The 113,250-nt window shown below is 40.6% G+C and overlaps 2 protein-coding genes across 3 annotated transcripts; one reads left to right on the plus strand and one right to left on the minus strand.

Annotated features, from left to right (window-relative positions):
• Positions 1-893: 893 nt before the first annotated feature.
• On the plus strand, positions 894-4,176 carry GPHB5 (glycoprotein hormone subunit beta 5). Its single transcript, XM_070931608.1, has 2 exons — positions 894-1,097; positions 3,988-4,176. The coding sequence occupies exons 1-2, from the start codon at positions 894-896 to the stop codon at positions 4,174-4,176; spliced, it is 393 nt and encodes a 130-aa protein (XP_070787709.1).
• A 7,294-nt stretch (positions 4,177-11,470) lies between these two features.
• On the minus strand, positions 11,471-80,138 carry RHOJ (ras homolog family member J). 2 transcript variants are annotated; one of them, XM_070931609.1, is made up of 5 exons: positions 79,796-80,138; positions 18,220-18,278; positions 13,981-14,145; positions 13,527-13,622; positions 11,471-12,011 (listed from the first exon to the last, which is right to left on the minus strand). In XM_070931609.1, the coding sequence occupies exons 1-5, from the start codon at positions 80,136-80,138 to the stop codon at positions 11,865-11,867; spliced, it is 810 nt and encodes a 269-aa protein (XP_070787710.1). In that variant the 3' UTR covers positions 11,471-11,864. The 2 variants fall into 2 exon arrangements, with proteins under 2 accessions (XP_070787710.1, XP_070787711.1); XM_070931610.1 differs by lacking the exon at positions 13,981-14,145 and having other exon boundaries at positions 79,796-79,988.
• Positions 80,139-113,250: the final 33,112 nt, after the last annotated feature.

The following is a 113,250-nucleotide window of genomic DNA, read 5'->3' on the forward strand; positions in this document are numbered from 1 at the left end:
AGTCATTTTTGACTCCATAGATAGAAAATAAATAGATCTCCAGGACCATTTATCCCTAACCTATTCTTCCAAGATTCCCAAGGATGCACACATTGCTATAACTAACATCCATCTTAATAATAGCAATAGCACTTAGACTTATATACTGCTTCATAATGCTTTACAGCACTCTCTAAGAGATTTACAGAGTCATCATATTGCTTCCAGTAATCTGGGTCCCCATTTTATGGTACTGACCTTGGAAAGATGGAAGACTGAGTCAATCTTGAGCCAGTCACAATCAAACTCCTGACAGCTGGGAGAGTCAGCCTGCAATACTGCATTCAACCACTGCGCCACCGTGGCTCTGGCTGTGCTAGTACTTGCAGTACTTGTAATAAACAAAATAACGAATCAATTATATTGACTGATCAATGAGATTGGCCCATGTAGCTGATTCATTATTTGTTTATTTTGAGTACTTTATACTCTTTAATTAATCCCTAAGGAAACTGGAGATGGTTCTGTGTTTGATATCACTAACCATAAATGAGGGCAATAAAAGGTGATCAATTAAGTGATATATATTTAAATAATGCCTGACTCCAAATGATTCTAGGAGTTTTATGTCTAAAAAAAGCTAGGACAATAAAAAGAAAAATATAGGTGTACAGGAAAAAAAAAGTTTCTAAGAAATAAAAATCTTATAGAAGCTCATCAAACTCTTCCCTCCATCCCTCCCTCAGCTGTCTGCGAACAGAGCTGCAAAATCCATGCAATTGTATGCACCTCTGGTCATCTCACCAACAAACTCCCTACAATGTCAGCAACAGGATGCAATTTTTATCCAAAGACTATGATGTAATACCTGTGAAAAAATCCTGATCTTTTTCTTTTGCTGCTTCTCTTAGAGCATGAAATGCCAAAGGATGATCCAAGCCATCTTATCTCTCTTGATTTTGGCCAGCTGCATCACTACGCTCAAGCCTTCCAACACAAACTTGCAGACATTCATTGGCTGTGCTGTGAGAGAGTTCACTTTCCTAGCCAAGAAGTCTGGGTGCAAGGGGTTGCGCATCACCACAGATGCTTGCTGGGGCCGCTGTGAGACGTGGGAGGTGAGACCAGTGGCCCATGGCTCATTGTATGGATTTTGCTCTCTTGTCCAGGTTACTAGCGGTCATGTTTTAAAGAGGCATGGGTACATTTTAGTGGCAAAGGAGATGATTTCGGTGAAGGAGATCCCAGGTCCAGCACATCTATAGTAAAGGGAATAAGAAGATGCCTGTTTGAAATGCACAGTAACTCATTCTATGCTGCCAGTACTGATGTGTATCCAGCGTTTCAGGTAGAGGTATTTACCTGTTCCCTGATCTATTCTGATAATTAAATAAATGCATAGTTTCCTGATCTGATATTAAGAAATGTCCAAAGAGTTGGGGATCCCTGACCTAGATGATGACTACATTATGCAAATTAAGGAATGCTTCCTAATTTTCCATTTTGCATAATTTGTTCTCTCTGCTAATTATGTGAGAACGCCAGGATATTGAAAACTTGCTTCCAACTTTCCCTTTCTGGTTTCTAAAAACTTCAGACAGTTTCTCACTTAGATTTCAGTAGACATTAACAGTAAACATTGGAAACATATTTGCTTTCAAAATGAAAGCCAACATTCTTGGGAACCTAAGCTGTGTGTTCAACTTTACATTTTCTCTTTGGTTCTTTCTGCACTTCCATGGAATTTTATCATGTCCATGTTGGTATAAATACAGGATTAAAGTCAAAAGATGAGGCAGATATTTTCACCCCAATGTTCTATAAATACACGGGTGCTGCTGTATGTGGTTTAGAGAGACATATACATTGTAAATATGGAAACAACTAAATGTTAGAAGGCAGAAATACGGCACAAACCTGATTTAAAATCCTGATAACACTTGTAAATTGCTTGGAAGTCTATAGTTATTCAGCCCTACACACAAATAGCCCTTTCCTTCTGAGGAAATCTCAAGGAATGTTTGTATCATACATATGAGACAGAGATGGGGAATGGGAGTAGTCGGCTCCCAACTGTCAGCATTCTAGAAAGCCCCAACTCCAATTAAAAACTCTTGAGGCAAGCATTTTCTCAAAATTCCATTTATTAGTGTAGGTATACTGGCACATTTGGGAAAACCTGAATCTGAGAGTTCCGGGTTTTCCCTCAGTAAATCAAAATCCCCAAAGCCAACCCCTCATTCATCAGTCCATCACATGATCCAATCCCCATCCGTCCCATCTCGAGACATCACTCCAACCACTCCTTCTCCAGATGCAGGATTGTCCTGACCTTGACCGAAAGGAAGAATGCTATTTTGTCTAACTACATTCCCTCTACTAAATCCCTCCTCCTACTTTCCCACACACAAGAAGGTGGCAGCATGGAAGCTTCTGGTCTAATATGGCTTCCAAAGCTGACACCAACTCACATGCTGTAGTAATCTGTTTCCATAATTCCTGAATAGGCCTTCTCCTCCAGTTATGAGGTATTGGCAATCCTACAGTATGTATCTGCCCAATACTAAATCCATTTACTAAGGCGAATGTATATAAGATTGTAACTGTCATGAATTAAAAGGGAAAAGTCAAATCAACAACAAATATTTCTGCTGAGTTTTCAGGGATTGAGAAATGTGGTCATGGAAGGTTCAACCAACATGTCTCATTGATAGATGATTCAACTGGTACTGCAAAGCTATGGGTGAAATGAAATGGGCCTGATCCACCATATAAATGAGACAGTACTGCTGCAGGGGCCCTTTGTGGCTTTTTTTGGAGCACAATTCAATGACCTTACAGATATCCAAAGCAGTGAAGTGAGGTTCTGTCCTTAATGACAATCAATTGCTTAAAAATTTCATATGACAGGCTCCCTGACACCCCACCCCCCTCATTTTTTAAGCTTTAGTGTTGTATGACAAAGCATTTCTGCAGAGTTTATGTAATGCTTTAATTACATAATTCGGAAAGCTTCTTATGACTTAAACACTTAACGGGAAACTGTCCTTTATTGTTCCATTGACAGAAAATTCCCTGGAGATTAAACTAGAGCCCCTGATTTACAAATGATATATTTCATTCCATACCCTAATAATATGTCTATTTCTAATTTTAAATTGCCTCAGAACTGTGGCAATTCTACTGTTAGGGAGCTATGGGAAGTGAAGGATTTAAATTAAAATATTGATAACTTTAGAAAAGAATATTAGTAGCTCAGAATTCAACTGGGAATCCTTGGTACTCTCTGAGTGATTGTTTTCTTGCAGATATTAACAATCTAGTCAACATCACCAGTGTTAGTAGGGAGTGGGGTTTGCTCTCATTTTATATATTAGTGGTTTGCTGTGTCAGTGTTGGTGGGAGTGATGGTTTTAGAGATTCCTTGATTACACTGTTGTTTGCTGTTAGCTTGTTTGTCTGAGATAGTGGTTTGAGGATATTTATTTTTATTTATTTATTTTATTTGTATTTCGTCAAGCATGTATTTACTAGATTGGTAGTAATTTTGGATTGTGTTAAAACATAATATTTAGCTTTTCAGCCTTTAAAACTTGGATCATGTAATCATTCAACAGGTATAGATTAATACTAGACCAACAATCAAGAAGCAAACAAAAACAAATTGCTTCCAGCAAAGGCTATCTAAATATAGTTAGCCAGATATGTTACGAACTCAAAGCCTGGTATTTGAAAGCATAACATTTCAGCCAATAGATTAATTCATTTAAAATTTTAAAAAGGTATTGAAAGCAGCCCAGCATCTTATCTTGTAATGACACTGAGTACCATGAATGAATATCTGCTTTTCAAGGAGAAGCTCCTAAATTCAGTCCTTGTCATCTCCAGTTAAATGATTGAGTAGCAAGTAACAAGAGAGATTCCTGCTTGATACATTGGAGAGTCACTAATTTAGATTAGATAATCCAGAAGAATGCTAATTTTTGTTTTTTCCTCCTTTATAAATAGAAACCCGTCCTGGATCCCCCTTATATTGAAGCCCACCACCGAGTCTGTACATACAATGAGACTAAACTGATGACAGTGAACCTGCCAAACTGTGCTGCCAATGTTGATCCTCTCTTCACGTACCCCAAAGCCATCCGCTGTGACTGCAGTGTGTGCCTTACCACAACCACAGAATGTGAGACTATCTGAATACTTCAAATGATCAAGAACACTTTCTCGGTCAAATTCTCTCCAGGTGAAAACTACAAGAGGACAACGAAAATAGATCATAGTGATGCCCATCAGGAAGGTGTAGCTGCCTAGTTCTGCAGCTTTTCTTCTGTTTGCCAGCTTTGAATAGATCTCAGTAACTTGCAATTTTCATTCCATTCCATTTCTTTTCAGCATAGTTGTACCATTAATGTCTTTTCAATTGTTGTCAGTTTTATACAGATTAGGATTTCTTTGGGATTGTTTCATCAGAAATCTACATAAACCCCAAACTATTGGGGGGGTATTTTCTATTTGCTTCCTGATATTATCCCCAGGATGTTCTAAAAGCAGTATAAATATGATTGAAATTTGCATTTGTACTTTAACATTTTCAGAGGACCAGTTAAAACTCTTTAAACATATACCAAAGGGGTATTCACACACTATATTTGATGCACGGGTGGTACATGTTTAGCCTATCAATAGCTAGATTTGCCCAACGTTCTTAATTTGACAACTGAACTAATTCATTTTGGGGATTTGTGCAATATACTGAATTATAAGCTAAACAAAAAGCAAAAATTTGTATATCAGTAGCCACAAAACTCTAACCATAATTTAAACTAACTAGGTTTAGCATGTTGTGCAGATGCAAGACATTTGAACATTGGCTGACTTGAAATACAATACATGTATGAATACAGCCATGTACTTATTTATGTGGTCTGTTCGTTAGAGTTATAATCAAGCTATGCTGATATGAAAGATAAAAGAACATGTAAATAAGACACAAGATAATCATGATTGCTCTATCATCCCCCTTCCCCATTCTTATATATTTGCAGAACTGAAACTTAATAAATTCAAGAATTCTACTTGTTGATTTTCCTATTCAAGTAAAGGGAGGTTGTGGACATAGAAGACAGGCTGGCACATGCAAGAATGAGGGAGGGAGATGATATAGTAAACACAATTATCTTGTGTCTTGTTGCATACATACATACATACATACATACATACATACATACATACATACATTAGGCTTCAGATATACATTTAGATTTACATTTAGATGAACTATTCACTGACTATGGATCTGCATACCAGAACAATTTTCAGATATACAGTAAAGGATGATTTTTTTTTTCCTACCAAAAATGTTTCTTCACTGAAAGGATCGGCACAGGGCATTGAATCTTCTACAATGCTAAAACATTAGTCATCATTCTTAATTAACAAGTGGAGGATCGGGGAGGGATTCAGGCTCATAAAAATACTGCAGCTCTTTTTGCAGAGAAAGAGCTCCTACTTTGTTCATTTAGGCTTGGATGAATAAGATTGTGACTCTGGAAAAGTATTCATTAAACCGGAAGGTAGTTGGTTATATATAATTTATCAACTAAAAACCTTACTTCTGAAAACTAAATAAAAAGTCAAGGGGTTTAATTGCCAAGAATTTATTCAATAATGGAAGAGAGAATATAATACAATCAGAACAATTAAGAAAATATATGATTTGAAATAGGTTAAAAAGAAAGGACGGGGAGAACAGAATTTTAAAAAATAACTATCTGTGAGCGAGCATCTATTCTTGGGCACTTGTTCCCTCATACAATTGTGCAACATGGTAATACTTCCTTGCCTTTTTAACTGTAGGGCCTCAACACAGATAAAGATAAAACATCTCTTGCAGACAGCTGGTCAAGGAATATAAATCCTTCCATTCCCCATATCCAGTCAGAGCTGAAGAAGCTTCTTGGATGAGAAGCGAAACGTCTTGAAAGAACAAACAAGGAAGTCCAGTTGCCTCCTGAAAAAGCACCTTTGGGACAACCATGACCTGGATGACTGAGAATCTCTATAGACACATAAAGATAAAACATAACAAAATGTGAATCTATGTTAATATAATTGATTTAATTAAAAAAAAAACTTTTAAGTTTTCAGAAAGTGGACAATTTGGGAATGAAGCCTTGTAATGGAGGCAATGAATTCTACAGCTTGAGAGTAATGCTGGAGGTAACCATTCCTGTATTCTCAGCAATCAGATCTCTGTTAGTACAGATGTCCTTAAGCAGCCTTCTTCTGCTGATCTTTGATCCTAGACAGGTTTACATCGAGATGTACAGTCCCTTAGTCTAAGCCAGGGGTGTCAAACTCGTGGCCTGTGGGCCAGATGTGTGATGTGCTGGCTCCATCCCAGCTCAGATTAGCCAAGGGGGAAAAAGTCCTGATACATCACATGATGCCACCATGACGCCATGGGTTTGACACCCCTGGTCTAAGCTGTTCATAGACTTAAAGATTAAAATCAAATTATCAATTGCAGATGGATAGTAGTTGTCAACTAGTACAGGTGTTTTAACATGAACTTATTGTATTTCTGCGTACCAGTTACCAGTTTCCATCTGCTGAGCCTTTTTGATATTCTTCTTGTCTTTCCTCATAGCAATCTAGCTGCAAAGTAACCATGCAATGAAGATACTCCTTGTCTTAGGATCACAATTGTGTCCAGAATTTCAGAAGCTAAGCAAGGTGGTTGTTAAGAGAGTCATGCCCAATCCTATGACTTTTTTCTTTTTTTTGCATAGTTGTTAAGCAAACCACTGAAGCTATTTTTGTCCCCAGGCCCTTAATCATCATAGTTGCTCTTCTTTGCACGTTCTCCAAAGTCTCAACTTCTTTTTTGCAATGTGGTGACCAAAACTGGATGCAGTATTCCAGATGTGGTTTTACTAAGGCTTTATAGAGTGGAACTAATACTTCACGTGATTTTGATTCTATGCCTCTGTTTCTACAACCAAAGATTGTATTAGTTTTTTGGCTGCTACTGCAAAATTGTAACAGTTTTGGCTTGGCAAAATTTAAGCTCTTAACCCAGGACATGTTGGGGCTACGTGACCATATCCTTAACTTCCAAGTGGCTTAAATATTCCATTATACCAATGGCTAGAATATCTTTATTGTTAACTCTAGTAACTGGTTTGCTTGAAATGAGAATAAGCTGATTTCCACTAAAAAAAATTTTTTTTGGCTGTGGTTTGAGAAGTCTTTGTAGGAGAAAAACAGTGTTAGGTCCAGAAGGACTCAGGTAGTACTTTTCTAGATAGACACAATTAATAAATGCAATTTATTAAAGGCATACAGCTCATGAAAACTTTGGTCTTTTCATAAAATGTGCTACCAGACTGTTCCTCATTTTTGAACAGCTTGTAAAGCATCTTCTTTCTCTTCCTTCACCACATTAATTAATTAGGATTCTCATCCTCCATAAGTTGTTTGTCTGAAGGGTGATTTCCCTATATTAGGTACATTTGTGGGGAGGATTGCTCAAAGCCAACATTTAAAATCAGTGCAGTATTTACAAGAACTATCCTGGGATCTAGGCCTCTAGCTCACACTGGCTTCAATTCGCTCAATTGAGCAGACCCTGCATCTGATTAACTTGAGCATCTCTTTGGTAAAGACATCATCATAATTTAGTTCCATCATCATTTTGTCAATACAGTGTGAGATGTTGTGTCAGCAGAGAAACGGGGGATCTTTTGAGTTATATCTCTTAAAAGCCATCTTGTCTGATGTCTGTTGAAACAAGTTTGCTGTTCCTTTTACACCTGTTGTTTTTAGGAGAAGATCCTCTCCCAGGAAAGGGAACTGTCAGAATGCAATCACAAGTTGGCAAGCAGAGTCCTTGTGCATCCTATCCAGCTGTTCAGCCTTTGCTTTAGTATGACAATGAACTTGGTGATCTCTTTAAGGGGGGCAGGGACTGACTTCATCTGTACAACACACTGTCTGCAGGATTTAAGAGGCTACCTTAAATCTAATCACAGTGTACATTACTATATGTTGTTTTATTTTATTTTATTTTATTTTATTTTATTTTATTTTATTTTATTTTATTTTATTTTATTTTATTTTATTTTATTTTATTTTATTATTTCATGAAATTTCCGTGCTACTTCAGCTCCTCCAAGCTTCTTCCATAAACATTTTAAAGCAAATGGTTAAATTACAGTTACAATTTAAAATAGCATGGCAGATTTAAATCAATATATTGATAGTGGAGCTTTGAAGTTTAAAGGGGAGAGAAATTCACAACACCATTAAAGGAATGTTCTACTCTAAATCCTTAAAAAGACTGATGAGGTTTCTGGAAGGAGTTAGGCTTACTGAAGCTGTTTATATTATCTCACTTGGAGTAGAAGGCTGGATTTCATGTTGTTTATGAATTTATAGATTAAGAGGAGCAAAGCTAAGCCGAGAAACAGAATGAAAACACAGTCTTGTTAGTACAATAGTTCTGCAGAATATTAAGCAGATAATTTTCTCGCCACATGATAGCTGAGATGCCAGGAACTGAATGTGCTATACAACTCAGCTCTGGTCCTTCCTCCTTTAGAGTGTGATGTAATTGATAGTAGTTTCAGGGTTGAGGAAACCTCAATTTGGGACCTCTTAGGATCCCTTAGATCAGGGGTGTCAAACACAAGACCTGAGGGCTGGATGTGTCCACAATGTGAAAATGTAAGGAGCCAGCCTGCATCGCATCGGCCTGGTGTACCCAAGGCGAAAAGGAAACATCGGACCTGCGTGGCTTCAGACCAGTCTACCCAATACAAAAAGGAAACATGCTAGCAGTTTGGGGAGTCGCGTCAAGCTGGTCACATCCATCCAGTTGGCCACGCCCATCCAGTCAGCCACGTCCACCCAGCCCCCTGAGCAATGATGAAATCCAAATTTTTTTTACTACCGGTTCTGTGGGTGTGGCTTGGTGGGCATGGTGTGGCTTGGTGGGCGTGGCTTGGTGGACATGACAAGGGAAGGATACTGTAAAATCTCCATTCCCACCTCACTCCAGGGGAAGGATACTGCAAAATCCCCATTCCTTCCCAACTCCTGGGGGAAGGATACAGTGGTGGGTTGTCCCTGGTTCGCACGGGTTCTATAGAACCGGTAGTAAAACCGGCGGGAGGCCCCACCCACCAACCCCAACATCACCAAAAGGCTTCTGTGCATGTGCAGAAGAGCGTGCACGTGTGCGAGCAAAGTGTGCGTGCACATCCCTGTTGCAAACCGGTAGTAAAGGTAAGTAGAACCCACCCCTGGAAGGATATTGCAAAATCTCCATTCCCACCCCACTCCTGGAAGGATACTGCAAAATCTCCATTCCTTCCCCACTCTGGGGCCAGCCAGAGGTAGTATTTACCGGTTCTCTGAACTGCTCAAAATTTCCTCTGCTGGTTCTCCAGAACCTGTCAGAACCTGCTGGATTTCACCCCTGGACTCATACCTAGCATGAGAGTTTCAGTCAAACAAACTTTACTAAATTAGCTAAAAAGTCCCTATTATTTATAAACACACACACAGACTCATTAAGAAACACACATACACAAATATATTTTAAAAATGTTTCTTTTAAGAATCATGTATCAATGATATAAATTGTAGAAAACATTTGCAAAGAAGGCCTTTACAACAATAAAAGCCTTTTGGTTATAATAGGTACTTCCTTGTGATTTCCTAGCTGGGTGACAATTGGAATGACAACCATTTTTCCGTACTCACAAGTAGCTTCTAAGTTATATGTTTATAGCTATTAAGCCTGATAGAAAGAACAGAAGTTGTGATTGCTTTCAATCACATAGCATCTAAACTAATGAAGCTAGCCAAACCTGGCCTCTCTCTGCAAGGGGGATCTATTCCAAATACCACCAGAGGAGGCCACAGATTGAAATCATTTTGCATCTGCATAGATTATTGCCAACTGGATTGAATCAAGAGAGGCAGAATTGGCAAAAGCAATAGGAGAAAGAGGTGAAGCTACTGAAAAAGAGAGCAGTTGAAGCCATTTTGTATATGCTTCATCCCAAAACTGAAGCAAACATTGCTTCTAATGGACTGCTGCTCCTTCTAAAAATCCTTCATTCAGAAAGCATTTTGGTACTTTCAACTAGTTTTTCCAGGTCAGGGAAAGAGGTAAGAATGGTGGTTTGTATTTGTGTGTTTGTTGATCATACATCCATGTGTGTCAGATGCATGTATCCGATTTTCTCAGGATCTTCTTATATTCTATCTCAAGCTGCCTTTTGATCTTGATTGTGCAAATTAGCATCTTTAGTAAGTGACCCCACTTGTCCTAACCTGTCTGGGCTCAGAAGTTAAACAGTTACAGGCTTAGTTAGTACTTGGATGGAAGACACCAAGAAATAATACCAGACCTATGGATCAGGGGTGAAATGCTCCCAGTTCGGACTGGTTCGGCCGAACTGGTAACAATGGCGGCCAGTGGTTCAGAGAACTGGTAGCGATGGCGGTGCGAGGCTCCGCCCACCCACCTGGTCATCATTACTTCCTGGTTTTAACAGGAAGTAACTTGTTTTTTACCCTCTGCGCATGCAGAGGGTCCGCACACACACTTCTGAACCAATTGGGAAGGTAAGTAGATTTCACCCCTGCTATGGATTATCCTAAGAGATAAAAAAAAAAAAAAATTAAAGGCATCCTAGAAGAAAACAATGGCCAATTGCTTTCTTGTCATTGTCAAGAAAATTAGTAATTAGGAACTGGATTTGAACTGAGACCATCTACACTGGTGTTTCTCAACCTTTTAGATGGCTGAACTTCACCCATTCTGGGAGCTGAAGGTTGAGGAACCTCATTTATACTGTTTAAAGGGCAGTTTGTAGTTCTTATTGTAGTTATGTATTATGCTTGAATAATAATAATAATAATAAATTCTAAGAAAAAAAGTCTAGATTTGCAGACAGGACATATGTACATTTCCCCTGGTGTTTTCTGACTTCTCAAATCCAGACAATTACTATTTTGAAATGATTTTGAAAAATGCACAATGTGAGAGCTTCAGATTTCATTTAAGAGGAGGAGAATTCTCACACGTCCAATGGCAACATGACAATGCAACCTGAGACTATTTCTTTGGGTCATGCTTCATTTATAAAAGGAAGACAAGAATAGCACATTAATGACTTTGTATTCTATGCCATCTCTCTCAAAAGCATTGCTGTGCATTCAGTTTGGAAAGATTGATCTACATGAGTCAACATGGTCGACTCTTAAAAAATGTCTAAATGCCATTTTGTGTGTTTCAAGTTTAATCATTATTGCATATTCATACCTGGATTTACTATCTGCTGTGAAAAAAATCTGTGCCGCAAACTCCACGTAGGTGTCAGGAAGGGCATCCAGATAGTAAATGCTCAGCTGCATCCACCCACCCTAACTCTATCCTGAATTAAGGGACTAGAGGGTCATAAAAAGGAAAAAAAAAAAAAAGCTGGGATTTACTAATTTCTTCCTGTGGGTTGCTAATGACAAAGCTTGTTCTTCTTGGCTCAGTGTAGGATTAGGATCCTTAGATTTTTTTTTCTTTCCAGGTGCATCAGGGATTCTGATTATATCAAGAATTTCTAAAGTTTTTTTTTTCTTGTATCTGCTGGCTACGTAGAGAGAAGTTATCAAAACATGAACTTATGTTTACAGATGCATAGTCATTAGGGAAAAAAAAAGCAAGGCATGAAAAGTCTACAAAGTTGCATTTGAGAGGAATCACAGATTAGGAGGAATCACTTTATAAAGTAGTTTTTTTTTTCTTCTGGTCACGTCCCTCTGTGTAGGATTGGATTATTAACTGGCAACAACTGGTCCACTTTGAACTCCAGGCATCATAGAACTGAACAGCAGCTGCCACACTTGGCACAAAGTTTCTTCTTCCTCTTGGGATTGAAGATTGTGAGGATTGCTTCATCAAAGACAGCTTTCAGGCCTTTCTGGGTCAAAGCCGAACACTCTAAGTAGCACTGGGCTCCAATCTTGAAGGAAAGAGAAAGAGAAAGAACGTTGACAATGAGAAGTAAAGCAGAAGAAGAGACCTTGCGGGATCAGACCGATGGCCCACTTAGTTTAGCGTCTTGTACCAAATGCCTCTGGGAACCCAGGAGCAAGCCAGGAGGGTATTAGCCCCTTTTGCTCCTAATTCCCATCAAAATGTAACTTAAGATGAATACTGGTGTTCAGTGCTGGCTCCAAATTGTATTTATGATTCTGTTTAGTTATAGCAATTTTTTTGGTTGATCTAAGAAGAGTTTTAAAGGATGTGGTAGCTCAGTGACTAAGACGCTGAGCTTGTCGATTAGAAAGGTCGGCAGTTTGGCAGTTCTAATCCCTAGCGCCGTATAATGGGGTGAGCTCCCGTTACGTGTCCCAACTTCTGCCAGCAATTCGAAAGCATGTAAAAATGCAAGTAGAAAAATAGGAACCACCTTTGGTGGGAAGGTAACAGTGTTCCATGTGCCTTTGGCATTTAGTCATGCCGGCCACATGATCACGGAGACGTCTTCGGACAGTGCTGGCTCTTTGGCTTTGAAACAGAGATGACCACTGCCCCCTAGAGTCGGGAACGACTAGCACATATGTGCGAGGGGAACCTTTACCTTTACCTTAAGAAGAGTTTACCTTAAAAAGAAAAAGATTGGAACCAAACCATTTTGTGGTCACAATAAAGGACTGACCAGACTATGAATTTTATTTAACCATGGACAATAGGGCAATACCCCTGTAGCACCCGAGAATGCAGGCAGGTACTCTAGCAACAGGAATCTCTTCTTCTCATTTGTCCTTTAGACAACCCCTCAAACATTATCCAAGGATTTTCCTGCCTCCTCCCTACCTTCTGAGGATGTCTTCTATAGAGGCCATGGCAAAACAGGAGAGTAATTCTTAAATTGCCATATACTATACAGTTAAAAATATAGGCATTGCATTTTAAGGGTCTCATAGTTTGTGGCACTGCTCCAACTGACTCATTGTTTCTGAACTGTCTCCATCAGTTCTTTCAATGGAAGAAATGTAACAAAAGTAAAATAATTAAAATGTGTGTATCTATTAAGCTGGGAATCAAGTCTAAAATAATGGCAACACGACGGGGGCTATTCACATAATTGAAATGGGTGAGAAGCCAATGCTAAAAGTAGGCAGGTTTTTTGAAATTTCCCTCCAGATGTATTGAGATAACAACCACCCAAATTCCATTGACCAAAGTCTAGGAATGCTGGAACTTATTTCTAAAAGCTACCAGTTTGGGAAAGGTTTTCTTAAGGGCCAGCATACTAAAGACTTTCAATGGTGAAAATAAATTATACTATACAATGAAAATCAAGATCCACAAAGACTCTTAGATATATCTATTGTTTTGTATTTCTTAGGGGGCAATGGTGATTGATTGAAATCTCTGGTGTGCTTAGCCCTGAGAAAAAGAGAAAGGCCTTTGGCTTAACTCTGATAATATCAATTTAGCTACTGTTACTGTTATTGAAGGAAGACAGTACCTCTTTAGCCAATTTGATGCCATGCTCATAAGTCAGGGGCTTCTCTTTCATGTATAATAACCGAGCCAAAGTTTTGGGGTCATCTCGAAGGTCGATCTAGAAATATATAAACAAACAAAAACTTAAATAGCCTTAGATCCTTGTCTCTCTAATTCTCAAACAATAAACTTCATCAGCAAAATGCTCAGAGCTATTTGGCCAACTCATAGGTGAGATGTTACTTCTTCCATACTAATTTCCATACTCATTTTCAGTACTTCTGAAATTACAGTGGACCGAAATAAGAAAAACCATCCAACCCCCTTCATTTTTGGAAGTCTTTGGATCCTTTTGTGATGAAACACAATTCATCGTAGGAAAGTTTTCCCTGCTATTCCACAACTAGTTTGTATTTCACAGAGTATCCTGATCTACAACTGATGGACATGTCCACTGTTTCCTTTTGGTCATTTACCTGTGTTCCTATCAGAACATAAGGCACTTGTGGCATGCAGACTTTCAATTCTGGAACCCATTCCTCTTGGACATTGTGATAGGAAGCAGGGTTTACCACAGAGAAACAGATCAAAAACACATCTGTGTTGGGGTAGGAGAGGGGTCTCAGTTGATTGTAGTCCTCCTGTCAGAGCAAACAAGTATACGGGATGAGACTCAGAATTGCTATTTGGTCTTGGTTGCGGGGAATTCACTTCTTATTCAAAAATGTGAAAGGAAAAGGTAGGAAGACTTCGGAATCTTTGAAGATGCTCCAAAGCTCCACAAGTTGTTCAAGAATACTACTATTATGTGGAACATAGTGTTAGAAACATTCTCTTAAATTAACCAGTAGGTGGTGCTAGTTGCCAGTGAAAATCACAAGATTGGCTTTCACATTTTCAAGTTGCTACTACCTTATTCTCAGAGGCAAACATTGAAATCAATTTTAAAAGCTAGCAGGATAAAGGAAGTCAATCCACAACATTGAGGTGGTTGTTCATAATGATATAAGAAATATAAGCCTCGTCAAAGTTTTATGCCAAGAGAAACCTGCAACATCTCTGAGATGCAGAAAACTGGATTTGCTCAAATTATTCATCATATCTGTATTGTACGTTTAGGGTGGCAATTATTTGCTTGCGCTGCGAGATGCCCCCCTCTCGCGGCGATGGCCTTCCACTCTATCAAAGGCCTACCTTAAGGACGGGCTTTGGAGCCCCGAGAGGTGGCATGTTTTAAAGCGGGGATTGAGGGGTTTTTTAATTAGGGTTTTTAATAATCTTTTAAGGGGAACTGGGAGGGCGACCAAAGGGGATGGGGGGGGTAATCCACCTAGGTCAGGGCCCAGCCTGGCACAGGGTAACGGTCTGGAGGGCGCAGGACGAGGGATTGGGGATGTCATCAGCACGGTGGATGGGAGGGGCAGATATGGCGGGAGCAGAGGACCTCATCTTGTGCCGGGGGTGCGCACTCGCTACTTGAGAGCGATTGCACGCCCCGGTCCTCAAGGCTCCCCTTGGATACTAGGTGGCTCAGATACTCAGGACCTGGGCCTCCGGCTGATGCTGTGCAACGCCAGGTCCGTGGTAAATAAGGGCCCCCTCATTTACGATCTTATTCAAGAGGGGGGAGCGGACCTAGCGGGTATTACGGAGACCTGGTTGGGCCCGGAGGGAGGGGTCCCTCTGGTTGAGATGTGTCCACCAGGCTTCAGAGCATTCCATCAGCCGAGGGCCCAGGGGAGGGGCGGGGGGGGTGGCGGTTATTATTAACGAAGGTCTGGGTCCGAGGGAGACCACTGTGCCACAGATTGCCGGGTGTGAGTCCCTCTTTGTGAGATGGGGTCATGGGGTTCAGATGGGCTTGCTGCTTACGTACCTGGCTCCCTGCCGCGTGGCAACGGCCCTGCCCGAGCTACTCGACGTGATAGCCACGGTGGCAGTTGATACACCCAGGCTTATGGTCATGGGTGATTTCAATCTGCCGTCCGTTGGTGAAACGTCAGAGATGGCTCGGGAGTTCATGGCTTCCATGACGGCCATGGACCTGACCCAGTTAGTTCATGGCCCCACTCACAGGGGGGGACACACGCTGGACCTGATTTTTGTCTCTGGCCAGTGGTTGAGTGGTCTTATTATAGGGGATATAGACATGAAACCCTTGTCATGGTCAGATCACTCACTCCTTCGTCTGGACCTTCGAACCGCTACACCCCGCCGCAGGGAGGCGGACCCAATTAGATGGATCCGCCCCAGGCGCCTGATGGATCCCGATAGGTTCCAGATGGAGCTTGGGCCAATTCCTGAAGATCTGGCACACGACTCGGCCGAGGACCTGGTAGCTGCCTGGGATCGGGCGGCTGGTGGGGCCTTGGATCGAGTCGTGCCTTTGCGGCCTCTGACCCGGTGTCGATCCCTCGCGGCTCCTTGGTTCACCGAGGAGCTGAGGGAGATGAAACGCCGGAAAAGACGCCTAGAGAGTGGTTGGAGGGCCAGTCTCGCTGAATCTGACCGAACACTGGTAAGGTCGCATATTAAGACCTACCTAGTGGCGATAAAGACGGCAAAGTTTAACTACTTTTCCGCCTCTATTGCGTCATCAGGGAATCGTCCGGCCGCCCTGTTCAGGGTAACCCGCTCCCTGCTCCATCCGGGAGCGCGGGAGGATCCCTTGGAAGGCAGGGCGGAGGATTTCGGACAATACCTGTATGACAAAATCGCTCAGATCCGGGGGGATTTGGACTCTGACTGGGTAGATCAGGGCAGGGTGACGAGGAATAGTCTTGAGAATGTTACCTGGGAGGAGTTTGATGCTGTGACTCCGGATGATGTGGACAGGATTTTGGGGAGACTTAGTGCGGCCACATGTTTACTGGACCCGTGTCCCTCCTGGTTGGTACTGGCCTCCCGGGAGGTTACACGAGGCTGGCTCCAGGGTGTTATCAACGCTTCGTTGAGTGAGGGTCACTTCCCCGCCGCTTTGAAAGAAGCGGTGGTGAGGCCTCTCCTCAAGAAGCCGTCCCTGGATCCGGCAATATTGGCCAACTATCGTCCTGTCTCCAACCTTCGCTTCCTGGCGAAGGTTGTTGAGAGTGTGGTCGCGCGACAGTTTCCACAATTCTTGGAGGAAACATCCTATCTAGATCCGTTCCAGTCTGGTTTCAGGCCTGGGCACAGCACGGAAACGGCATTGGTCGCGTTGGTTGATGATCTCTGGAGGGCTCGGGACAGGGGTTGTTCCTCTGTTCTGGTCCTGTTAGACCTCTCAGCGGCTTTTGATACCATCGACCATGGTATCATGCTGCACCGGCTGGAAGAGTTGGGGATGGGGGGCACCGTATTACGGTGGTTCTCCTCCTTTCTCTCCGACCGGTCGCAGTTCGTGTTGGCAGGTGGGCAGAGGTCGACCTCAAGGCCTCTTATATGTGGAGTGCCTCAGGGGTCGGTCCTCTCGCCCCTCCTGTTCAACATTTATGTGAAGCCGCTGGGCGAGATCATCCGTGGCTTTGGGGTGAGATACCACCAGTACGCTGATGACACCCAGCTGTACATCTCCACCCCAGGCCACCCCAACGATGCCCTTGAAGTGATGTCCCAGTGCCTGGAGGCTGTGCGGATCTGGATGGGGAGGAACAGGCTCAGGCTCAACCCTTCCAAGACTGAGTGGCTGTGGCTCCCGGCATCCCGATATAGTCAGTTGACTCCATCACTGACTATTGGGGGCGAGTCGTTGGCCCCCACAGAGAGGGCTCGCAATCTGGGAGTCCTGCTGGATAGGCAGCTGTCCTTGGAGGAACATCTGACAGCTGTAACCAGGGGGACCTTTTGTCAGGTTCGCCTGATCCGCCAGTTGCGGCCCTTTCTTGATCGGGATTCCCTGTGCACAGTCACTCATGCCCTCGTCACCTCTCGCCTTGACTACTGCAACGCTCTCTACATGGGGCTCCCCTTGAGGAGCACCCGGAGGCTCCAACTGGTCCAGAATGCAGCAGCGCGGGTAGTGACGGGAGCAGCCTGGCGCTCCCATGTAACATCGCTCCTGCGCGAGCTGCACTGGCTCCCAGTGGTCTTCCGGGTGCGCTTCAAGGTGTTGGTTATCACCTTTAAAGCGCTCCATGGCATAGGGCCTAGCTATCTTCGAGACCGCCTGCTGCCACCGACAATCTCCCATCGACCCGTGCGCTCCCACAGAGAGGGCCTCCTCGGGGTGCCATCAGCCAAACAGTGCAGGCTGGTGACCCCCAGGGGGAGGGCCTTCTCTGTGGGGGCACCTACCCTCTGGAATCAATTGCCTCCAGAGATAAGGAGAATCCAAGACCTCGGTGCCTTCCGCCGTGCCCTTAAAACCTTCCTTTTCCAGCAAGCCGGGCTGGCCTAATTTTTTTAAGTGTTTTTAAGTGTTTTGTTTATTGTTTTTAATTAATGGGGCCAAATTTATATATGTATATTTTAACTGTATTTTAATATTTGTACTTGATGTTTTTACTTGGCTGTTCACCGCCCTGAGTCCTCAGGGAGAAGGGCGGTATACAAATTCAAAATAAAATAAAAATAAAATAAATAAAATATGATGGTTTTTGTAGAATTGCATATATTTCTATTTTTGCAGAAATGTAAAATGTCTATTTCAGAATGTCATAAGGAAAGGAAAACAGCTTTGTTATTCATGACTAAAAAGCTATGGCCTGAAAACAATAAATAAACTGGAGATGTATTACCTGTCCTGCTGTGTCATAAAGTCCAAGCAAATGTTGCCTGCCTCCAACTGTCACAGTAACTGTAAAAGAAGGAGATGTAGAAGAGAAAATATGTATTATTTATTAAATTTATAAGCTGCATGACTCCCAATGACTCTAGTTATGTCACTATAGTCCAGGGGTATCCAAACTTGGCAGCTTTAAGACTTGTGGACTTCAACTCCCAGAATTCCCTAGCCAGCATATTTGCCAAGTCTGGAGACCCCTGCTATAATCCTTCACATCAGCTCCCCTTCATGGCATCTCTTGAAACACCAGCTGGATGGAGCCATTCAGATCTTGAGAGGAACCTAATTTCTCAGTCAGGGACTGCTCCAGGAAAGGTACATTTCTACAGTCCCAATAGTTAGCATTGAACTGACAGGGAAATAAGCATCTAACTGATGGTTTCCCTACCTCCTTTTTAATTTTTGACCCATTTGCAAGCTATAGATTTTCCCAAACTGATTTCTTGCTCTTGAATTTGTCTAGATAAGCAAAACACTCAAAAATTGTATCTGATACTGCTTATGAACATAAGTATTCTATCCACAATATAGCTATAGAGATCACGAATCTTTATGAATCTACCAGGTTCTTATTACAGAGATCCTATAAAGATTTAACCGTTACTGATGGTTATTATTACTATGGTTATTGATGGTTATTATTATTATGCTATTTGTTGCCCAACATAATTGAAACATATAATGTTGGGGAAAGCCATACATAGAGATACATGGAGTACCATTGTTGTTGCGATTCCTTGGACATGTCCCCAAAGCTTTGAAGTTATGCATAAGTAAGGTAACTAGGAAACTGGGATTATCCAAGATAATATTGAATAACTCCATAGATTTAGACTGATTACAGTTAGGAATATTTTCCTACTATGTGTTTCATAGAATCCATAGTGTTCTTTGTGTAACAATTCTTTTTGCCATCCTCAGGACATTGTGGATTAAAAGTATTGCACAAAGCTGACCGTCAGCATATATAGCCTTGTTTGTTTATAATTTTTACAAATAACTCTTTAAGTTATTCTGTAAAGGGGTGTGCATAAGCGCACCAAGGTGCCTACCGTACCTGTCCTAATGTCCCCTTTTATACGTATCCATTTCATATATTCATAATCATGTTTATATTTATATCTGTTATTTAATACATGCTTGTAAATAAATATAAAATAAACTCAAGGCAAACACATCCAGCACACCTTCCTCTTCCTGTTTTTCCCCCCACAACAAAAACCCTGTGAAGTGAGATGGGCTGAGAGAATGACTGGCCCAAAGTCACCCAGCTGGCTTTCACCTGTGAGGCTGGATTTCAACTCACGGTCACCCTTTCTAGCCTGGTGCATTAACCACTAAACCAAACTGGCTCTCTAGTTAGCACCTTTTGGCTAGAAGGGGACGTCATTAGAATCAAGGAGAGGCCACTAGGTGGCAGATCCTTGAACCCTTGCAACATAGAGTTGCATTCCTCTGCCACAGGCTGCGGTGGTTAGTCTGGATCAGAACAGAATGGGACTTTCAGTCTCTGACGTTTCATTCTCCTCGGGCGTTTCTCCTCAGGCGATTCTTCCCTAACTTATCTCCTCAGCTGGTATGTCTCCAGTCATTTGCCGTGGTCTCTTCGTCCCAGACCCTTCGACACGGCCCATTCGCAGAAAGAGGGTTCGTCCTGGGTGTTCTGCCCTCTGTGACAGTTAGCCCCCAACTAATTGGCTAGAGGGGGGTGTAATAGAAATCCAGCGAAAGGAGAGAGGTGTAAAAGAATTTGCCAAAATGCCTTCCTTCCTTCCTCTCCCCCCCCCCCCAATACAGGGAGGAACAGTTGGTTTATTCGGAAGTAAGTCTCACTAAATTCAATGCTAGGATTTAAATCCAGTGAAAGGAGAGAGGTGTAAAAGAATTTGCCAAAATGCCTGACTTCCTCCTTGTATTGGTGATGGGGGAGGGAGGGAGGAAGGAAGGAAGGCATTTTGACAAATTCTTTTACATCTCTCTCCTTTTGCTGGATTTCTATTACACCCCCTCTAGCCAATTGATTGGGGGCTAACTGTCACAGAGGGCAGAACACCCAGGATGAACCCTTTTTCTGTGAATGGGCCGTGTCAAAGGGTGTGGGACGAAGAGGCCGGTGGCCCATTCCCCACGGCAAATGACTGGAGGCGTGCCAGCTGAGGAGATAAGTCGGGGGATAATCACCCGTGGAGAAACGCCCGAGGAGAATGAAAAGTCAGAGATTAAAAATCCTAGGCCTGATCAGAAGGTACTGCCCTAGAGGAGAAAGTTTGCACAACTCTTGTTAGAGGGAGATGTTTCAAGAAGTTTAATCAAAATGTAGTTAACAGTGATAAGCCATCATTAGGGATAGATAGATAGATAGATAGATAGATAGATAGATAGATAGATAGATATAAAGATAGAGATATGACAGGAACCAGAAAATGCTTCACAGGAGCAGCTAAAGGCAACTCCTAGAGAGGCAGGAAATGCATCTCAGAGTAGAGCTGCCTACACAGCAGACATAACCACTGTAACAGTGGAGGTCGGGGCTTTCCCGAGACAAGATTCACACGATTATTACCATCTTTTAAACTACTGTATATGATGCATACACTTTATGTGAGGCTGTCTTTATTTATACAATTGATAGGCTGCCTGACTCCCAACATGTTACATGGGAACATGTAACACCTGTATTGCAGGCTCTCCATTGACTGTACGCTCTTTAAGGTCCTGAGTCAAGTAATTACTCTTTCCCACTGGCTATGCTTTAATATTATCTGTACCCTTGCTACAGTATATTCTTTTTCTTGTCTTTTTTTACACTTGAATGGATGACTTTTTTAAAAAATTAAGTATATACAGAAAGCAAGGCTAAAAAGAAGAAGAAAGAAAGATTCTTTCTAATGTCTTACTGTTTTGATGAGATATGATTAATAGTCACAACGCAAAGCTCTTATATTATAGATTTACATCTTCCCATGTGTACTGGTTGAAATGTTCTAACGCAGGGCTGTATGATTTTTACTGCATCAAGAACCATGTTGATTGTTGAGTGGCGTGCCAGGTGGAATTGTGCTTTGCTTGCACTACATTTAATTAAAATTAACAGTTTTATAATTATAGCTGATACGATTACTTTGCAGTAATATATTAAACCATTTCCCATTTATGTCACCTTACAAAGTACTTGGTTATAACTTTTAGAGGTCTTTGAGAGGCTCACCCAAATTTCTTGGAAGGGGGGCAGTTGCGTGCTGTTGTTCTCAGATGGTATATCTCTACTATCAGGGCATTAGACCACAGAAGCATAAATGAAGACTTAGACAGCCTCCCATCCAAAAAGTCAGCTCATGTCTGCTTAGCTTTACAGATTAATGATTATATTTGTCTGCCATTACATGACTCATTGTTTGGTTGGATCACCTTCTTTTGCAGAAGGACTAGAAGGAATCTGTTGCACAAAAAGAAAACGGGAGCTCAGCTGGGAGAACAGCCGGGAGGATTAGGACATTCTTGCAACAGATCCTGTAATGTAATGTATATTCTGCGATATGGAAAACAGAAATCAAAACCTAAACTTTAGTTGGTGCAAAATGAAACCCTGAAAATGGCCTTATCATATTTTATTTGTCTATTATTTATTTGCTTACCGACTAAAGTGTGTATGCTACTTACTTGACTAACTCCAAAGGAAACTAGCACTTAATAAGCACTTAATAAGGAGCTAAGCACTAGGTTTACCTGAAATCTGGATTCCATGATAGTTTGAAGTGACTGAAATAAATTTACCTGATGGTAGATCTGCACCTATATCTGTTCTGTTCCAATTCTGGTTCTTTATGAGGCTTCAAGCCTACTCTGCTTTAGAGGGGTGAGGTCTTCTAAAAAGGCTGCACAGCTATATCTGTATTGCCACACATAGAAATAACCTACAATAGTGATGGCTAGCCTTTTTGTCATCGCGTGCCAAAAGCAGGGGGAGTGCGGGGGGGGGGGTCACACACGTAATTCTATGCGTCCCTGTGCATGTGCACGCAACCCCCTGTGCTCCCTCCTGCTTTTGGCATGCGATGGCATGGTGGGCCTGGTAGGCCTGTTTTTCGTTCTCCCCAGGTTCCAGAGCCTTTCTAGGAGCCTGGGGAGGGTGAAAAGGGCCTTCCCCATCTCCCCGGAGGCCCTCCAGAATTTCCTGACTTCTGGTGGGCCCAGAAGGCCCGAAAATCAGCTGGCGTGCCCACCGATATGGTTCTGCATGCCACCTGTGGCATGTGTGCCATAGGTTCGCCATCATGGACCTATAAGAATGTATAGAGTACAGGTAATCCTCAATTTACAACCGCAACTGAGTCCAAAATTTCTATTGCTAAGCAAGAGAGTTATAAAGTGAGGTTTGCCCCATTTTATGACCTTTTTTGCCACAGTTGTTAAGTGAATCATTGTTAAGTTAGTAACCTGGTTGTTATGTGCATCTATTTTCCCCATTGATTTTGCTTGTTAGAAGATTGCAAAAGGTGGCCACATGATCTCAGGACATTGCAACTGTCATAAATACATTCCAGTTGCTAAGCATTTAAATTTTGATCATGTGACCATAGGGATGCTGGAAGGTCATAAGTGACTCTAATGCATACTTCTAGTTTATGCTCAGTTTCTCTAAATTATCAAGTACATTGATATTAAGGAATCTGTAAATATCTTAGATATATATTAATATATATCTACATTCCACATGGGATAACTCAACATGATAAACATTATTTGCCACTGATTCTTCAACATTATTTCCATTGACAAAAATGGAATTGTAGAAGAAACATTGGGGCATAACATTTATCATGTTGAGTTATCCCACATGGATTGCCCAAAATGAGTTGTCCCACAGTGAATTGGCTACAGCAAGGTGGCCACGCTGGGTTGGCTGAGGCAAGGTGGCCATGGCGAGTTGTCCTAGACCTGCTACAATATATCAAACTGGCCAGGGTGATTTCAATGGGAGAATGATGATCCCGTTGTTCAACTATTGGATCTAATCTCTATGTACCATCCCGATGCATTCTGTTTTGTTTTCTGCTATGTCTGTAGAGGAATGGGACTACACTAAGGCAAAGAGAAGGAGATAATAGAAAGTTAAATGAGGGAGAGGATAAAAAAGAAATAGAAACCCAGATGACACCAGAGAAAATGAAAAAGTGGGATGGGGGGGGGAAAGAAAGAAGTTAAGAATAAATATACAATTATCATGATAATACTGATAGATTGAATAAATCTGAAAAGAAATTGAAAGAAAGTATATACTATTAGAATATAGGAGTTGCTCGGATGCCAAACAAGAGAATATTCCACAGCAAAGAAGATAGAAAGAAGAGAGGAATAGAGGATAGGAAGAGGAGAGAGAGGGAGAGGAATGGAAGAAAGGGAAAAGGAGAGGAAGGAAGGGTAGGGGACAGGAGTAGGAGAGAAGGTGAGAAGGGGGAAAAGAAGAGAGGAGTGGGGGAAAGAAAGGGGAAGTAGGATGAAGTAGGAGAGGAGGGAGGAGAAAGTAGGAGAGGAGAGAAAGGAGGAAAGGGAAAGAGGGGGAGAAGAAGAAGGTTTGTTGCAAAATGAGGAAAGAAAGGGTAGAAGAGCAACTCCGAATGTAATTAAAATGCCTTATTTTAATGTTTTCTTTAAGGAAAACATGTATATGTATAATTAATTATGTATAAGAAGATGTACATTTTATATTATGTGTATAAGAAATAAAACTGAGAAACTTTTCAAAAAAAAAAGGCAAAGAGAAGGAGAGGATAATGTTTTGATCAATGTATTGATTCTAATACTCTCACAGTTTAATTTCAGAAGTTGGTGGAGATGCTTCTCATAGAAAAGACCCTGTGTAAGAACACACAAGGGTGTGTGCTCATTATGTAAAAACAAAGAAAATGTACAAAATATAAATATTTAAAGGAAGAAGTGCAAGTCGTCAGTGTAAGATTAAGGCAATATTTGGATATTAACACATTCCAAAGGTTGCACATGATCTTTGTTAGAGCTTGGTTTAAATAAATGTATCAAATTAGTTTTGTTTCTTCCTGGTTTCAATAGCTGATTTAAATGGCCTTGACTGCTATTTATTCTAACTGTGACACATACTTTAAAGCAGTGAGCTATTGTTTTGTTTTGTTTAACCAGAGTGTACTACACAGAGATGTCATTATGAATCAAGGGGAACAGGGCACAGATAAGCCCTTAGATACAAAGCTTGTGAACAAGAGGCTCAAGGTTCAGGTCCTTATCACTCAACCACTCACATGTCATTTCTTGTTTTCCTTATTTCAGTCAAAAATAGGTGAGAAATAGTCCCTTTTATGGATATTGGTAGGAACTGTTCTGTCCCTGTCCCACACACGCACCCCCACAGATGGCCCGGAGTTAATAAGCCACACAACAAAGTCTTTGACGATAAAGCTGGCAGCAACCCAGTGGCTAGCTGCCAATTCAGACTTTACTCACACAAAACAAAGATTAGACTGCAAGCATTCCGATAAAGCAGGCAAAGTTTCAGCAATACAAGGATTAGTCCAAATGCAGTCCGACAAGGCAGGCAGAAGTCCAGTAACACAGAGATCATGGATTATTTCTAGTTTTTGCTCGTCACAAACTGAACCGGCCACCACACCCACATTTATACTCTGTGGGGTGTGGTCCAGTGACTCAGCTAATCTCTGGCATGCCTTCCCCTCTGCTGCACACGCTTCTCCCTGCGCTGCTGTCGAGGATCCAGCCAGCACTTATCTCCTTCGTCGCTGTCCACCTGTGGCTGTGGGGATGTGCTTGGCTCTGGGCCTATCTCTTGGCCTTCGGTGTCCTCCGGAGGCATTGCCAGAGAGGAGGGTCCTGGAGAGGGAGGCCTTGCCAACTCCTCTCCCTCACTTTCAGAGTCTGCATCTGTCGATAGCCCAGGCTCAGGCAATGGAGCCACAACAGGAACTGAGGACGTTACTTTAGACCAGATTGGACTACTTGTTCATTAACGTCTGCAATTTTCATTCTGATTTGGAATAGTAACGACTCTTTCCTAGAGCTGAGCTGCAATGCTGTTTTCTACTCCAATCCTTGAGTTGGCAGAAGAAAACGGTATATTAGGACCTTATTTATTTATTCATCACATCACATTGGGTGGTCTACAATAAATCCTGCCTCTATTTCTGTTTCTAGTCACTGCACTCCTTGGGCCTCCTTCCTAAGCCTATGATTTTACATGATTTGAGGATACCCTAGGATAGAATTAGAATAAGGAGAAAAATACAATTTTAACAGTGGTACAGCTTAAGAATGATTTAAGAGTGACTTATCTCTACTTTAGTCATGGGCTGAGAATGAAATAGAGGCAGCATCATGGGGATACAGGAGAGATGGGTGTTGCCAAAGCTTGTTTGTGCCATGCTTAGGTGCAAAAGAGCCTTTTCACATCTGTGACTGATTAGCAGCAACCCAGCTGTTGCTATGGTGATATAAAACCTAGTGTTATATTATCACAACATTGGCTGAATGGTACCATAAATGGCTAATGTAAATGTTTGGGTTCTTTAGTTTCATCATCTATTTTTAATTAAGTAGTAAGGACTGAACTTGGGCAGGTACTTTACCACTGTCCCATAGGAATTAACTGGGAATCAGGAACTTTTGCTCAACTGCTGCAAATCAGTCAAACATTTAACAGTCAGATCCAACTTTCTGCTAAGAAGTGGGCTTTCTGTCAATTATAAGTTTGGGATGATGAGTTACAGTGGCAAACAGATTTACTGCTCAGCAGGATTTCCATAGGAAAGTTTCCTGAAGCTGGTAGACAACCCCAGGGCTTTGATATTTATTTGTCCATCTTGGGAACCAATATTAGGCCTGCATAAATATCCCATCTATACTAAATTATGCCCTTCTGCTGGCAAACAAACAAATCTACAAACATGCAACCATTTCCATCAGAAGCAACCCCAAATTTGCTGCTTCATCCATCTTACTTTAAAATTCACCAACAACTGAAGGAAGAGAGAGATCGAGAGCGAGTGCTCCACAGTTTTTTTTTTCTCATCTAACATAGATCTCTGGAAGTCTGGCTGAAATTGGTAGAGAAGGAAATAACTTCCTCTCTGTAAAAAAATAAAGAGGTTTAAGGTGTCAAACTCTGTTCACCTATCTCTGGCATGACCAACCAATAGTTTTTTAAAAATCTCTTTTGCCATTTTACACTGCCCTTATCTTTACAAAATGATGTCTTGTGTGAATGATCTTTTCTCTGCCCACTCCTTTCAGTGTACACCTTTCTTAGCTATGTACAATCATTATCATCCTCTTTTAATGACCCCATAATCCCTTGCGGGGTGGAGTCTGGGCAACTGAATGGAGCTGAGTGTTTACTGGCCGGATGCCCTTCCTGTCGCCGATGTGAGTTTTGTTCAGCAGATATATTCTCATTGTGTCCAGAGAGAGAAATATCTGCCTCTACCGAGGATCAAACTCACAGTCTCCTGATTGTGAGGCAACAGCTCCAACTCTAGGCCACCTCACGACTCTTCTTAGCTAGGTACAATGGTACTAAAAAAACAATTGATCTCTACTTCTGAGCTTTGTTATTACAGAAATATCCTTATCCTTCATCCTCTTGTCTAAATTTGTCACTCCTTCTTCTCTAGAATAAATCTTCCCTTTACTTCTTCTGTACATGGTCCTTACTTATCCATTCTTGACTTCCCAAAGCAAAACTATCTGCCATTTCACAATCAACTATAAGTGCGCTAAGCACGCTTAGTTGGTGTTAACTTAATCTTCTTAATATTTACCACTAATCCAGATTTTTGACTTCCCATTTTTACTTTCATAATAAGCTCTCCTAGGTTTATTTTACTTTCATGCAACAATGAAGTGTCATATGCATATCACAGATTGTTAGTGTTTCTGTCAGGCTCCCCAGCTTGAACTGAGCAGAAGCTATCCAGACATGGCTAAGTTTTTATTGCCTGCTATAATGCTATAGTAAAGTCATTTCAAGAAAGACAGGGGTGTCACATGTATGTTTGTGTGTATTCCTTTGAGTTTGAAGAAGACATGCTGTTGTGCAGTTTATCTATGGACACAAAGGTGGTTTTGCAGTCCCAGTCTGGAAATGTAGAGTCTAGCACAATGGGGGTTATGGAAGTTCATTGTTATAATAAGTGGATGTTATTCTTGATACTGCTCTGGTTTTGGTAGTGCCTGTTTTACAAGCCTTTGTAGCATAGGGCTCTCCCGTGAGTTCTGTCAGCAGCTGCAGCTTCTAGTTCCTTTGGCCGGATGTCACAGCAGCATATGGTTTCCTTCACAGCATCTTTGTATAACTTGTGTGGATGACCTCATGGTCATAGTCTCCAGTACATGCTAGAGGAATTGTGAGGCATAGGGTGGTTGGCCATTCTGATGATGTGTCCCACCTATGGTTCTGATAATCAGAGTCTTAATGCTGGTGGACTTTGGGTAATCCAAGGCCTCCTGGTGGGAGACACAGTCTTGCCAACAAATGGTGAGAATGGAGTGAGAAAAGCAAATGTGAAATTTCTCCAGTTGTTTAATGTGGCATTGGTACAGATGCCACATTACAGATGGTACAGAATGCAGGACATACATCTGTATAGATGAGAAGGGATAACCACAGCTCTCTGACTTTCAACTTTGTGGAGATATGGATATTGTGTTGATTGAGCACTCTAGTATAGAGCTGACACACAGTCTTGCTGTACCAGGATTTCCTGAGAGGAAAGCAGAAATATGTAATACATTCATTTATTCCAGTAGGTAGAGATGTTTTTCAGCAGAACATTATGATTCCTACTCTGTGAATCTTGTCACTCTGTGATTTCCCTTTCCAAAAGAACATATATCTATTTGCTGCTTCCTGTAATGAAGTGTCAACTGAAAACTTGGTCTGAATGCAGTAATGTCACTGCTATAATGATGAAGTTTGGCTACTATGGGTGCTGTTTGTCTTTCAGGCCTTGATGCCTTGTCTCTATCCAGCAATCTGTTGATGTTCCAGGTTTTGATAACAGGAATTTTTGTGATTTGTTTTTTTCTTGATATTCAATTGCTAAGGAGATTATCTACCAGTCACAGTTAGCTAGCCAGATGTTGTAGGGTAAGCAATGTTTAGCGTACCTTTTCTAACTCCCTCCATCATGTGAAGGTGGGCAGTATTATCTCAAAAATGGTTGCCCAGGCATTCTGGATACTGCTAGATGCTTTTGTTGCCATGGGTACAGAGACAAACAAACACTGATCCAAAGACCACCCATGTGCACGATTGTGATTACAGCTACCTGTAGCCATCTTCACTGTTGCTTCATCATTCCCCCATTACTGCAGAACTCAATGAATTAGGATTGGAACTGAAGTGAATTGAAGATGGTTTGTAGATGAAGATGAATTTCACAATAGAAAAAAGTACATGGTGGAGCAGCCATTGCTCTATGGACTGTCCTACACTTAGCAGAAGAGACCCAAATCCAGGTATAAAGACAACCATTACATCTGGAGATCTCTCCTGCTATGGTGGATTACCAGGATATTACACTCAGCATTTCACAATGCCTTCTTGACCGTTGGAATGTTGATTGGTCTGTTCTGCTCAATCTGCTGGGGCCAGACTTCACATGCTGCAAGAGAGAGATCTTCTATTTCACTGAAGGTTGGAGACCTGTTGGCAACCCTTACCTGGTTTGGCTCTTCTACCAAGATGGTTTTCTAGGGAACGGCTGCTGCATGTGTTATAGCTACTTGGAGCCACAGGTAAAAATTGAGTGCCAAATGGGGACCAAAGTTGAATGAGCAGACCTTCAAACCTACTATTTGTGGCCATCTTGACTTTTTTGACCATACTGCATGAACACCTCTGAAGCAATTGATTGCCCACCTATCAATGGGATATTACAGTTGTGTGTAATACTCACAGCAGACTCTATAGGTTCTTCTTTGTTCCTTTCCCTTTCTCAGGTTTGATCTTGGGTGGCATTGGATTGTTAACATAATTCTCACATTTCTTCCAATCCCTCATGTAATTCCTACTAATGTGTTTGCTGTCAATAAGTCAATCAAATGTAAGATAATATGCATCCTTACATCACTTTTTTTCTTCTATCTTACCCCCTTTCTCCAATTTCTTTCCTTACAGTAGCTTCTTACCATGATAAAAATTCCCCAGAAGACTAATCTGATGTTCTGGCACACCCATTAGCCTTATTATGTTCCATGTTCTGGCATGAGTTCCATAACCAAAGACTATGCTGTAGTTAGTAAAGTTAATCTGCTTATGTTATCATATACTTTTCCTTTAACTAATTTTATATTCTTCTTTCTGATCCTTCTCTGCCTTTTTAAAAAAAAAATTATTTCTTCATTATCATTTCATTGCCTTGTATCATTCTATTCATCCTTGTAAGATTGTGAGTAAAACTTCGGTTCGGTTTGGAATATGTGCAATTGTTCCATACTCTGCGTATTCTCTATTGTATTTTCATTTTCCTTTAGCCCCCTGTGCTTCTGTTAGACTTCTACTGTGATTATTCTTGATTATATTAAAATCTCAATTCTATGGAATGGGATGAGGGACTGTCTGTTAAAATTTAAATGTTAGTTTTGAACACAAGTTATGAATTCAAATTCATGCAGCTTCATGACAGCTATGTAAATTTGATATAATATATGCATGAATTTCATAAAATGTATGAACACTGATTCATCAAACAATGGATTTCATTGTTTATCAAAATATCTACCATATATTCAGATTTTATTAGTTGCATCCTAAGTCTGTTGACTGTGCCATGATTTTTCTGATCTCTCAGATTTTCTTGTTATTTGTCCACATTTCTTGGTATGAACCTGATTGTCTCATCATTTGAGATCCAAACATGCTTGAATATTTCAGTGTGTTCATGCAGTTGTTTTCAGGTTTAATTGTGGAGTTCCTTCTCTTAGGTAAGTTGGTATCAGTCCTCCAAACAGTCAGGATACCACATGAACTCTTGGAACTCAACTTTATTGTTAAAGGATGTAATCAGAAAATCTTGAAAGGCTGATAGAGTTTTTCCTCTCCCTCTCTTTAATATCAAAGAAAGTCAAGCAGAGTAATCTTAATTTTTTTTCTTCATCCTCTCCCACCTTTGGGGACTAAATTCATGTTTTCTTAACAATTGCCTCATATCTTCTCCAAGATTACTGTAGTCCTCTACATGTGATTTGCTCATGCACCCGCCCTTAAACTCATTGTGGATTACTCTTACCTCATTTATTCATGAAGATTTTCTCCTTCTGCCAGATTTACTTTCATTTTTTATTTATTTATTTATATCCCACCTTTATTATTTCACAAATAATTCAAGGCAGCAGACATATCCAACTCCCCCTTCCTCTTCCTATTTTCCCCACAACAACAACCTTGTGAAATGGGTTTGGCTGACCCAAAGTGACTGGCCCAAAGTCACCCAACTAACTTTCATGGCTAAGGCGGGACTTGAACTCATGGTCTCCTGCTTTCTAACCTGGTGCCTTAACCACTAAACTAAACTGGCTCCTAAGGTCATTGGACTTTACTGTACTTAACTCTCCCATCATTTCCAGATGTAATCACCTGGGAGGAACTTGGTTCATATCTATTTTGAAACTAATACCAATCATTATTTATTTACACATTTAGGTTGCTTAGAAGACTGCCAATGTATATCAATCAGCAGTTGCAAATTGTTTACACTTGTTACTTGAATCACTGGACTTTAAATGATTATACTTTGGTTTGTATTGATCAAATCCACAAAATGTGAACAAAGCATTGCAGGAAGAGAATAGCTTGCCTTACAATTTTAGATAATTTGCAAACTGGGGCTCTAGCAAGGTGGAGAAACTTGTAAGCAAGCCAATGCAAAGCAAGTCAATAGTGTGGGAGGGAGATCAATGAGTTTGATATCACTGCCTCTTATTAAAATGACCTGGCAGTAAATCTAGTTGCCAACAATGACCTATGCTCTGCCAAGCGCCAATATAAACAGGTTCTAATAAAGATGTCCATGACTTTGTGATAGGCAGTTATTGAGCAACCTGTCCCCAGATAAAGGATTCTTCCTAACTTTAATCAGCTGGAGGTTGACAAGCTGGTAATAGGAATACCAGGTACAATAAGTCTGTTCTTTACATGATGAAAAAAGGTGAAGGAGTAAGATAAATAGAACAACAGCCCTCTGACATCTTCTTGCGCAAGGTGGAAGAATAATCTTGATTTGTTAAATGCCTGGAACAATGCTAATCGACAGAGTTAGATGTATAGTCCTAGATCCCTGCAAAAAGCTGCCTTTGATTGTGTCTTAGCAGCTGCTCCACTCCATTCCAGCAGGCAGTTGCTTACACAGGCCGCACCCGACGGGGGAAGTGTTTATTATTTTAATCTGTCAACTTCAGAGATTTTTTTTCCTTTCTTTTCCCCAACAGTCCAGGGGAGAGAACAATCCCACTCTTCTGAAAGAGAAAGACTTATACATGAGCCAAGAAGATGGTCCAGGTGAGTTTTCATCTGCTGTTGGCAACGAATAAATAAATAAGCTGCCCCTTTTTGAAGAGAGTTATTTCTCTGTTCTGATGCAGAGTATAATTTTACCTCAGCAGAAACCAATGTGGAGGGCATGATTTTCCTTGTAGCAGGGCTACAGTTTTATTTCTTATCAACTCTGATTAAGAAATTCCCACTGGCATTCCTGGAAATAAGCCTAGAAGGACTTTAAGTAAGAGCAAGATCTAGCATTTCTAGCTTAGTTTTGCAGGAAGAGAGCATCACTTAAGGTTCCTCATTTAAGGAATGGGCTGGAAAGTCTAATGATTTTAAAAAAAAAACCATATCCCTGGCTCAAAGCTTGGATAATAAAGTTAAAGAAAATCATGGGAACTGCTTTCTGTACCACTTCGTATTGTGAACGTCTCATGCAAAAATGCCTGACTTTTGTCAGAACAATGAAAGCAATATTGTAACATCACAGCACAAGTTCTGTACCTTTTGCATATGCCCATGACATCATGACGCTCATAGGAAAGTGCTAAGACTTGCCACAATGCCTGCTTACATTACTCTGACTCCCAGTATTTTCCCGCTCCCATTCAAATGGAAGCTGCTGAATCTAGGGCTCCAAAGGGCATGGCTAAATGTTTATGGAGATTCTCAATCATCCATGGTTGTCCCAAAGATGTTTTCTCTAAAAGGCAACTGGACTTTCTTGGTATTTTCTTTGAACATGTTTTGCTTCTCATCCAAGAATCTTCTTCCATTCATGAAGAAGCTTCTTGGATGAGAAGCAAAACATTTTCAAAAATAACACCAAGAATGTCCAGTTGCCTTTTGGAAAAAACACCTTTGGGTATGGTCCCAAAGCCTCCTTGTTGTGTACTTAACAAGGATCAGAATCAGAGTAGAGCTGGAAGGGACCTTGGAGGTCTTCTAGTCCAGCCCCCTGCTCAAGTAGGAGATTCTATACCATCTCAGACATGTGACTGTCCAGTCTGTTCTTAAAAACCTCTAGTGATTAGGCACCCACAATGTCTGAAGGCAAGCTTTCCATTGGTTAATTGTCTTCAGTTAGGAAGTTTCTCCTCAATTCCAGCTTGATTAGTTTCCATCATTGTTTCTTTTTTTTTTTTAAATACATTTTTATTCCATCATTATTTCTTGTCCTGCCATTTGGTGCTTTGGAAAATAAATTGAGCCCCTCTTCTTTGTATCAGCCTCTTAAATACTGGAATATTGCTAAAATGTCCCCTCTAGTCCTTCTTTTGTCTAGACTAGTCAAACCCAAATCCCGCAGTCGTTCTTCATATGTTTTAGTCTCCAGGCCTTTAATCATCTTAGTTGCTCTTCTTTACACTTTTTGCAAAGTCTCAACATCTTTTTTGTAAGGTGGTGACCAAAACTGGATGCCGTATTCCAGGTGTGGTTTTACTAAGGCTTTATTAGCGGTACTAATATTTCACCTGATTTTGATTCTATGCCTCTGTTTCTACAACCATGGATTTTATTAGCTTTTTGGCTGCTGCTGCATACTCTGACTCATGTTTAAGTGATTGTCAACTAAGATTCCAAGGTCCCTCTCACAGTTATAGTTTTTGAGCCAGGTTTCACCTAATCTGTACTTGTACCTTTGGTTTTTTCCTGCCCAGATGTAAAACCTTGCTTTTCTCCACATTAAATCTCAATTTTGTTGGATAGGGTCCATTGTTCAAGTCTGTCAAGATCTTTTTGGATCCTGAGCTTGTTTTCTGGGGTGTTGGCTATTCCTGTCATCTGCAAATTTGATGAGTTCTCCTTCTGTTCCCTCATCTAATTTAATATCTTTATGAAGATATTAAAAAGTACTGGGCCTAAGATGACTTTATAATTATTTGGATCTTAACTTCAATGCCTCCCGCAAAGCATGACATACCATACTAAATTGATTTCACTAAGAACATGCTTAGGAAACAGATATGTCTGAGAAGGACACAAGCAAAATTTGCTATGTTGTTTTAATGTTCTGAAAATTGTTCCTCTTCTTGTGAATATCCTTTCTTTCCATTCTTATTTGGTTGCACACGAAACATATTTCTGACCTTCTAATCATTGGACTCTGCAGATCTTCATGTAAAACAAAAATATGAATATGTTGCATACAGTTTTTCTTGAGAGTTATGGGCACCCCATAAAAAAGAAATGTGGACAAAGCGGCATTATTAAGCTTAATTGAATTATTTTCTTAAAAATGACATAAACCTTGATGCCATAATTGATGCTCCTTACAAGAAGGGATAACATTGTGTGGCTTCGTGCTTCCAGGAGCAATGTGAGATCGCAGCTGTCTCTTCCTTTTAACTGCTAGTGGAGGTGTGAGCTGATTGGGTGGGAACTTGGCTGTGTTCTGATTGGGTGGAGGTGTGTTCTGATTGGTTAGGGGCTTGGCTGTGCTCTGATTGGCTGGGGTTGTGTTCTGTTTGGGTGGGGGCTTGGTTGTGCTCAGCTTAGTCTGAGTTGCAGGGGGATTTGAGCTGGTGAGCTGCGTTGTTGTTGTTTGGCTTCGTGTTTGTGGCCGTGTGAGCTCTTCATGGTGGGTGTCAGTCTGCTTCATGTATGGATTGGAGGGGTTTAAAGTGGCTAATGATGCAGCTGCGGTCTGGCTTCTGGTCCTTGGTCGTGGCTCATTATCAGTGTGGGTTTGAGTCTGCTTTCTGCGTGGATGTGTGGTGGTGACATCAGGTGTGGCACTCGTGAGTGTGGGTCTGGTGTCATTCGTCGTGTTAGGGACTCGTTTGTCAATAAGGGCGGGTTTCCAAATGGCTGGTAGGCGGGAGGTATCGTCTCGTTTGTTCATGCTGTGTGGGCGTTTTTCTATCTCAATGGCTTCTCTGATTATTCTGTTGTTAAAGTGTTCAGTTTTGGCGATAGTTCTGGTCTTTTTAAAGTCAATATCATGTCCTGTGGCTTTAAGGTGTTGGACCAGGGAAGAAGTTGGTTCCTCTTTTTTGACTGAGTTCTTGTGTTCTTCTATGCGTGCACTTATTCGTCTGTTGGTTTGTCCGATGTATGTGGTGGGGCAGGCGGTGCATGGGATTTCATATACTCCTTGATTTTCTAACTCAATTTTGTCTTTGGGGTTCCTTAGGATGGTGGATATTTTTCGGTTTGTGCAGAATGCTGTCTTGATGTTATGTTTGTGGAGGATTTTGCTTATTCTGTCTGTGGTGCCTTTTATGTATGGGAGGAGGGCCTTGCCGTTTTCTTGTTCTCTGTCTTGGATTTTAGTGGGGGTTTCTTTTTGGATTAGGTTGGTGATCTTATTTCTTTGGAATCCATTGGATGTGAGTACGTTAGTGAGGGTGTGTAGTTCGGTTTTTAGGTGTTGTTCGTCAGCTAAGCGTTTTGTTCTGGAAATGAGTGTCTTGGCTACAGAGTTGATCTGGGCAGGGTGGTGGTGTGAGAGTGCGTGCAGATAGCGGTTTGTGTGTGTTTTCTTCTGGTATATAGTGTGTCCTATATATACAAAAGCAAAACCCACTCACTCATCATGAAATCTCCAGAACGGTAAAGCCTACAAACTTGAAATTTGGCACGTACGTTCCTCTTGGCTTCTAGGTGCTTGCTAAGAAAGGATTTCTCAAAATGACCATCAGATCATTAGTATTTCATATACAGTATATTCATATACAGTATATTAACACACTCTGATGCTAAGGAGTTAGATGTTCTACTCCCCCTCCCCACCTGAAAAGTTCTAATTGCCAGTTGCCTCACATTCTGTTACCTCAGTTCAAACTGGCAGACATTCCACTCCTTCACTCAGGAACGGTCTGGGGCTCCTTACAGTACTAAACGTCCCTACCTCACCAAAATGTCTACGCCTTCCACCTATGGAACTGCTTCTGAACTCAAGGCGGCAGGAGAGATATTCCTTTATGAGTTTCAATCACCGGCCACCACTGAGCCAACAGATTGTGAACCGAATTTCTCCTGCATAGTGTCCCAGCCCCAAATCACTTCTTACACTGACCTCCTCAATTCAGATGAATCTGTTCCTTCTACTGTAACACCAGTTAAAGGGAAATGAGGGAAAAAATGCAGGAAAAGATTTACAGATGTGATTAGGAAAACACAAGTAAGGGAAGCTGCAAAAAAGTATCATCAAAGCTACCCTGAAGTCAATAGAGAGGCTGTTAAAAAGTATGCATCTAATAACCCCTATGTTAATCAGGCAGCTACAGCTAAATATGCCAACATTCAAAGTGCAGGGGCAGATTTACCACAGGATAGGGAGTATCATGGCAGGGCCTCAGCAGCAGCCTTCATTTCTCCAGATATACTTTGTTGGTGATGATGACAATGAGAGGGACATCCGTTGTGGAATCTACTCAGGCATTACTCCAGAACTGGTTAGTTCAATTTATCATGCCCGATCACATAGTTTCGTAGCAAAACACAGGTATCCATCTAGTCAGTGTTGGGTTGTCCCTGGTTTGGACCGGTTCACAAGAAATGGTAGAAAAACTGGCAGGAGGCTCCGCCCACCACCCCGGATGTCATCATAGGTGATCTGAACATGCGCAGAAGCTTGGTGTGCATGCAATCCCGTTGCAAACCGGTAGTAAAGGTAAGTAGAACCCACCCCTGCAGCTAATTATAGATAAGTGAGCCTACAATGATTTGCAAAGACCTGAGGAAAAACTGAACATATTTCAAGAAATTAATATGGACTCCAAACTAAGATTAAGTTGGAATTCTGGGGCATGTTAGAGGACTTAACCCTAGACCCAGTGGTGGGATTCAAATAATTTAATAACCGGTTCTCTGCCCTAATGATTTCTTCCAACAACCAGTTCACCAAACTGCTCAGAAAGTTAACAACCGGTTCTCCCGAAGTGGTGCAAACTGGCTGAATCTGACCACTGCCTAGACCTCAGTATCAGATTGCAGGACTACATATACCCCAATTAGTAAAGGATCCATCAAATTGTGTCCTACCAGAAGCGGAAGCCAGAATATGTTTTGCTTTTCTTCAGCATTCTTAGGGCAATTGATAAGTTTAACCAGACTAAGCAAAGAAGGTAAAAGCCCTGCAGATTAATCCATTAAATAAAATTAGGAAAATATAATCCAGACTAATAGTGATTAGCAACACAGAACCAATTAGGCACTATTCATGTCCCATGATTAAAACTTTGCTCCCACTCATTAATCTGCTATTGCTTGATCTGATTAAATCTGGAAGACAGAAAGAATATCTTGAACAAATATCAATTGTGCAGGATCTGAAACTGTAATGAAATGTACAACAGATTCCATAGATATGGGGGACAGAGCAAAGACAGAGGGAGCTGGTCTTGGGAAGGAAAAAAAATATGAGAAAGAGAAAGGTATATGTTGAACAGGAGAGTTGTTTTGACAGATTTTCAAGGTTCATTAGATCACCTTAATAGCAATAAAGATCTTTCCAGAAATCTAAATAGATCTTGTTTTCTAAGTTTGGCAGCCTTGCAATTAAAGGCGCCCATTGGACGAGGGTGAAACTTTTATTAGGTTTCCCCATTTCATGGCATATATTGTCTTCATCAGGCTATTGCATCAAGGATTTAAACCTGCCTTGATGCAATATACCCAAAAGATTGGGTCAAGAGCATTAAAATGAATTTTGACAATGGCAAATGTTAATGTGCAATGTGATAAAAAGAAACTGCAGAGTGTAATGGGGTCAAGGAGCCAACTGGCTCAAACTCTGTGTAACCTTGATGAGTCCGGTGGATTCACAGCATTTCTGAACTGAAGGAGCAGCCAGAGAGTCCAATTTAAGAGATAAAGTTGTATGGAGGGAATGATTTGTTTTCCCTAAGAAACAGAAGCTTATATGAGAAAGGTTCTTCTAAATGTGTCAACTGTTTGAAGCACTGGGAATGCAAATTCTGGGACTGATATTGCTTACCAAAGCTTGGGAAGGATGGCAAAAATGAGATGAAAATAGGTGCTTCAGAAATGGATAAATATGGAAGGATTGGTGTAGTTACAGCCTTCTAAAGAGCTAAATGAGAACTTCCAGAGTACAGGAGAAAAGGAGCCAGTTCTTCAGCTTAATTGTGCTGTTTGATTGTTTTAAAAGTTGGGAATAGTTATAAGTTGAAAACAAACTGCTCTCAATTCTAACCTTAATATTCCTTAAAATCATCACCTGCTGAGGTATATGTGGTTAGAATGCTGAGTCAGAAGACCATTGAGAGGTCAAATGCTTGACAGTTCAAAATCCAAGAGTGAGCCGTGTGATTGAATGAACTTCTGACAGTTTCTCTCAGCTCCTGCTCACCTAGCAATTCGAAAGCATGCAAATGCAAGTAGATAAATAAATAGGTATCACTTTGGTGGGAAAATACCGGGGACATGAAAGGAGCCGGCGGCCTGCAGAGTTGGCAGCAGAGTCGGACAGTGAGGAAACTGGGGAGGAACATGGGCCAGTCCTGGACTCTGAGGGAGGCTCAGACGAGGGCTCTGCATCAGAGGCAGAGATGGGGCCAGGGCCATCTGGGTGTTATGTGTGGACTCCAGAGTCTCCAGAGTCTGATATCAGTGAGGCAGAGGAACAGGGGGAGCCTATTCCCAGTGTGCACATGTGCAGAGCTGCCAGAAGGCAAGAAGGGTTAAGACAAAAGGGGTGACTTGGGAGTAAAGCTTGGAGATGATTGGCCCCTCCCATAAGACATAAAGGTGGAGCAAAGGGACATGAGCCTTTGCAGGAAGCAACTTTGTTCATTCTGATCTGTTTAAACTCTGAAGCTCTGTTTTGACTTCGTGCTCCATTTGGCCTTGCAAAACTAATTGGCAATTAGGTATTTGGCAGCGTTTCAAGGGAGATAAAGGTGGGTGCTTATCAGCCTTATCCCTAAAGACTGTGGCAGACTTCTCTCAGACTATTCACAAACTGCTTGGGACTGTTGTGGCCCGCCAGCGGCCTGCGTGGATTGTGGCTGATACCGATAAAGAGGAGACTGGTGTGGTGTCGCACCAGCAGCCTGCACAGCCAGCGCTCGCATTGGACAGCGAGGAGGCTGAAGAGGATGTGATGCCAGAGGCAGAGACTCAGCCAGGGCCTTCAGAACCTTCAGAGGCTCCTTCCAGTGGAGAGAGCGGAGTGGAGGAGCCTCTCCTCAATGCTCGGGCACGCAGGGCTGCCAAAAGGCAGGAGTGGCTACTCAGGAGGAGGTGGTCTACTCGAGAGTAGGGCTTGATGATAATTGGCCACTCCCTTAGCCTATTTAAGTCACACGCAGCTAGTGCGTTCTTGCTGGAAACAACTTGTATTATTATCAGAGTATTTTGTTTATCATATCTTGTTTTCTGGACTGGTTGCCAACCTTTGCCAGCCTTGTTTATTCTTGCTACTTAATAAATTTGATAAGGACCGTTGGTGTGTGTCAATATCCTTGGAAATCCGGTGCTGGGGCAGAACAGGGACTCATTACAGGTTGTGAATGAACATAATTCACAGCCGTCTCAATAAAAGAGGTTTTTTGGGACTAAAATTGTGATTTATGCTTTCTCAGGAAGCCTAGGTCAGAACAGGAGCTTCTTCAGGAATCCCCTTGGCAATGATGATGTCATCGGCTAATCCTTTCAGTCTGGAAGCCCTTAGGTGCTTCCAACACAAATGTAGTAGTGTCGCCTACCCACTTGCTCAACATTGCCTTCAAAATTAGTCTATTTTGCTACTAAATTTCACTATCACAATTTGGAGAAAGGAATTCAGCCCTTTTGCCCAGATTTCAGGAATTCAAATTCAGGATGCTAGAGAAGGATGCAAATAGAATGCTGATGCGGCTTTGGGCCTCAGAGTTGCCTTGAAACACATTATGGAAATGACTTTTATACAACAACAATACAAAACTAAATTCTTTGTTCATACTGAGGGCATTTCTCCACTTTCACATACCTATGGCATAAACATGTCTGGCAACATCTTTTATCTGCTGTGTCCCTAAAACACCGCCGTCATTTTGTCCCCAACCTTTGTATGGGGTTGATGTCATTTTCACTGAAGATGGATAGTTAGTAGTTTTTGTTTATTTTCCCCAATATAGAAGTGTGTTAGTGCTTCCATATTTGATTGTATATTCTCATGACTTTTTCACTCTATATATCATGTGGAGTCTTTTGATTTGGCAGTCTTTTCAATCTAAATCCTTCTCCTTAGCTGTATTGACTCTTTGAAAGAAATCTTACGCCGTCAATGATTTCTTCCAAAAATCTACTTAAATGCTAATGCTTTGTTCTGAACTCTTGTACATATACCATATCAATCATAGTAATCCTTTTGGGTATAAGCAATAGGTCAAATAAAAAGAAGGGTCAGAAACTGTAAACCAAAGAAATTAAAAGCATGAAATAAAAAAGAAAGAAAAAAATCATAGTTAAGACTGGTTTATACTACCGTCATTAACTATGTTTCTCATAGCTTTTCATGAATGCTTCTACTACTTCTTTACGCTGCTTTATATATTGTCTTTTATTCTTTAAAATTCACTTTTCTCTTTTTTGAGGATCTCATCTGCTCCATCCCTTACTTTCTTGGTACGTCTTCTGAATCCTTCATTTTTGTTTCAGAATTTTGTTTTGCAATTTAATCCCCATTTTATTAAGATAGAGAGGTGTAGATTATATTTTCAGTCTTAGCCATATCAATAGCCGCTGCATCATTTTTAGCTAACTGAAAGGACAGTATCAGTACTTGTGAGTTTGAGTCCATTTTAACTGCAATAAACAATTAAAGCCAGATTTTCTACAAGCATGTTCTATGCCAGCTAGGATTGTTTACTATAGACTATCTTGTAAGGGAATATATTGTTTCATTCCACAATTAAGAGATGCTTGTAGTATAATCACACATCCATTCAGATACTATATATGATGATTAGAGAATCCAAAATAATTATTAAGTGGATGTTGCTTTTCTACCACTATATCCTTAAATAAAGGCAGAAAGAATTTAGTGTTGCCCATTTCCCATGTGTCAATACTCACGATGTACTCAGTTTATGTATGTGTGTGTATCCATGTGCATGTATGTGCATGTATGAGTGTAAATGAGTATATTCTAAGTGTCAAATAGTTCTTTTAAAGAAATTAAGCCATAGATACAGTAAATGGTACCCCTGAATGCCTGTTGCTTCGAGGTGAGATGTTTGCACATAAAGAACTCTCTGACAGTAATTATTACAGCTTGTATTCATCTTCATGTAAATATTAGCCTACTTAAGTGGCCACCTTAGGTTCTTAAGATTGCAAGCCTAACAGCAGAAATTACTTCATTTTTTATTGATTCTTAAGTTAATTTTGAAGCCTTTTCAGTTGAAGAATGAATTACAAATGCTTTAAACGAGCCAATCAGCAAACAAACCAGGAACAGAACAGGACTTTGGAAAAGGATTCAGTTCCAAGAGTTACTCTTGATTTTTTGTTCTGAAATATGTCTAAATCAATCACTCACTCACTCACTCACTCACTCACTCACTCACTCACTCAATCAATTCTTAATTAAAATACATTAAGATATGCATTATCTTAGTTATTTTGATGCATACTTTAAGTAACACATATTAGAATTGCTGGCACAGAAAATGGAGAATCACGTGAAGTGTTAATACCACTTTATAATGCCTTGGTAAAGCCACACTTGGAATACTGTATCCAGTTTTGGTCACCACGATGTAAAAAAGATGTTGAGACTCTAGAAAGAGTGCAGAGAAGAGCAACAAAGATTATTAGTGGACTGGAGGCTAAAACATATAAAGAACAGTTGCAGGAACTGGGTATGTTTAGTTTAATGAAAAGAAGGACTAGGAGAGACATGAAAGCAGTGTTCCAATATCTCAGGGGCTGCCGCAAAGAAGAGGGAGTCAAACTATTCTCCAAAGCATCTGAAAGTAGAACAAGAAGCAATGGATGGAAACTAATTAAGGAGAGAAGCAACTTAGAACTAAGGAGAAATTTCTTGACAGTTAGAACAATTAATCAGTGGAACAACTTGCCTGCAGAAGTTGTGAATGCCCCAACACTGGAAATTTCTAAGAAGATGTTGGATAACCATTTGTCTGAAGTGGTGTAGGGTTTCTTGCCTAAGCAGGGGGTTGTTATTCTTCCAGTCTGTTATTCTATTCTATTCTATGCTAAGTAATAAATAATATTCTTTATGTTGAAAGAAAGCTCTGACCTTTGTTTTTATCTTCTATTGTTGCAAGAGTTTCAAGAATCAAATATTTCTGTAGGACTGTTGAGCTACCTTTTATGATGAAAGCTGCATTTATGTTTTTGGGAGATCCAGAAATCCAGATGTAGGATTGGTTAGCCCCCTTGGGGTAAATGTTGTAGAATAAAAGCCCATGGCAATCCTTGGAGATTCTGGCCCTGTTACTTTCCTCTATTCAGTCTCTCTCTCCATTCAGTCATTGTCTCCTTAAAACCATTGCTAGAGAAATAGATCATATTGCAGTACAAAACAAGAGAGAAGAAGCAGGAAGGGCAACACTTCCATAATTCTTTTCAACTCTTTCCCAACAGTGGCCATAGGACGCCTCTGTGTTGTTTTTTCCCCCGTGTAATAAAGTAGAATGTGGTATTTTTGTGTATTACCACTCTGTGTATATGTCTACACAAGGGAATCCAGGGCAGCCTGCATATTGTCTTCTTTGAAATTTTGGGCTTGGACAATCTGGAACTGAGATGCCTGTGGTATGATCTAAGCACAGTACACAAAATTATCTGCTACAACATCTTACCTGTCAATGACTTCTTCAGCTTCAACCTCAATAATATATGGGCAAATAATTGATACAAACTCAAGGTAAACCGCTCCAAACTCAATTGTAGAAAATACGACTTCAGCAACTGAGTGGTCAACGCCTGGAATGCTCTACCTGAGTCCGTTGTTACATCCTCTATCCTTCACAGCTTCTACCTTAAACTGTCTACCGTGGACTTCACCCCATTCCTAAGAAGTCCATAAAGGGGGCGTGCATAAGTGCATCTACGTGCCTACCGTCCCTGTCCTACTGTCCCCATTTATTTGTATTCATTTCTTTCATTCATATCCATGTTTATATTTATACCTGCTATCTTTTACATGTTTGACAAACTAATAAATACAAATACAAATACATGACCCTGAGGGAAGAGGAAGGAGACTTAGAATGGAGGATTTGGGTGAGAATTGTTTAGGATTTGTTTTTCTCTGCAACCCCAAGCAGGATCTGGCCCATTTTCAAACTCAACATTTCCTTTGCTGGCATCTATAAACAAGGATCTATTAACAAAATTAGCAAGGAGGAGGAGGAGGAGGATCTACTGAGGACATTCTGTGCAAAAGCCCCTCCAAATATAAAACGAATGCTGGCTGAAACTTAAGAGTTGGTCTTCCCGTTGCTCTTTCATGACTCTCCGATTTGTGGATTATCTCAGTCTGTCAAACATGCAGCCCCTTGCATGCAATTTTGCATGGCTGCCTTTGCCATCTTAATACAGCATTGGTTTTGCAATCAATATTTTTATTATAGCACATTGTATACACCTGTGGACACAGGTTCGATGGATAATAAATAATCAGGTTTATGTTTATTTTCGGAACTCTACGGAACAAATTGTCTGGCTCTCTTCCTACTCCTGGCACAGTTCCAGACAGCTTTGTTAGCAGGACAATATGTTGTTCTTTCAATCTATTTGCCTTGTCCTAGTCATGGTCAGAGAGCTTTATTGTAAAACGGGTCTGCACAAAATATAGTCTTCATTAGGTCATAGTAGTATCTGTAGCCATGGATATGCTTTCACATCTTCTTTGCCAAGAAAAACAGTTTCCACATGCTAAATAAACAAAATTAAATGCATTAGTTCTGATGGATTTACTAGCCACTGGATCTATAAGTAGAATGGTGGTCCTACAGAATTCTGAAGCTTTCCAGTCCATTGAAATCATTCCAAAGCTGGCTTTCATTTCAGAAATTTCCCTAAGTACTGTCAGCTTGCTTCCAGGCTCCTTTCTGAAACGAGGACTAGATACTTGTCTCTGCCTTTTAAAGCTGACTTCTGAATTCAGTATTGTGGATAAACGAGGTTGAACAGGCTGCAGAGCAGCTTCACAATGGAAAAAGTGCTTAAAAAAAAGAATATAGAAAGATTGGAAGAAGTTATGATGTTTCTTAAATGTTCAAACCGTTTTGTTTGCTCAAAAGTCTATTCCCTGTTCAGTGAATAAAGAATGTAAGATGTAGTCTTAATATTTTTCAATGTGATGCTTATTTCATTAGAGTGTGCAAGTCTGCATACACAGTTTTGCTGTATATACATTCATACTTTGGCTTTAGGCCAAAGATCCTGAGCAACCCAACCCAACTTTTCTTTAGTGGGAGGAAAACAAATAAATGTTAAAGACAAATATGCCCTTTTATCAGATTAGACCAGTGGTGGGTTGCCCCCGGTTCGGACTGGTTTGCAAGAACTGGTAGTAAAATTGGTGGGAGGCTCCGCCCACTGCCCTGGATGTCATCATAGGCGATCTGCACATGCTGTTGCGATCCAGTAGTAAAGGTAAATAGAACCCACCCCTGGATTAGACTATTGCCAACTGCTTCCTAACTTCAACAATTTAAAGTTACCGGTATATAGACTGTAACTCCCAGATTTCCTTAGCCAGCATAGCCAATTCTAGGAGCTGAAGTAAATCCACACCTTTTGAAGTTGCTCAAGGTTAGGAAACATTCTAGTCTAACCCGATAGGAAGTACATTTAAAAACCATTCCCAACTCCAAGGATTACAATCTTTTACATACACGTTTGCTATATTTACACCTGTCTTTCCAAGTATAACCTAGGAAGAGCTCAAGACAGCTTCCATGGAGAACGCTCTTCATTTGATCCCTTCAACCACAACAGGTTGAAGTTGGTTGGGCTGAGAGATACAACTGGTGAGCTCCCATAATTAAGAAAGGACTTCATCCAGATTGTCTCTCTGATAATTCAGCATCTAACCAGTTCACTACATAGGCTCTCTTCCTTACGAAAATCCATTATAAATCAATATTGTCATGTGCTCCAATGAGGTTTTATGGTTATGATAAAACAGCTGGCTCATGTTCTTTAGTGCACAAACAACTTTTTTAATATATTATAAGATACCACTGTCTTGCCAAGAATAACTTAGTAAATCAATGCATGAATTTATTTGACCTGAAGGATTAGTGAAAGATTTATCTCTCAAACTTTGGAGAGCTGAAGCAGCTGGGAACATACTCTATTCTTTCATCTTGCACGCTTTACCTTTATAACTTGATCCAGTTTTATTTTGGGATATGCGAAAGATTGACAAAAGGGAGCCCTCACTTATATAGGGATGAGATCTTTGATCTCAGGGACTGATAAAAAGAGGAATCTTGAGTCAGGGCAGGCAGCAAAATAAGAAAATAGCCCCTGTTACAAAGGAGCTGAATTAGACTATAGTTATATTTAAATGTTTTATCTCAATCTATGAATAGATAATGTTTCGGGACAGGCAGGAATAGAATCATGCTCAGAGTGTTGGCTGACCCATATCTTACATCAGGTGCTTGATGTAAAGCAACCTCTGGCAGTCCCAGTCATTGAGACTAATGTTGAGGGATGCTGGGACATGTGGTTAAATAAAATTGGAGGACTACAGGTTGCTACTTTGCACTCATCACCTGTAAGGACTAAACTTGGCAAGTTGGGAACTAGCAATGCCCAGGCCAAAGACAACCATTATGTAAACGTGCTGCAACTGCCTCTGAAAATCATCAAAAGACTAGCCAAATATTTGGCAAGTCATACTAAGCGCTGAATAAGAAATCACATATCAACAGAACTGTGTTTTACTCTTAGGTAAAACAGCCGAGTTCTGGTGTAAAATCTGTCGTCACCAGGGAGAGAAAGTAATAGTCAGAGATGACTCACATCCTGGTCATCACTTCTTTACTCTCCTACCATCTGGAAGGAGATATAGAAGCATAGCCAGCCGCACAAACAGGCTGAAGAACAGTTTTTATCCGTGGGCTGTCAGACTCTTGAATGCAAAATGACATCATAACTACGTAGTACGATGGACTTGCAGGGCCGGCGCAACGTGTAACATGTTCACACTGGTGTAATAGGACTGAGTGTTTTGTTAATATGATTTATTGGGTTAGGGACAGGGGTGGGTTCTATTTACCTTTACTACCGGTTCGCATCGCGCCCACGCACGCACCCTTCTGCGCATGCACAGATCACCTATGATGATGTCCGGGTCAGTGGGTGGAGCCTCCCACCAGTTTTACTACCGGTTCTTGTGAACCGGTCTGAACTGGAGGCAACCCACCACTGGTTTGGGATTTTCTGTTTCCACTGTGAGTTGTATTGTGTTGCTGTGTGTGTGCACTGAGGAAGCTCCATCAATTTCATTGTACATATGTTGTTCAGTGACAATAAAGGTTGTTGTTGTTGTTATTGTTGTTGTTGTTGTTGTTATAATTCAGCCATGATTAGGAGTCCCTTCTCCTCCCTGACTCCTTCCCCAATCAGAGGAAATTCAGCATTGTGTGGTGTTTTTAAAACTTCAAGTATAACTTCGGTTATTTTAGTCATTTCCTCAGTGGCTTATTTTCTTTGCCACATTCTCAGTTATTCTCTTCCTTTTATTATGTTTCCTTCCATTTAGTTAAGAATTCTCAGTGAAGCCAGGGCCCCCAGGCCTGAAGTAAAGGAACTATTTCTCATAGCCTTTAGCAGGCTAATAATGCCAATGTCCTGGGAGCAAGGACACTTCAGTTATCAAAGCAACCCACATTCCAGGAAAATAATTTCTTTCTCTCCCCCACACAAATCTGGTTTACCCACAACTACACTGTTTACCACATTGGTTAATTTTCTCTTTCCCTCTTTAATCTGGAATCCTGGGGGAATTCTGGGATCTGGAAAACTGATCTAACTCAAGTTGGCTTTGAATGAATAATTGAGTGCTTCCTTCATATTTAGGGTTCAGGTTCACCTCTCAGCATTTCAACTTGCATGCTATAATGATTAGTATAAAACATCTCTCCCCAACATACATGTATCTGTGCATATCTGTGTAAAGAGATGCTGCCATAATCTGGGTGGCTTCAGCCGTTACAAATATAAAATTCATCCTAAGAATCTTGAGAAGAGTTGAAAATACAATTATGTACCAACATCATAATGTTTTTCTACAAATTGATCCTGCAGCCACATAATGAATGATATTGCACTTTCTGAACAATAGGCATGATTTGTTATGTCTTTATCCTATTACTTGTCCATATTTTTATTACTGATTTTTTCAAACCGAAAAGGTTCAAATGGTTGAGAATCTGGAGAAAAGTTGAAAATATAATTACCAACATCACAATGTTTATCTACAAATGGATCCTGCAGCTACACAATGATATTGCATGGCTGGAAAAAGAGTAGAACAGGGCAACCAAATAGATCAGTGATCTGGAACAGTGTTTCTCAGTCTCAGCAAATTTAAGATACGTGGACTTGAATGCTCAGAATTCCCCAGCAGTTGGGAGTTCAAGTTCATAGATCTTAAAGCTGCTGAGGCTGGTGAAATTCCCCTATAAGGGAAGGGTTAACCATTTGAACCTTTTCGGTTTGAAAAAAGTCAGTACTAAAAATATTGGCGAGTAATAGGATAAAGACATAACAAATCATGCCTGGTGTGCAGAGAGCGAATAGAGGCTTCCCCACCCTACTGCATAATTTTTCCTGTGATTTTAACCAAGAAGTAGGAATGGAACCATTTTTTGTGTATTTATCAGTAATGAGTGTGGAGCGTGGGTTCAATGCCTATGAATGTTTTGCCAGGAAGCTAAAATATTATCTTTCCCAGAAAGAGACAGATACATTACTTGGTCCTTCTGAATATTTTGATGAACCCAAAGAATAAATGGCATCCAACAATAACAGTTTCTACCAAAAAGATGAAATCCAAAGCAAAATTCATAGAGCCTGACTAGATGGGAGTGTGGGCTTAATAATAAACTTTATGCTGCATTGGGATGGGGAACAGGGCCTCCATTTTATTGCCTAGGGAACAGGGGTGGGTTCTAAATTTTTTTATTACCGGTTCTGTGGGTATGCCTTATTTTGTGGGTGTGGTTTGATGGTCATGTGACAATTCTTTAGGATTTAGCAGAGGTACTGGTCTACCAGGCTTTTAGCTGCTTGCAGAGCTGTACCGGTCTACCTATTTGTTCTTGGAGCGTTCCGGTCTACCCATTTGTTTTTGGAGGCACCGGTCTACTGCCTTTTAACACTGATCAGCTGTAGGGCGGCCCTTTGAAGCCCCGCGGCAAGAGTTTAAACAGTTTTTTTCCTTCTAGCCGATCAGCTGGGACTTGGGAGGCAACCAATAGATTGGGGGCGGGGCCAAATAAAAGGTAAGAATAACGGGGTGGGGTGGGGTGGGGTGGGAGGGCCCAGTTCCCAAACAAAGGGAACCGATTCAGTGACGTCATATCATCACTGCTACTGGCTCGGCTGAACCTGGCCGAACCGGGAGGAACCCACCACTGCTAGGGAAGTGATGGCCTCTCCATCACTGGAGTTCTCAAAGTGGAGACAGCCTTCTGTGTGAGATGTCTTAGTACCCTGTTTCCCCGAAAATAAGACATCCCCTGATAATAAGCCCAATCGGGCTTTTGAGCGCATGGCAATAAAGCCAAGTGCTTATTTCAGGGTTCAAAAAAATGTAAGACAGGGTCTTATTTTCGGGGAAACACGGTATTGAAAGGGAATTGCACTGATGAGCCTCATAGCCACTTTGACTTCATCATTCTTTGAGATGTGATAGGAAACAAGGGAATAAAACTTTTCTCTTTTGGCATTTTGTGGAGCTATTTCCATAAAGGAGGCAAAACCCATCAGCTTTTTGCTGCTTAAAACAGCTGCATTTTATTTCCATTCATGCTTCAGAACAATTCTGGGTCATCACAAAGCATATTTAAATGCATGAATGTGTTTGTATGTGTGTGTGTGTGTAAATGGCATCCCTCTACTGCTAGCTTCCATCTGAGGCATCTGCCGATGGAGGACCTCTTCTCTCCTGCTGGTTTTCTTAAAAAATAGAATTACACTGTTATACCAACAGAGTCTTTATAGAACACCACAGAAGCAGCACACTCACACTGTGTGTGTGTGTGTGTGTGTGTGTGTGTGTGTGTGATGTCAAGCAGGCTTAGAGGCACTGACACACCAAAGGTCCCTTGTCTTATCGCTTGGCAAACTGATTGCATTATGCAAAACAAACTAATCTGACTTGGTACATCTTGACAGAAATGTCTGGTTTTTGTGGTACTGTAAGATAAATGGGGATGTCCATTTCTGACATGTTCTTCTTCTTTTGACTGCTGTTACCAAGTCCAGCTAAGAGAAAGGAGGGTTTTTTTGGTGCTTATTCTCATCTTGCCAATAGAGATAACAGAGGAAACAGACTGTGGAGACCGATAGGCAGGGAGTAGAAGAACGGGATGGGAGGGGAACATAAATGTTTTCCACAATTCTATCATAATGGAAGAGAATTATGACTAAGAAGCATGTGGAATATGGAAAAATAACTTCCAGTGAACACCACAGACACACAACATCACACTTCTATCTTTAATCATGGAGATAACAAAAGAGCCATTAATTATTCTAACCTCTTTGAATATATCTAGCCTCCCTTTAAGGGATGTGGTGGCTCAGTGGCTAAGATGCTGAGCTTGTCGATCGAAAGGTCAGCAATTCAGCGGTTCGAATCCCTAGTGCTGCGTAATGGGGTGAGCTCCCGTTACTTGTCCCAGCTTCTGCCAACCTAGCAGTTTGAAAGCACTTAAAAAATGCAAGTAGAAAAATAGGGACCACCTTTGGTGGGAAGGTAACAACGTTCCATGCGCCTTTGGTGTTGAGTCATGCTGGCCACATGACCACGGAGACATCTTCGGACAACGCTGGCTCTTCGGCTTTGAAACAGAGATGAGCACCACCCGCTAGAATCGGGAATGACTAGCACATATGTGTGAGGGGGACCTTTACCTTTACCTTTATCCTCCCTTTAAACTTGCTGGCCATCACTACATATTATGATGGTGAATTCCATTGTGTTAAAATATAAAATAAATATGAAGACTAACAATAACCAATGGAAAACATTTTAAAGTTTTTTTAAATTGTCAAAAGTTCCCTAGAGGAGGGAAGCTGAAAACATGCCTCCTTCCTTCATTTCCACTATCCAGGCTTGTTTGTTGGGTTTACTTATATGTGATCTTGGAGAATATGTGGGTTTGGAGAACAATTAATACTAAAGGTGATTTATAGAAATATAAAACTAAGCCTGGATAGTGGAAATGAAGGAAGGAGGTGTGTTTCCAGCTTCCCTCCTCTAGGATCCTAGGTAGAAAGAAAAAAAATTACTATGGATGATGGATGACAATTAGTTATATGCAATAAGGAACAATGCTGTGGAATACATTTTAGCTTCTTTTTGTTTCATTCAGATACGTATAACTAATTGCTTCCTTTAGGGTTTCTTTTGTTATGTAGCAACTTTTCCCTTGAACATGAAATCGTTCTTTATGATCACTTGATTTCAGCACTAGTAGGAGTGATTCTTATACTGTATATTATATTCGTAAATGCTAAGTAAAAAGAATTCTTTTCTCTAGAAGTTAATTCTGATTATTCTGTCAGAAGTTCAGTCACCCAAATAACTAGCATCATAAAACATCTGGTCCACTTGGATTGTTTTGTGCTCTGCAATTGAATATAATTACTTTCTCATCCAATCAATTCTCGAATACAGCTCGTCTGCCTGGAATCCACACTGTATATCCGTCATTAATACTCAATTGAACGAGTCCAGAGGTATTTCACGAGAAGAGTATTCCACTCCTCTGCTCACAATAGAATACCTTATGCCATCAGGCTCGAAATTTTGGGCTTGGACAACCTAGAATTATGCCGATTATGGTCTGACCTAAGCTTAGTACACAAAATTGTCCGCTACAATGTCCAATCTGTCAATGACTACTTCAGCTTCAACTGCAATAATACACGGGCAAACAGTAGATAGAACTCAAGGTAAGAAACCCTCACTCAGAGAAGCATTTATAATCCTCTGGAGCCAGCCTCGTGTAACCTCTTGGGAAGCCAGTACCAACCAGGAGGGACACGGGTCCAATAAACATGTGGTCCTGTTCAACTTCCCCAGTAACCTGTCCACGTCTTCAGGGGTCACAGGGTCAAACTCATCCCAAATAACATCCTCAAGACCCGCCTCCATCACTCCATCTGAATCTATCCAGTCAGAGTCCAAGCCTTCCCAAATTTGAGCGATTTTATCGTGCAGATATTGTGCAAAATCCTCAGCTCGACCTTGTAAGGGGTCTTCCCGTGCTCCCAGGTGGAGGAGGGAGCAAGTCACCCTAAACAAGGCGGCTGGGTGATTATCTGCCGATGCAATAATAGTGGAAAAATAGTTATATTTTGCCGCTGCTATTGCCACTAAGTAGGTCTTAATATAGGACCTCACCAGTGTTCGGTCAGATTCAGAACGACTGGCTCTTCAACTACTCTCCAGGTGTCTTTTCTGGCGCTTCATTTCCCTCAGCTCCTCGGAAAACCAAGAAGCCGGGCGACTTCGACGCCGGGTTAGAGGCCGCAAAGGCACAACCCGATCCAAAGCACCAGCGGCCATCCTATCCCAGGCTGCCGCCAGGTCTTCAATCGAGTTGTGAGCTAGAGTCTCAGGAAATGGCCCAAGCTCCATCTGGAATCTATCAGGATTCATCAGGTGCCTGGGGCGGAACCACTTAGTCGGTTCCGCCTCCCTGCAGTGGGGTGTAGCGGACAGAAAGTCAAGCCTAAGGAGAGAATGGTCTGACCATGACAAGGGTTCGATGACTATATCCCCTATATCTAGACCATTTAACCACTGGTCAGATACAAAAACCAAGTCCAGAGTGTGTCCCCCCGTGTGAGTAGGGCCATGAACTAACTGGGTCAGGTCCATGGCCGTCATGGAAGCCAAGAACTCCCTTTAAACTTAAACTCTAAGAATTTAGAGCATGCTGTCCTTAAAAAAAAGGATAACAACCAAGTAAAGTGATATTACCTATGGCCAGGCTACAACCTGTTTCTGAGTAAATAAAGGATGAAGCAAGCAGAGCAGCAGAAGTTGGATAAGTGGGAAGTATATGGTCAAAATCATCTATCCCAAAGCTGCTTTTTCCAAAAGGCAACTTGACTGTCTTGGGTTTTTTTCCTTTGAAAATATTTTGCTTCTCATCCAAGAAGTTTCTTCAGTTCTAACTGAAGAACTGAAGTGGGATTTGGGGGTTCTCTGAACTGCACAGAATCTTAGCTCCTGAACCCCTGTGAATCCCCAGCAGCCCACCCCTGGGTTTACAATGAACACAGTTGTTCTCAGCGACTGACATGTTTATGACTGCATTTAGACAAAGGAGCCTTGGTGGCGCAGCAGACTAAAGTGCTGTTAAGTAGCACTTAGCTGCCAGCTGCCTGCAATTACTGCAAGTTCAAATCTCACCAGGCTCAAGGCTGACTCAGCCTTCCATCCTTCCGAGGTAGGTAAAATGAGGACCTGGATTCTGGGGGCAATAAGCTGACTTTGTATAAAAAAGAACACCGCTTAGGGGAGGCCGAAAGCCCTACTAAGCAGGTATATACAAAAATATGAAGGCTATTACTTAACACATTGTAAGCCGCCCTGAGTCTCCGGAGAAGGGCGGCATATAAATCGAACTAATAAATAAATAATAAATAAATAAGCCTGATGCATTTCAGGAACTCCTGGAGGGAAGTGAACTTTGCCTCTTTATATAGCTAAAGTGTTCCATTGGCTGGGAGAGAGATCCACAATCCTGTGAACAGAACGTACCCCGATCTATAAACAGCTCCATCACTACTGTTCCCTCAGTTTTAATTTCCTGATCTTTCAGTTGCAGCAAAGAGACAAGGAAGCAGAGTTTAAGAATTGGGTTTGAAGCATCAATGATGCTTGACTGAAGAATCAGAGGCAGTTTGTTTTTTAGAAGACGAGCAAACCTGACAGCTTCCTTTCTTTCTAACACTCAGCTATATTCCTGTAGCCTGCATTTAGCAACCACATTATATGCTTGCAATGGCTTGTGGTTATCCAGTGTGGCAATAGAAAGGAAGTAGCCACAAACCGCAACTTTTTCTCTCCTGGGAATTCAAGTGCACATTTCACGAGAACTATTTAATCATTCCCCTTCAAAAAGAATAATCTTAATTTCCATTTTTTTAAAAATCACTCATGGTATTTGATCTGCATGCATAATTGAAATTAAAAAGTTAAGAAACTGCTGTCTCATCCCATTCAGATGATTTAACTGTCAAATGTAAGATTGTCTATACTGGAGCTCACAGCATTTGAAGAATTATGGTGGTGGAAAATTTCATCCAAGTTTTTGGTAAATGGGTTGAATGCGATCTCTCTCTCTTGCCAGCTTGGTAAGTATATTCAGGAAGTAATCTTTATGCATCAGCAGGGAATGACATCCCTAAGCCTGGTGCTGAGAAATCCTGCCTGAACTACATGCCATCATCTTTCTTTCTTGGTATATTGAGAATCTAGTGATCTGGTAAAAATGAATACATTTCATATTTTAATGTATAATTCCAAAATTTCAAGCCAATATGAAAACTGAACATATTTTAGAAGATGCATCTAACATCTATTAGATGAAGCATCTATTAGAAGATCATCTAGCATCATAGTAGAAGAAGCATCTAGCATCTATTAGAAGATACATCTAACATGTTTTTAAGAGGATGATGTAACTTAGGGTAGTGTTGGGATGGATCCAGAATCTATTCCAAACTGATACATGTTCTGCATGGATAATCCCAGGCCATTTTTAATATGCAAATCAGTACCTTACCTAAGAAGGATAGGAATAAGTAGATTTAACTTTGTTCAGTTTGAAGCCAAAAATAGAGGTGATTTTGGTCCCATTTGACTTCCAATGCCTTTTCGAAAATGGATGCTTCTCCTCTCCCATATTTGGATAATTGTTTTATGGTCAGATTTGCATTCTTAATTTGTTGTAATATTATTATTTTTGTCATTGTTATTTGTTTGGGTCAATGTATATGCTCTAAATATAATATATTAATAAATAAGGATAAGTAAATAAGTAAAAATAATGTGCTCCCTTCTCCCACGATTTTCCCCCTCTCCCAAGAATGATTGGCAACTCTCTTTATCTCATGAGGGCCATGTTGCTAAAAATATCTCCAAGACTGTGATGTACTCTGACATTGAAATGGACTATATTCCCAACTAATGTAAGCTAGATAATTTATCTGCTCAAGCAAAACTTTCCTGTAAAACTGCACAGGCTGCTGATGTTTCTGTTAATAGATTTCTCCTTGCCTGTTAAATTGTATGAAAATGTTTTTTCTTGGATGGTTCAAATCCTAGCATCCCCAGGACAAACACTGTGAATTGAAAGAAGAAAGCAAATAAAACCCTAGGTTGCCTTTATATAGCTTCTGTATTTTGAATCCATCAAAATATTTGTAATACTGTAGTGAACTTGTCTAGCGTAGTGTCTAAAAGAATTAAACTGTGAACCATAAAGTTCTTTGTTCAGATTTCACCTAGGTCATTACAGTATGTGATTCTTGCAGGTATGACTGCGCATCAGTTTCAACCTTGCAAAATAGGAATAGAATAGAATAGAATAACAGAGTTGGAAGGGACCTTGGAGGTCTTCTAGTCCAACCCCCTGCTTAGGCAGGAAACCCTTAGGCAGGAAATCATCATGATCATTCATCATCATCATCATCATAATCATCATCATCATCTTGCCAAAAGTTACTCTTTCAAACCAAACCAAACAGGAGTGGAATCACTGTAACCCAGTGCCTTAAACTCCCTTCAGAAATACCTGGGAAATCAATGAGGACTGCACATCCTTTGCCTCTCCCTTTCTGCAGAAGACAGATACACTTTTTTTGAGCGCTGGGCCCAAAGAGTCTTTTGAAAGCTAAACTATATTTGGGGGGAAAAATCTATTTCACAAGAGAAAAGAGACAGTCTACAAGAGGGAACCATCTTCAACCTAGGGTACTGCCACCATTTCTGGGGGACTTGTTGCTTTGCCCAAACTGAGGTGTCTGGTGAAACCATCACCAAAATGGTTACATGAGAAGATGATGAGCACTTCCTTTTTCTTTCAAGCCATGTGAATATATTTCCTCTTGGGATCATGGACCAGAGGATTTCAGGTGGTGAATCACCCCCAGCCTGCAGACCAGAGGTGGGTTTCAGCAGGTTCTGATCAGTTCTGGAGAACCGGTAGCGGAAATTTTGAGTAGTTTGGAGAACCGGTAGTAAAAATTCTGACTGGCCCTGCCTCCATCTATTCTCTGCCTCCCAAGTCTCAGCTGATCGGGAGGAAATGGGGATTTTGCAGTAACCTTCCCCTGGAGTGGGGTGGGAATGGAAATTTTACAGTATCCTTCCCTTGCCAAGCCCACCAAGCCAGGCCCACCAAGCTATGCCATGTCCACCAAGCCACACCCACAGAACCAGTAGTAAAAATTTTTGAAACCCACCACTGCTGCAGAGCATGGATTGCTGAAGCCTGGTCTACAACAATTTCTTAACTGTGTCAGTAGGATTTTCTCTGAATATAGCCAATGGGAAAAGTTTATATGATGATGATTATGATTATCTGACTTTTTATGATAATACAGAAATCCCTGCAGTAGCCTACAAACAATGTAAGTAATTGTAAATGATTGCTCCGTAAAAACAGAATGCCAAAAAATAATATCCCTTTGAATCTCTCACTGAGATATGGGGAGGTGGGGCATGTGTAGAACAGAAAGTAACTCTTGTTCATAATTTCCCCGCCTCAGGGGAATAACTTGCTGCCAAGTTTACATGGCTCTCTCCCTCTTAACTTTTAGGATAAATAGAGATTCTATTTTGTGTTTATTTGGAAAGTAATATTATCACATAGGCTATTTTAAGTTTAATTTTTGGCATAATTGTTTTTATTGCTGGTTTTAATTAGCTTTGTGGATTTTAGTTTTATTTTGAAGAATATCGTTTGTTCATTGTTAGACCTATATGAACCACTTGAAATTTATTGAATGGGATGTGATAAAAGCACTTGCAATAAATAAACAAGAAATGAACCAAGTTTTAAAAAGCAAACTTTTAGTATCAGAAGGCGGGAGGGAATGTCCAAAGAAGAAGATTTCTATGTTGCTTGGCTCTTTTTCTTGCGATATTTTTTCGTGGGCTTTAATGGAAGCACGAGTTGCTGGGAAAGTGAAGTCAGAATAATCACTGGGTTGACTCATCACTAAATCAAATCTTGAGCCTGCAAGAATTCTACAAAATTCTTCTTTCCTTGGAAATAAGCTCGAAACCAAATTCTTTCCCCTCTCAAAATATATGAGAATTGGTAGGACAACAACAACAGTGGTAGCAGCAGATTTTTCTCTGCCTAATTATACTTGATGGGTATCTGTTTTCTGATCTCTTTCAATCTGGGTGCAGGTTCAGATTGGGGGCAGAATCAGTTGAAGGGCCCATAATGATCTTCTGCAAGACAGACACAGGAATGCAGGTCTTCCTCACTGAAAACCCTGTGGGAAGTGCTAGCAAAAATAAGTAGAAACTCTATTCCTACCTTAATTTTTAATACTGCAAGATTTGGAACTATGTGAGTGGGATGCACATGTATAAGGGACACTGAATGGAGACATCATGAATGCTAGGATTACCATCTTCAGCCATTCTCTCTGATTCTGACCATAACCCTGATTTTCTTATTAGTAGGTGTGAAGTCCCCCCCCTCATTTGGGGACAACACACACTTGATTAATTTCATTATTAGCTGAAAATGATGTCAAAAACAATACATTAAAATAATCATTATTTTAATTCTTATCCCATCTTTTATCCCTTTTAGATTTTTAAATCAATATGGGATATTTTTTTGGGGGGGGGGTCATTTTTCTGGTTCTCCCAATGTAGTGCTATGCATAGAGAGGGACAGAGACAGATTTCACATAGGCAGCTTTATAAAACAAAATGTATAGTGATAGCAATATCCAGGGCTTGGGGTGTTAGTATGCCTGCCTCTGCGTGATGTGCTTTTTGCCACCTTCTCTTTATGCCTTTCTGAACATCACCCAGTTTACTTTCTGTGAAATTTTTTTATTTTTGTTTTTTGGAAAATAAAATTTAAAACTCAGTTCTGGTTGGTGCAAAGAAAGAGACTTAAGTTTTCTCTTTCCTTAATGATTAGAGTCAATATAAAAATAACTACCATTTCCATATTCTTTGGAAAGAATTCTTTCTTCCTGCAATCATTTCAGAGCAAATCAAAGTTGGAAAAAAAATATATATTTACATGTTGGTAAAAAGCTACTATAATATATGAAGTAGACGCCAGATGGAAATTATTTTTTGTCTGTTTAAAAGCAAAATAGATAGATAGATTTTTGTTTCATCAAGCATGTACTAGATAACAGATATAAGTATAAACGTAACTATGAATACATGAAATGGATACAAATAAAAGGGAACATTAGGATAGGGACGGTAGACATGCTGGTGCGCTTAAGCACGCCTCTTAAAGGCCTCTTAGGAATGGGGTGAGGTTGACAGTAGACAGTCTAAGGGTAAAATTTTGGGGGTTTGGGGAAGAAACCACAGAGTCAGGTAGTGCATTCCAGGCATTGACAACTCTGTTACTGAAGTCATATTTTCTGCAATCAAGCCTGGAGTGGTTTACCATAAGTTTGTATCTATTGTGTGCTCCTGTATTGTTGTGGTTGAAGCTGAAGTAGCCATTGACAGGTAGGACATTGTAGCAGTTAATTTTATGTACTACGCTTAGGTCAGACCGAAGACAGCGAAGTTCTAAATTGTCTAAGCCCAAAATTTCAAGTCTGGTGGCATAAGGTATTCTGTTGCGAACAGAGGAGTGAAGGACTCTTCTCGTGAAATAACTCTGGACTCGTTCGATTGTATTAATGTCTGATATGCAGTGGGGATTACAGATAGATGAGCTGTATTCAAGAATTGGTCTAGCAAAAATGTTGTATGCTCTAGTTTGCAGTTCAATATTACCGGAGAAGAACAGGGGTGAAATGTAAAATTTGTTACTACCAGTTATGTGGGCGTGGCTTGGTGGTGGTGGGGGTAATGTGACTGGGTGGGCGTGGCCAACTTTTTTTTTTTAACTTTTCAAAACATTTTTTCTAATGCTTTGGAAAGGCTCTGCCAATCAGGCAATTCAGCTGGGATTGTCAGAAAGGCTTTTTAAAAAATGCTTTGAAAAGCCTCTCTGATGATCAGGCAACTCAGCTGGGAAAAAAAATGCTTTGAAAAGCCTCTCTGATGATCAGGCAACTCAGCTGGGATGGTCAGAGACTTTTCAAAGCATTTTTTAACCACCTCTTCGGCCAAGAGGTTGCATGATCACCAGAGGCTTTTTTTTTTTACTTTTAAAAGCATTTTTTTGTCGGAAGAGGTTGTAGTAAAAATGGTTTTAAAAGTAAAAAAAAAAAAGCCTCTGATGATTGTGTGGCACAGCTGGGCATGGTGGCAGGGGGGCAGGGATTTTTGCTACCAGTTCTCCGAACCATTGCTACAGGATCGGACGATCCGGTCCGAACCGACAGCATTTCACTCCTGGAGAAGAAGCTACGCAAGATTAGATTAACAATTTTTAATGCTTTTTTGGCAATGCTGTTACAATGAGCTCTGGCACTTAGATCGTTTGAGATGAGTACTCCAAGGTCCTTGACAGAGTGAGGGTCGTCTCAACATCAAATTAATACAACATCATTATTAGCACAACATCAAATTAACACATGACCCTTCCTCCTTGATTTGGTAAATTAGGGGAAGATAACAGCAAACAATTAGAGTGGCTCAAACCACCAGAGCAGAGGAAAAATAAAGTTGAGTTGAGCCAGTTGAAGTTGACATAACTTAAATTTATTAAGTTTGAGAAAGACTGGGCTAGATCAAAGTAGCAGAAACCAGTTTGGAGATTAGATAGAATGGAGCTATTTTGTTCAACCTAGATACTCCATTACTGGGCAGGCTGAGATCTACTATATATCTGGAGGACATCAGGTTTGAGAATGCTACTCTAAGAAATAGTGTTTCAGTCTTTGCTTGCTAATATCCTCCTCCTCCTGCTTTATTCATATGGTATGCTGTGGTCATCATTAGAAATTAGCTCAGTATTTTGTTTTATATCATTCTTTTCTGAGCCAATCTTGGTTGACAAGAAATATTCTGCACATGAGTCAGACTTATTTCAGCTATCAGCCCACCAGACTAAAATGAAATCATTCCTGGCCATCCTCCCCATTGCTGTATTATGTATAGATAAAGAGGCAAATACTTGTGATATATTATCTAACTTACAAAACCTTTTTTGAACAGGGCTGAAGGTATGCAGTGATTCTATAGCTGTCTATTAACAGAAGGACCTTCTGTATTGGAGTCAGAACTGGAACATAAGTAAAATGTAATAACCACAGAACTCAAATTTTTCAGTTGCCAACTGTTAAGAACTAATGTAGGCCACTCAGAGTCACGGCGAATTGGGCAACCATATAAATTTGTTTAATAAAAATAATTAAATACACTGCAGTCACAATTCATTTCATCCTTTTCAATATAGTAATTTGTCTCCGAATCCACTTGCTATGGCCAGAAAGTCTCTAGTTATGCTGCACACTGTAGTTTAGAAGGAATGATCAGGTAACCACCGAATAAATGGAATAGCTATAGTGCTTTCCTTCATGTGTTTTAGTAGGTAAACATTGAGTTAATTGTGCCAACAATTTAAAGCGTTATTTAAGATGCCAAATTTTATTATTCCCTCCATTACTGCAAAATTACCCAGATTGACTGATTTCCAAGATGGCTTTCTGTCTAGTGTGGAAATCCTAAATAAAGCTGACAGGTTATTTCCATTTAGAGTGCATTGATTTTGGCCTAGGGCAGAGTTTCTCAACCTTGGTAACGTCTACGATGTGTGGATTTTAATTCCCAGAATTCTCCAGCCAGTTGAAGTCCACCTAGATTAAAGTCACCAAGGTTGAAAAACTCTGGTCTGGGCAATCTAAATAATTATTTAAATAAGGATATGATCTAAAAGTCACAATCTAAATTAAATAAATTTGTTAACTGAAATTAATTCTCCTAGTTAACATATTTATTGCCCATGGACCAGTGGTGAAATCTAAAATTTGTTACTACCGGTTCTGTGGGTGTGGCTTGGTGGTGGGGGGTAATGTGACTGGGTGGGCGTGGCCATTTTTTTTTCTTTTAAAACCATTTTTTCTACAACCTCTTTGGCGAAGAGGTTGTAAAAAATGCTTTCAAAAGGCTCTGACGATCCCAGCTGAGTTGCCTGATCGGCAGAGGCTTTTTTTCTTTTAAAAGCCTCTGTTGATCAGGCAACTCAGCTTGGATCGTCAGAGGCTTTTAAAAGAAAAAAAAGCCTCTGCCAATCAGGCAATTCAGCTTGGATTGTCAGAGGCTTTTAAAAGAAAAAAAGCCTCTGCCGATCAGGCAACTCAGCTGGGATCATTAGCTGACGATCCCTTTGACGATCCCAGCTGAGCCGCGTGATCATCAGAGGCTTTTTTTTTTTACTTTTAAAAGCATTTTTTCAGCCGAAGAGGTTGTAGAAAAAATGCTTTTAAAAATTAAAAGAAAAAGCCTCTGATGATTGTGTGGCTCAGCTGGGCATGGGGGTGGGGGTGGGGGGCAGGGATTTTTGCTACCGGTTCTCCGAACCACCCACCTCCATTGCTACCAGATTGGGCGATCCGATCTGAACCGGGAGCATTTCACCCCTGCCATGGACATATGATAATTGATTATTATTGAAAAATAAATACCCCAGATGTAATTAAGGACAGGGGGCCTGGCATGCTATAATCCATGGGGTCGCAAAGGGTCGGACACAATTTAATGACTGAACACCAACAACAATCCAACCCAAATATCATACAATTTACACATCTTTCAGTCCATGTTACTGATATTTGCATATAGGAACAATTGTGAAATTCAATCTTTGTTTGCCTCTATACATTAGTATAATAAGTAGGATCACCACTATTTATATTTATAGTGTATAAATATTGATAATATGCTCTATAAAATAAGCATGTAATGTTTTATATTCCTGTTACTTCACAGGCAGAGCAATAACTATTGATTTCTTCAGAAATTCCACCTGAACTCAATAACAGCTGAATCTTCCCATTAGCTATTGATGTTTACAGTGATTATTTTCCTCAAGAAATAAGTCATAAAGCTGAATAGGCGCAGAAATAGGTTATTTGTGGAACTGCTTGTATCTATTTGTTTCTTCTCATCCTATATGCTCTTGCAGTTTCTGCTAAGAAATAATGCTATCTGAGGGGACCTGGGTGACATCTTTTTTCAATTATGGTGTCGGCTCTATGGAATGATCTTTCCACTCATGGCAGTGTGACAGAACACAATGTTGTTAGTGTCTGGGCAAGATTTATTTAATTTGTACATGTTTTAATCTTGTATTTTATATTTTATTTCATATAGTAAGCCTTTTTTAAAATTTTGATGCTTCTGACATGAATAAACAACCACATTCTATAGGGCGTACCCCAGGTATCTTCACATTGAGCATGATATTTGAAAAGGGGCAGCGCTTGTGTACCATTAACAATTGAGAGCCTTATGTGGTCACAGAATACATGCATTATCACGAGTCTACTGGTAGGTTTATTATCCAAGTGTTAAAATCGTACACTTTTGCAAGAACTATGAAGAGCAAGACCCAACTCTGAGAATCAGTCCTCATTCTGTCTTCAGGAATGCTGATAAGTATGGGAATCAGAGGTGATACACCAGGAAATGCTTAAATATAAGGAAAGCCTCATCGAGAGTGAATTAATCATTTGATAAATAAAGTGATTATGTTCTATGAACATAAATTCATAGTTCTATGAAACTTAGAGGTTTTTGGTTCACAGTAGCACAGAGAAGAAACATTGTCAGTACATTGTCTCTTATTTGGTCCTATGGTTCAGATTCCTATAACTTGACTACAAACCTCTAATGCAGTGATGGCTAACCTTTTCTGGATCGAGTCCCCAAAGTGCTCATGTACGTGGGTGAAAGCGCATGCATGCACTCGAACCCCCAAAATGCAATGCATGTGCGGCCCCCAAAGCATGTGCGTGCATCCTTCTGCATGCGCCCTGTCCTCCATACATTCCTGCGGGGCCCCCTGCATGTTCCCACCACCCATCTCCTTCCACTTATGACTGTGTGACTGCAATGTTGTTACTTGTATCCTTACAATTTATATTGATATTGTTTCCTGATTGCTTATTTGTACCCTATGACGATCATTAAGTTTTGTGCCTTATGATTCTTGATGAACATATATTTTCTTTTATGTACACTGAGAGCATATGCACCAAGACAAATTCCTTGTGTGTCCAATCACACTTAGCCAATAAAGAATTCTCTTCTCTTCTCTTCTCTTCTCTTCTCTTCTCTTCTCTTCTCTTCTCTTCTCTTCTCTTCTCTTCTCTTCTCTTCTCTTCTCTTCTCTTCTCTGCCCTGCCCCCTGCACATATGCTCAGCCCCCGCATGTGCCCCCCCTTCACACAACCTACCCCTGGTGCATGCGTGGCAGAGACCTGAAGACCAGCTGGTTGATGGGAGGCACACGTGCGTGCTCAGCGGAGCTGAACTGGGGTGATGGCTCATGTGCCATCAGAGAGGGCGCTGCACGCCACCTCTGGCACACATCACAGTTCGCCATCACAGCTCTAATGCATCGTCCTTGCAGTCTGGTTATTTTACTTCTCTTATCATCTGGTGTTTTTTTACTTGAACCTTAACTGGCAGAGATTGGCAATCTCTTTAGGCAGATAATAGCATCATGTGCTGCCATACAATGTTATGGATGCCAAAATATAATTTAAAAAATTAAACCCTCCACTCCCTTAGAATCTAAATCCTGGTTGTTTCTTCTATAGTTTGGATTCTTGTGTTCAGCCTTTGATGTGGCAACTCACTTAAAACATTATGTTTGAGTTTTTGCAACCCCAACATCCTGACACAAAGTGTTTTAACACACCAATGGATTCATCTCAGGATACTACAGGGTAACACAACATGGCTCTGCAACTTCCCTGTAATCAGGAAACGTCTGAACAGTGCTATGATTTCTCTTTCCTTACAACCCAGCCAGCCACATGGCTTTTCAGCATTCACATAGAATTCTGGCATATTCCCTACCTTAGATTGAGTCTGTGTCTGGCCAATCAATATGATTGTAATTAGCAATAATCTTTGGGTTAGCTTTTTCTTATTATTACTGAAGTCTTTTAGAGAACCCTGGTGAAGGAACACAGTTGGCCAAGGACCAGTTTTATTGGCTCTGCAGAGTCACGTAAAATACAATGCGCTTACGTTGGTGCTGAACTTTACAGAATGTTCTTTTTGCTGGAGCCAAGTAAAAGGCCCTTTACAAAATGGCTCTGTTGTCTTCTGGTTTTTCACGCTTGGTACAAACACCAGTATTGTCCTTGCTACACAAAGCCTGCTTGGATATGAAGAACTGCAGTGTACATTAGAGGTTCATTGGATTGCCATCTGACTATTCTTTATGATCAGATTTCACATTAGGTGACAGTCAAGGACTTAGTTCAAGGACACTTATGTGCAGGGATATACACAGAAAAGTACATTTAATGCAAATTTATCACACTTTGAACCATTATGCAACTTTCTTCTGTAATCTACACAGAAAACACTTTCCTGGATTTTCTAATACAGATTTTAAATGATGGATCGAATTGTATGTAATGCAGAAAAGTATACAGAAACACCTATATGTGAGTGAAAAGTAAGACACCGAATGCATGATAAAATAGTTGGACAATTGTTTCAAGAGTCACTATAGAGGTGACCTTAGAATTCCAGTGCCTAAATGTCAGAGTTGAATGAATCTATCCATTTTGCTTTCTACAATTTGTCTATTTTCTGCTGCAGAACTTTTTCCTGTCCCCTTTTCCCCATAAATTTATGAGTAGGAGTGAGGAAACTCCATTAAAAATCCACACAATTTCTCTACTGTACGTATGGCTTTCCAGAGTTGTGTTTTAAGACAGTTGATCATACAATTTCAAGTAAATAAATACAGTATGCAAATAAACAAAATACTACACGGATTTCTATGTTTTACAGTTTTTTTTTTGTAATATTATTTGCACACATTTTTTTTTAATGTACACACATTTTGTGCACAGTTTCTCATACTGCAGCCCTAAACGAGCAGTCCATTTTATTGCAGAAGCCAATTTTTTCTCCTCTTTGGGATTATAGCTTTTAGAATGCCCAGCCAGCAGGATCATTGGCAGTGGTGATTTTACTTTGAGAATCAGTCTCAAAGCTTCTGGAAGGCTCCAGAAAAAGCACACAGTAAACACTTTATATATGAGAAAACCTCCAGGTTTAATCACTGGATTAAAACAGAGGAATCAAGACTGGACCACAGGATAAAAGGTCACTCCCTAAATAAATTTCATAACTCCCCAGGTTTCCTTATATCCACATTGATGAACACAATGGCTTTCAGATGAAGGCCTTGCAGGAGACTCATGAAATCCCTGAAGCATCTTTTTAAGATTGTTGGCATTTTATTCTTTGTACAGTGAGAAGGAAGACGCTCCCAGTGGAGTTCCCTTAAAAAGATGCAATAGCTTCTTTTGAAGAGTGGCAACAAATGCTACCTTCAGGCTTCACCTGTAGAGAAAATGGCTCTCTATTGCAGTAAAAACCCTGAAGCAGTGCAAAACAGCAGGCTTTCTTGTGCCTAAATAAGCACCTTCTGTCGGGCTCCAAAAATCAAGACAAGACATGTAAAATTACTTCTAAGCCATTTCCTGTATAAACAGAAATCTTGCCAACCTAAAGCAACTACTTGCATCATTAAAGATGAACTCTGGGAAGTTCTAGAGAGGAGTATCTTGGCCCTTTTTTGCCCAAACTATCTAAACTTTGCTGTCTCTTGATCTTCTGGAATGCACCCCCTCCCTCCTGGGAATCCAGACTATATTCTACCACACCTTCCCCAGTATAATAAATGATACAAAAAGTATGGTAATGAAATTGACAGATCTTGCTGAGATGGGTAAACTGACTCTTTTGATTAGAGAAAAGGCAATATCTACATTTATTGGCGACTTCTCTCTTTGGATTTCCTCAGGAATTCTTTCATAGGTACAGATATAGCGCATTTCTTTTGTAAATCCAAAGTAAGAAAATTGTCCAAATCACTTTTCTGAGTTAACATCCACAGATCCAACTTGTTTTTCTGTTTTTTTTATTTGTGTAAGCATTTAACTATTAACATCTCAGTATCACTTGTTGGTCTTGTATAACATCTTTTCAATATCATTCTTATCTCCTGTCAGTTTCAAATCCATATACAAAACACTTTGATTTTCAACTATATCCTCTTCTATCGTTTTAGGCCCATTTTTATTGTATCAGGCAGTTAAAAAAATAAGTTCTGAGTACATTGTTGCCAAGTATTCTTAAATTCTTCCAGAATTAAAATGTTTTTCTTCATTCTGTATTAGTGGGAATTCTCCTTTAATTAAAATCTTTAATTCTTTCTGGTTGCCTTTAGTAACAAACCTTCCAAGATCTCCTCTTATCATGTTTTTCTCTCATCCAGAACATTTCCCAGGAAGACATTTCTTACACTTAAGCTCAGATCTTCATATATTTTAATAAGATTTTAAACAAACAACAAGAAATCTTCTTATGATTTTTTCAAAGTCTTGTTTCCAGTCAGTCTGGCTCCTTAGTTTGATTAAAATCTTTCCAAAATCAATATTCTAATTGTACTTTTACTGCTTATTTACATTTTTTTAAAAAAAGTTTTCCTTAACTTTTAAACTTACATAAATCTTCTTTTGGTATGGATTGGAAGAAAATCAACCAGTGTAATAAAACTTGTCCTTCTGGAAGTTCTTAATACCAAAAAAGCTTTTTTTAAGCCATTTCCAAAAACAGCGCTTGAAAGAAGAAGTGAGCAAACCTAGTGTCTTTGTAAAAATTACGGCTTGGACAAATCTGTCTCTCCTGATATCCAGACATTAAAACTTTTAAAAAACTATATGAAAAAATGATACCAAGGCATAATATGGAAAGATGGGGAGGAGATGAGAAAGCTGCCATTAATATATATGATTGAAATTATATTTAATCCTCCCACCTACCTATTTAAATTGATTTGAAAAATTATACTGTATTTCTTTCCACAGCTACAAATTTGGAAATATGGGCATGGATAAATCTCCTATGTCAGTAACCCTTTTCTCTTTCCCTCCCCCAAGTCCATACAGTCTTGTATTGTTGTTTTGTACCTGCATTCTGCTCTGTTCTGACTAAACGCAGTACTGAAGCATGCTAGACAAAGTGCGGCCATAATATAGTCATACAGTTTCTCTAATGAAAGCACCTCTACTAGGCAAAAGCTAATGCATGGTTGGTGAAAAATGCTGTTGCTCCTGGCAATTACTTTCCCACCCTTTACTTATAAAAGGGGCAACTGTGTGTAGTTTCTATATTGACCCAATGAAGCAGAATCAAGGATCAAGTTTGCCCCATGTTATCTTGCTTCTTGAAGAAAAGGTCAAGATGGCACCTGTTAGACACCAAAAACCAAGAAAGACATGCTGAGTTATTTCAGAGCAGTTTCCATTATTGTTCCTCACCTATAGAGAGAAATGTTGCCAAGCTACTAGCATCATTAAAGATATATTCTGAGAACTCCCAGGGAGGAAGAGTCTTGATCTTCTTCCTCCCAGCCAAACTATCTAAACTTCACGGTCTCTTGCTCTTCTGGAAAGCTGCTGCTACCGCCTTGGAGTTTAGACTACATTCCACCACATTACCTCTCCCATTATCGACAGCAGCTGAATCTTCCTTACAGACTGGAAACAGGACTGCACCCTGACTAATAACAGCACTGACCTTCCATAGAACTACATTCATTGGAATCAGATTTGCCCTTAAAAAAAAAATTCTTTTGCGGATAAAAATTCATAAGCAAGAAATCTTACCACTGGTTTTGAAAATCTTGGTAATTGCACCAGGTATCTGTGCTTAAGCTTAAATGGACTCCAGAGGATGGTAGAGGACAGAAAGACCTGGAGAAATTGTCCATGGGGTTGTGATGGGTCGGACACGACTTCGCAACTGACAACAACAAAAATCTGTGCTTGAAATCAGCATTCTCTTGAATAAGTAATTAGGTTGAGCTATTGTGAGGAGTGGGATTTTGGACTAAATGGCTTTTGGATCTGATTCAGTTTTATGTTCTTTTGCTCAGTGCACAGTACAGCACTTAATAACTACAGAGTAGTAACTATTCTGGAAAAACAATGCTTAAATCCTTTTTCTACTCTTATGCAGGAACTTCAGTTCCCGGCATGACCACAAATCAGCACAATCACTGTTTCTGGGAATTGTCCTTACAGTTGGAGGGTAGAATTTAGAGAATTGTTCGCATGTATGAAAAGTCGACTCCATAAAACAACTGCATCTTATGTTCAGAGTTGTGCTGCAGCCTGAAAAAGGTTGGGCTGCTTTTAATGAACAGCAAAACAGTGCTATGCTTGCACTTGGGTGAAATCCAAAGCACTTCTTCAGAATTATTTTAAAGCATGCACAACTAAAAATAGCATTCAAGCTCAGCTCCTACTTGCTGTTGATAATGCATCAAAGTCCTCCTATTCTTTAATTCTATAAGGTGGGGTTTTATAGATGTATTGACATGGCAACATTCAGAATTTCCAGCCACAATAAGTCTTAATTGGCCGAGAATTCTGGAACCCAATAGTCCTAGTCTCTAGAGTTTTATGGTAATGCTGTGTACCCACGAAAGAGACCTAAAACAAGATGAATCAATGACATCAGCAAGTATTGCGGGCTCAATTGGCAAAAGAAAGCTCAGGCCTGTATTGGTTGGAAACATGCAGAAAAGGTCTTCACTTTGCAGTGGATAGACAGTGAATCAAATGATAATGATGCTGATGCTGTATACCCAAGAAAAAACATCTGCTTGAAATGAATCTTGCTTGTTCTCTATCCTGCCACTGGGCAAGATAAAATATGCCACTCATCAATCATGCATGCCATCCCATAAACTATAGGATTTCAACCTTAATCTTTCTCCATTTTAATATAACAATTTGTACAAAAATTAATAACTAGTGTTGTCCTTAGAGTCTCTTGAAAGTATATGCTGTAAGCAAAAAGATATTTCTTTTTCTTCTTGATGAATTAATTCTTGGGTATCATAAATCTTATCACTCCAGTGTTCTTAGAGGTTAACACCATTTTCCAGAGAAATGCCTTATGGAAATTATCCACATTCTTTATTTCTGCATCTGTCTTGCCTGACTTAATTATGATAAAACATTTACCAGGGCTTTAAGAATCTGATTTAGATTCTTTATTGTACAAGTTTATTTTGTTCAATGATTTGACTTCATGAAATAACTGGTGCTTCAATTGCTTAGCCTATTGGGAGTAGTGGTGGTAGTATACTACTTTTATTCATGTATATTTTAGTCTACCACAAATGGATTGATAATTTGCAGCAAAACATCTATACTTAAATAAGTAATTGAAACTTAAAATCAAGGTAATATTAAAAGCATTTAACTAAAACAAAAGCAACAGTACTTGAAGTATATGATTGCTCTTACATTTTGGACTAATGGAAGCTTCTGCATGATCTTCGGAGGCAGACATGTGTAGATATTGTGGTACTTCAGACAACTGGTGTTGAGGGCCTGATTTATTATTATCAAATACTCCTCTTCCAGCTAAGGTTGCAACTGTCATACCAGCTTAAATTGGATAAAACCTCCTTGGCCCTAGCCTCTCTTTGCCCATCAAAAGCTGTGAATCCAGAAGGACTGACTACCAAGATGATAACCAGCTCCTTCAGAGGCAGTTTCACTCCATCAAGAGTTACAACAAACAATGGACAGTGGTGTTGACCTTCAGCCTATCTCATCCCAACCATCCCTTGCTGCATCCAGACACTGGATCAAGCCACTGGTACCATCTCCAGTGCTGACCAGTAGGATATCACCAGCATATTGCTAATACCAAATCATCAGACAATCTCTTCTAGTGGCTTCATGTAGTCAGGCCTGTCAAACTGGCGGCTCACGGGCCAGATGCGTTATGTGCAGCCCACGCCCATCCTGGCTCCGCAAAGGTAAAAAACACCACGATATGTCGTGATATGTCACGCGACACATTCGAGTTTGACACCCGTGATGTAGATACTTAACAGAAGGAGAAAAAGCACAGGACCTTATGGTACCTTACAAAAGAGAAATTACTTGGCGGTTTATACTCCCCCAGCATCATTGATTAGAACCAATTACTAAGGAAGGAGAAGAACCACTGCAATTAGTAAGTACCCAAGCCCTGCGGGTAAGGTATATGGTATATAGAGTACTTAATGATGCTAGTATCTTTTAAGTTTTTGATAGTCACTATTTTACTTCTGCAACCCCTGCACATGTGTTGGGTAGTGATTTTTTTACCATTCTGAGCTAGGACTGGAAATGACGAAGCTTAAAATAAAATACTGTACATCTGGAGGACACCAGTTTGGGGAACGTTGTACTCAGTGCAGTTATAATGAATGGCTAATGCACCAAAAGAATATTTTACTAATGAAGATTAATGGGATGAAATTAAGAAAAAAAAATGCCCAGACTGCTCAAAATCCCTGGAAGCCATGGATAATTTAAGAGCATCAAATAAAGCCTATTGTGGTGTAGGAAGTTAGCACCCACCCCTTTCCTAGAAGAATGAAATATTTTAGGAAATATTAAAAAGGCAGAATATTATGTTTCCCTGTATGAGAAATGTAGAAACATGTTTTAAAGACAAAGCAGCTTCCACCTTCCTGCCTCCCCCCTTTTTGTTAATGAGCCAGAGGCAGAAACCCAATCCTTTGTCAAAGGACCATCATCTGCAACACAATAGAACCCATCTAGCAACAAAAACTAACACAATGGGACCCATCTAGCAACAGAAACTCACCACATGGCACCTGGGAAGATTACATTGGCCAGCAAGGCTAGCTAAGACCTCCACCCCCTGGGAGTCTGACAACCAATCAGGATACTGTTTCTGGCCCCCAGGAAATTCAAAGCCAGAGAGGGCATAAAACCCGGGGACTCACTGCGTCTTGGCCCTTTTCTGTTCAGGAACTCAAACCATGTGATCCTGTCCATCATTAAACCATCTTTCCAAGCAGTCTCCATGTTTCCAGTGTCTTTTTCCCCACTTGGAGCTGAACCCAGAAGGATATTTCTTCCTACAGTGGTGAAGGGGCTATTCCTGTTAGTGGCACTTGCAGAAAGTAATTTTACAAAGGTCTGTTTCCATAGAATGATCAAAAGCAAAAACTCACTTGCTTGTCTCACTCAATATCTCATCATTTGTGACTTATCACTTGAAAACACCCAACACCATGTGTAAATGGGTGAATTGTTGCCATAAATAGTTTATGACTGAATTGATTACAAGTCATATAAAAAAATTCTAAAGTTGACATGCATGTGAAAGCTTCAACCTTGTCTAACAGATTTTTGCCTTGTTTAGCATTCTGATAACTTGTCAGTTTGCAAGATGAATATTTTTTTTAAAAAAGGGGGTGGGGGAGGGGAAAGTGAGATCATTCTCTTGTAAATGTTTCATGAGGAAACAAACCCAGAAGGCTAACGGAAGTTTGAACTAGTGAGGTTGACCTATGAAAAAAAGGGAAGAAGCCTGAGCTAATTGTCCATCATGCATTTCTGGTTGCTTTCTGCCCTGCATGGCATCCCAAGTCTCTCTGTGTATTTGTGTGTGGGGGTGGATTGAGGGGTTGTTTGGAATATAGGAATGGTTCAGTTGTGGAATTCAATTTTTTTTAGTACCGGTTCTGTGGGCGTGGCTTGGTGGGCATGGCTTGGTGGGCACGGCAGGGGAAGGATACTGCAAGATCCCCATTCCCTCCCCACTCCTGGGGGAAGGATATTGCAAAATCTCCATTCCCACCCCACTCTGGGGCCAGCCAGAGGTGGTATTTGCCGGTTCTCCGAACTACTCAGAATTTCTGCTACCAGTTCTCCAGAACCTGTCAGAACCAGTGGTGTGTTTCAAATTCTTTTACTACCGGTTCTGTGGGTGTGGCTTAGTGGGCGTGGCATGGCTTGGTGGGTGTGGCTTGGTGGGTGTGGCAGGGGAAGGATAGTGCAAAATCCCCATTTCCTCCTGATCAACTGGGACTTGGGAGAAATAGATGGGGAATAGATGGGGGCGGGGCCAGTCAGAAGTTTTACTACCGGTTCTCCACACTACTCAAAATTTCCACTACCGGTTCTCCAGAACTGGTCAGAACCTGCTGAATAGCACCCCTGGAATGGTTAGCCAGGAAGCAATTTATTTGCTTTCTTGCTGCTTGTTTTCCTTCCAATTTTCTTCTTTCATAGAAAAAATAACTTGTTTTTAGCAGTCTCATGTATACTATCATTTTTTATTTTTTTTTGCTCAAATACAGGTATTATTAATAAAAGTGTTGCTTCCTGGTGTCTGTTTCCTAAACTTAACCCCTTTTTGCTTTCCTACTAATTTCCCCTGCTGGGAGATCCTATGGAGACTTGTGTGCTTTTATAAACACCCACATATCAGTAAGTAACAAGGGCGATTTCAGCGTCAAAATAATTTTTCGGCTGATATTTTTATTACATTCCTTAAAGGACAAACATTTCTAAGGCTTTATTAATATCCACAGATTGTCTGGCCTTGTGATCCAGCTGCTGCTTTCCAAGCAAGACAAGCCCATCATTCTGAGAGTTTGTTCCATGACCTCTGCATTGGTTTGTCAAGAGACATAAACCACATGATCTTTTCATCATTTGAATAGCTGAGTTTGGAGGAAACCCCAGATTAAATGAACTCAACTATTTTTCTCCGGCACCTTGGCAGCACAGTAGTCATTTCTTCAGCCCCTCTGCACCAGTCATTGTTAACTTTCCCCATCCTGCTATCCTTTCATCCCAGATGGAATAGATGCTTAAACTATTTTACCCAGATGCTAAATCCATGTAGTGGGTAGTATAAACCTCATTGCAACTGAAAGAGCAGATGTACCTGTCTGTGGTCTCAAATACTGATCCAGCCTTATCCTCTTTTTCAATTTTCTATGAGACTTTTGATACTTCTTTTAAAAATGTAGCATGAATAGTTTTAGTGCATTGATCTGTTTTTCATCACTTTTTAAATTAAAAACGTGTCTTGCTTGATCATAGCAGGATGGTTACGCACTTTGGCACCTAGCTAGTTTCAGGTGGAAACTTGAAGAATTAGATTCTTTTTTCCAGTGTGTGATTCTAGTAAACAAAAAATCATTTATTTGAATGAAAAATACAGAATGGGGTTCTACAATTTTATCCCCTCAAATTTGTGGTTTCCCCCCTTTTCCTGAGATTTGAAGTTTTTTCATTATCCTCTAAGTGACAGAAAATGCTTCTTGTTAAACTCTGGAATTCCCACACACTAAAACTCTTTTGGGTGTTACTTTTTTTTTTTTTTTGATTTATATGCTGCCCTTCTCCGGAGACTCAGGGCGGCTTACAAGGCGTTAAGCAATAGCCTTCATACTTTTGTATATTTATACAAAGTCAGCTTATTGCCCCCACAATCCGGGTCCTCATTTTACCTACCTTAGAAAGGATGGAAGGCTGAGTCAACCTTGAGCCTGGTGAGAATTGAACTCGCAGTAATTGCAGGCAGCTGGAAACTAAATACTACCTTTAACAGTAGCATTAGTCTGCTGCGCCACTCAGGCTCCTTTGGTGTCTCTAACTTCCAAATCACTCTTTAGATAGTTAGGAAAGATGTAATTATATCTTCAGAAATGTGTGCAGTTTTTAAAGTAATGGTATGGGTATTAGATGTTAACACGACCGTCCTTGCTCTCTGTAAAGCTGCTAATTTAAAATAAATCACCAATTAAAACAAAATAGTTCTTCATGGAGAATTGAAACTTGTTGAAATAAAAGAAAGTGGAAATGATCTGAATTGATTGCCGTTTCTAGATGTAAACCTATGTACTATTTATATCAAACTATATATTTTAGCATGTGGTGGCAACTGCTGAGGACAATATGGAAGAGCAAAGCATGTGTTCAATTAGTTTCTTCTAAAAGGATTTGTATGTTTTTCAAATGTGCATCTTAGATTACAGATTAACAGAATTGGAAGGGATCTTGTAGGTCATCTAGTCCAATCCCCTGCCCAAGCAGGAGACCCTACACCATTTCGGACAAATGGCAGTCCAGTCTCTTGAAAGCCTCCAGTGGTGAAGCTCCCACAACTTCTGCAGGCAAGCTGTTCCATTGGTTGATTGTTCTCATTTCTAGATTGAATCTCTCCTTGATCAGTTTCCATCCATTATTCCTTGTCTGGCCTTCGGGTGCCTTGGAAAATAGCTTGACCCCTTCCTCTCTGTGGCAGCCCCTCAAATATTGGAACACTGCTATAATGTCTCCCCTGGTCCTTCTCTTCACTAGACTAGCCATGTCCAGTTCCTGTAACTGTTCCTCATATGTTTTAGTCTCCAGTCCCCTAATCATCCTGGTTGTTCTGCACTCTTTCTAGAATCTCAAGATCTTTTTTATAGTGTGGTGACCAAAACCGGATGCAGTGCTCTAGGTGTGGTCTCACTTTATAGAGTGGCATTAGTACCTCACTTGATCTCGATTGTATCCCTCTGTTAATGCAATTTAGGATTGCGTTGGCTTTTTTAGCTGCTGTTGCACACTGCTGGCTCATATTTAACTGGTTGTCCATCTTTAATCAGTGCATTTATATGCATTTATATATATATAAATGCATATAAATGCATTTATATATATATATTCTTTAGCATGGATTTTTTGGAAAACACTTTCATTTTTTATTATTAATAATATACACCCTTTACCCATTTTAATATATTCACTTTAGCTTTTTTTTTTAACGTGAACTGTGGTCACAAAACCTCCCGTTTAATACAGGAATCCAAATTAAACTGTCTCTGAAAGGTGGATTTTCAACCTCTACATGAACACTTCAAGTGAAAGAAAGTCTGCACCTTTCTAAAAAAAAAACTCTCTTACCACTGGGAAGTATTTTGTACGTGCATTTCTGCAAATTAAATCTTTTATTGCATGTCTTTTACTTTGGAATTATAAAAAAAAGGTCTTGACCTTCTGTGTGTCATTTGTTTCAGGCATTTGGAAAATGCTTTTGTGCTTCCCACAATCTTCTTATCTTTAAAGCTATTTTCAGTTCTTTCAATCACTCTTCATAGTTTTTAGTGTTGTTATTTCCTTTCTTTTAAGCTGTTTATTTATCTGAATCCTTTTTAAGTTTGGTGTGCAGTGCTGGATACAACCTCGAGATGGAATCTGACAAGCGTGAAATAAAGTAAAATGATATTAAACCATACTTTTGTTGGTTGAGCCTAAAATCGTATTTGTTTTTTCCACAGCCATACTACAATATTGACTCTTATTCAGTTTGTTAACAATTATAATTCCAAACTGTTTTTCACAAATACTACACCCAAACCACCTATTCCCATCCTATGGTTGTACATTTGATCTTTGTTTTTTTAAATGAAGGACTACACAATTGTTTGCATTTAATTTTTATCATTTTGTCTATTTGCAACGCGCTCTACATGGGGCTATCCTTGAAAAGTGTTCGGAGACTATAGTTGGTCCAGAATGCAGTTGTGCGAGCTATCGTGGGTGCACCTAGATACACCCACATTACACCAATTCTCCGCGAGCTGCACTGGCTCCCTATTGGTCTCTGGGCACAATTCAAGGTGTTGGTTATTACCTTTAAAGCCCTACATGGCTCAGGGCCAGGTTATCTTCGAGACCGCCTTCTACCACATAGCTCCCAGCGACCGGTAAGATCCCACAGAGTTGGTCTCCTCCGGGTCCCGTCAGCTAAACAATGCTGGCTGGCGGGCCCCAGCTCTCTGGAACCAGTTACCTCCTGAGGTCTGGACCACCCCCACCCTATTGGCCTTCCGAAAAGCGGTGAAGACCTGGCTTTTCTGGCAGGCCTAGGGCCGTTGATCTCGCTGTTGCGATCTTGTGAGATCCGGCCATGAATGGTGTGAATGGGTTTTAATGTTTTAATTTTTAAATGTTTTTATAATTTTTTTTTAAAATGCATTGTAAGCCGCCCTGAGCCTCCGGAGAAAGACGGCACATAAATTGAATTAATAAATAATAAATAAATAATATTTTCTTACCCAGCTAAGATCACTTTGAATTCTATTTTTGCCTTCTAAAGGCATTAATTCTGCTACATATTATTTTGTTTCAGTACCTCCAGATTTGATATTTTGCATTGTCTCTTTAGCCTACTTATGAAAAAAAGTTTGAGAGTGCCCATATCAGGACTGATCTGTTTGATATTCAAATGCAGACATGAAATATATGCATAAGAATCCATGCAACATGTTTGACGTCGTCTCATTTTATCAGTAATGGCCAAAACAACAAGGAAAGTTGAGGCTTACTCCCATGGTTAATCTTATGAAAAGCAGAATGCCACATATGTTGGATCTAGACTCGCAATAATGTAGATGCTGATTCATACTGGTGAATGAAAGATGTGGACTACAGCCGGTAACCAAAACTGGTAAGATTTTTCCTATGAACTTCATGCTCTGAAATGGTCATATGTAGAAGGGCCTTACTGATCTTGGATGTATATCTGCACTAAACCGAATGTCAAAGGTGCAGAACAGATGCATATCTACCAGTGATAACATTAACTTTGAATTGATATAACTACACCAACAGTCAACAAATTCCATGATATTGCCCCCAAACTGCATAATTTTACTGATGACAGTATTTCTATGAGATATGTAGTTCCCACCAGGGACATAATTCATCTAAACTACAGCATATTGTGAATTCAAAAATCAAGCTGGGAACTGGAAAATGTAATTGTGTCATTCTTTCTGGACTATGGAATCAAAAGATGGTAATGGTTGTGAACTTGGAGTGAAATGAACCAAGAAGGATCTGCCAATTTATAATTTTTAACCTGCCTAAAAGAAGCACAGCTAGTAATGCTCCCAAAATGGTTGGCCAAGTTCCATTTATCATCATTATTTTTTTTTTTTTTTAATTTGATTTATATGCCGCCCTTCTCCGGAGACTCAGGGCGGCTTACAATGCGTTAAGCAATAGCCTTCATACTTTTGTATATTTATACAAAGTCAGCTTATTGCCCCCACAAACTGGGTCCTCATTTCACCTACCTTAGAAAGGATGGAAGGCTGAGTCAACCTTGAGCCTTGGAGAGATTCGAACCAGCAGTAAATTGCAGGCAGCTGTGTTAATAACAGGGTGCTTTAAACCACTGTAGTACCAAGGCTCTGTTCCCTTGATGGTATTATAAAATTGGCTTTTACAGGTACATGTTGCCTTTTCTTTTGGGATAATGGCAATTCTTTGATGCACCTGTTTATTTCACAAATATTCATAAAGAATATTTGGCTTAAAGAGGCCACAACTCTTTTTTTGCTGGTTTTAGAAGATTGTGTTGTGTTCTTCATCCTTTTTTGAGAGAGCAAAAGCTTCAGTGGTAACTCCACCCTAAGTGATACAATCTTGGTTTGTATTTAATTTTCTACTTTAACTCTTTTTTTCCCTAATTGACATGTGGTGCTGGACTTTACTTGTTAAAAGATTTTTGCTTTATCTCAGGAGTGTCAAACTCAAGGCCCGGGGGCTGGATCTGGATCGCAGGGAGCTTAGATCTAGCTGGCCTGGAAACAGCGAAGGACCGGCCTCCATGCCAGACTGGCCAGTGAAAATGGAGCTTGGGAGGGCTTGCGTGCAGCCCTCCCGAGCTCCGTTTTCACTGGCAGAGGGTTGCAGGAGGCCGTCACAACCAAAAATGGAACTCGGGAGCCTGTTTTCGCTGACAGAGTGCTCAGGCCACCACAGGCGCCCCCAACATGAGTGATGTCGAGCTGGCCACACCCACCCTGGTCCCCCGAGGTCAAATACAACCCTGATGTGGCCCTTAATAAAATCAAGTTTGACACCCCTGCTTTATCTGGACTGCAGGATTACCCAGTTTGCTTAGATTGCTCTCTTAAATGTAATAATAGCAATGACATTGGTTTTGGTTACATTTATCTTAATGTGAGCAGCTGCAGAATTATTTATCTTTTTAAGCAAGTCTAATTTCTAATCTCAATTGCTAATTAATAATGACCTTTGTATCCCATTCTTCCTTCAAGAAGCTCAGGGAAGTGTTCTTTCTTTCTTCCTAAACTCTCTGCATCCTCCCAACAAATCTTGGAAGTAAGATTAGACTAAGACAACTTGACTGAAATCCCATATTATGAGAGGCTATGGCTTGATTAACCATGGTTTACTGATTAAGAACTAATTGGTTTGGTTTGTACCATACATTTAGCCATAAAACTCTGGCCTACAATAATGATGGAATGCTGACAATTCACTCCATCTAAGTTCCATCTGTAAACTATTGTAGGAAGTTAGCTCCCACCCCTTTCCTGGAAGAGTGAAATATTTTAGGAAATATGAAAAAGGCAGAATATTATATTTCCCTGGATGAGAAATGGATAAGCATGGTTTGAAGCAGCTCCCATCTTCCTGCCCCCACCCTTTGTCAATGGACCATTAAGGCCTGGGCCAGTCTATTCTACATAACAAAGATCTACCTCCTTCAGGCAGAGCCATAGTAGGAATTGCCAAACTTCCAACAAAGATAGGATTAGCCCTCTACCCATCTAGCAACAGAAACTCACCACATGGCACCTGGGAAGATTACATCAGCCAGCAAGGCTAGCTAAGACCCCCGCCCCCTGGGAGTCTGACAACCAATCAGGATACTCTTTTGGGGACCCAAGAACTGTAAAGCCAGAGAGAGCATAAAAACCCAAGGATTTACTGTATCTGCCCTTTTCTGTTCAGGAACTCAAGCCATGTGATCCTGTCCACCATTAAATCATCTTTCCAAGAAGTCTCTATGTTTCCAGTGTCTTTTTCCCCACTTGGAGCAGAACCTAGAAGGATATTTCTTCCAACAATATAGTCCAATAATTTCAGGAAAATCTCCAATTTTCTACCCCAGTTTTATTTCTTTATCTTACAGAACAACTGCCCACCTATTAAAAATGTAACCCAGAGAAAAATCAAGGTTAATGAGTTTACCCTTCAAATCAGATTTAGTTCAAACCGTGTCAGTACTTTCATTTTCCAGCAACCTCTGAAACCTATAGTGCCCACTCACCTACCCATTATTTTTATTTTATTTCTTGTGGAAAATGATTCATACCCTGAAGATCAGATCTTTTCTCCAAACTAAGTTTTCAGGGGAAATCAGAACTACCTTGTCCAGTCCTTATATTATGGAGATTCCTGATATTTTATAATGGATTGGAATCAAGAGCATTCCAGTTAGTGTTATTCGCATGCGATGTGAGCTTTGGAATAGAATTCAGCTCCCTGGTAGCGTGGGATGGATTTCCTGCCTTACAGGGGGAAAAAATACTCTAAAGACTTCCTCTGTTTCAAGGGTTGTTTAAAACACAAAGGGGGAAAATACTAGACGGAGCAGCAGGCAATCACAGTTGTAGGCTTCCCTACTATGAAGAAATAGTAGGGAATTTTCTATTTCAGTCCGAACAGCAAGCTCTAGTTTTGCATGCATGCATATTAATAGATATACACAAAGATTATGCAAAATGACACCACACTTTTAATCTTCATTTTGGGTGAAACAAAGAGCCCTGCTTCCTTTAGATCTACTTCTCAAGAGATGGCCATACTATGGCTGAGTACATTTGTTTTTATGGCCTATGAGTGTTTGTGTGTGTGTGTGTGTGTGTGTGTGTGTGTGTGTGTGTGTGTGCTTTAAAATAGTGGTCTCCAACCTTGGCAACTTTAAGTCTGGTGGACTTCAACTTCCAGAATTCCTCAGCCAGCTTTGCTGGCCGGGGAATTCTAGGAGTTGAAATCCTCCAGGCTTAAAGTTGCCAAGGTTGGTGACCACTGCTTTATAATATACCAAGGTCCCTGATACTAAGTAAATTAAACATATAAATAAGTAAATAAATAAAAGGATTTCATGATGCCTGAAGCCAGTTGATTTTATGGAGAAGGCATTGGTGTAGGACTGGCATGCTGGCTCTGAACCAGGCAATATACAAATGAACTTTTAGGCCAGACAGAACACTAATTAGTGTGGTGGGGAGAGCGATTAAGTGAGTGAATGAGAGAGAGAAAAAAAAACTTTCCATCACCATGACAACCATCCTCTCGAGCTAGGCTGGACTTCTTCATGCCTTGGACAACCCTAGGCTGGGGTCACCTCTTCAAAGAGTAGAAGAGGGGAAAAAAATAATCATCATTAATGTAAAAGTTTAGAGCCAGCCAACACCATTAGATTAGAGTGGTGTGATTAAAATTGTCTCATTTTCCAAATTTTATCTCTACCTGCCACAAAATAAGAAGTTCATGAGAAAAGGGGTGGTAAAGCCCTGGTCTGTTCATTCATTACATGTAGGGCTTCTTTGTAGAGGGGAGCTTTCACAATTACACTCATTAGGAATCCTACTTCTCTGTCTACTATCACTGTGTAAGGCGTACTTAGCTTTCATAGGGTCTGTGAATGTAAATGTAAATGCACATTCGTGGGAACGAAACAAGTTAGCATTCAAACACTTCTGGCACATATAAGAAAAGAGGAATCAGTTCTTCTTACCTGCATAGTGGTCAAACACTGTTGGTACATATTCTTCTGGAAAGGCATCATTGGCGTAACTCATCAGCAGGCAGGTCTTCCCAACAGCTCCGTCACCAATCACCACACACTTAAGCATCTTCTTCACGCTGCTATCCGAGTAGCCGGGCTCTTCTTCTTTGCCACTCATGCTGTTTGTTCCTTCTTTTCTTGTTTTTCCTTCCAGCTTTTGCAAGCACACCCAAAAGAGCACAGATCCCCAAAGGAGAATTTCAGTCGTTGATAGCAGGCTTCTTCTTGAATGAGTTTTTGTTGTTATTGTTGTTGTTATTGCTATTGTTGTTGCCGCATGGCAGACAATCATGAAATCATAACTACAGTTTGTACACTCGATCTTTCAAGTGTGAAAGAGAACCATGTGAAGGAATAAATAGACAACCGACACGCGTGTCGTTCGTAGTTCAAGTCAGGAAATCTTCATCTTGCATAGAGAGACGGTGGTATTTCGCACGGCTTAAAAATAGCAGCAATCGGAGGAGCTGAATGTCTGTTTCTCTGCTCTGGTTTGGCCTGAAAAATCAGGGATTCGTGCTAAATCCATTCCATTTTTCCATCGCATTTCCAAAGAGAAAGTGGAAACTGGAACAAATTCATGGAGCAAACTCTCTCTCTCTCTCTGTGTGTGTCTCTTGTTCTTTTTATTTCATGCAATCCCTTTATTTTCTCGAGTTTGCTCTATGTCAGGAAATCATGGGTTTCCTGCTGAATTCCATATTAGGATCAGTGGGGCTCGTGAAGGGCTGCAAACAATAGAAGCTCTGTATGTGTTTATATTTTGCAGGAACTCTGCCAGGATATGGAAGAAGAAAAACACTAGAGGTCTCACTGCAGACTGCAGTTCACAAGCTTCCTGCTCCAAAAAGATCCATCTGGACATCATCGTCACTCTTCTCTCAATATCGCCCACACATAAAATCATCCTTGGTGAGACTGATATTATCTTGAGCTACCCCTAGATTGACCTCTGCGAGCGTGATTGGCAGCATCTGGGACAAAGTAAGAACAGTTGTCATCGGTTCTGCTTAAAAACACCTCTAGTGAACTCTTAGAATTTTCATTACACCAGACAGATTGCCCTTCCTCAAACTTCACTGTGAATTTTTCTGCTCCTCAGTTGGCCACAAAAACTTATCTCTGCTTTTTTCTTCTTTTCCTACCAGGAATGCTGAATGGCTGCATTTTTTATTTTTTATTTTGTTAAATTACAGGCACGGTTATGAAGAAAATGCTCAGCTGTCCCCTCACTGAGTAGGCAAATATGTGGCACTTTATCAGCTATCGTTTATGTTCAACAGTCCTTCAGTTAAGAACCAAACTTCAAGTAGTATAATATGAACTTAATACAGTATGTCATTAGCTATGACATTTTAATTGTTTGTTCTTATTCATTCCAGGTTAAACTTCCTTTGGAATTATGTACCTGTTGCCCTATTCTAGCTACAATCTGATTACAAAGCAAGAGAGAAAGATACAAAACTGAGGGAATAAATTAAGCTGTGTCTAAATCTTAACCTCCACACAGCAGCCTTCTCCAATTTGGAACTGTCAGTGTGTTGAGCATACAACTCTCAAAATGGCATGGCAGACTAGCTCTCGGCTCCCCTAGATAGAAATTTGTAAAGCTTTTTGAAGCTGTTCCAATAAAGGTAATCCTCAGCATATGACCACAATTGAGACCAACATTTCTGTTGCTAAGCAAGGTGGTTAAATGTCTTGCACCATGGTTGTTAAGTGAATCACTGCAGTTGTTAATTGAATCTGGCTTCCCTAATTGACTTGGCTTGACACAAGCCAGCTGTGAAGGTCATAAATGGCAATCACATGACCCAGGGTCGCTGCGACAGTCACAAACACACGCTAGTTTCCAAACTTTTGAATTTGATCATGTGACCTTGGGGATGCTGTGACAGTTTTAAGTGTGTGGACCGGTGTAAGTAACTTTTTTCAGTGCGGTTGTAACTTCATACAATCACTAAATAAGTGTTTGTAAGTCAAGAACTACCTGTATGGCAGTGGTGGGTTTCAAAATTTTTTACTACCGGTTCTGTGGGTGTGGCTTGTGGGCGTGGCAGGGGAAGGGTACTGTATAATCTCCATTCCGTCCCCACTACAGGGGAAGGTTACTGCAAAATCCCCATTTCCTCTCGATCAGCTGGGATTTGGGAGGTAGAGAATAGATGGGGGCGGGGCCAGTCAGAGGTGGTATTTACCGGTCCTCCGAACTACTAAAAATTTCCGCTACCGGTTCTCCAGAACTGGTCAGAACCTACTGAAACCCACCTCTGCTGTATGGTGCTTTTTCTCTTATCTAAAGGCATTTCCAGATGCAGTTTTACACCCTCCTTGCTTGTAGCCTTCTGACCAATTGGTGACTTTATTGGTCAGTTTCCATTGCACGAGATAGGAGTTTATTCCTAAAGCTTCTGATATCATCACAGGAGGGGGAAGTACAATGGAAAACCTCCAGCAAAATTTTCAATTGATTGGTGAGATAGGGGAGTTCTTCAGTTCGTTTTTCATGCCACATCTGGTAAGGCTCTAAGTTTTGCTCTGGGATGCTTGCTTTTTAAACGTGAAAATGTTTGTTTTCAGTATGAAGTAATAGAACTTCCTTTATTAAGCAGCAAAGAAGTGAAAGAAAAATGCTCAGTGAGCCAATTCCCCGGTTTACCATTTGAGTCAAGAAGCAGACTTACTTCAGCTAATGTCTGCACAGTAAATTGATTTACAGGACCTACACCCACCAGTTGACTTCTTCATACAAACACAATCAGTAGGATATCTCATAAATTACTGTAACTTTTATGTATGCATGTATGTATAGGGGAATGTTCAGACTTAATATGTTAGAGTTGGGTATTTAGAAGAGTATTTCATTACACCAAATTATGCTTGGTTTTTTTCCAGGCATTTGTTTTAAAAAGGAGTCTCCCACTTGAAAGTTAAAGGCTTGCAGACTAAAACATATGAGGAATGGTTGCAGGATTTGGGTATGGCTAGTCTAGAAAAAAAAAAGGACTGGGAATGACATGATAGCAGTATTCCAATATTTAATAGACTGCTACGAAGAAGAGGGGGTTAACTTATTTTCCAAAGCACCAGAGGGCAGGACAAGAAACAATGGATGGAAACTAATCAAGGAGAGAAACAATTTGGAATTAAGGAGAAACTTCCTAGCAGTGCGAATAATTGATCAGTGGAACAGTTTGCCTTCGGAAGTTGTGGATGCTCCATCACTGGAGGTTTTTAAGAAAAGACTGGACAGTCACTTGTCAGAAATGGTATAGGGTTTCCTGCTTGAGCAGGGGGGTGGACTAGAAGACCTCCAAGGTCTCTTCCAGCTCTGTTCTGAATTGAATTGAATGAAAAACAGAACAGTATGTAAAAGTTAAATTTCTCTTTATCAGTTCAATCCATGAACAAAAGTCAGTTTTGATGTAAGCACTTTGGTGTCTCCAGGCTGGACTAGGCTATAAAAGTTTTTGTCAATTCTTTAGTGCTGTTGTAAGTTGGGGTTCCTGGCAATGATACAATTGTATGGAGAGGTATGTCTGGCCTGTATGCTTTGCATTGGCTTACATTGGCCTGTGTGTTTTGCACTGTGTCCAAAGCACACAGGCCAGACATACCTCTTGATCCAATTGTATCATTGCCAGGGACCTCCACCTACGACATTGTTAAAGAATTGACAGAAAGGCTTGGACACCTCACAGAGGGAAGCAAATACTCTATCAACTTCCCCCTTCAGTGCCTCCAAAGAAACAAAGACGTGATGAGGAATGAAAATGAAATCATGGTCTCATTTGATGTCACAGCACTTTTTACATCCATGGACCCAGAATTGGCCAAGGAAACCATGACAACTCTGCTGCACAGAACATGGATTGAACCAAGTACACCAAAATTGAAATACCCGGAATCCTGGATCTTGTCAACCTTTGCCTAATCACATACTTTCAGTTCAGTGGAAAAATATATCAACAAATCAAAGGAACACCCATTGAATCACTGCTTTCGGGACTGATAGCAATGATTGTGGTGAAGTGCCTGGAATCTATACCACTTCCTTGCATACGATCCAAAATATGGATCCAGTACATAGATGACACATTTGTCATAATAAAAAAGTAACAACTGGAGAATACATATGGGGCCATCAAAAACAACATCAGTGGGAGTGGAATTCACTGGAGAGTAAGAGAACAACAGCAATCTACCCTTCCTGAATGTACTCATTGATAGAGCAGTGATGGCAATTAGAAACACAGGTCTGTCATAGGACTATTCATGCCAACCAGGTGCTCTACTACTAGGGCAGCAACCCAGCCCTTCACATGAGAAGCTGTGTGGGATCATTTTTTGGGTGAACGCAGGCATCCTGGCAACCATGGGCATCAGAGAGCAGAGGAGACAGATTGTCTGTTGAGCATCTTCCAGTGAGATAGATATCCATACAACATCATCAGTGGGTGAACCCAATGTAGCACAGCCAATATAGGCTGTGATGGGGATGGCACTACTATACATTGGGGGGCATCTCTAAAACCACCACCAGATTATTGCAGCTAAATGACATCACTATGACACACAAGCCAACTAAAGCCCTTCAAAATATCCTAGGGTTGGAGGACCCAGCAGCCTTAGGTGAAAGAGCAGGAGTTATCTACAACATACATTGTAAGGACTGCAACAGCCACTGTATGGGATAAACAAGCAGAGAACTAATGGGCACATTCACAAACACCAAGCAGTTAGAAGACATGATGAAAGCTGCTTAATTTCACAACACTTGGGCAGATTTAACCATAGTTTCAAATGGAAATTGTGAGCACCCTAGACCAAGCCAAGTCTAAAAACACTGGAGAATTCCTAGAAGCCTGGCACTCAGGCAAATTAGCCATCAACAAGCATATGGAAATAAACAACATATACATACCATTTAAAAAAAACCTAACAAGCTAACACTAAACAACAGCCCAATCAAGGAACCATCAAGACCATTCTCAGTGTCACCAACACTGACAGGACAAACTACTAGTACATAAAATGAGAACAAACCCCACTCCTTACTAGCACTGATGATGTTACTTATTTTGGTAATGAAATGTCTCCAAGAAGACAACCAAATTTAGAGTGCACCAAGGATCTCTATGTTAACTCATCTTTGAAGGGAAGGCTTAAGTAAGGGTTAAACACCGATTTTATTTTTTATTTCTGTTAATAAAAGAAGGAAGAAAGAAAAATAGGTATGGCTGAATTCTAGCATTTTGCTTCCTAATTTTGAGAGCCCTGCTATCTATGGGTGTAAGTGTTTAGGCATATTTTTAATCCTCAAAATTTAAATCTGTTTTAAATTGATTGGGGTTTTAATCTGTCTGGGCCAAACTATTTAATTCGATTTTATTTCTGCTTTTTAAATTTTGTATGTATGTATTTTATTGTTGGCTGTTCACCACCCTGAGTCCTTCGGGAGTAGGGTGGTATACAAATCAAATAAAAGTAAAGTAAAGTAAAGTAAATGTGGAAAAAAGGGCTGTAGTTCCATATGGCCTGCAGATCACTGGTTACCCCTCCTTATGTTGCAACCTGATGAATTCAGTCCTCCAAAGGAAAGCAATCCCTTAGAACACCCAACTCATACAGTACTTTGTAGACATACAATTTAGAATCCCTTCATAGAGTGGAATAATACTTTCGTTTTGCAACTCCTCTGATTTACCCTCATCTTTAAACTACGTTGTTTTCTCCCAAAGGCAAATATTGCATAATGTGAATTGCAAAATAATTGCTTACTAATTTGAGTGGGGATTGAAGTGACTTGAATCCAGTGGGGGAGGATAGAGAACCTGCCTTATTAATGTGCAGTTCTTTCTGAATTATACTGACCATGAACTGTGTCAGGTTACTCGCTCACAAAATACAGCTGTTGCCCGTTTAGCAGAGCAGAATCTTCCCTTCCAGCTGCTTAGTTCATAGCTTCACCGTTTTAATTTTAGTTTTCCACGGCAGATGTGATGACACATTTGGATCTCTGAGTGCACACAGTAATTGTGGGAATATCCATGTGCTTGGATTCCCACCAGTTCTCTCAATTCCACGCTAGCTTCAGACCTATTTCTTCTTTTTATTAGCGTTGGATATTCAAATGCCGCGATGAGATGGATGCAAGCAAATTTAATAAATAATAAATAAATATCTATCCCGCCCCCCCTAAATTTGGTCATCCTTGTTATCAGTAGCACTTATGCCAAAATCCCCACCACCGCTTTCAGAGTTTTCCAACTGATAAAGTAATTCGGCATCACAGGGCTTTAAAACTGGGCCTGTCGGCTATGCTTATATGGCATTCTCCACTCTGCTGAAAAGTCAAGACATAAATCTGCCAGTGGGAAAAGCTTCCCCACAAATTTTTAAAAAATGGAATGTGCTGTATTTCACTGATCTTCATATTTGTACATATACAACACAAGAAGTTTGCAATGGATTGTGCTTCTTCTTTTTAATTGAGGGAAGTTTCTAGCTGATGCTGTCCCTTCTCTGGGTCCCTCCAGATGTGTTGGGACTGACACATTTTGACTCTGAGTTTGGGGAATTATAATCCCAAAATATCTGGAGAATACTAGTTTGGAGAAGCTGTTTTAAAGTATGTAAATTAGATTCCAAAGTAAATGTCTGGCAAAAAATATACATCATATTTTACTACTTCAGACTCTCACTTCCTCTTTCATTCTCTTCTTTTGGCATCAAAATTGCCCACTCAACTTTATGATCAGAACGTATGCATAACATCTGACTTAAATCATTTGCAGGGATTCTGAGTTTTTAAAGGGCATGCTTGGAAATTAAGAATAATAACTGCTTTGCATGGAAAGGAAAGGGTTTGTTCCAGGGGTGAAATGCTCCCGGTTCGGACCGGATCACCCGATCTAGTAGTGATGGTGGTGGATGGTTCGGAGAACCGGTAGCAAAAATCCCTGCGCCCCCACCCCCCATGCCCAGCTGAGCCACACGATCATCAGAGGCTTTTTTTTTTTTACTTTTAAAAGCATTTTTTCTACAACCTCTTCCGACGAAAAAATGCCTTTAAAAGTAAAAAAAAAAAGGCATCTGATGATCATGTGGCTCAGTTGGGATCGTGAGAGGCTTTTCAAAGCATTTTTTTCTGCAACCTCTTCCGGCCGAAGAGGTGGTAAAAAAAATGCTTTGAAAAGTCTCTGACGATCCCAGCTGAGTTGCCTGATGGGAAGAGAGGCTTTTCAAAGCATTTTTTTTACAACCTCTTCAGCCGAAGACGTTGTAGAAAAAATGCTTTGAAACGTTAAAAAAAAAAAAGTTGCCCATGCCCACTCTGTCACATTACCCCTCCCCACCAAGCCACGCCCACAGAACCGGTAGTAACAAATTTTACATTTCACCCCTGGTTTGTTCCTTTGTGGAGCTTTGCCTCCATGTGCATACAGATAGAAGGCTTTCTATAGAGTTCAAGAGATTACAGGTAGTCCTTGATTTACAACAGTTTGTTTAGTGACCGTTCAAAGTTGCAACGGCACTGGAAAAAAGTGACTTATGACCATTTTTTACACTTATGACCATTGCAGCATCCCCATAATCGTGTGATCAAAATTTGGATGCTTGGCAACTGACTCAGATTTATGAGGTGGCAGTGTCCCAGGGTCATGTGATCCCCTTCTGACAAACAAAGTCAATGGAGAAACCAGATATAACTAACAACTGTGTTATTAATTTAACAGTGGTTCATTTAACAAATGTGGCAAGAAAAAGGTAGTAAAATGGGGCAAAACTCACTTAACAAATTCCTCATTTAGCAACATAAATTTTGGGCTCCATTGTGATCATAACTACCTGCACACATGAAAAAGAGAATGAAGAAATCCTTTTGGATGGGAAGCACTAGGGCTGTACTATGCTTTAGATTCATTTCCAGGGTGAACATAGTGCTTGTTTGCACACTTTAAAAAGCAAGGTCTTTTCTCGAGATGATCACGCACAACAGTTTTCAATGATTTCAAGGAACTAACTAAATCTAGGTGGTATTTAAATGATATCCAAGGGTTCTAGATTTTGAGAAGTAACTTCATCAGAAGAAAGAAATGGGAAATCAATTTTGTGCTGTTATATTAAAAAAAAAAAAAAAAAAAAACCACCAGCAGCATTAGAGAATTTTCTTATAGCAGGAGTGGGCAATCTTTGGAAGGCCAGGGTCTGCAATCAGTATTTTTCTGGAAAACAGAACTGTAGTGAGCATAATGAAGAAGTAAAATAAAAATTTCCCCTTGGTTTTGGGGAGTATCTTTCAATTATGTTATGCCTGTGTAAGATTTTACACTGCAGTGGTAAAATCTTTGAAACTCATTGCATTTGGTACTCAATGCATTTTGACATGAAAATTTTGTTCTGTTTGTTTGTTTGTTTGTTTGTTTGTTACTCAATGCACAAGCTAGAACTTGTGGGTGTCGGCTGCCTTATGACTCACTACATTATTCTTTAGGGGAAAATTAGTTTGGTACTCATTGTGCCTCTAGGAACCAATTAACAATGAGTACCGAGGTACCACTGTACATTTTTCAGCTATATAGGTATTAAATAATATGAGTATGTGAAGTGCATTTCACTTTGTGTAGTATATGAAAGTCACCATGTCCTCTCCATGTGTTTGAGATAAGGCCAAACTTTCCTAGGCCATTCATTATAGCATCAGGAGTTAAGTGGGAGTTAAGCATAATGCCTGGAGTAGTAGCATACCAAGTATATTATATTTACTGATAAGGTAAAGGTAAAGGTTCCCCTCACGCATATATGCTAGTCGTTCCCGACTCTAGGGGGTGGTGCTCATCTCCGTTTCAAAGCCGAAGAGCCAGTGCTGTCTGAAGACGTCTCCGTGGTCATGTAGCCAGCATGACTAAACGCCAAAGGCGCACGGAACGCTGTTACCTTCCCACCAAAGGTGGTCCCTATTTTTCCACTTGCATTTTTTACGTGCTTTCGAACTGCTAGGTTGGCAGAAGCTGGGACAAGTAACAGGAGCTCACCCCGTCACGCGGCACTAGGGATTCGAACCGCTGAACTGCCGACCTTTCGATTGACAAGCTCAGCGTCTTAGTCACTGAGCCACCACATCCCTTTGGGTCCTTGGTGCTCTCAGAGCTTGGTTGCTTTCTTGCAGATGTTTCATTACCCAACTAGGTAACATTTTCAGTGCTGGGGCTTGGTCTCTTTTTATGTACAATGGGTTGCCCTTTCAGTGTTGGTGAGAATATTGTTTTTCCTTACCAGCTCCTTGATTAAGCTGTTGTTTATTGTTTGATTCTTTATCTGAGTTGGTAGTTCCTTGATTTAAGGTATTATTATTTACTGCTTGATTGTGGGTCTGATATTAATCCTGGTGTTAATCCCTGTTTATCTGGGTGTTGATTGCTGGTGAGGAGGTGTTTGGGCCTCCCCCTCCCCTTTAGCTTTTTGATCGTCTCTTTTGAATGGTAGGTAAGTGTTGTTTATGTGCCTGTTAAAGGCTGCAAATATTATACTTAACAAGTATCAGCTTGCTTAAGGATTCACATCACCATATGGAAAGGTTTCAGGGTTTATGGACTGTACAGGTTCAATCCCTCATCCTGCAGCAACTTTACAGTCTTTGAAGGTTAGCAAAATTTGAAGATGAAGCAAAGTATGGCAGATTGTGGGAGATTGTGGGCTTAGGTATAGTCACTTTATTGGGAACTAGAATCATGCCAAAGGTATAATAAGCACTAACTGAGCTTGACGGGTTCATTTACCTGGAAGTCGAAAGCTACATGAGAACTGTCTTCTTGTACTAACTTAAACATTGACTTTTTCTCTAACGATGCATATGACTGATACCTTGTTCTTATGAAATTGTTTTTAAAAGGAGTAGAAATTTCAGAGGACTTCTGCTCTCAAAGTGGTTTTGTGTATTTTTTTCAAAATTATTCTGAAGATTTGAAATCAATATATTTTTTTCTCCTGAAAGGAAGAGTTTTTTTTCCTTTTTTTGTTCGATCAAACTTATTTGCTGAAATAATATTTGCTTAACATTTCGTTCATCTGAGCGCCTTTAAACTATGCAAGTTCTTTAATGGAAACCAAGTTTTCTCTCCCCCCTCTTGTGGCCGGAGAGATGGATGCAGAACAGAATGTCCTAAGAAACCTCTAGAATCTTTAAATGCTGTTTTACTGGGGAAAAAAATCAATCTAAAAATATTCTAAGTCACAAGGCATACATTATTCAGAATTTCATATGGATATGTGAAACAAGTGTTATGTACACAGTCTGCTTCTATTGATAACGGTAGGCTTTCAACCAAACAAAAGCAAAAAAAATTGAAGAGCTATGGGAACCTTTTTTTAAAAAAAAATATTGGAGCCAAAATCTGAATTTTGGTTATAGTTCTAATAATGCACAACATGGTGTACATTCAGAAAAGTAAGATGGAACAATAACAAAAACACCACTATTTCTTTGGCATTATTATGCTTTTAAAAAAGAATTGGGAAGGGATAATGATTTAATAATGTGCGTGAATCTGACCTTGGTAGATTCCACAGATCAAGACAAATCTGGCCGTTTGTGCTGTTGAGAGAACATCAAACACGAGAGAGGCTTCCTAAGGGAAATTTTGAATGAAAAGTGGGTTAGCAGCCTTATAAATAAATACCACAAAGAAAAATGCAGCCTTCAGTTGTTACCACTTTCTGTATAAGGAAAATTCTGAACAATCCCAGAGGTTCCTGTTTTGAAACTAATGAAACCAAGGGAGGGGAGGTGGAGAAATTTTTTACAGGTTGCAAGGAGAAATCTATAATTGTTTCTCATAGCATTATTTGTGCCTTTGCTGAAATCCCTTTCTTGACCAAAGATTTGGAAAAGAATATAGCTTAGAAGTAGGAGCATAGTTGTTGCACATTGTATTCTGATGGATTCTGGTATACATTTCTTTTTATATTATTTCAATTGTTTCTGTTACGTTTAGTCCTTCTTTCTTTTTCTGAATAAAAAACTCTGTTGCTTTCTTCCAATTCCATCAAAGTTGACTGAAGAATGTGGCACAATTTCCACCAATACCTTCTTCCAGCTTATTTTCAAGTTTCACTCTTAGCAACTTCTTGGCTCTAGATCTCAGTCCAGTGAGATCTACCAAATTGTGATAGCTACAGTGCTTGCTCAAGATCTTCTGGTCAGCATCACTATTGTAATAGCTGAGTTTGCAGCTCACATGCTGACATGACAGCATCACACTGTCGATCCTGTCATCTCAACACAGAATCAATGCAGCTTGATGTTGATGCTCAACAATTGGTCAAACTTCATTTACAAGTCCTTCTGTTTCTCCACAAAAACATGCAATTTGCAGCTACATCTTGTTATCTCCATCCTAATTTCCTACTCTCATCGACCTTTCTTCAATCAGCTACCTAATCCAATAACTTCCCCAAACAATTGATAACTCATAGTGGATGTTCTAACTTTTGTTTATGTAGCTTGAAATCCTGTCTGCAACTTGAGGCCTCTTTAAGCCTTCTTCTCAAGTACATTCGTGGCATCTATCCAGAGCTGTGAGTCCAATAATGATCAGGGCTCCAATTATAACAGTGGAATAAGAATGGAAATCTAAACACACTTTAAGCAAAAGCACAAAAAAAGTTAGGCTATTTGAGCTCTTTCCATTAAAGTCCTTGATGACATCATTAAGAATTCAAATATTGTTTCAGTAATATTTAGAAGGAAACAAATTGTTAGATATAGTGAATTAATGGATGAAAAGGGTGAACTTAAATCAAAGCAAGAATTGGAAGAACAAGGTTTTAAGATGGATTGGTTTTCTTATTTCCAAATAAGAATATTTCTTCTAAATATGAAGAAGGTTTTTAACAAGGTTTTTATGATGTTATGACTAATTTAGATAAGATCTTAATGGGTTCTGATGACTATGTAATTAAAAAATTATACAATTATTTATTAGAGGTAAAACTGGAAGAAGAACAAGTTAAAGAAACAATGATAGTATGGGGGAAAATTTTGGTCATGGGATCGATTTAGAGAAATGGCAAAAATTGTGGTTGCAAAATTATAAAATGACAATGTCTACAGCATATAAGGAGAATTTGTATAAGATGTTTTACAGGTGGCTTCTGCCCCCGACGAGAATAGCCAGAATGTTCAAGAATAAATCGGAGAAATGTTGGAAATGTCATCAGACTCCAGCATCATATTACCATATGTGGTGGACATGTGCAGAAGCTAAAAGATATTGGAGTAAAATCAGTGGTGGGTTCCTCCCGGTTCGGTCCGGTTCGGCCGAGCTGGTAGCGGTGACAATATGACGTCACCGAACCGGTTCTCCCCTCCTGCCCTCCCACCCCCGACCCCCCCCACATTATTCTTACCTTTTATTTGGTCCCACCCCCAATCTATTGCTGCCTCCTGAATCCCAGCTGATGATTAGAGGGAAAATAACTGTTTAAACTCTTGCCGGGGGGCTTCAAAGGGCCATCCTACAGCTGATCAGTGTTGATCAGTAAACAAATGAGTTGGGTCGTAAGTGCGAGGACTGGTCATAAATGCAAGGACCTTCCATAAATGACTGACCAGCTAGCCACACCCACCTAGTCACATGACCTCCAAGCCACACCCACAAAATAAGCCACGCCCATAGAACCGGTAGTAAAAAAAATTAGAACCCACCCCTGACTAAAATCCACACTTGGTTAGAAAAAAATGACAAAGAAACACATTGACTTTAAACCAGAGATATTTTTATTAGGGATTCTACCAGAAATGTATAATAAAAAATTGAGATATTTAATTGTAAATGTTTTAACAGCGGCTAGAATTGTATTTGCTAAAAATTGAAAAAAAGAGAAAATACCTACTGATGATGAAGTTATTAAGAAAATTATGGAATGTGCTGAAATGAGTAAATTGACATTTGAAATAAGAGAACAGGAAGACAAACAATACTATTTGATATGGAATGTGTTTTATCAATGGCTAGATAATAAAGCATGGAGATGAAGTATGAAATATGAAATTAAGGTAATGATAAAATATATGAAGTTTTTTTTTCTTATGGGAGATAAGCCTTTGTTAAATAACTGCTAGATGAGAATAATAATATAAAGGGATATAGAAAATTGTTAAATAAGAGAAATTAAATGATTTGTAATTTAGGATTTGGGATTAAGCACAAAAGAATTTTAACCAATCGACACACTTTCTATGATTGTATTGAATGATTGTTGTTTTTATGTTTTGTTACGTTTAGAAATAAAAAAAAATTAAAAAAAAATTCAAATATTGTTTGGTGCTTACCAAGTGAGATCATTTAGATTTTATTTTTGGGGACGGTAAGCACTAGTCATGCATTAAGAAATTATATTGATTCCTTTCAAACCAAGGCTTACTTTTTCAAAGTATGAAAAAGATGGAAAACATATTTGTTCTTTATATTTATTTATTTATTTATTGATCATTTTATTTTCTACATGGGATAAATTTGGTTTAATCACAAATGTGGTTTAATCACATGGAAACACTGTTGCTGCTGAATGTTGTTTCCAAAAGGTCCAATTTGGTTGCAGCTCTGTCAAATTCTGTCTTTACTTTGTAAACTGTCTAGATTCCAGTGGATTTCTTGGGTAAAATTCGGAGAGGTTTCATTTCTTTAATTAGGAGATAGAGAAGGGTAGGATGCGGTGGCTCAGTGCCTAAGACACAGAGCTTGTCGATTGAAAGATCAGCAGTTCAGCGGTTCAAATTCCTAATGTCGCGTAACGGGGTGAGCTCCCATTACTTGTCCCAGCTTCTGCCAACCTAGCAGTTTGAAAGCACATAAAAAATGCAAGTAAAAAAATAGGGACCACATTTGGTGGGAAGATAACAGTGTTCAGTGCGCCTTTGGCGTTTAGTCATGCCGGTCACATGACCATGGAGATATCTTCGGACAGCGCTGGCTCTTTGGTTTTGAAACAGAGATGAGCACTGCCCCCTAGAGTCAGGAACGACTAGCACAAATGTGCGAGGGGAACCTTTACCTTTACCTTTAGAGAAGGGCATTTATGAATATCCTGTCTCTCAGTGCCTCTCACAGCTCAAAACCTCTTTACCATTTTATGTTTTCCCTAAATTACAAAAGAAGAAATTGTGAGGGAGTAGGTCCCACAGGACTTTTTCAGACTGAGGAAATGGGGGAAATCAGTGAGGCTTTAGAGTAATGGAAAAGCATATAACAGAGAACTCTACTACAAACATTAACTGTAAAGTAGACTGAAATCATCCCTAAGAGAAATTCTCAAATGCGCTGAGTATAGGATACTATAGGAGGGTACAAAAAGGATCAAGAAATTACCAGCCACACACCTATGCTATTCATCTCTAAATCAGAGTGACATTTGTTGCAGTGTTTTTAGGTAAATAATGTGTATTTATTTCTGGTACGTGCAGTGGGTTTAACAAAGTACACGTTCATTTCTATAGACAGATTTTTACCATTTAAATGTTTTGCCTGGTTATATTCATTATCACTTCGACTGCTCTGCCTTGAGCAGATGATAGTGTGTGCACACATACATATCCATGTGCAAATAATAAGCCCAAATGTTCAGCTTCCTGAGTGGAAAGTCCATCCCTGGGTTCCCAGATAGGCTACACCCTTCCCTTTCCTTCTCTTCCCTTCTGAAATATGTTGGCAAACAAATTAAAGCATTGTTAAAAGCTTGCTCTTTAGCTTAGAGGGGTTTCCACAGATACTTGCAAAGATGAATAATAATAATAATAAAAAATACCCGGCTTCAAGCCAGTAGTGCAAAAAACACAATAGACTATGAAAAATGGGACTGGAGGAGGGGGGAAAAAATGCAATTCCTCTGGCCTATTTTTAAATTAAAAAGTATTTATAAATTGCTCTTTGTGGTTGGAAAAAGTGAAACAATCTATGCCACGTTGGCCTTTCTAGGGGTCAGGGTGAACCTTTATATTGAATAGACAATATAACCAGTGGTGGGATTCAGCCGGTTCTCTCCGGATCGCGTGAATCGGTAGCGGCGACTGCAGGAAGCTCCGCCCACCCGCCTGGATGTAATGCGTGACTACTGTGCATGCGCGGAAGGCCATACGCATGTGCAGAGGTGGCATGTGCACATATGTAGAGGTGGCGCATGTGCATTCACAGAGGTGGCGCATGGGCTCACATTTGCAGGGAAATGTGAAGGGAAGGGAAGTGAATTCCACCTCTGTATATACCATTTGGTTTCCCAAGTGAATATGGCCTGTCAGAAAACAGCCATTTACTTGAAGGCAAACTAACTCCACACAATGCTTTTTGCCAGGCATCTATGACTGATTAGCTTCAGGTTGGAGAATCAAGATTTGAGGAAGGTATGATTCAATTTCAGTTTGTTTATTTGAGATTCGAAGACAAACACATTTGACTTTGATATTTGGTTTAAAAATGCCTTTAGGGTATAATGAGGAGGGGTCATGATGCTCTCAGCTGCTTCAGAATGGGATGAAAATACTAGGGATGACAGCTTTTTTAGAGGGCATTAGCCCTGCCAGGTTTCAGCTAAATATCTTTGAGGATTTCACGATACTAAATTGTTTCTCCCATGCTTCTTTTAAGGCAGAGGTAGAGTTGAGGAAAGGACAACACAGCAGCCTCCGCATTATTTAGTATAAATTGTGTTGATTGAACTGACCCAGAAACTCCAGTGTATAATATAAAAATGTCAAAGCAAAAATGTTTTGAAAAATAAAGTTTTCCTCTTTTACTTGCTTTTCTGGGATGCCAAGTCTTAGTATGGAACTGGTGTCATTCACTCTTTAAGGTAGATCTGTTGCTTCTGGGAACAGAATTTTATGAGTGCCGAGAGTTGGCCACAGAATGGCTTCTTAAGAGAAGGACTCCTCATCATTAATTTTGGTGGAATACCAAAATAATTTTGGACAGAGCTCCAGATTGCTTGATTGGTTGTCATCTTTAAAGCCTTTCATGGCTTGGGACAAGATTACTTAATGGACCATCTCTTCCCAGTTGTTTTGATCTGTCCTATCTGGTCCAGCCAGTGGTGGGATTCAAAATTTTTTACTATAGGTTCTGTGGGCGTGGCTTGGTGGGCATGGCTTGGTGGGCATGGCTTGGGTGGGCATGGCAGGGGAAGAATACTATAAAATCTCCATTCCCTCCCCACTCCAGGGGAAGATTACTGCAAAATCCCCATTTCCTCCCAATCAGCTGGAACTCGGGAGGCAGAGAATAGATGGGGGCCGGGCCAGTCAGAGGTGGTATTTACTGGTTCTCCGAACTACTCAAAATTTCTGCTACCAGTTGTCTAGAACTGGTCAGAACCTGTTGAATACCACCTCTGGGTCCAGCAGAATAACCCCATCAGTTAAGGAATGTTGACTGCCAGGCTCAGAAAGTGAGTTTTTTCTGCCATGGTGCCTGCCTTCTGGAACATTATCTCCCAAGAAATCAGGTTGGCACCAACCCTGCTGGCATTTTGTATGGGTCAAAGGTGGTCCTTTGGGCTTGATCCTTGGGCCCTGATTGTGTCAAGGGCCCCATCTCCTGCTTGTGTTAGTGACTGCTGTATTTTTTTCAGGTGCTATGTATTTTAGTTTTTGTAGTTATGATTATAATTGTTTTAATTATTATTTTAAATATTGTTTACCACCCAGAGTCATTGGCTAAGATAGGCATCTACGGTATGTAAATTTATTAAATCAATCAATAAAGGAATAATCTTCATTACACTTTGGAAATACTCAAATTATAATAACTATTAAAGGATTCAGACCATCCTAACATCTAAAGTTCTTAGTAGAGTGGTAGTTTGGCATCTCCTCAGAAATACAAGTGAATTAATTTGGTCTTATTTCAGAAAGAAATTGGGATAAAGAAATAGAATGAATAAAGGCAATACCATTGCAGGGTATCTACAACAGGGGTCCTCAAACTTTTTAGACAGGGGGCCAATTCACGGTCCCTCAGACTGTTGGGGGGCTGGACCGTCTGGGTGGGCGTGGCTAGGTGGTCATGTGACTAGGTGGGTGTGGCTAGGAGGTCATCCGACTAGGTGGGCATGGCCAATTTAGTAGTTCATTAAACAATGCACACAAATTAAACTTTAATTTGTTTTGCTCCTGGGGGTGTTTCATTTGCTTTTGTTTGCATGTTGCTCTTTTGGTTGACTTTTCTTTTTACTAGATCATTTTTTCAGTTGTTTAGGAGTCTAGTGGGCCACTTCAGGAAATTCAGTTTTGCAGCAATTCTTCTCAGCCCCAAGGAACTTACAATCAACAAGTCTCTGTCTCTGTCTCTATCTCTGACTCTGTCTGTCTGTCGCTCTCTGTCTCTTGTTTCTCTCTCTCTCTCGTAGTTTTGCTCTCAGTTGGAAGCATCAGCAGTGATGGTCACTGGCTTCAAAATGCTGAGCAAAACTGGGTGAATAACCGCCCCCCCCAGTGGCGGGATTCAATGGTGAGTTTCAAACTTTTTTACTACCGGTTCTGTGAGCGTGGCTTGGTGGGCGTGGCTTGGTGGGCATGGCAGGGGAAGGATACTGTAAAATCTCCATTCCCTCTCCAAGCCAGGGGAAGGTTACTGCAAAATCCCCATTTCCTCCAGATCAGCTGGGACTCGGGAGGCAGAGAATAGATGGGGGCGGGGCCAGTCAGAATTTTTACTACCGTTTCTCCGAATGACTCAAAATTTCCGCTATCGTTTCTCCAGAACTGGTCAGAACCTACTGAAACCCACCTCTGGTGGGATTCAAATAATATAACAACTGGTTCATGATGGCCAACCTGACCCTGGGCAAAATGGTTGTTAAATTACCCCCCCCCCCAACACATACTATAAAAGTGGATCCTGGACGCTGTGATGCAATGGAGAAATGGGAAACGGAGCATCCAGCACGAGGGAAGGAGGAGGAGCAGGGAGAAGAAAGAGGGAAAGCAGCCTTCTCCTTCCCTTGCACCGGCCGCTCCGTTGCCTGTTTCTCCATTGCAGCACAGTGCAGCACCCAGATTCCACTTTGATAGCAGGGTGGGTGGGTAAGTTAACAACTGGTTCTCCTGAACTGATGCGAACCGGCTCAATCCCACCACTGCCCACCCCTTTTAAGTATGCATTGCCTGCATATAAAAAGGGGTGGGGCTTCAATTGCCCAGTTCCACCTGCCATTTGGAAGTGAATGAGCATCATGGCAGAACTCCCTTCTGCTCTCACCCATCCAGAGAAGGGTCAATGTTCCAAGTCTTTTCGTTAAGACTTGCTTTAACCTCCTTTTCAACAACCCAAAGAAGAAAAGAAAAATGCTTTGATTTGACCACAAAGTCATCTCTATTTTTTTAAATAGAGCCGGGCTGGCTTGACCACACTGTTTTTGGTTAATTGATTCTAATTGGGTTTGATTGATTTTAATTGGGTTGTTTTAAATTGTGGCCAAAAATATTTAATTATTTTTAAACTGTTTTTAAATTTTGTATGTTCTGTTTTATTCTGGCTGTTCACCGCCCTGAGTCCTGCTGGAGAAGGGCGGTATACAAATTAAAACAAACAAATAAATAAAATAAATAAATGGTCACATTTGCACATTTCTGTAATCAAATAAAACGTCTTTGCAGTTTTTAACAATTAAGGGAGCATCGAACTTTAGATAACCTAAATATAAAACAGTTATAAAAAAATAGCAGCAGCAAATGATTGAACCAGCTTAAAGTAATTGTGTAAGAAGTAAAAGAAAATAAAAACAACAAGGTAAAGGTCAACTCAGCAATCACCGTGATATTAAAGCTCATAGCATCCTTTTTTCTAATAACACTTCAGGATCATTAGGGAATGAGTTAATTTATCTTCTTCCAGATGTTTATGTGGTACTCTAGGGCATATTGTTTCCGAACATGGAAGTGTTATTATAACCATACTTAGTTAATGAGGGTTTTAATGTTGCTGAAGTTAGGGGACATCATCACATTATTAGGATACATATATTATTTAAATATGGATTGGATATATTACAGCTGTCACAAACTGGTGGGCAAATTGTGTGCTGCCCAGGGGCGCTACGCAAAAATAACAGCAGGCAAGTGTGTATGCACACAGCTGCAATATTTAAAAAAAAGCCTGTTTTTAATAGCAGGTGAGTGCACATGCAGGTGGCTAGAATAGAATAGAATAACAGAGTTGGAAGGGACCTTGGAGGTCTTCTAGTCCAACCCCCTGCTCAGGCAGGGAATCCTATACCACTTCAGACAAATGGTTGTCCAATCTCTTCTTAAAAACTTCCATTGTTGGTGCATTCACAGCTTCTGGAGGCAAATTGTTCTACTGATTAATTGTTCTAACTAGAATATTTTAAAAAAATGTTCGGAGAAGGGTATTAAGTGGAATTCTTCATCAGGGCATCTTGTATGCTAGCAACACCCCCAGGTAGTGTGAAGACATGTTATTCCCCTGCCCCCCCTTTTCATTCTGTTATCATGTAATAAAAAAAGTACTTATTCCTAAATGTAACTTACTTTATTTATTTATTTATTTATTCAATTTATATGCCGCCCCTCTCCAAAGACCCAGGGCTCACAATACACTCAAAAAATCACTATAAAAACACTTAGAAATTAAAAACATTAAAGACATTAAAACCCATTCACACCATTCATGGCCGGATCTCGTCAGATCGCAAAGCGAGATCAACGGCCCCAGGCCTGCCGGAAAAGCCAGGTCTTCACCGCTTTTCAGAAGGCCAATAGGGTGGGGGTTGTCCGGACTTCAGGAGGTAACTGGTTCCAGAGAGCTGGGGCAGCCACAGAGAAGGCCCTCCTCTGCGGGCCCGCCAGCCGGCATTGTTTAGCTGACGGGCCCGGAGGAGACCAACTCTGTGGGATCTTACCAGTCGCTGGGAGCTATGCGGTAGAAGGCGGTCTCGAAGATATCCATGATAATCCATGGAAGGTGCATTGAATTAGTTTCTGTCTCAGTTGAATTGAAATGGCATAAAGATAAATTATGCCACTGCATACCAGAGCAAACTGACATGGCCTTGAAAGTAACCGCAGTTGCAAAGCTGTAATATAAACTTCTCAACAGTTCTCCCCCACCCCCTCATTTCATGGTAGCAGCATCCCCCTCAAATTGTATGGCTGCAAGCACCATACAGCTAGCTGACATTATGAAGGTTAGGTCCACTTGCACAAGTTTGCTCTGAGAACTGTTATTGTGGTGAAATCTGCTGCTGAATTGCAGGAGGGAGGAGTGAAGAGACAAATTAGCACTGTGTCTTTGGTATATAGAAAGAGATCTAGAAGAAGGGATCTTCCCTAGATCTTCACAATTGCTTATCTGATAGTTAGGCAGAGTATGCGTCAGTCTAGCAAGCTTCCTTTCTATAGGCGAACAACAATAAAGAAACTATCTTGAGTAATTTATTGCATTGTTCTTGGTTCCCCATGCTTGACCATTATAGAATATAATGACAGTTGCCATAAACTTTTTGAAGCCCCCCTTGTGTGCGCAGAAACGGATTTATGTCAATCTATGCTTCCCATGGGCATAAGGCTTACCATTTGTTGCTTTCCTGCATAGGTTATAGGCTTAATTAATTAATACTCTTGCTAGATCTTATATTTGAGGCTGATTTTAACCATCTTATTGTAATGTAGGTACTGATGAGACAATACGAAACGCTTGCATCTACCTCTGTTTGTCTTTTGACTGTATTGTTTAAGTTATAGAATAGGTGTGTTCAAAGATATTATATCCCCAGAATGCCTGTAAGGCTTCAGTTGGGAAGTCTCTTATCTTTCTGACCTAATTCTAGGTTTCTCAGAAGGATCTGGTTGGTTGTTGTGAAAAACAGGTAGTTGAGTTTAAAGAACCTTTGGATGGATTCAGATCAGGGGTGTCAAACTCAAGGTCTGTGGGCCAGATCTGGCCTGTGGGGTACTTAGATCTGGCCCACCTTGGAAACAGCAAAGGACCAGCCCACGGTTCCTCTGCCAGTGAAAATGAGGCTTGGGAGGGCCCCCAACACAAGAGAAATCGAGCTGGCCATGCACACTTGACCCCCTGAGGTCAAACACTACCCTGATGCAGCCCTCAATGAAATCGAGTTTGACACCCTGACTCAGATGGATTCAAGGAATGGGAAGTCAGACGAGTTAATATGGCAATCACTTAGTTCAAGTTTGGATCTTACACTGTAAAGCAGCGGTGTCAAACTCAAGGCCCGGGGGCTGGATCCGGCCCGCAGGGTGCTTAGATCCAACTCTAAGCTCAACTCTACTAGGGCAGGGGTGCCCTAGTAACAGCGAAGGACCAGCCTTCAGTGCCTCTGTCAGTGAAAACGGAGCTCGGGAGGGCTGCAAGCCCTCAGGCCACCATAAGGGCCCCGACACGAGTGATGTCAAGCTGGCCATGCCCACCATGGCCATGCCCACATGGCCCCCCAAGGTCAAACACAACCCTGAAGCGGCCCTCAATGAAATTGAATTTGACACCTGTGCTGTAAAGCTTCTATCCATTTGGTGGAATTGATGCCCTTTTTTGCAGTAATGTACTTTTGCGATTGATATGTCAGTGGATGGAATTCTTGATCATTTCTGCCATTCAGAGAAAAATCAGAAATAACTCTGAGAGAGACAATGCCAAATTGATTATCTGGCAATGCTAACAGGGAGGAAGAACTGGCAAAAGAACAATAGACCTAGCCAGGACCTGAAATCAAAGTAAGACGAAAATTCTCATATTGATTTGAAATAACCAGCCAAATCTTTGATTGTTGTGAAGCTTTTTGCTTGATAAATGTTTCTAAAAATCAGGCACAGACTTCTATGCACAAACTGACCTTCCAGCTTTATCAAGCCCGTATAAGATTCTTGGAAGCAGCAAATGCCAATCATGCCATTTCAGCTCCAGTTTTCTTTAGATGTGATGGATTTGGAGGGTGGGGATAGAATTCAGTAGGTGCATCTACAAACCAAAACATATATAAATACAGTGACCTAAGAATGACTTCACTTCTGCTGTTCACTATTGGAGGTAGGAGATCATCTAGGCATTTTTTGATTGAGCTTTAGGTCCGGGTAGAGAATCAAAATAGCGCAGATTACACTTGTGGATCAGAGGTGGGTTTCAGCAGGTTCTGACCCGTTCTGGAGAACCGGTAGTGGAAATTTTGAATAGTTTAGAGAATCAGTAAATACCACCTCTGACTGGCCCTGCCCCCATCTATTCTCTGCCTGCTGAGTCCCAGCTGATTGGGAGGAAATGGGGATTTTGCAGTAACCTTCCCCTGGAGTGGGGAGGGAATGGAGATTTTACAGTATCCTTCCCCTGCCCCTCCCACCAAGCCACACCCACAGAACGGGTAGTAAATTTTTTTGAAACCCACCACTGTTGTGGATGATCATCTGGCAGGACTGGGATGTGTCTGCTTCCTCCTGTTTCTGCTTGATCTCTACTCTAGGAAGTTTTCAAGACCACTGATCATGATATCCTTTTGGGTCAACCCCAGAGGTTAGGAGAATGTGTGTGTGGGGGGTGCCATCTTGCAGTGGTACTCCTCCTTTTTCCATGTTACTTCCAATAGAGGAGAGGTTGAGCATGAGGCTTTTGCTTGTAGGGTTCCTCAAGTCTTGATATGCTCCCCATTTTTATTTAATACCTACACAAGGCTACCCACTGTTCCTGGCAATGAAAAATCCTTCATGGCAATAGTAGGGTGGCCATGCCCCACATCAAGTGAAGCCAGGGCAAAATGTCCCCACAATATTTTCACTTGAACTGTTAATGGAGAGTAGTGTGGTGGTGCACTTCTATGTGTGGTGATGCCTTCAGGGTTTATTTTTTTTGGTGGTGGGGGCAGTGATGGAATTCAAATTTTTTTACTACTGGTTCTGTGGGAGTGGCTTGGTGGTGTGGCTTGGTGGGCATGGCAGGGGAAGGATACTGCAAAATCTCCATTCCCACCCCACTCCAGAGGAAGGATACTGCAAAATCCCCATTCCCACACCCATTCTGGGGCCAGCCAGAGGTGGTATTTGCCGGTTCTCTGAACTTCTCAAAATTTCTGCTACTGGTTTCCAGAACCTGTCAGAACCTGCTGAATTTTACCTGTAGGTGGTGGGGTTCTTTGCAAATGCAGGAGAGCAACCATCGTTCTCTTTTCTCCTCATCCCATTTTTGCTTGATTTTGCTCTCACGAACCTGCCGGATGGTGCCCTTTGGAGCTGTCCAGGCTCTATTTATAACTGAGATGGGTTTGAGGTTTTTGTTTTTATTTTCCTCCGAGACTGAGAAACTGCTGACTAGAATATAGGGCAACTCAGAGCATTTCTGATCGCATTTTCCCCTCTCAAAGATGGAAATATTTTTATAGCTACGTGGGTGGTTCTTGCTTGGTGCTCAGGCAGACAGCTCCATATGTGCCTGTCACACCTTGGCACCCTCGGATATTAATTGGGGCGCTGGGGGGGAACACAATAAATAAACACAATTTGAAACCGAAATAGAAAACTGCAGAAAAATATTTACTCTTCCCACTTCATATGGAACTTTTAAAAAGAAATAAAACACATCCAGGTGATGAATGGCTATATTTAGATTGATTTATGTAATTGCTCTCTTGGTCTTGAACAGTGACCTCACACCTCTTCCTTCAGCTCCATAGATTCAGCATCATCTCCCTCCTAAATAAGTCTGTGTCTCTGCTTTAAATTGATGAAGTCAGTGGCATCTGAGTTTGTCTGTGTGCCTAATTCCAGAGACCAAGATGGCAGCCGTGATGTACATTAAAAAAAAAAAGAAGTGAGACATTGATTATGCATTCTTGGCTCTTTTTGACACTCCCGCCCTCACCAAGAAAATATCCCTGTGCAAAGTACAAAAAGAGCTCTTCCAAATATGCACAAAGATGTAAAAAAATTAAAAAAGGGGGGGGGGTTCTGTTCAGGCTTCTGGTAAGGTTGATTTATGGCACCTTTCTTTTTACAAATCTGCTTTAATAACAAGGTTGGGCAGCACTTCAGATCTGAAGAGCATAGAGTGTGAAACAGTTCTCCTGTTAAGAACTGTCACCCATTTCTTAAAGTAGCTGAGCTGTGTGATTCTGGGAATAGGCGTGTTTGGTTTAAAGGTTTGTTGCCAGATATTGTACGTGTACCCAAGCATAGTCTGAAAGACATTTTCTCCTTGAAACCTAAAAAATGGCCTAGCCTTACTTGACAACACCTGGAAAACATAGTTCCTAACCAGCCAAGGTGGTACAGTGGTTAGGATGTTGGATCAGGAGCAGAGAAACTCACTTCAAGTCTTCCCTCAGCCTGGGAAGGAAATTCACAAAGTGATTTTGGGCCAATAATCTGGGTCAACTTTATTGACCTTGTTGGATTGTTGTATGGAAAAAAAAATGAAGAAAGGTTTATTGTGTATATTACTTGAACTGCTGGAGAAAAAGTGACATTGTAGCAGGTTCCCTAATTTGGTGCCACCCAGATGTATGAGATGTATAATTTCTATACAGTAACACCAGTCAACCTGACTACTGATTTACTATATAGTTTTTTTTTTAACGGATTTGGCAAGAACAAGATAAAAAGCAAGTGACAGAAACATATTACTAATGTAAATAATATTTTTCTGTTGGATAACTTTAGGCACTGTGTTTCCCCGAAAATAAGACACTGTCTTATATTTTTTTGAACCCTGAAATAAGTGCTTGGCCTTATTGCCATGCCCTCAAAAGCCCGGTTGGGCTTATTATCAGGGGATGCCTTATTTTGGGAGAAACAGGGTATGTCATTTTAGGGCTCTTTATGATCATGTATGGGTATATCTATAATTGCCTCTTTGTGCATCTCATCTCATTTCAATGTTAAAGTCTTATCGTACTATGTATGAAAACTTTCATGGATTTTTCTCTTTCATCTGCATTTAAGGTTGATCCTACAATTGGGTTTTTGGAGGATGCCCTTCCAATTATTGTCAGGAGAAGCAGTCTTGTGCCTGAGATGCTTGTTTCCTGTTGCTGTCTTAGATAGGACAGAATAGAATAGAATAGAATAGAATAGAATAGAATAGAATAGAATAGAAGAGAAGAGAAGAGAAGAGAAGAGAAGAGAAGAGAAGAGAAGAGAATTCTTTATTGGCCAAGTGTGAATTTGTCTTTGGAGCATATGTTCTCAGTGTACATAAAAAGACAAAATACACTTCTCAAGAACCACAAGGCACAACACCCAGTGATAGTCATATGGTACAATAAGCAATCAAACCATACTAGGAAACAATCAATATCAATATAAATCGCAATGATACAAGCAACAAAGTTACAGTCATGCAGTCACAAGTGAGAGGAGATGGGCGACAGGAATGATGAGAAGACCAATGTGTTGGCCCATGAGGGCCTTCAAAGTACTAAACTCACAAGTGTTTGGGGTGACTGTCCCATAAGCATCACACAATGTGTCTTTTCTTAGAGATGAGGAGAGGTCTGGACAAAGTTTAGAAAATGTGCTTTAATTCAGTAATTCAGTAAAGTATCACCCAACTCACTTCTTTACAGCAGATTCAGGACCCACTTCAAAGCATTGAATCAGATTACATGGCTTTGAAAGACTTCCTAGTTTTTCTAAGCACTTTGCAGTTTTGGGAACTTTTCTATTGTTTCTGCAGTTGTTATAGACAAATTTTGATGTTGCAATTTAAAACTCTCTTTCGAAGAACACTGGGAAAGAGTTGGGTGGTGTGATGGGTCTATTTTTTTGGTCCTTTGATTAAACTCTTTGCCTATCAGAATTCTTTTAAAGTAGAAGAACATTCAATTTCTCTGCTCTCAAATCTTTTCCCCATGCCAGTTCCTGTTTTTTCTCTTTTGCTAATGAAATCTCATACTTCTATTCTGGTCTTCTCAAGATAACTGGGAGTTGCCTTGCTTAGCCTGCCTTCCCACCAGGGAGACTAATGATAAGATCCTCTCTAAGAAGGGTCAAGCTTGCTAACTAGCTATACCAGCCTACCTGGTGCCCCAGAAAGTCAGTGATAACAGACTGCAAATCATCCCACTTTACAAGGATAAGTCAGGTGAGATAGTTAAAAAGTGTCTGCAGTCAAAAGATTAAAGGTATTCAGTTGATATGAATCAGGATTAATGTGTTCTAGACGGTCTGCCATTTTTGCTATTTTTTACCCCATTCTGTCAAAAATAGAACAGCTCCATTTGTTTTGAAAATTGGACAAAGCTGCACGGGCAAAATTTTTGTCTGGATTTCTATCAACAATTCTGTACAAATTCAGTCACCCAGGTCATGGTTGTCTTAAAAGTGCTTTTTTTCCATGAGAAAAATAAGAATTTTTGAGATTTATTTATTTATTTGTTCCTATTTCTATACCGCCCTTCTCCAAATAGGACTCAGGGCGGTGAACAGCCAAAGTAAAAACAAAACATACAAAATTTAATTGTGCCTTGTGAAATGTCTTTAAAAGTGAAATGTCTTTAAAAGAAAAAACCAAGAGAATCCAGTTGCCTCCTGAAAAAAAAGCACCTTTAGGACAACCATGACTTGGATGACTGAGAATTTCTACAGAGTTTTAACTATACAATTTGGGATGAACACCCTTTGAATAGTGTGGGAGTAGGAATGGATTTCCAGAGGAAAAATTGCAGACTACAGGAACCAGGAACACTACTCAGGTGACCTTGAGGACACAGATATACCTCCAAGTGCTTCAACTACCCTCTAAAAAGATGCAGATGACCAGCTGTCTGTAAGGAATATAAATCCTTCCATTCCCCACTATCCTGTCAGAGCTGAAGAAGCTTCTTGGATGAGAAGCAAAACATCTTCAAAGAAAAATCAGAAAGTCCAGTTGACTCCTGAAAAACAGTCCTACCTTTAGGACTCTTCAAGACTTGAATATCCAATTTAAATGGAATCAAGGCTGATTTAGACAATGTAAGATAGATAAGAGAAGGCTGTAGAGAAGGCTGGTGAACCACCTCTACAAGGTGAACCAAGATTCTTCATTCATGGGAAGAGTTGATGGAAGGAAGGCACAAGAATGGGAGCAAGCAGGTGGATTCCTTTTCTGCCTCAGAAAGGATTTTCTCGATCTGCTCTCTCTGCAGTGACCAAATTCCATTGGTACAGCCAAAAGCAGCTTGGAGCCAGCCTCATCTATTATGTCTGTTAGGAGAGGGAAAAAGAACTGAAAAATATATCCTTCTCACATTCTCTTACATTCAGTTTTTAAAATAAAGCACAAGCTGTGACAAGCCAGAGATATTCAGTACAAGATATCCTATAAAACTATGACAATAAAATGAATTTACATTGGTTCACTCTTAACATCTAGGAAACAAAAAAAAAACTGCAGAAAGGAAAAACACAATTCATCAAAAAGCCTGGGAAACTGCATCACAAATAGGTACCGACCAAGTGAGCCTCCATGTGGAAAGAGTTTGATGGCTAGGATGTAACTCTGAGAAGATTGTCACCCCTTGTTTCACTTCAGAAACTGAGTTAATAGCATTTAATAAGGATCCCAGAGTCAGAGAATCTGTTTATCATCTTCAAGTAGGCAATTGCTCCTTAGCTATCATCAGTGGTGGGTTGCCCCCGGTTTGGACCGGTTTGCAAGAACTGGTAGTAAAACTGGCTGGAGGCTCCGCCCACCGCCCCAAATGTCATCATAGGCGATTTGCGTGCAGGATCCCATTGCGAATTGGTAGTAAAGTTAAGTGGAACCACCCCGGCTATCATGGTATGACTGAGATGAAGAAGAAAAAACAAACAGACAGACAGACAGACAGACAGACAGACAGACAGGGCAGCTCTTACTTTCTGCATTAAACTTCTTTCTCCATTACCTGTCACTTGGCAGCAACCACTGTCTGTTGAAGTGAGGGAAATCTGTCCAAACTCTCAGAACCACAAATATTCCAGTTACTTGTAGGCAAGAATGAATCCCACACGTTGCTCATTCTCTTCTCCCTGTCCCCCATCCATTTTCATTTTCTGCTGTGTCTATGAGATTGTAACTCCAAGGGAAGCTTTTTACTAATCTTAAATGTCTTGTCCTCAAAAGGCTTTTGTTTTTCATCTGAAGAATGGAGTAAAAATGCATCCCATAAGGAAAGTGAACAAGTAATGTGTAACTGCTATTCTGCACCACTAGCTTTGGCTGGTATAACAAATGGTTTACTTGTCTCAGAAATGTAATTCCAATCTAACAATAGATATACAGAACAAAATACAGTAGAAAAATACAAAGGATACTGTGTGATTAAAAGCAACTGCTTGCACCTCATATACAACCTTCTTGTTCAGTCTATGCTAATGTAATATAAAACACTTAAGTAGTCCTCACAGGAAAATTTGGGAGCAGGGGAAAAGAGGTTCTCCTTTAAAAGGATGTCTTGAAAGCTATCCTCTCCTGGACATTTTGGATTTGCCAGAGAGCATATGCTAAGTTTAATGCAATTTGGAGGTTTTAAAAGTAGGCAAGACAAAGAGATGCAGACAAGGACATTGCAAACATTGTACAACTTACAATACAGTAGAATTTGAAAATGTTGTGTTATTTGCTAGAGATGCACTATAACTGATGCTGGGTTTCCTCCCCCCTATATCAGTTGTACTGGAAACAGTGGAAAATGTGGAAAGTGAATGCATTGGAAAAATGTTTTTCAGATCATAAAAAAATACTATTTATAGCACAATATTCAACTTTATGTAATCCAGGGCACTTACAGTAAAAGATAGATTGCTGCTAAAGCTAGGTGGGCATGAATAATAGCAAAAATTGCAAGGCTTAAATCAGAGATCGATATATCCAATAATTAAGAGCAAGAAAATATCTAACGAAAGATTCCACTGTTTGTGGGAAAATGTCCAATATTCAAGTAAACATAATTAAACCTATTAATTCACGTTTAAGCAGATGTTTGATGCCAAGCCATCCAACTGAAGGGCCTTCTGGAGGCAGGAGTAAAGAAAATACAGTTCCAATGTGGATTGAAATATTATTGTGATATCAGTGATGATATCAATGGTCGCGCTTTGTTTCACCTCCTTTTCTATGCTTAAATTTCCCAACAGCGCATTGGGCTCTGCTGTGAACAGTCTCCAAAAACTCTTTCTAGGTCCAGCTTAATATGTACTTCTATGCAAAAAACAAGGAGTTGGTGCTTGAAAGCTGCCCTTACTGTAACATTGCCTCATAACTTTGGAGTGTTATCCCTAAAGGAGGCTCATCTGGTACCTGCTTTGTTGACTTTTGGATTCCAGGCCAAGATGTTTCCAGATGCAGCAGCATCTAAAGCAGTGTTTGCAGTGTTTCTCAACCTTGGTAGCTTGAAGATGGGTGGACTTCAACTCCCAGAATCCCCCAGCCAGCGCTGCTGGCTGGGGGATTCTGGGAGTTGAAGTCCACCCATCTTCAAGCTTCCAAGGTTGAGAAACACTGATCTAAAGGGATAAATCTTTAGATGAGCCATGGTGCCACGCAGTGGTTAGAATGCAGTATTGCAGGTTACTTCTGCTGACTGCTGGCTGCCTGCAGTTTGGCAGTTTGAGTCTCACCGGCTCAAGGTTGACTCAGCCTTCCATCCTTCCGAGGTGGGAAAAATGAGGACCCAGATTGTTGGGGGCAATATGCTGACTCTGTAAACTGCTTAGAGAGGGCAGTAAAGCATTGTGAAGCCGTATATAAATCTAAGTGCTATTGCTATACCACAAAAGACTGAATCCTTTATCATCCTAGAATGCAGGAACAGCATAATGGATTTAAGTAACAGATAGGCAGATTCAACTGAATGTACTTGAAAAACAAAAAGATTGAGCAGAGCAGGAGTCTGCAATCTTAAACACTCAAAGAGCGTTTGGACCTGTTTCCCACAGAAAAAAAACAAACACCAGGAGCCACAAAACCTGGATGGGCATGGCCAACTTGATGTCACTCACTCCCAGTCACATGACCCACCTAGCCACGCCTACTCAGCCGGTCATTAGGGCAGAGAACCAGAAACCACAAAACCCTTCTCTCTCCCTCCCTCCCTCCCTCTCTCTCTCTCTCTCTCTCTCTCTCTCTCTCTCTCTCTCTCTCCCTCTCCCTGTATCTCTCTGTAACTCTCTCTCCCCCTCTCCCTCTCTATCTTCCACTCTCTTTGCCCCCTCTCTCTGTATCTCTATCTCCTCCTCTCCCTCTCTTCCCCCTCTCTCTCCACTCTCTCTGTATCTGTCTCTCCCTCCCCTCCCCCTCTCTCTCCCCCTCTCTCTGTATCTCTCTCGATATCTCTCTCTCCCCCTCTCTCTTCCCCTCTCTTCCTCTGTATCTCTCTTTGTCTCTCTTTCCCACTCCCTGTATCTCCCTGTATATTTCTCTCAACTCTCTATTCCCCTCTCCCACTCTCTCTGTATTTCTCTCTCTTATCTCTCTCTCTAACTTCCCCTCTCCCCCTCTGTATCTCTCTCCCTCTCCCTCCCTCTCCTGCTCTCTCTCCCACCCTCTCTCTCCTCTCTCTGTATCTCTCTCTCTGTATCTCCCTCTCCCCTCTCCTTTCTCTCTCCCTCTCTGTATCTCTCTGTCTCTCTCTCTCCCCTTCTCCTGCTCTCTCCCACCCTCTCTCCCCCTCTCTCTGTATCTCTCTCTCCCCCCTCCCTTTCTTTCCTCCCTCTCTGTAACTCTCTCTCTCCCCTCTCCTGCTCTCTCCCCCCCCCTCTTTCTGTATATCTCTCTCCCCCTCTCCCTCTCTTCCCCAGTCTCTCCCCCTCTCTCTCTATGTCTCTCCCCCTCCCTCTGTCTCCCCTCTGTATCTCTTTCTCTGTCACTCTCCCCTCTTTATCTCCCCCTTTCTCCCTCCCCTCTCTCTCCCCCCTCTCTTTGTGTATCTCTGTATCTCTGTACCTCTCTCTCTGTATCTGTGTCTGTGTCTCTTCTCACTCTCTCAGAAAGCCCAGTGAGCTCTCATTGGGGCTCCTCGCTACTCCTTTTTTCCCTTATTTTTGGAAATCCAGACTGGTTGAGGAATGACTGTGAACCATAGCGAAGACTTCCCTTTGGGTGACCCTCCTCCTCCTCCTCTTGTGACCCCCTGGCCAGCTGTGGTGGGGTTGGGAGTGTGCACATGAGCAGGGAGATGCTCCTCAAGTGAGCAGCTGCCCGCCCCAGGCATGCCTTTGCTGTGCTTTGGCCAAGCCTGCCTGCTCACTTGAGGAGGGTCTGCCTGCTTGTGCTCACACTCCCAGCCCCGCCACAGCTGACCAGGGGGTCGTGAGAAGAGAAGGAGGAGGGTCACCTGAAGGGAAGCCTCCACTGCGGTTTGCATTCGTTTCTCAACCAGCCTGGATTTCCAAAAAGAAGAAAGAAAAGGAGTAACAAAGAGTCCCAAGGAGAGCTTGCTGGTTTGGCCCAGCCTCAGCTTTCTTAACCCCCAGGGTGGGCGTGTGAGGTTCAGTGGGGCCAGCCCCCTTTTCCTGCTGCCCTGAGCTTCTTAAAGCTGTGGCTGGGCACTGCTGGTCCGTCCCGCTTTCCGTCGACCCCTCCTCCCGGATCCCATTCCCACCCCACCAGCCCTTGTGTTAGCAAGGTTGGCATCGGGCCAGTATCTTGGGGCAGAGAGCAGGTTGAACATCTCCCCAAGTGACCAAGACATGCCCAGCACCAACAAGGGCTGAAGAAGCTCCAGCAAGAGGCATCAGAGAATCAGTCCAGGCTGCTTCTCCACTCCCTACCGTTGCCCTTACCTTCTCAGGCCAGGCAAGGAGTGAGTGGGAGGGGAGGGCAAGGGGCGGAGACAGCCAGTGATAGGACAGGGAGCCACAGCAGAGGGCTCAAAGAGCCGCAAGTGGCTCCAGAGCTGCGGGTTGCCGACACCCGGAACAGAGGAATCAATTACTATACTCAAGCACAAGTTAAATAGCTGTGTCAGAGATGTTTTAATTAGGATATTTGCATTGAAGAAGAAGGTAGACTAAATGGTCTTGGATCACTGTGATTGTCTTCTTCCTGGTTCTTGAACATTACCTCTATCTGCTGCAGTAAGGCTTTTAAATTCATTTTAACTTCTGATGGGCTGCTTCAGTGGTTTTAATTATGTATGTGTTTTTTTGTTTTGCCCTACATGCATGTTTGCTATTTTTAGAACCTCTATTTTTGGTACTATTTTTAAATTGTTTATAACCCAAAAGCCTGTATTTGCAGGTCAGCTAAAGATTAAGTCATTCCATTTAAACAATATGTAAAGCTTGGTTGGTTGTAACCTTAATTTTTGTTTTTATTTCTCTTTAACATGCTTTTAGAAAGGAAGGATTGGACATACTGCTTCTCCTAAACATTTTTGTGTCAGATATCAAAGTGGGGCTTCACAGGGGAAGACCCAAGGCAATTACAATTAATAAAGCTTTATTAATGAAATCCCAATATTTACACCATCAGAAAAGTTCCTACCAAAATGCCTGCAGTGAGCAAAGCTACAGGGAGAAAATTCCATGGAAGAAGCTCACAAAAGAGGTTGATTTCATTGGGCAAGTTTTATAGCTCTTCAATTATACCCCCACCCCAACCCCCAGGAACGTACATTACAACCTTCCCTTGGAGATGCCTAAAGTTTTGTCAGGTGCAAGTAACCAGATCCATGCATAAAAGTTTCAGATTGAATACTTTATTATATTCTACCTATAGTACAAGAATCTCCTTGGACTGCATGCCCTCCCTTGGGAACAAACAGATAAGGTTACAGGGAACCTAACAGGGAGTCAGTCCTAGATGTCTCTTGTGGCTGTGCAAGAACTCAAGGCTAACTCCCTTGCCTGGGTGGGAGTTTCCCAACAAGTTTAGGGATCAGCAACAGAAGGTTGCATATTAATGATAGCCCTTAGACACCTATCAAACAGCTATCCTATCTCCTTAAAGTCTTCTATTTTTTATTAAAGATGCCCAACATTGGCACCTATTCCCCATGTTTTTTTTCCACCAATTCTTTTTTCATCTTGGTTGATCTTCTCTGGACATACTTCAGTTCCTCAGTGGCCTTCCTAAAATGCAGTGCTCAGAACCAGATGCAATATTCTACATGTGGTCTTGCCAAAGCAAAAGAGAAAAGGATGATGACTTCTCTTGATTTTGATACCATTCTTCTGTTGACGATGGTTTTTTGCTTCATCACATTGTTGACTCATGTTCTCTTTGTGATTCACTCAGATCTTTTTCAGACACCCAGTATGGTCTTCTACGTTTTATACCCATGCCTTTGATTTTTCCTAACCAAAAGAAATTGTATTTGTCCCTGTTGAAACTTATCTTGCTGATTGCTGCCAATTGTTCTAGTCAATCTAGTCAATTGTCAATTGTCAATCTTCCTGGTTTTTTATACTCTCCGATGTT

This window comes from Pituophis catenifer, unplaced genomic scaffold (genome assembly GCF_029215685.1).
Source record: "Pituophis catenifer annectens isolate HBS135680 unplaced genomic scaffold, rPitCat1.0.hap2 SCAF_1, whole genome shotgun sequence".
NCBI lineage: Eukaryota > Metazoa > Chordata > Lepidosauria > Squamata > Colubridae > Pituophis > Pituophis catenifer.

Excerpts from the sequence above, each read along its gene's own strand:
- RHOJ (XM_070931609.1), bottom strand. The coding sequence starts at position 80,138 with ATGATTGTCTGCCATGCGGCAACAACAATAGCAATAACAACAACAATA. Across the intron at positions 14,146-18,219 it reads TTTATGACACAGCAGGACAG|GAGGACTACAATCAACTGAG; the intron begins GTAATACATCTC and ends TTGCTCTGACAG. Across the intron at positions 13,623-13,980 it reads ATGTTCTGATAGGAACACAG|ATCGACCTTCGAGATGACCC; the intron begins GTAAATGACCAA and ends ATATATTTCTAG.
- GPHB5 (XM_070931608.1), top strand. The coding sequence starts at position 894 with ATGAAATGCCAAAGGATGATCCAAGCCATCTTATCTCTCTTGATTTTG. Across the intron at positions 1,098-3,987 it reads GCCGCTGTGAGACGTGGGAG|AAACCCGTCCTGGATCCCCC; the intron begins GTGAGACCAGTG and ends CTTTATAAATAG.